Source organism: Triturus cristatus, chromosome 3_1 (assembly GCF_964204655.1).
Source record: "Triturus cristatus chromosome 3_1, aTriCri1.1, whole genome shotgun sequence".
Classification (NCBI taxonomy): domain Eukaryota; kingdom Metazoa; phylum Chordata; class Amphibia; order Caudata; family Salamandridae; genus Triturus; species Triturus cristatus.
The window spans coordinates 818,107,852-818,252,030 of record NC_140583.1 but is presented as its reverse complement, the minus strand read 5'-3'; the positions used below and the strand labels follow the sequence as shown (position 1 = coordinate 818,252,030).

General features: G+C 44.6%; 1 protein-coding gene across 2 annotated transcripts; it reads left to right on the top strand.

Annotated features, from left to right (window-relative positions):
- Window positions 1-37,170: 37,170 nt before the first annotated feature.
- On the top strand, window positions 37,171-124,384 carry COL6A2 (collagen type VI alpha 2 chain). 2 transcript variants are annotated; one of them, XM_085645168.1, is made up of 28 exons: window positions 37,171-37,347; window positions 54,343-54,474; window positions 58,879-59,489; window positions 60,326-60,346; window positions 61,359-61,424; window positions 68,376-68,429; window positions 68,523-68,567; window positions 70,943-70,969; window positions 71,067-71,093; window positions 71,201-71,245; window positions 73,256-73,309; window positions 75,301-75,363; window positions 76,628-76,690; window positions 77,567-77,656; window positions 79,607-79,669; window positions 86,290-86,352; window positions 86,875-86,937; window positions 88,038-88,100; window positions 94,343-94,393; window positions 97,148-97,183; window positions 98,118-98,180; window positions 101,244-101,306; window positions 102,961-102,996; window positions 103,509-103,554; window positions 106,353-106,505; window positions 107,886-108,338; window positions 110,497-110,535; window positions 121,476-124,384. In XM_085645168.1, exons 2-28 carry the CDS (start codon window positions 54,372-54,374, stop codon window positions 122,072-122,074), a joined length of 3,060 nt encoding a protein of 1,019 aa, XP_085501294.1. In that variant the 5' UTR covers window positions 37,171-37,347; window positions 54,343-54,371; the 3' UTR covers window positions 122,075-124,384. The 2 variants fall into 2 exon arrangements, with proteins under 2 accessions (XP_085501294.1, XP_085501295.1); XM_085645169.1 differs by lacking the exon at window positions 121,476-124,384 and adding an exon at window positions 118,761-120,515 and having other exon boundaries at window positions 37,177-37,347.
- The last annotated feature ends 19,795 nt before the right edge of the window (window positions 124,385-144,179 follow it).

The following is a 144,179-nucleotide window of genomic DNA, read 5'->3' as shown; positions in this document are numbered from 1 at the left end:
TGCACCAGCAAAAAGTCCAAACTCAAAAAGAAGTCCTTTATATTTCTTTTATTCTTATAGTGTAAAAGTATAATAAAACATCAGCCAACGCATTTCGTTCTTAACCCTGTATGCTCTGTCCTTTAATGTTATCCCTGTATCCATAATCATTAACTTTGTTCATTTAGCCCTGTAGCTATAACCCATAGCCTTAGTCATGTATCCTGTACCCCAAGCGATTGCAGGTGCTTAGAAAAATTGTAAGCATTCCCCCCCATCACTTTAGTGTGTTTAGGTGTATCCGAGCACTTTACAATAGATACTGGCATTAAGGAAATATAAAGTTTTCAAGACATGTTAAGGACATGATTGGTATAGAATGCAACACAAAATATATTGCAACGGTACTGAAATACATCAGTTAAAGTGATTTTTCATAAAACAAACAATCCTGCTACACAAAATCATCATCTAATTTTGACCCACCATGAGCACTCCACACACAACACATGACATGTCTCTACATTATTCAAGTAGATATAGGATATTTTATACTGGAGTTTTTTTTCTAATAAAACCACCTTGGCATGTGAGATATGGTTTTTTTTTGTTTTGTTTAGGTTTGTTGTTCCTTTGAGCTTTAACTTTAATTGAAATCTTAAAGGAATGTTTATTACCAAATGGATCTTTTTTATGCCTGCTTTGAATTCACAAATGGGGAGGAGAGGGAAGTGGAGGGTTGGAAAGGAAAGAGAAAGGAAGAGAAGAGAAGAAGGGGAGAGGTTTGGCGCGGTAGAGTGAAATGTGTAGCAGGGGAGAGGAAGGAAGAGGTAGGGAAGATAGTAATGGTGGGAAAGGGAAAGGAATCGGGAGACGAGGTCAGGACAGAAGAGAGGAAGGGAAGTAAGGAAGAGAATGGAAATGGGAAGGAAGGAGGGAATTATTGAAAGGAAGATGAACTGAAGTAAGGAACAGAAGGGAAGAGAAATGGAATGGAAAGGAAGAAGGGGAAAGGAAGGAGGGGAGTGGGTTGGTAAGGTAGAGAGGAGAGAGGGAAACGGTGGAAGGGGAGAGGAAGGAAGGGGAAGGTAAAAAAGAATGGAGGTAAAGAGAAAAGAAGGGAAAGAAAAAGACAGGAGAGAAGAGAGATAGGGAAGTAGGGAAGAGAAGGGAAAGGGAATGGAAAGGAAGTGGAAATTAACAGGGAAAGGGTAGGAAAGGGAAGAGGAATGGGAAAATGGAAGGGAGCAGGAGGGAAGGGAATAGGGTAGAAGGGGAGAAGAAGGGGGGGAAGGGAGGAGGGGAGGAGGAGAAAGGTAGGAAAAATATAATGGAGGGAAAGGGAAAGGAAGGGGACGAGGTGAGGAGAAGAGCGATAGGGAAGTAAAGAAGAGAAGGAAAAGGAATGGAAGCAAAATGGAAAAGAACGGAAAGGAGGAGAGGAGAGGAGAGGAGAGGAGAGGAGAGGAGAGGAGAGGAGAGGAGAGGAGAGGAGAGGAGAGGAGAGGAGAGGAGAGGAGAGGAGAGATAAGGGGAGGGTCATAAACCGAGAGGATAGAAGAGATAGGTAAGGAGGAAGGAAGAAAAGGGGACAGGAACTGAGAGACAGGGAAGGTGAAGAACAGAAAAAAGAAGAGAAAGAAAGAAAAGAATTAAAGAAAGGAAAAGAGCTGGGGAAAGAAGGAAGGTGGATGTGGTTTCTGCAGGATTGAAAGGGAGGGGAAGGGAGGAGAGGGGAAGGCTTGGAAGGGGTGTAAACCGTGAGAATAAAAGAGATAGGTAAGGAGGGAGGAGAAAGGAAAAAAGGAAGGAAAGGGGACAGGAACTGAGAGATGGGAAATGAGAAGAAATAAAGAAAATAATTAAATAAAAGAAAAGAGCTTGTGAAAGTAAGGGAGATGAATGCGGTTTCCACAGGATTGAAAGGGAGATTACAAGAGACAGAAATGCAAAGAGCTGAGATGTTGATCCAAAAACATGGAAAGGGAAGGAAGGGAAGAGAATGTTAAGGAACTGAAGGGAAGGGAATTGGAATTTCAAGTCAGTTTCAAGTTAGTTTTTAGTTAGTTTTTAGTTAGTTTCAAATTCAGTTTTCAGATCACTTTTCATTTGGTGTATTTACTCACCTTGTACCCCTGTTACCTTAGACCCACCCCTTCCCCCTTCCTTTTTAGAGCCTGCTATCCTCCTACAGCTTTTGCTTCTCAATCTCCCCTGCTCTACCGGCCAGCAGTGGCCCGCCACTTCTGGTGTCTCTTAGTGCAATGCTACTGCTGACTGGTTACCAGCCTTTTATATCAAGGACACGTCACAATCGGGGGCGGTTCCTCTATTGGATTGCAAGGGGTGTTGACCCTCCGACTTCAAGTTGCCACATTACAATAACATTTTAATTTAAATTACTTTGATGCCATCGTTTAAATTAAAATGATTTGCTCTACCCTTATGCCCGATCGCAGCGCTCTTTCGGTTGTGCTGCTGCTGCCAGCATCAGTGTATCTTAGAGGGTGTGGCCAATCATTGGCAGAAAGACAGTGAAAGTAATGACACATTATGGGAGGATGAAGATATTGTAGTGCGCATGTCAGGCTAGACGGGTGTCTTGTTCTGTCCAGGTTGACATGCGCACTTAAGGCCTCCTGAATCTGTGCTGTATTAGGGAGTCAGGCACAGCCTCCCAGTCTCCTATGGAGCACCAATTTCCCTGCTACAACCAATTCTGGTGCTGTGCCTAGATTGGTTCTGGTGGATGGCCTATAGGTCCGTAGGCAAGGACACACAAGGCTGCACGGAGGCAGGAAAATTACGAGCGGTCAATCACTGTCTGGCTCTATTTGGAGCTACATGGTGATTGGTCATGTGTCGGCGAAAGTCTTTCTGGCAGTTTAATCTTTTACCTTAATAGTCAGCAATGGCCAAAAACACTGCACAAGGACGAGGTAGGTGAGAGCATTGCCAACATTTGCTGCAAAAGGCAGAATTTTACACATTTTTAATGGCAAGAGTCCCCGTTAATCCTTAATTGCCATTTGGACGTTCACCCTTTTACGCCCACCGCTTTCAAAAGTCACCAGCCGCAACTGGTCACAATTGAGACTTTTCAATGTATCATCATTCATCATCCCCTTTTGGGTGATACTATGTTTTTCAGTTTAACAGGGGGAGCTGGCAGGGTACAGGTTTAGTCCAGTTTCTCAAGAAAATCCAACTAGCCCCAAAAAATATCCTGCAGAGAACCTGAAAGAAGATCTTGTTCTACCTGGCATTATTCCCCAACAGTGGTCTCTCCTCTTCTCTCTGCTGCGGTGCAGCCCCCCCCCATACCCTTGACCTCGTGATGTCACACTGTACGACCTGTCATATCATAAGTGTTCCATTCACATGATTCTGCTTCTGGAACTCTTGGGAAGGCCTGTGCCTTTCATGTGAATGTAAAATGTGGGATCTTCCAGTCTTCTTTCAAATAAAATATATTTTTATCATGTGATCCTGTGTATTTCATAGCGCTCATTTGTAGTGCTACTTAAAAAGTATGTTATTTATTTATCTACAGTAGGGTTTGTTAAGAAAATGATTTCCGATGCAGTGTTGTATAATTGAAGTTTTATTGTCAAGGTCAAACATATCAACCCTCACAGACCTCGATCCAGCATCAACTGCTGGAGGCACATTCCAAACCGAACAAAACAACATCTGAACTATGGAACTACTTACATCACGCAGTGACATAGTAAGTGTTCCTAACCTAACACATAACCATAAAACATCTTCCCCTCTATAATAAAAATAAAATTAAATAAAGTTGCAGTAACAAGTGTGGATTAAATAACATAAAGATGATATGAAAGAACAATATAAGGATACAATTCAGAAATTGTTAAACTCACTAAAATCTATTTTTTCTGCACAAAACAGAGAATATAGGAACATCTACACCAGTGTAATTAATGAGAATACATCACATAATCTTTATGCCAACCAAGTCTCGTTCTTGTCCTACCAAGATCTCTACTGGATGTGCTACCATAATCATTTGTAACACAACGTTGGGGAAATTGTGAACGTTGGTTGGAAACTTTCACCAATCGAGACATACTCCAGATATCTCCAGAATCCAACTCAACCACATTTCTTTTAACATCAGAAATCACAAAAGGTCCCATAAATCTTTCATGTCCTTTCCTTACAATACCAGGTCTTCTACTAGCACTGTATCACCAACACACCAAAAGGACTCTCTGGTGCAATGTTTTTTTATCAAAATTGATTTTGTACTTGTTTTGATCATTCTTTCTTCGCACACTCATCTCAGAGACAGAAGGTTGGTTGAGAACAGAAGTATCCAATCCCAACCAAACTAGATTTAACTTACAATGTGATTTTCTACCCCTGAGAACAGCAAAAGGTGACACAGATGTCACACTTTTGGGTGTTACTCTATGTGCCCACCAAGTCTCTCTCAAAGCCACTTTTAATGATTCCTTATTCAGAATTGCTCGTTGAGCACAACTTTTAACAATTTAGTTCATGCTCTCAGCCAACCCATTTGCTTGTGGCGAATAAAGAGCAGTTTTAAAATGAACAATGGCTAAACTAGAAAGAAATTGTTCCATCTCCAGAGATACAAACTGTGCCCCATTATCAGTAATAAGAGTCTTAGGAATGCCTTCTCTAGAGAACTCATCTTTAAGGAAGTCAATTACAGTTCGAGTATTAACAATTGGTACACATTTGGTTACAACCCATTTGGAAGTATAATCCACCAGTAGAATTACATAACGCTCATCATGAGTCAACAACTCAAATTGACCAGCAATGTCCAATCCTAATTTAGTTCATGGCTCAGCAGGCACTTCGACTGGTGAAATTGGTGCTGAGAAGGTTTTTTTAGATTTGTCATTGTTTGCACATTGCCAACAATCTTTTACCACATTCTCCACCTCATGATCCAGACCTGGCCACCAGTACCACACACAAAGTCTTGCTTTGGTCTTGTTACGACCCAAATGGCCTTCATGTGCCAAGTTGATCAATTTGCTTTTTAAATCATTAGGAGGCACCACACGGTTCCCTCTCAATATCTTCCCATCTAAAATGCTCAATTCATCTTTTACACAGAAATAATTCTCAACTGTGGAAGACAGCATCTTCTACTCCGGCCAACCTTTCACAATAAAAAAATTTAACACGTTAAAATCAGGATTATTCGAATAAGCATCAGCCCATTCCTGATCTTCTAATGCAGATTCACATATCCAATTTATAGTTGTAAAATCCACATTATCCACATCAGACTGAATTGGTAACATACAATCAGCCATACAATTCTTTAGACCAGGGATAAACCCAGCCACAAAATTATAGTTGGCTAACCCTCCACCCATCTTGAGATTCTGGGAGAAAGGTTATCCATCTCTCTACAAGTGAGAATTCTGGAAAATGGTTTATGATCAGATCTCACAGTAAAAGGTATTCTCCACAAAAAGAATTTGAAATGAAGAACTGCCCAAAATACGGCCAGTGCCTCCCGTTCAATAACAGAGTATCTCTCTTCCACTCCTCTCAAAGCACGGGAAGCAAAAGCCACTACTTTTAACTCTCCATTGTCAATTTGAGCCAGCACTGCACCTAATCCACAGATACCAGCATCTGTGGATAAGATTGTTCTCTTGTTTACATCGAAATTACCTAAAGTAGGTAACTTTGCAATGCAATTCTTCACACAATTAAATGCCACATCACACTCATCAGACCAAACATACTGAGATCTTTTTTTTAACAGAGATCTCAAAGACTGAGAAATAGAGGCAAAAGTTTGGATGAATTTAGAGCAAAACTCTGTCAAACCAAGGAAAGAGCGTACCTGATCTTTATTAATAGGCTTAGGGGCTTCCATTATACTCTTAGCTAGCTCCATCTTAGGACTGATCCCTTCACTGGAAATTGTGTGACCTAAATAAGTCACTGATGTGACCCTAAACTTACATTTCTCTCTTTTGATTACCAAACCTGCACACTGCAATCTATCTAAAAACTTCCGCAGAATACCATTATGTTCCTCCAAATCTTTACAGTACACCAATATATCGTCTTGAAAGAACAGAACTTTATCCAAACCTTGCAACACCTGTTTCATTACTCTCTGGAAACATGCTGCAGCGGAAGCAAGTCCAAAAGGCCTCCTCACAAACTGAAATGCACCTATGGGCGTGACAAATGAAGTTAAGTGTTTAGACTCCGGATGTAACTTAACCTAGTGGTAAGCAGAGGACAAGTCCATCACACTAATCCTTAATGAAAGCCAAGGTTTCGTGATATTCGGTAAAGGTTGTCTATCAACCCAAATAAATGTATTCAAACCTCTCAAATCTGCACACAAACAAATCTCTTTACTACCATACTTGGGTGCCAACACCACTGGAGCCAATCACTCAGAGCTTTCAATTTCTTCAATGACTCCTCTCTCCTTAAGTTTCCTGATCTCACGTTCTAATGGTTCCATCATCATATTCGGAATCTTCCTCACTTTGGCAACACAGGGTATCGCACCACTCTTCAAAATAATCTTGTGTTCAAAATTTTTAAGTAAACCAAGATTGCTACCAAAAACCTCAGGAAATTTCGTACAAATATCCAAAGGTAATTCTTCATTGGTCAGCAGCAAAACTTTTTGTTTGCTGTTAGAATTAAGAGTGATGCCCATGTTTCTCTGGTGTCTCCAACCAAGAAGGTTGTCAACCCTCTTCGCAGCATAAATTTTACCAACCTTCTCACAATCAGCAAATGTTATCTTCTTCACACAATACCCAAGTACATCAATCCTCACACCTCCATAACCCACCAGGTTGATGTCCGAAGGTAACAGTTCAACGTCATCACTACCAAATGTGGTGGTCCAATTCTTTTCACCAATCATTGTATAAGGTGATCCAGAATCCGCCAGAACCATTATTTTTTTGCCACCAACCATTATCTCACATTCAGGCATTTCAATTGGATCTTCAGCCACACCCCCATCATCACGTACACTAGAAATTACTTTCACTTCATCTTCTAAACAATTCACATTCTGCTGTCTGAATCCACGACATACACAAGCATAATGTCCTTTCTTGACGCATGCATTTTTTGCAAAATGCAAATCTTGCAAAGCACCCTGGACTATTCGTCCAATGTCCTTCACTGCCACACCTTAAACATTTTGGACCTCCAGATTTAACATCCACAGGAGTATATTATTTTTTTTCAAATTCTTTCTCAAAGTCCTCACTCACTATTAACCCAGCTCTGTCATTATCTTTGTCAATCTGTTTATCCACTCTTTTGACTTCATTGACTGATGACTCTGCACACTCACCATCTTTACCTGCACCCTCTTTATTTTTCTCATCACGCATCTCTCGTACCCACATGCTAGTATTCTCCATTCCTTCTATAACAGCAATTGCATCTTTTAAGTTAGGATTCTTGCTTAATAATTTTTCTTGCACTTTCACATTATTTGTGCATCTGACAATTTGATCTCTAATCAATGAATCAGTCAGATGCTCAAAATCACACGTACGAGCCAATGTTTTAAGGGCAGCTACATAGCTACTGATTTTCTCCACCTTGCACCCTTGAGAAGAATATATGTCTTTCCAAGACCACATTAATTTGTGCCCCAAAATGTTTCTCAAGCATTAATACAGACATGTCATATACATCACTAGGTTCTCCACTGTCATTACCAATTTCAATTATGTCGAGACTTTCATAAATGCATCTTCCTTCTATACCTAAATTATGTAACAGTATAGGCTGTTTCCGACAAGCTGAAAATTTCTCACCCCCAATGGCTATAAGGTAAGAATCAAAGATTAACTTCCATCTTTTCCATGGTAATACAGGCTCACCTTTCTCTGATAAAAAATGGGGAGGCTCTGATGAAGTTGCCATAATAAAAATTTTTGTTGAAACACTTTAAGAACGCTGTTGTAATAAAAATATGTAGACAAAGAATAGATATTTATCAAAAGACGATAAAATTCAATTGCCACTTGGGTGGAGATATAGGGCCATATGTAACAAAATACAGTTTTGCGAATCTCAAATTGCGATTTTCTGTGAATCGCAATTTGAGAATCGCAAAATGCAATGTATGTGGGATTTGCAAATAATTTTGCGAATCCCACATATTCCTTATTTGCAAATCACAAATTAAGATTCGCAAATAAGGAATACCTCCCCATTCATTCCTGTGGGCTAGGAGTCCCATAGGAATGAATGAGAAGACATTCTCAATTTGCGATTCTCAATTAGAGAATCGCAAATTGAGAATGCAATTTCAAGGGTGTCAGAGTGTCAAAAGGACACCCTGTTGCACCCCTGAAATGTGCATGTGTGCACATGTGGCACACACAATGCCCTAAGGGCATGTATGTGTGCCACATGGCACTTTGAAAAATGCAAAAAAGTGCGTTTTTCAAAGAAATCGCAAATTACCACCAACTTGTTGGTGGTAATTTGCGATTTCTTAAGGAGAAATTTCACAACTTTGGTGCTTTTTACATCGCATTTAAGGAATTGCAATTTGCGATTCCTTAAATGCTTTCGCAAAATAAGGAATCGCAAAATTTGCGATTCCCTATTTTGTGATGGCCTTTTGGCATGATACATCCCAAAAGGCTTTTTCCCGTTCGCAAACAGGCCGATTCTGAGAATCGGCCCGTTTGCGAACGGGTAATGGGCTTCATACATATGCCCCATAGTCACTATTGTTCACACATTAAGTAATAACTACACCTTAAGTACAGAGAGTATGTCCCACGATGTGAAATGTGATGCCAATTGAGTGTGTCTATCACTGCCAAAACTTGACATGCACTCACCGTTTCACACAACGTAAATTAAAGTGTGTGCATCACTGTATGCACTCCCGGTTCCATTACAAAATTACAAATGCCAGCTCTAACGACTTTAATTAAAGTGTGTGCATCACTGTGTGCACTTCCGATTTGCTATGTTTATTTTGTTTTACCTCAGAGTGCTCCACAAGCGTTGATAACGTTGACAATTCCACATTGATTGCAATGACTGTACCGCTAAAGAGAGAAAATGGCAATTAAAATGGCCGCTGGCGTCAATGCGTCATGACGCTTTACTGAACATCCGTGTTACTTCCAGTATGGCCGATGACAGTGCGTGGTCTAGTCGTCAACTCCTGGATTCACACTTGCAGTGACCGTTGGACCATCAATACGTCATCACTATCATTCAGGGCACAGTGCCGTTAACATCCATCTGGATCGTAGGTCAACTTCACGCTGTGCAATCTCCACAACAATCAATGTCTTTCCGAGGTACTTCCCGATAAATATTTCGGTTTCCATCGTCTCTCCACTGGACGTCTCAACAGAATCAGCGGAATAGAGAAATCGATGATGCCAACAATAAAGATATTTCTTCCGACGCGTAAGTTCGTTTCCGTATTTCTATTGTGTAGGGTTGATGTTTTCGTCAGTCTTCAGCTCGTCGCCAATGTTAAGATAATGATTTCCGATGCAGTGTTGTATAATTGAAGTTTTATTGTCAAGATCAAACATATCAACCCTCACAGACCTCGATCCAGCCTCAACTGCCGGAGGCACATTCCAAACAGAACATAACAACATCAGAACTATGGAACTACTTACATCACGCAGTGACATAGTAAGTGTTCCTAACCTAATACATAACTAGGCCTGGGCGAAGCACTACGCTACGCTCGCGTAGTTTGCGAAGTTCGCGCTACTTCGCACTACGCGAACTGCACGTAGCACAGTGCGAACACGCGTAGCGTAGTGTTGCGTAGTGCTGCGTAGTGCTGCGGTCATTTTTTGCTTGCTCGCGGTCCTCAACGTCAAGTTGGCGACCGCGAGCAAGCAAAATGACATCCCGGCGAGACTTTTTCCTTGTTCGCGATCGCGAGCATGGAAAATAAACCTCCCGGCGAGATTCCCAACGCGAGGAGGTCAGGTTTCTCATTGCGAGGGGTCGCGTATGCTCGCGACCGCTCGCGATGAGAAACTACCAGTTCGCGTTGAGAAAGCTGCCGCTCGAGTAAAAATCTACTCGAGCAGCAGCAAACTACAGCTTGCACTGTGCAAGATGCCATTTTCAATGATTGCACAGTGCCGGTTGCTTGTCCGCACTGTGCAATCATTGAAAACAACATCTTGCACAGTGCGAACATGTTACTACGCAGTTCGCGAAGTGCTACGCGTAGTTCGCGTAGTGCGAACTTCACTTTGCGTAGCTTCGCGAAGTGCTACTTCGCGAACTACGCCCACCCTTATACATAACCATAACAGGGTTCTCAAATGTCAGTCCTGGAGGGCCATAACCATGCAAGATTTTTAGCATATCCTCATTTAGATAAATGAAGCTATTTTAGAAATCTGGCATGGATCCGGCCCACCAGGACCGACATTGAAGAACCCTGATCTACAGAACTGAACTGTGACCTACAAGTTACACACACATCTCCGCAGCGGGCGCTAAATTCAGTAAATCACGTTAAACCTGAGGAGTGGTTACCTGTGCAGTGAACATTTACCAATTTAGTCTCTGACGCTTTGATGGAGGTGATGGGGTAAGGAATTTTTTGGGTGGTGTGAAGAGGCGGTGCCGCCTCTTTGGGTGCACAGAAATAGAGCTGTACATCATGTTTGCATTGATATTATGTGGAGTGCGGAAATCATTTCATTAAACATATGTCCCAGAAACTAAAAGCTTTTTACATGCTGCCCTTCTGCACATTAAAAGATAAAAATGGGTTGGTCCTCTTCAAAATCCATTGTACAAGTTAGGACTAAAAGAAGCAACAATGGATAAAGGAATCCACAAAGCAACAAAATCAGGCGTATAGCTCATAGAGGGCAGTTGCTAAACACACCAGTGGTTTACGCTGAGGAGAAAGCCATCAGCACCCCTCCTACCAGCTTCTACTGTACACCTTGTAAATTTGTTGGCTCACCCACCTCCAGACTTTGTAGTGCTGGGTGTTATTTATCCTGTTTCTAAACACTTCCAACTTGGGCCAATTTGAAGCGATTAGTCCCGGACCCCACAAAGTGGTCAGATGAAGCAGTTGGGATTTGAAGTTACGTGATATTGTTCCCCAGTGAGTAACATGACCACCGGACTGTAACCCACGAAACCATATCCCCTCACATCACCCTACTCCCTCCCCTTCAGGGCAAACTGTACACAGCTGGGGCCCCACCCAGCAAGGTTGGTCCTTGGTGTCGTTTGCAGACTTCAGGTTTTTTGCTGTATTTATGTGTTTGAGAAGATAGTTTAGTGCACTTAAGAGCTTTTCATCACAATTTGGGGTGGAGAGGAGGTCTCAATTTGTCCAGCGACTGTGCTGAATCATTTTGTGCAGTTCAAACATTCCTTAATTTATTACAGGATCTGATCTAACCTGACTTAATTTCACTGAACTTCAAATTGCTCACTCCCGTGCAACAAAAACCTAAGTAATATTAAATACCCCACTCGATATATATATTCTTCAAATATATGAACAACGCTCCTTCATTCGCACTGTAGAAGTACCAGTACATACATAGTTACACGAAATTCATTGTATAGTTTTTGTGCTAAGGTTTCTTATTGGGTTCAGTCCATTTCTAGGAGTCTTCATCCAATCACACATAGCTTTCTTAGTGAGGTGAGAGATCCCCTTCTGACTCTGGAATCACACACAGCTTCTTAGAGAGGTGAATGAACCACCCTCTGATTCTAGGATCTCTCATACAAGATCACGCATAGCTTCCTTAGAGAGGGGAGGGACCACCCTCTAATTCTAGGATCACTCATAGCTTCCTTAGGTGAAGGAATACCCACCCCCTGATTTGAGAATCAAACATAGACCCATTAGAGATGTGAAGGGGCCACTGTCTGACACTAGGCTCTCACGTAGCTTCCTTAGAGAGGTCAATGGACCACCCTGATTCTAGGGTCTCTCATACATGATCACACATAGCTTCCTTGGAAAGGTGGGGTGAGGGACAACCATCTGATTCTAGGATCACACATTGCTCCCTTAGAGAGGTGAAGGGGGACACCCTCTGATTCTAGGATCTCACACACAAGATCACACATACTTTCTTAGCGGGACAATATTCTGATTCCAGGATCATACATAGCTTCCCTAGAGGGATCCTCCATTAGTCATACTGGTCACTTGATTCAGAGGCGGGCGATTTTCTTCTTTATTATGTATTAATACATTTTATGCAGCCTTTCTATCACTTTTGCAGTTGACAACATTAAGCGTGTGGGGCACTTTTAATCTGAGAGTTGATGGTGTTAAGATATTTAGGCGGAAATGTGAAAGGCTTAGGAAATTAATACAAGTGTCCAGTCTTGTATTTTGGCTTCACCTGACCGCCTGTGAGTCTGGACAATTCACGTAATTTCTGTCCCCTGAAGCCAATTCCCTCCTCTGAGCAGTGATTGGTATCTAAGATTATTATTCTAACTTTTGTTTTCTGAGTACCCTCTCTAAGGATTTATTTATACTGATGTTATGTATGAATTGACCTTTGTACATGTTAACACCAACACTTTTTTTCCACCAATACAGTGCTCGCGAACAATTAGATTGAACACTCAACTTTACCTGTATTCTCCTCATAAATGTACCAATCACACCTGGACAATTCACATAATGTCTTTCCCCTGAAGCCAATTCCCTCCTCTGACCAGTGATTGGTATCTAAGATTATTATTCTAACTTTTGTTTTCTGAGTACCCTCTCTAAGGATTTATTTATACTGATGTTATGTATGAATTGACCTTTGTACATGTTAACACCAACACTTTTTTTCCACCAATACAGTGCTCGCGAACAATTAGATTGAACACTCAACTTTACCTGTATTCTCCTCATAAATGTACCAATCACACCTTATATGTTCCTTTTTCTCTTCATCTCAGTAGTACTTGGCCTTCTTTTTGTATTGAAAACTAATAAAGATTATTTTGAAATGAAAAAAAGAATGATAAAAAAAAGCAAGTGAAGTATTGAACAATCTACTGGCTGATGATGCCAGTCTTTTATCATTACCTAATGAACAGGCTGACCGAATCAGTGGTCTCCTATTTTTGAATCCTGGGTGGTCCTCCAATCCTGGGGGCATATTTCTTGCATGTTCACTGTGTGATCACTGCATGGGGATGATCTGCTGCCATTGCGTCCTGTCTCTTTGTACCTGTGTGCGTGCTATTCCCAGGCCTGGAGACCCGAAGTCTCATCCAGCAGAAGGAAAGCCTGAACTAATCACAGATAAGGGCTAGTGCTTTCCCAATCCGACAGGCTTTTGCAAGAAGTAGGGAGGGGCACGGGGAGCACAGAAATTTCCAGCAGAACAGATACCAGCTTGGTTTACTTTAAATACAGTGGCTCGCTGTTGGACCTGGCCCTTTCTACAGGGTTATCCCCAACATTTTTGCCTTCCTCCACCTATTTTTCTGACCTTTTTGTTGGCCTTAGGACTCTGGGCACTTTACCACTGCTAATCAGTGCTAAAGTGCTCTCTCCTCTAAATATGGTATGATTGGTTTAGTCCTGTTTGGTATATTTGATTTACTTCTAGGTCCCTTGTAAAGTGGTATACCGTATACCCAGGGCCTGTAAATTAAATTCTACTAGTGGGCCTGCAGCACTGCTTGTGCCGCCCACTCAAGTAGCTGTTCAAACCTGTCTCAGACCTACCACCAAAGGGCCTGTGTTCGCAGTTTACTGCCACTTAAACTTGGCATTTAAAACTACTTGTCAAGCCTTAAACTCCCCTTTTTCCACACATTGGTCCCCCTAAGGTAGGCCCTAGGTAGCCCTATGGGCAGGCAGGGTGCTGTGTAAGGAAAAGGTAGGACATGTGTGTTTAGGTGGGGCATTTCCTGGTAGTGACAAACAGCCTATTTCGTGTCTCACTGCTGTGAGGCCTACTCCTCTTATAGGCTAGTATTGGGAATTTCCTTATATACTTTTAAGTTGTAATTTATGATCAGAGAGGAGTGGCATTGCCATGTTTGGTATGTTTAGAATAGTGGTGATAAATCCTACTTACTGGTGTAGTTGGATTTTACATTCCTATTTCAGAAAGGAAACTTTTAAAAAGTGGGTATTTCTCTGTGCTTATGACTCTTTGGGCCAGATGTATGACCCTAAATTGCATGCACAAACGGGTTTGTGACCCGTTTGCGCATGCAAAATGGCCCAGGGCCATGTACAATTCCTAAATAGCGAGTCGCAATTTATTTGCAACTCGCTATTTAGGAATTGCGAGTTGCTATTAGGAAGGGGCGTTCCCTTCCTAATAGCGTCCGCAAAGCAATGTATGAATGTTTTGTGACCGCAATGGCAGTTGCAAAACACTCACAAATTACCACCCTCTTTAGGAGGGTGGTAATGCAGTCGCAATTTGGAAGGGGTCCCCTGGGGACCCCTTCCACTTTGTGACTGTCTCTAAAAATATTTTTTAAGGGCAGGCAGTGGTCCCAGGGACCACTACCTGCCCTTAAAAAATGAAACGAAAACATTCCATTTTCTTTTTTTTAAATGCATCATGTTTTCCTTTAAGGAAAACGGGCTGCATTTCAAAAAAGAAAACTGCTTTATTTAAAAGCAGTCCCAAACATGGTGGTCTGCTGAACCCAGCAGGCCACCATCCCTGGGAGGGCCTGTCATTCCCAATGGGCTTGCAAATTGCGGGATGCTCATTAATATTCTTGAGCCTCGCAATTTGCGACCCCATTGGGAATCGCAAACAGTGTTAAACACACTGTTGTACATCCCAAATAGCGCCCCGCAAATTTCGAGTCGCAAATGAGTCGCAATTTGCAAGGCGCAATTTTGCAGGTTGTACATCTGGCCCTTTGTGCTTTGCAGTCTGCCTCCAATACACGTCTGGGCTAGCGTGACAGCTACACTTTGTTCATACTTTCCAGATAGCCACCACACAGGAAGGGCAACGAATCCATAAGGATCCAGAATCTTATGGTCCTCCAGGAATGCCATAAGCTGTTTATTGACACAGCTTTACCAACATTTTCGCCAGCAAAGGTTGAAGTGATATGGGGCGGTAGTTGGACAGACTGTAAGGATCGGCATTCATTTTTTTCAATATATGGAAAACCAAAGCAGCTTTCCATGGTAGTGGAATTGTGGCTGATTCCAGCGAGAGATTACAGAGCGAAAGAATAGAAGGGGCTATGGATGTGCATGTATTAATTCCAGGTGAACTATTCCTAAGATTGTGTTCTTCATTTTTTTCTGAGGTACTCAAGTTTAACACTAATGTTTAATCTTGGAGTGACCTTCGCTGATACCCAACACTGCCAGCTGCTAGGCAGCGAGATTAAACATTGTACTCAATGTCTTTGGAAGCATGATTTAATAAGAAGGTGTGTGGTCCTCAAGAAATCATAGGGCCTATCATTGAGACGAAACATGTTGACTTGCTCAAAAAGCTAGAGATTGTGCCTAAGGTTGAGCGAACCCATTTCAAGACATTGTTTTAAATTGACCCCTCACATTCTCACACCTCCACCCACCATCTGTGCACCGCTGGAATGGTGAAGACCCACCCGCACAGTATAGTTCAATCAATAGTGTCCAATATGAAGGCAACTGTACCATCATCCACTTGTGTTAATAAAACATGAGACAATATGAGTTGTTTATGAGTTGTTGTTAATCTTTATTGTGTTATTATAAACTAGTACAATTTTGATAAAAATACAAATAAGTTAAAAACAACTTAACAAGTGGGGACACAGGTATTCAGCAACCTGATAAGGAGACCTATGTACAAAAATGGGTCCACCAACCTAAATGCAAAGACATTAAAAACAAATTTGCAGACATATCAAGTTGACAGCCAGGGTGATGTTAATGCTTTACAGGCATTTAAAACAAAAATCAAGTTAAAAATGCAAGTTAAAGGAGAATATAGATGTACGGCAAAGTGCTAGTGCGAGAGCAGGGTGATAAGCACCCACAGTGGTTTGCCGAAACCCCGAGTGCATGACCCTGTGGGTGAACCCACCTTCGCATTTGAACCATATGTTCAACCACCGGCTGTGTCCCTGTGGCTAAGCCACTCCCGCTGGACACGTACTCTGGGGTTTCGGCAAACCACTGTGGGTGACCCCATGGGCTACCCTTGTTACCAGGCGGCTCCAACATGATTACATGTTACTGCTTGGGTTTATGCAGTGGCGGCTGGTGACATTTGAAAGTGGTTGGGCATAAAGTTATCATGGTACTGCACTGAGGCGAGCGAGCGAGCCCTAACAACTCCTCCGAGAAAATGTTGAAAAAAGAGTGGATAAATGGAGCATTTTCAAGCAAATTTGAGGAAGCAGGAAGGTTGATAAAGCACTTGCGAAAGTATTATGACAGGATCTGTAATAACATCCTTATATCCATCAACTTTACCCCAACACAAGTACAAACACACACTCAAACTCTTTCAAGTACACACATAAAGCACGAGTCACAAACATTTGTTTAGGCTTAAAGACCTATAAACAAAAAAGTATACAGAGACCGCTGCAGCTGCTAGCAGACGTGAAATACTCGATTTACTCACAAAGTGACAAACACAAAACCCGCAGCCAGACATACTGGGCCCGGTGCCACCTCATAAGCACCCCTGGTCACACCTTCCCCTTTCTGGGAGCTTCCAGGAGACGTGCTGGGCAGGATGAGGGAATACTGAGTGCTTGTCCCAGCAAGTCGAGTTTCTTTCTGTGTTAAAAAATTACCACCTAATTTGAAAAAGGCAGTGTACCGTCAGATGTTCGCATGCCCGTTATCCCAACCAAGACAATCAGATTGGCCAAAACTAAGACACCAAGCAGCCTCAATAAGTCGGACACAGTGAAACAACCTACTACATATATGTCTATCTCGCTTCTTAACACATTACCAGCAACATCTGATACACAATAATATAGGACAGCGGTTCCTCCCTTCCCCACTCTGCCTACAGTGGTGGCTACAGGAAAGCATGGTAGCAAACGGACAGTCTCTCCTCTCTGGCCTCGGTCGCTGGTCTTTTTGCTGGGTTATGTACCTGTGAGTTTATGAACTCTACACATCGCCTGCACCTGCCCCCTGCTTACGTTTTATTGCCCCAGGATTACTGCCTCCTTAAATCACCAATAGGTGCAGCCCCAGCTATGTCACTTTAACAGCAGAGGCACAAGAGAGGCATCTGCTTGATGAAAAAGTGCTTAATTATACATAATGAAAAGCTACAAGTGTATTCTTTCAGCAAGACAGACAATGTTGTACGTTTTTAAAGAACACCGCTTGTGTTTCTGCACTAACTGAAGTCAAGAGCCTTTTAGCCTTCATTGTGCGCAGGTCATTCTATTCATGTTCACTTCAATTTAATTGATTTTATTGCATTCAATAACCCGTGCATTTTGTAAACAGAAACAAGCGTTGGCGAAGAAAATAGGTCTGGGCAGTGAAATCTTTTGGCATCCGCAGTGTCCAACTTGGAAAAGCATTTATTAAAATATTACAAACGGGTTTGCTGCATGTATATCCACAGCGGCCATCAAAAAAACAAACAAAAAAAACACAGATGGCTTCTGGGATGCGCGTAGAAACACAGCTGCCTTTTTGAGAATGCATTTGTAAAATGTTTATAAATCTAGCTCAAAGAAGGCTGCTGTGGATGCGCGCGCATCCATGAAAGCCAGCTTTCAATGGGGTGTTCAAAAATAATGTAAAACAATTCCTGTGTGCCTGCTGCACTTGCATGCGTGTGTACATGCATATTATCTACCACCCATCTTGAAAACATTCTAAGATTTAAAAAAGAAAGCTAAGCTTACCAGACCAGGTCCGCGCGGCGCATCTCTGCTTCTCGGCCGGGTCCCGTTGGCGCCTCTTCTAAGGAACAGCACTGGTTGGCAACCCCTCTAAGCCAATACTGACGCTGCTCTAGCAGCGCCAGCATTGGCTTAGAGCAGGGTGACTCACCGCCCGCCTGCCCATTAGGAGACTGAGGTTTAAGCCTTTGCTCAACCCTCGCTATCCTAATGGGCATGCGCCAGCCACAGCAGACAGTAGTGCGCATGACTGGGCACGGAGCGAAAATTCGCCTCCTTCACCCAGCATGCGCACTGCTGCCTGCTGTGCGCTCTGCGCCACCCCTGGTCTGCTGCATGTCAGTCACTCAGCAGCATGACGTCGGACCGCCCTCCCCCTTCAGAATCTGAAGGGGGTGGGCAGTCCGAGTTCATGCTGACTGTGACTGACATTATTGTCAGAAAATTCTCCCACGACGCCGAGGGAGCTGCCGGTGCGGGCGGATTGTGGGGCAACGCCCCAGCGCCCTTAATGGACGCACCGCCACTGGGTTTATGTATCATCTACATCACCTGCCTACCTTCAATTCCTTTGTCTCCGGCCAGCGACTAGCCGCTCCTGGCTGGATTTACACTTCTGGGTTTCGGCAGACCATTGTGGGTAAACCCCACGGGTCAGCCCCGTTACTAGCCAGCTCTTAATGACCACATGTCGCATTCTGGTTTTCTGCATCATTGCAGAGAATGCTTCTAGTCAGCCGCGGTCCGTGCAGGTAATAGCGGTGGGGCGGTGTAAGCGGGGATTCCTAGGGACAATGCCAAGGGGAAATTAAAGAAATAAATAATTTTCCCTCTGCATCCTCCCTCGGAATCCCCCCTTACACGGCCCCACCGCCCCACCGCTATTCCCTGCTCGGACCGCGGCTGCTCCTAGTGTTGAGTATGTCAATCCTTGTAGGGGATGCTGCCAGCCACCGATCACTGAGTGCTGTATCATTATGCACCCTGGCTGGCCACTTTGTCAGACGCACTTTGACCTCGCAACCGTTTTATCATTTTTTCCTTTATGTTGCAGGCTTTGTCTTTCTTTCAATTTCAGCGAGAACCCTGGCACATTACGGCTAGGGCTAATCAACTCCCCCTTCTAGGTGAGTCATTCGGTGAGGTGGTTTGTAAGGGACACATGCTGTGGTATACTCCTGCGAGGGGACACCACCATCCTCCGCCGCAAGACAGCCCACTAACACCGGACATACTACTACGTGGCACCACCACCAGAACATCGATAATATGCATGATTGTTTGATATATGGAACTATATGCACTTGGACCTGCTGTCCATATTTTAACCTATACCAACAATGTTTTTATACACTGTCCTACACAGGTGCCCTCTCTTTGTCTTTTACCCTTACTGGGCACTTGTCTTTCCCAAATAATTGTGAATGTGGCTACTTAACCATTCTGTACTTGTGCTTTATCCCCTTCAGGTGCCTTTTCCAGAAGGCATAGATTTTTTTATCTCTTGTTTTCACTACCAAACAGAACTACAGCTGGAGTCCAGACTATAGGGGACGTGACCTTTCACACATACTTATGCCTTCCCTTTAAAGTAGATGAGGATACCTTGGTCCTGATGAAATGCCTAGAACTGTTTGGACTACATAGGGCATGAAACACATCAACCCCCTGCACACTTTACACGTCTTTCTGAACTGAAGTGGGTATAATCTCCCCTCTCCAGTCTACGACTTCATAGTCAGTGTTTTTACTTATGGCACAGGAACCCTATGAATAAACTATTTTTGGGGAATCACACTCACACTATCCCATTTCTACTCACCACACATATGCCTCCACATTTACTTTTAGCTTCACGTCGGCAACCAGAGAAGACCTCCGGCAAAGAGCCCCCTCACGGGGCCCATTGGGCATTGCAGCACCAGCCCAACGAGGAGCTACCCTATGAAGAAGCATGACACCCTTTGAGGTGTTTGAGGGCCCGTGCTCCTTATTGGAGCTATTCCTTTCCAACCACGTACTCACTTTATATGCACGTGGTTCCAACTATTATATCCCCTTTGCCCTCCCTTTTCTCCCCCCCCCCATTTAACATAGGAACAGCATACCCTTTCTTTCTTAATAATAATAGCCTGCCAGTATGACTGAATTCCCAGATCATTCAACTCTCACTTCAAGCTGGATTTGCATTCCTTTAGAAAGGCTGGACAGAGGCAGATGGTGTGCTCAAAATATTCCTCACACAGGCCACAGCCTGCTGTTGTTCCTTCCAAGGGTCGACAGCAACTGGCAAGATGTTTTAAAAAAGGTCATTCCCCAAGCCGGAGAGCCATGATCATAAAGTCCCAGTTCCAGCCTGGATGGCAGGAGAGGATCTCGACAGGCGGAGGACTAATTTGTAGAACCTGGTCACAAGTTTTCCAAAATATTGCCATCCTTACTCAGTGGTATTTTACTATCATAAGACAGTGATGGAATAAGTGTTACCTCATGACTTCCAGGACAGGGAAAAGGCTGGCCCCCACATAGAGTTTTATAATTTTGACACAGTCACCTGAAGGGTCAGAGCCTTTGTTTCAACTTCCTTCTCTTGTCAAGCATGGGAGCCTCTTGAGTCGATAAGAACCCCCACGTATTTGCAAGAATGATCCTTCGCGATATTATTGTCATTGCAGAACCAGCAGCCCGTCCTGGTAAGATTTCCTTCTGAGCGTTACATCTTTGGTTTTCTTTAGGTTGACCTTCAAACTGTTAGAGCCAGTGTAGGAGTGCAGCAGGTTTAGCAATCGCTGCAACCCTACTCTCATAGAACAGGGCTATGTCATCTGCGTAGAGCAGGTTGCTGATATTTTCCCCACCAATCTTTGGAGAGTGACTGTTGAGGGTGTCAAGGGATTTAGACAGATCAGAAATAAACAGGTTGAAAAGGAGGGGGGTTAACAGGCACCCCTGCTTTACACCCCAAGTGGTGGGGATATTTCTGGACACGCAGGCACCATCACATAGTTTAATGCGGATCCAGGTTTTGGAGTGTAGCTGGGTAACTGGCTTCAGAAGTTTAGATTGGATGCCCCATTTCCTTAGATTGGGCCAGAGGGCTTCCCCTGCACACGGTCAAACATGCTTTAAAGTCTAGTAAACGGGCGAGGCCAAGCAAGATGGCTGACAGGACACGTTCTTGAGCATCTCCCTGCTCGCCCTGGGTATCTTGTCTAATTCTGCATCTATACTGCTAAATTTACCTGGAATGTATACCCCCCAGTAGGGGACAAATTGTTGAGCCTGGGGGGCTGCTCTGTTGTCCTGGTCGGACACCTGTCATGAGGCAAGGGAGAGTGGAGCCGGGACGAGGCATGCCGCCTGTACTGAGGTCAATTGGGCTGGATTTGGCAGTGCATCTGACGGGCAGCCGCCAGGGCCCCATCGCTCCTGTGCCAGCGCTGCCATAGTGTACATGCTGGGGATCCGGCCCAACCTGTCGGCCTGCTGTGGGGAGTAGTCCCAACGAGATGCTGTGCCAGGAGAGGGGACCACGCTGCTGGGCCAGTCCCGCGATGAAGGACCTGAGGGTCAGACATGTGGCCTGAAGTGCAGCAGCTGAAGGTGGGGTCACTGCTGATGGGACAGCCTGGGGGGTGTCATCGTGCCCCGACTGTTGTTTGACCCTCACTGTGCCCTGCAGTCTGCCCTTCCCGTCTGTACCCCTGTGGTCTGCTATCGGTGGGGAAAGCCCATCCCACTGGAGTCACACCGATGGGGAGGGCCCCCCTGTCCTGGGTCTGCACATCACTCTGCCCCGGTGGAGAGGGGGTGAGCACATCATCCGGTGAACTCCACTGGGCTGGCTTATGCTGGGTCCTCAAGGGAGCTGTTACAAGGGCCCACTGGGGCATACATGAGCCAGCGGTCTGCGGTACCCGGGGATGGTCCCCCATGTCCAGGGCTGGCTGTGCCTTCGGGCCTCCCACCTCACATAGGCCTCGGCGGCCATCTGCAGTGGCACGGTATCCATAAGGAGGTCATATGCGTGGATGGGGGCCCCAGGGTGAACTGCTCCCACTCAGCATCATCTATGCTGCCCCCGATCCTACAGCTGGGGTTAGGAGTGTCCCCGGGTGGATCGAGGTGGTCCCTCATCCTGTGATTGGACTGCAGCCTGCGCGGTACCTCGGCTTGGGCTGCTGGTGAGAGGAGGGGGGGGCCCGGTGAGCCTTTATGCTGGTGGCAATCCAGGGCTGCAACAAGGCAGGCCTTTGAGGTGGCGGAGACTGGGCTGCATGGATTGGACTGTGTGTGGGGGCACCGTGACTGTGAGATGTGGGATTAGTTATAGACAGCAGCCCCTACCAGTGGAGACGTTCCCTGTAGTTCTACCTTTCTTGGCTGTGGCGCTTCCTGTCCCATTCTCATGGGGAAGGTAAAGCTGCATGGGCCCAACAAGGGGAATACCATCTAGCAATATGCCACCCTCATACCGGCTACTTAGCAGCAGACACGACACAGCAGCTCTCTAAAAGACACAAAGAAGTGAACCTCCCATGCACTGACCTGCAAAAAGTGCCTGACAAGGTCCGTGTGGAAGAGGGTACCATTGTTGACCTGCAATTAGAAGTGGCATCCTTGAAACAAAAGGCGGCAGCCCTCATATTAAAAACAAGGACCCTGGAGGTGAGGGTTGAGGACATGGAAGGGAGATCACAGCGAAACAACATCTGCCTCCTGGAATTCCCTGAGCGGGCTGATGGAGGAGAGGCTTGTGGAAATATGGATTCCTGATACACTGCAACCATCAGGTCTGTCTCCATATTTTGCTGTTGAGCAGGCTCATAGTGCCCTGGTTGCCCACTTGTCTGGGGCACCCCCACTCGCTATCATATTGTGAATCCTGAACTACAAGGACATGGATTGTCTTCTCCAGGCAGCCTGAGAAGCAGATGATATCCGATTCTTGAGCCACAATATCTTTCTTTTCCCAGACTATACACAGAAAGTGCAAGCAAAACACAAATCCTTCCTGGAGGCCAAAAGGATGCTGAGGACTATGAGTCTCCGGTACATGCTATTATAATAATTATGAATAATTTTGAAAGGCACATCACACTTTTTGACACTGCTGATGACATCTGAAGGTTGGCTGGAGATGTGGGACAAGGTACCGAGAGAGTAGAGGGGCTCCCGGAGTACTGTGTCATGAGGGAAATTGGTATTACAATGCTCGGACTGGAGTGCCCGGGTTGACCCAGATATTGGTGCTGCCAATGAGGGCCAGGATCCTGCTATAGTAACCATTCAGGAGGATGGCCCCATGGTGTTGGCGACTTCTGAGGAACGGTTGGGCTCCCTAAGGGCCGCGTCTATCAAGGCAATGATCAACCTCACCAATGCCATAGCTGAACATGCTGAGTCTTCAAGAGTCTGGGGTGAGGGGTGGTATGAGTTGAGAAAAAACTGCTGCAAGACACTGTATACAATAAGGTGTGGTGTGTAATTAGGCTATCCTATTTTAGGTTTATATCTATAATAACTGATAAAACCCCACTGGAAGATAAATAGCTCTTACCAGTGTAAACAAATAAACACTGATAAACACCTGCACTACCACAAACTACATACCATTCAAAGAAAGGAAAAGGAGAGCTAAAGAGTAATTTTTATTTCTTCCTGGAGGGGCCAATACAATGTAACTTTGTTACACAAGGTAGTAGCAAGAAAGACTGGGCTAACATTATTCTGCTTGAGTTTAGTTGTTTAGGGATGTCACTAAAATATTGTTGCTTCCTTTTGCTTTTTTCAGTTTTTTGGTGTTTGGTCTAAAGATGCAGGGTTTAGAAGCATGTTTTAGGTCTAAACTGTAGAGAATTAGTAAGTATCAAAATCATATTTGATATTTTGGCTATGTTTGATTCTTTCACTGATGGCAAAATGGATGGTTTCATAAGAATATTTCCCAATATGTGCCATCACATTTACCCACAGACAGAGAGTGGGTGAAAACCTTTAATACATCAGCCTCCCTTCCTAGTGAGTCAGTATTGATAGTAGGTGAACTGCCAAACACCACAGGCTTTAAACATTCAATGCAAAGTGTAGTGGCGGGTACATGTGAAAAAAGTGCTATCAGCAAGCATCTGCGATAGTGGTGAAAACATGACACCCGACTTTTGGAAAACATGGAACGCAGAATAACTTGGAATGCTACTGCAAAACGTTCTTACTAATGTCAACAAAGATAGGAGTGATATTGTTTGTATTTGCAGTAATTCAGCTACGTATATGAAAAAGTTGTGTGATGACCTGTCAAAATCAACACCTGACTGGAAGTGCTTACCTGTAAGAGATCCTTGTCCCTTGCTAGATGGTATGCCGAAACATCTTTACAATCTTCAGAGTTAATGAAGAATGCTATTGACTTTGTAGTCCACTCTGGTGCACTGTTTCGTTATGTGCGGGATCTAAAACGCAAATATTTCTCCTTTTATGCTTTGTGTGGCATCGAAGAAAGAGTCATCACAGCTGCGACATTTAGCCGGTGTTTCTGAGTCCTAGAGGCCGTTAATGCTATATTATCCATGTGGTGACCATTTACTGAATGTTTGCTTAGTGATGATGCAAAAGGCAACACATGTGAGGATCTTTGGTCGCATACTGATAGTGATGTGAAAAAAGTACACTCTACTGCATTCTTAGATTTTTACAGGAAAACATGATGATGTATTGAACATAATCAAAAATCTAGAATTTGAAAACACCCTTGTTTACCAAGTGTTCAGCGGAATTGGTGTACATGAAAAAACATCTTGACAGTAGGCTGGGCAACACTTTTAGTGACTTTGACACTGCAACATGTTCCATGTTAGAGGGCTGCGAGGCTACACGAAGCGTTAGAGTTTATTCCTACCTCTGACGCCACGTGGTCCGCATAGCCTTTCTGCAGGAGACTCATCTAATGGGTGACGAAGTACATAAATTAGCGTAAAAATGGAGGGGGCAGCTTCTTGCGGCCACCTATTCATCCTATGCCTGGGGGGATTGCGATATCGGTTGCTCCTATGGTCCTTTTTCATCATGTCTACAGTGAGGTGAACATGGAGGGACGATATGTGCTCCTTCAGGGCACGCTGGATGGTCAAGGACATCACCATCCTGAACACCTATGCACCAAATGTTGATGATGGGAAGTTTTATGGGGACATGCAGGTACTGCTGGAGGGCAGCGTGGGGTCCCCAATAATCTGCGTGAGACTTTAACTGTATACTTGATGGTGACAAGGACGGAAACCCACCATGACAGGGTTCGAAACCCAAGATGACTAAATCCCTGACACATGTTATGGACAACTTGGGTCTCCTAGATAGTTGGTGCGCTCTCCACCCACAATCGAGAGAGTTTACTTGCCACTCACTAACACACTGTAGATATAGTCATCTGAATATGCAGCTCCTGGCGGGGTGGACCCAGGGGCTCTGCAGGCGGTCGACCATTTGGACGATTCCTGTCAGATCACGCTCCAGTGCTACTGCATTTGTATTGGGGAGGGAGGTCACAAGCGGTACGGGGATAGCCATCGAGCTTCTGATGGACCCAGCTAGCCGGGAGACATTGCCAACCGTGCTCAGCAAGTACTTGGAGTAGCTGTGGGCGGTGAACTCTGCTCCACTAGCGGAGTTCACAGAGTTTTGCCCACTCTGCGCTCCGCTTGGAGCACAAACTTGGGCAAAAAAACTCTGCTAACTTTGCCACGTAGCAGAGTTTACCGCCCACCCACTGAAATACAAAGAAGGGTCCACTCCTGGCATTGAAAGTGAGCTCACCAGTACTCACCACTACACTATAATGGCATTACCCCAGTTTCTACTGTGACATTAATATAAGCAACGCTGGAATGCAAGCGTGAAGCTGCCTGTGATCAAGCTAACTTGTACTTGCTGAACCAATAAGTATGGATTGAAATTGGAGTTTGTACCTGATTAATTCAGCAAGTACGAGTTAGCTTTGATCACAGCCTCACGCTTGCATTCCTGGCAGCATCATTATGTAGGGAATTATGCGGATTGCAGTCTACCCCTACGATCTCCTGTGAGGGAGGGCACAGGCAGTGTGTTGGGAGGAGAGAGGTCCGGCTGTCTCTCGCCTCCTGTTACTAGCCCTCACAGCGCCCCTTGCTCCCCCAGAACATATATCATAGGAGCCTCTCCTCCTCGGATGGAGTGAGTGAGCTGGCTCTTCCACTGAGGCCGAGCTACACATGGAGCCACCGGCCCTCGGCTGCACAGCTCCAGCCCTCGGCCTGGAACGATTCACCGATCCCACCCCACCTGGTAATGCCTGTATGGAAGAGAACCCTCATCACAATGTGCCTGCAGTGCATGCACGATGAAGGTAACACTGAGGCTGTGGTCTCTTTTCCAGGTCTGTCTGTGCATTTAAAATCTGCTTGCTGCTCCCTTCTCACATGCTGCTCCGTTGGTGGGCGGAACTCCATGGAGTCTCTCTGAGTTTTTAAGTGACTACGTGAAATTCCACTGAGTTCAACTCCGCAAGCTCCGCCCACCCTTAACTTGGTGCACTGCTGTGGAGTCTAATACCTCTAGGGCCAATGAGTGGGATGCTCTCAAGGCTGTGCTTCAGGGGCAGAGTTCAGAGACAGTTATTAGCAGACATTGCTGCCCAGGAGCTTCGTTTGGTGGCCCTTCAGGGGGGAGGCGGGCTTGGTGACTGTGCATGTTGAGATTCTGCAAGCCCAGTGCTCCCAACACGACATATGGGAGACCCTGGACCAACACACCCTTACAGCTTATCGACAGCACCTCCATAGAGAGGGCGACAAGTCATTCCTGCTGTTAGCCTGGATACTGAAGTGCGAACACAAGATACCACCCATTCTGCATTTACGTGCTCCTGATGGACGGTGTGTGACGTCTCGTTGGGACATACTGAGAGTCCTTGTGGACTACTTTCAGGGTGTATATCGAGCCAGGACGAATGACTGGCCAGATTAAGTGGAAGAACTCCCTCTGGGACTGAACCTGCCCAATCTTTCACAGGATGAGGTGAAGGACTTAGAGGAGGGGATCACACTAGAGAAGCTTAAGCTTGCCTTGCATGAACTAAACACTGCAAAGACCATTGGGGCGATGACTTTCCCAGTGAGTTTCTGCAGGCATATTCTACGGAATTGGCAGAGAAACTCTTAGAGGTGCGGGAGGCTGGGACCTTGACCCCTACAATGCATGAAGGTATCATCTGTCTAATGCAGAAACCGGGGGTGACCCGGAGGACCCCTCCTCATACCGCCCTCTTACTATGATCATTTCTTATGTAAAGGCTCTTTGCAAGCTGCTGCCAAGATGACTGCAGGGGATGGTGCGTGGGTTGGTCCACGAGGACCAATGCGAGTTTATGCCGGCTAGCAGCATGTTTCACAATCTCCGGCAACTGACGCATATCCTGCATGAGAACACTGCGCGGATCAGGACATGGTGTTTGTATCGACTGACTTAGAGAAAGCTTTTGATATTGTTAATTGGGGCTATCACATGGTGGTGCTGTGAGGGATGGGCTTTGAGCCAGTATTTCGGGGCTGGGTACAGTTGCTGTACGCGACCCCCCCAACTCTGATCTGGGTGGTGGGTGAGGTTTTGGAGGCCTGGGCTGTCGAGCGAGGCACTAGACATGGCTATTCCCTCTTGCTACTCCTTTTCGCTTTGGCTGTGGAGCCGATGGTGATCCTGCTGCACAGGGAGTTGGACCCTGGGGGATATGAGTGGGCGAGCAGAACCACATTGTCTCCTTATATATTGACAATGCCCAGATTTGCCTCCATTCGCACACAGAATCAGTGCCATCTCTGCCACAGCATATGGCAGCTTTTGGTCGAATCGCGTGCCTGCAGGTCAACATTCATGAGACCTTACTTTTCTCACTGAGGAGATTGGCTGTGGTGCCGCCCGAGTGATTGTCTGAGTTTGGAATCCGCTGGGAGAGGGAAAGTTTCCATTACCTTGGACTCTGAGCCACACATACAGAGGATACATACAAGCGCCTAAACATGGATAGGGTATTGAAGGGCTTGACTGGGTCGATAGAGTTCTTGGAGACACTGGCTCTGTTGGTGATTGGACGGGCAGCCATTGCCGAGATGGCCTTCCTCCCTTATTATCTTTATCATGTTCAGAATTCCCTGTTCCCTCTGGGTGTGTCTTTCTTTCGTCACCTCGACAGTCTGTTGATCTCCCTGGTGTGGGCAGGGAAGCACAGTCAGGTTGCTCTATCAGTTTTTAAGCGGACATGAGGAAGGTAGGGCTTGGAACTTCTGGACATGCAACTGTATTATTTCGCAGTGCACCTACAACATGAGGCTCGATGGTTAACAGACACTGATAACTGGGCGAAGAGGTTGCTGCAAAGCATGACCAGGGAGGACACCCTAGCGCACTTACTGATGAGGGGTGGTCGCACTGACAGGCCGGCCCGCTATCTGGTACGGAACACAGCCCGGGTGTGGGAGATGACTGTGAAGAAGGTACTCTATCGGGTTCCCTTTGATAGGGAACTACAGGTCTGGGACCTTGAACCCTTTCGGTCCATAGAGCAGAATATGACCATGGACAGATGGAGGGAGGGAAGATGCCTACTGGTGGGGAACCTCTACCTGGGGGAAGTCTTCCTCATTTTCCAGGATGCACAGGACACTTTCAACATAGGGTGGGGCATCCTTCTTTCACTATGCCAAGCTTGAGAGCATGGCCAGAGAGGTCTGGTGCACCCACTCATCAGCCCCACCACCTTCACACACACTGGGAGGCCTGATTAGATGGGAAGAGGTTAGGTACCTTATCACACTTTTTTATAAGCCTCTTAAGGAAGACTTATTCACACTCCTGAAAGGGGGGGGTGCTGCATGGGAAACAGAGTTGGGGTCCCCATTCGAGGATTCGGATTGGGATATTGCATGCAGTCTGGTGAAAAGGGTCTCCTGTAATAATAGGTTTAAACTGCTACACTTTAATTTTCTTCATTGTACATAAACTCCAGTTCAGCTTCATAAAATAGACCCCGTATTCCCTCCCCCCTGCCAGTACCCGCTCCCATCTCCCAGCTGCGCTTCCCTCCTCCCCTCCCTATATAATGGCAGCCGCTGCGAGGAAGCGCAAGCAGGGCCTCTGACCTCCTGGTCAGAGACCTGCCCTCTCCCCCAGCAGCTCTGCTGTTTGTGCTGCCTGCCGCTGACCACGTCCACCTGTTGCAGTAGGTGTTTGAGGCCCTACTGTGCTGTATCCATTTTTCCTCATCTTGACTGTCTCTAATTGTGCCTGCAATTGTGCCTGTAAACTGCTTCTGTCCTCCTTATTTTGGTTTGCTTTGTTTTGTTGCTTTTGTTGTATTTAGCCTGGTATTTGTTGTATTTAGCCTGGTACCGCTTTGAAACGCTGTTGTGCCCATTTTCCTTCTCCCTTTCCCGCTATTGCTGCCCTCTGTGGCCCTTCCCCCCTGCCGGTCCCCGCTCCCGCCTTCCAGTTGCACTTTCATTCCCCCTTCCCTATATATTGGCGGCCGCTGTGCGGCCACACACAGCAGGCACGCCAAAGGTAAGCCCGCCTGCGCCCATCCACATCCCGACCACGACCAGCGCCAGGGACCCTGGATCCCTGACTTCCCACCGCTACGACAGCACCTCCATGAACGACATACTCATCAGAGACCTCAACTTTCACCTTGACAACCACAGCGACCCCAACTCCGCCACCCTCCTGGACAACCTCAGACTGAAACAACTCATCACCACCCCCACCCACAAGGCATGAAACACCCTCAACCCCATCTTCGCAGGAGGCAATAACATCCACTTCAACCACACCACACAACCCCCATGGACGGACCACCACTGCGTACACTTCCACGTCAACAAACCCACGGCACCCAAACCTACATCCCGCCCTCCACAAAGAAACTGGAGCAAGATCACCGAGAAGTTGATCAACTCTGCCCTCAACCGCGATGCCCGCGCCACCTCGACCGATGCCAACACTGCAGCCAGAGAACTCCACAGATGGATCACCAACTGCGCAGACAAGCTCGCACCCCTACGTAAACCTGACAGACAGTGCCCCAGGAAGGCCACCTGGTTCACCACTGACCTCCAAGAATCCAGGCGCACCTGCAGACGTCTTGAGAAGAACTGGAGAAACAGCAAATCCACGGAAGACTGACCCATCAACAAGAACGCCATGACGGAATGCCAACAACACATCAGAGCCACCAAAAGGACCTTCCTGCAGAAAAAGATCCCCGCCAACCCCAGCAACTCCAAGGAACTCTTCAGCATCATCCAGGAATTCACCAAACCCCCCAGCGAAACCACGGACATCACCCCCTCCCAGGAACTCTGCAACGAACTTGAATCCCACTTCCATCTGAACACTCCATCCTCCAGCAACATCAGCCAGCACACCATCTCCTCCTGGATCTCAGTCACCACCGAAGACACCTCATCAGCCATGAAAGGCATGGACTCAGGAGCCCCCACAGACCCCTGCCCTCCGCACATCTTCCACAGAGTTGCTGCCGCTATCGCTCCAGAACTATGACGCACCATCAAAGCCACCTTCGAAACCGGTATCTTTCTCGATGACTGGAAATGCGCAGAAGTCAGACCCCTACTCAAGAAGCCATCAGCAGATCCCACAGACCTCAAGAACTACCGACCCATTTCCCTCCTTCCCTTCGTGGCAAAAGTCACAGAGAAGACCGTCAACATCCAACTAACGAAATTAATTGAAGAAACCTCCATCCTTGACCCTCCCAATCCGGATTCCGCAGCAACCACAGCACAGAGACCGCTCTACTCGCCGCCACAGACGACATCCGCACCATCCTCGACCATGGACAAACCGCAGCCCTGATACTACTCGACCTCTCTGCAGCCTTCGACACCGTCTCCCACTGCACACTCACCTCCAGACTCCAGGAAGCTGGAATTCAGGGAACCACACTCAACTGGCTCTGCTCCTTCTTCGCTGGCAGAACCCAAAGAATAAGACTTCCACCTTTCCCCCCGAACCCAAGGAAATCGGCTGTGGAGTGCCCCAAGGTTCCTCGCTCAGCCCCCACGCTCTTCAACATCTACCTGGCCCCCCTCGCCACCATCATCAGACAACACGGACTCAGCAGAGTATCCTATGCCGACGACAACCAGCTCATCCTCTCCCTCACCAAAGACCCCATCACCACCAGACTCAACTTCCAGGAAGGAATTAAAGACGTTGTTTCAGAGATGAGCAGCAGCTGCCAGAAGCTCAACTCGGAGAAGACAGAGGTTCTCGTCCTCGGACCCTCCCCCTCTGTATGGGACAACTCCTGGTGGCCCTCGGCAGCCCCCACAACCCCATGGGCCATGCCCGAAACCTCGGCATCGTACCCGACTCCTCCTTCTCCATGACCCAACAGGTCAACTCCATCGCCTCCACCTGCTTCAACATTCTCCGCATCCTTCAAAAGACCTTCAAATGGATCCCCCCCGAATCAAGGAAGACCGTCACCCATGCACTCAAAACCAGCAGACTGGACTACAGAAACGCCTTCTATGCTGGGACCAACAAGTCTCTGCTCCACAAACTGCAGACCATACAGAACACCGCAGCCAGACTCGTCCTCGGCATCCCTCGACACGAACACATCACCAATCACCTGCGTAACCTCCACTGGCTCCCCGTCGAGAAAAGAGTAACATCCAAGATACTCACCCACGCCTATAAATGCCTCCACAACACCGGATCCCAACATCTCAACGAAAGAATCTCCTTCCACGTACCAAAGGGGACACTACGATCCACCGACCTCTCCGTCGCCGAACCCCTCTGCATCCGCAGAACAAATACGGGTGGGGGAACCTTCTCCTCCATCGCGGCCAAGACTTGGAATGAGCTGCCGATCAACATCAGGCGCACCCCCAACCTGCACATCTTCAGAAAGACTCTCAAGACCTGGCTCTTCGACTGACCAGAGCTGCTCCCTCCCCCACCCCCAGCACCTTGAGACGCTCACGAGTGAGTAGCGTGCTGATAATCTCCCTGATTGATTGACAGCCAGTCCGAGGGCCCAGAAGTTCCTTTAGTTTCTTTTCTTGCTCTCATATAGGACATTATGAGTTGCACAATCCCCTCCTTCCTCTGTCTGTCAGTGTCACTTTGTCATATAAAACTTCTTGGGTTCTATAAGCCCAATGACGACAATGTAGAATTTATTACTGGAGTGATTAAAGTTCATTCTGCTTCAATTATATAAGGCGCCTTTCCCCTGTCTGAATAGGCAGAATCACTTGAAGTGAGACTATTGGTCCAATGAACAGGATAAGGAAGACTTATTCACACTCCCGAAAGGGGGGGTGCTGCATGGGAAACAGAGTTGGGGTCCCCATTCGAGGATTCGGATTGGGATATTGCATGCAGTCTGGTGAAAAGTGTATCCTGTAATAATAGGTTTAAACTGCTACACTTTAATTTTCTTCATTGTACATAAACTCCAGTTCAGCTTCATAAAATAGACCCCGTATTCCCTCCCCCCTGCCAGTACCCGCTCCCATCTCCCAGCTGCGCTTCCCTCCTCCCCTCCCTATATAATGGCAGCCGCTGCGAGGAAGCGCAAGCAGGGCCTCTGACCTCCTGGTCAGAGACCTGCCCTCTCCCCCAGCAGCTCTGCTGTTTGTGCTGCCTGCCGCTGACCACGTCCACCTGTTGCAGTAGGTGTTTGAGGCCCTACTGTGCTGTATCCATTTTTCCTCATCTTGACTGTCTCTAATTGTGCCTGCAATTGTGCCTGTAAACTGCTTCTGTCCTCCTTATTTTGGTTTGCTTTGTTTTGTTGCTTTTGTTGTATTTAGCCTGGTATTTGTTGTATTTAGCCTGGTACCGCTTTGAAACGCTGTTGTGCCCATTTTCCTTCTCCCTTTCCCGCTATTGCTGCCCCCCGTGGCCCCTCCCCCCTGCCGGTCCCCGCTCCCGCCTTCCAGTTGCACTTCCCTTCCCCCTTCCCTATATAATGGCGGCCGCTGTGCGGCCACACACAGCAGGCACGCCAAAGGTAAGCCCGCCTGCGCCCATCCACATCCCGACCACGACCAGCGCCAGGGACCCTGGATCCCTGACTTCCCACCGCTACGACAGCACCTCCATGAACGACATACTCATCAGAGACCTCAACTTTCACCTTGACAACCACAGCGACCCCAACTCCGCCACCCTCCTGGACAACCTCGGACTGAAACAACTCATCACCACCCCCACCCACAAGGCATGAAACACCCTCAACCCCATCTTCGCAGGAGGCAATAACATCCACTTCAACCACACCACACAACCCCCATGGACGGACCACCACTGCATACACTTCCACGTCAACAAACCCACGGCACCCAAACCTACATCCCGCCCTCCACAAAGAAACTGGAGCAAGATCACCGAGAAGTTGATCAACTCTGCCCTCAACCGCGATGCCCGCGCCACCTCGACCGACGCCAACACTGCAGCCAGAGAACTCCACAGATGGATCACCAACTGCGCAGACAAGCTCGCACCCCTACGTAAACCTGACAGACAGTGCCCCAGGAAGGCCACCTGGTTCACCACTGACCTCCAAGAATCCAGGCGCACCTGCAGACGTCTTGAGAAGAACTGGAGAAACAGCAAATCCACGGAAGACTGACCCATCAACAAGAACGCCATGACGGAATGCCAACAACACATCAGAGCCACCAAAAGGACCTTCCTACAGAAAAAGATCCCCGCCAACCCCAGCAACTCCAAGGAACTCTTCAGCATCATCCAGGAATTCACCAACCCCCCCAGCGAAACCACGGACATCACCCCCTCCCAGGAACTCTGCAACGAACTTGAATCCCACTTCCATCTGAACACTCCATCCTCCAGCAACATCAGCCAGCACACCATCTCCTCCTGGACCTCAGTCACCACCGAAGACACCTCATCAGCCATGAAAGGCATGGACTCAGGAGCCCCCACAGACCCCTGCCCTCCGCACATCTTCCACAGAGTTGCTGCCGCCATCGCTCCAGAACTATGACGCACCATCAAAGCCACCTTCGAAACCGGTATCTTTCTCGATGACTGGAAATGCGCAGAAGTCAGACCCCTACTCAATAAGTCATCAGCAGATCCCACAGACCTCAAGAACTACCAACCCATTTCCCTCCTTCCCTTCGTGGCAAAAGTCACAGAGAAGACCGTCAACATCCAACTAACGAAATTCATTGAAGAAACCTCCATCCTTGACCCTCCCAATCCGGATTCCGCAGCAACCACAGCACAGAGACCGCTCTACTCGCCGCCACAGACGACATCCGCACCATCCTCGACCATGGACAAACCGCAGCCCTGATACTACTCGACCTCTCTGCAGCCTTCGACACCGTCTCCCACTGCACACTCACCTCCAGACTCCAGGAAGCTGGAATTCAGGGAACCACACTCAACTGGCTCTGCTCCTTCTGCGCTGGCAGAACCCAAAGAATCAGACTTCCACCTTTCCCCCCGAACCCAAGGAAATCGGCTGTGGAGTGCCCCAAGGTTCGTCGCTCAGCCCCCACGCTCTTCAGCATCTACCTGGCCCCCCTCGCCACCATCATCAGACAACACGGACTCAGCAGAGTATCCTATGCCGACGACACCCAACTCATCCTCTCCCTCACCAAAGACCCCATCACCACCAGACTCAACTTCCAGGAAGGAATTAAAGACGTTGTTTCAGGGATGAGCAGCAGCTGCCAGAAGCTCAACTCGGAGAAGACAGAGGTTCTCGTCCTCGGACCCTCCCCCTCTGTATGGTACAACTCCTGGTGGCCCTCGGCAGCCCCCACAACCCCATGGGCCATGCCCGAAACCTGGCATCGTACCCGACTCCTCCTTCTCCATGACCCAACAGGTCAACTCCATCGCCACCACCTGCTTCAACATTCTCCGCATCCTTCAAAAGACCTTCAAATGGATCCCCCCCGAATCAAGGAAGACCGTCACCCATGCACTCAAAACCAGCAGACTGGACTACAGAAACGCCTTCTATGCTGGGACCAACAAGTCTCTGCTCCACAAACTGCAGACCATACAGAACACCGCAGCCAGACTCGTCCTCGGCATCCCTCGACACGAACACATCACCAATCACCTGCGTAACCTCCACTGGCTCCCCGTCGAGAAAAGAGTAACATCCAAGATACTCACCAACGCCTATAAATGCCTCCACAACACCGGATCCCAACATCTCAACGAAAGAATCTCCTTCCACGTACCAAAGGGGAAACTACGATCCACCGACCTCTCCGTCGCCGAACCCCTGCGCATCCGCAGAACAAAGACGGGTGGGGGAACCTTCTCCTCCATCGCGGCCAAGACTTGGAATGAGCTGCCGATCAACATCAGGCGCGCCCCCAACCTGCACATCTTCAGAAAGACTCTCAAGACCTGGCTCTTCGACTGACCAGAGCTGCTCCCTCCCCCACCCCCAGCACCTTGAGACGCTCACGAGTGAGTAGCGTGCTGATACTCTCCCTGATTGATTGACAGCCAGTCCGAGGGCCCAGAAGTTCCTTTAGTTTCTTTTCTTGCTCTCATATAGGACATTATGAGTTGCACAATCCCCTCCTTCCTCTGTCTGTCAGTGTCACTTTGTCATATAAAACTTCTTGGGTTCTATAAGCCCAATGACGACAATGTAGAATTTATTACTGGAGTGATTAAAGTTCATTCTGCTTCAATTATATAAGGCGCCTTTTCCCTGTCTGAATAGGCAGAATCACTTGAAGTGAGACTATTGGTCCTATGAACAGGATACTCTTACCAAGCCATTGATTAGATATGGATAGATTAGGTATAGATTATTATAAATGAATAATCAGCAAATGAACATACAGGGAAAACCTGCCAACAGTTCACGTTGTCAGATATCTACTGACAGTACTGTCAATATGAGTGAGACCAACGCGCAAATTAGCTCAAGAAAATTGTGTTCAACATGAGATAAAATAAAAATAACTCACGGTTACCAGGCCAACTTATATCGGCACATCGGCACCTCACTCTCAAGTAGTGCAAAGGGAATTTATTTTCACTTCCCTTCCATAGAAAAAGTTAAATGGAAAATTCAGTCTACAGTAAATTTGGCGGGTGTGCAGAGGGGAACACACTATCTGGTTATGAATCTCCAGGCAGAGTGATTCATTTTTGCAAAGGCATAAGCAACTTAAAATGGGAACTTTATATAGTGATCTCGATCCAAGAAGCTTCTGGAAAGCGTTGGCTTCACGTGAAATCTACTGCTATTCCTGAGTTTCTGTATTTTCCTTTTTATGACCAGTCTCTGTAACTTTTTTTTTCCTCTCACTTTGTATATTTACCTCTTTTCTTGTATTTTCTATTTATTTCTGTTTCTCTATACTTTTTCGAATTTTTATCACGTTCGCTTTCTTCACTGGTTCCAATTCATCCTCTTCGTGCTTTCCTTTCCATGTTCCCGTCTTGTAAATACGTGTTTTATTCATGATTGTCGACGCAAACACATGTTCCCCTCTGTTCTTTCTCAGTACACCCGAATTCAGTGCTCTTAAATTAGAAGATCGGGGAGCGTTCTCAAGAATTCCCCCGACTGTCTCCTAAATCTCCCAATGTGGGTATTAGTGCTTATCAGAGTGTCGGACAATTTGGCACTCATCCACCCAACCACCCTGCCCTCCGAGAAATATGGGGTCGGGGGTCGAAATCAGGGGCGTAGATACCAGATGCAGTGGCTTCCTGGTCCAGGGCTCTGAAGAGCCTTCTGGAACCCAAATTCTGGCTGCCAAACTTTGGGCCGGAGTGGCTATTTTCCCTGTTGAATTAGGGCCCATGACGCCCTTGCCACACCACTGGGCAGAATAATGTTGCCTCCCCTCTTACACCATGGGGGTCCTGGTTCAGCTGGTCTGCGATTTGGGTCTGCCAGTTGAGGAGGCAACCTGGGTGCCCCAGTCGTTTAAAACGGGGTAGTGGTGCTGATTTGGACATGGCTGTGAGGGGCGGTGCAGAATACCCTCAGCTTCTTCAAACCCGGGGTCCTGTCTGGAGCTGTGAGCACTGGTTGGGCTCTGACTCAACTCTCTCTGCCTCTGGGCCTGACTCTTGTGGACCCACAGCGCCACCTAGTGCATACACGGCGTACTGAACAACACTGAGGGGTGTGGCTGGGACATCGCAGAAACTTGGTCCGAAGAGGGGTGTTCCAAGAGGCGGTGAGACCTGGCGCCTAAGAGGGCTGTATCAAGGGGCGGGGATATTTTCGGAGGGGCTGAGGTTCTGCAGAGGGAAAGGCTCGGTCACTCCCTGGTTGCCTTTACTCTGGAAAAAGGACCCTTTCCGCGGGGGGAAGACCTATGAAGAAGCCCTAGCAGCAGCTGAGGTCCACGGGTCCGAGGGTCCGGGCTCGAGAGCTCTTTCAGTTCCCAGGTAGGAACCTTTATTGTCCATTCATTGTAAATCACCTCAGGAGACTGTAAGGTACAGAGTACAGCGCGCGGAGTTCTGCAGCGGGAAACTTTCTGCAGTACCAACTCCGCTCATTAGAAAAATGAAATGGAGGTACCAATAGGGTTGTCAAGAGGGCCAGGACGGGTTCCGAAATGACAGGGCTTGGGACGAATAGACAATTAAGGGTGGGCCAAATACGTTTTCCAAAAAGTCAGATTTTAACACAATTGCGTAAACGGGGTTCTCTGCAGAGAGGGACTCTTCAAAGTTTTCGGGGGAGGTGGGTGGGGGGACAGCCATTGCGGGCGGCCAGTGTCTGCTTTTGTTGGCCTCTTGGGGTGGGCAGCCTTGTTGAAGGGCACGCTTTCTGTAGTTGCCAGTCTATGCAGGGAGGGCAAGTATACCAGGGTTCGGAATGATTTACTGGCGAGAACACCCTGGGCCTCATTTATGAAAAGTGACGCATCACTGCGTGAAAACAGTGATGCGCCACTTTTCACTGCGCCCTCCCTGCGACTCCAGTGATGCGTCATATTTACAGTATGACGCATCATGTCGCAAGGAGTCACAGATACGTCAGTATTTCTGACGTATCTGTAGGCGCAAAAGTGACGCATCGCTGGAGTGTGTCACAAAAGTGACGCAACTCCAGCAATGTGTCCTTTCACATGGGGCAAGCCCCATGTGAAAGGGCCTGCGTCAGTCTTACGCCTGCCGTGAGGCAGGCGCAAGAAATTGACGCATTTGCACCCTAGAAGTGGCGCAGTGAAATCTCGTAGATTTCACTGCGTCACTTCTACGACCCTTTGTTGCGTCAAAACGCCCCCCTTGCATACATTATACCTGGCGCAGGTATAATGTGGCGCAGGGGTTTACAAAGTGACGCATCTACCTAGATGCGTCACTTTGTAAACATGGCGCAACATGGCACATGTTTTACGCCACTGGTGCGTCACAAAAAGTGACGCACCGGCGGCGCAAAAGTGACGCAGGGGCTCATAAATGAGCCCCCCTGTCTTCTGATGAAGTGGCATCTGCCCATTTGTTGATCGTCTGCCCAGCACCCATCACCTGTGTGCGTGCTCTGCCCATCTATCCATCATCTGACCACCTGTCCATCATCTCCCCACCTACCTGTCATCTGCCCGGGTGCTCATCCTCCGCCCACCTGCCCTTCTTATGATCACCTGTCTATCAGTCTGTCATCTGCCCACCTGAACATCATCTGTCTTTCTGCCCGCCCTCTGTCTTCTTGCTCTGTCTTTTCACATTGGCCCTTCCACTAAGAACAGATGTGTACAAACAGCGCCTCTATCATTGCGGGGGTGTAAGTATGTGGGGTGAGTGGAAGGCTGTGAGGACGAACTATTCTGCAGAAGAAAAAAAAACATACGCGAAATTATTCTGCTGTCATAGCCGATTTTTTCTAAATAACCAACATTTTATTGGCGAGCCTTTAATCGCGAAAAGGTTTCCAACGCACCCCTTTCCGCGCTCCCCGCGCAGTGCTGTGAAGAGAGGGGGGGGGGGGGTCATACGCACCGCCAAAGCCAGCAGGAGCAGCGTTTCGATAGACAGAGCCGCGCGCGCGCCGTTTAACAGCGCCTCTAGGCTTCAGACCGGACCCTTGCAGCGCTTGCATCAGGGCAGCTGCGGGGACTCCACGCCAAGGGGCAACGCTGGCCCTTCCCGGACCGGGACGTCTATGTATAAGACGGTACTCGGCACTTCACTACAATTGTAGTCACCCTGTGAGTTCCTGCATTTGCTGTTTCCAGACTCGATCACCGCACTTACTGCTGAACTGGGATGTGCCACAGCGGGTGTTAACATGCTTCGAAGGCGTCTATACTCCCGAGGCGGGGATTTTACAGCCCCATAGGACCGTTCTTTTTCACATGGTGCAAAATGCACAGAACAACCTACGGTACCTACCCTCAAGAAGTGGTGTGAGTTAGGAACAGAATTAAGTGTACATTAAATTGAATGGTATTGAGCGTTGAGGCGAAGACGATGTCAGCGAGAGCTGTCCAACATTAGAGATAGCTCTGCTGTCCTAAGGCTTTAGTGCTGTGGATGGTTTGATGTTCACTCGGTACTGAGAGATTGTTAATCTATCACAGGCGAGCTCTGACATCTGAGGCCGGGTCACGTTTCACCTGTGGCCTGGACTAGCTCCTCCCTCTGAGGTCTGAGCCTATAAAATAGCTGCAGTCTTAATCCTTATTGGGATAGGGATATGCCCGGGCGCTGGAATTATGCAGCAGGGGAGGGCCGAATTATGCGGCAGGAAAAGGCAAAATATGCGGCATTTTTATAGCTTTACGTCCTTATTTTGATATTTGTACACACTAACACCACTTGCTGGGCAAAGGTTTCACCTCATTCGTACCAGTGTAACACAGCATTGCAACAATAAGAAACTGACATTTGACCAGTCAACCTCTGGGAAGCGCCATCCGCTGCGTCGCATCTGGGGTTCCTGCATTTTACATACTTTTCATTCTTTTGAGCTTGAAACATTTTGCATTGTTAAACTCTGCAGATGATGCAGTAGATGATTGATCATGTGGGAATGACCCTTCAGCTCTGCTGTCTCAAGCGTCACGCGCCGCTGGGTCCACTTGTAGATGGTTCTAGAATCTAACCATTGAGGGCGAGGTGTGGAACCTGGAGGAAAGCGCCGCTGCAGGTGGTTCTGAGCGCTTTACAAACGAGGACATGACATATTGAGGGACAGCTCTGCTATCTCATCCCTTACTCAGAGGTGGTTAGCCCTAGAGTTCCCAGAGGTATAGCACTGCTGTCTCAGGGCCTAGTGAGAGCTGTCTACCCTGACGCTTAACTCCACATACCATGCTTGTCTGCAAGGCACAGCTGTTTCTGGAATCATAAATAATATTCAAGCAACCTGTGGGGTAGCTTTGCCGTCCCAACTGTTGACGGCAGCTTTGGGGCCTCTGATAGAACTCTTCTGTCTCAGTGAGAGTGACGTGACCCAATGGATAGCTCTGCTGTCTTAAGCATTACCGTGAGATGTGCAACCAGAGAAGGAACTGTTATCTGAGGCTTCAATGAGAGCCGCGTAGCCTGAGGTAGCTCTGTGCTGAGGCAGACATTAATGAGAGCTGTGACGCACTTAGGGCAGCTCTGCTGACCCTCGTACTACCCACATGTGTGTAAATTAAGTATAGCTCTGCTGTCTCAGGTGTTAGGGATGGCCATGGATCTTCAGTCTTGGCAGTGACAAGAGTGCATGGTAACCTCCGGGGTAGCTCTGGTGTCTCAGGCCTTTAAAAAGCGTGTCACCTGAGGGGGGGCTGTGTTATCACAATTGCTGCTGAGATTATGATATGTGTGTATGCTGAGAGACAGCTCTGCTGCCCACGGCTTGCCACATCTGTGCAACCCGATAGGAAGCTCTGCTGTCCCAAATGTTCATGTGTTATAGTATCTGCTGGCTCGGGCATGATCTGTGTAACCCAAGTGATAGCTCTGCTGTCTTAAGCGTTACTGGGAGATAGTTGTTTTATCTAAGGCTTTGAAGAGAGCGGTGTAACGTGAAGTACGTCTGTGTTGACTCAGACATTAATGAGAGTTGCAACCCCTGTGGGGTACCTCTGTTGACTCTTGTACTACCAAGATGTATGTAAACTAAGTATAGCTCTGCTGTCCCAGGGGATACTGACAGTAGTGCAAACTGGGGGATAGCTTTACATTTTCAACACTCACAGAGTGCAGCATAACCCTAGGGGTAGGTCTGCTGTCCCAGGCCTACTGAAAGTCATGTCACCTGGGGGCGGCTTTGTTACATTAATATTAATTGCTACTGAGATATGTGTGTAAGCTATGAGACAGCTCTGTTGGCCAGGGCTTCACCTAGTACTGTGTAACATAAAAGGTAGCTCTGTTGTCTCAGAGATGACTGACAGCAGTGCAGACTCTTCATTGTCAACAGTCACAGAGTATAGTATAAAGCCAAGGGTAGCTCTGCTGTCTCAGGCCTTAACTGAAGGGGTTGTCGTCTGAAGGATGGTTATTTTATCTCAGTTGCTACTGTTTTTGAGCTAGGAGACAGCCAGTGCTTTGAATGGAAAAAGAGAAGAGACGGTACTCACCAAATTGATTAGGGTGGGTCTTAAGGGTTTGGTAGGGGCGTGTCAGGGGCGTGGCTGTGAGGAAGCTGTTGTGGCCTATGTATATTTTAAAATGTCTCTTTAATGATGATGTAACCCTTGGAGTGTTAAGGGCATCATATGGAATGTGGTACCCTGATAAGCAGGGATCAGTTGGTGAGGATGCTGTCAGGTGCTGGCTGTGCTGCTACATGGGGGATGCATTAAAGAGAGAGTTAAATCAGTCCTATGGTGTGGCGCACTCTCTTAACACAGGCCTTTAACAATATCAGAATTTTCTTTTTCCTTGGAAAGTGTCCTAGTGACTTCCGGCCGAATTCAAGGACATTAAGGTGCTTTACATGAGAAGCAGACGTTTTACATGAAAGCTTACGTTTTTGTTTTTTATGGCACGGGTAGATTAAGTGATTTGTCCAAAATTACAGGATGTTAAACCGACGCTGGGATTGGACCTCCCCATGCCATAAAAACCAAAAAGCATGCTTTCATGTACAACTTGTTCTTCTCATGAAAAGCACTTTAAAGCTCTCGGGTTAAGTTCACGCTATTTAAAACTGCAAAAAAAGTACAAATTACGCCCTGAACATATGAGCCAAACTTGGCCAAAGGGAGAGGCGCTCTGACAGTTTTCCAGCGCTAGGTTGCAGCTGCAGCCTCACACTCTAACTGACAGCGCAACAGTTTCAATGTAAGGAGCTCTAGCTGTTAGGCCACATCTCATTTCTGTTGCGCTGCCAGTTAGAGTTCAAGGCTACAGCAGCAACCTAGCGCTGGAAGAAAGTGGCCATGACTGTCAGAGCGGTGCATGGACACGCCCTGCTCTGAGTGCCTCGCTTGCTGTCATACCTGAGGTGCACAATCCATACCTCAGAGCCTGAGCCCAGCTGCCACTAGGAGTACCAGTACTCTCCTAGCACAAGGAGAGGTTCCGGTGCTCAAAGGGAGAACACTGAGAAATGCCGGTACTCAGCACCAGTGAGTGCCGGCCCATTTAAAGTATTTGAGACAGCTCTACTTTCAGGAGCATAGTGGAGTCCCAGCAGCCCCTGCAGTGTGGGTGGGATATCTATGCTTTGGGGGGGGTGCTCCCCATTTAACCTAAGGGCTATAAATATCTATGAGGTATGGGATTCCCTGGCACCCCTCATCATATTCTGGAGGGGGGTTTCCATCATTTTGTGTTACGACACTCTCTGCTGTCCATGGCTTCACCCAGAGCTGTGCAACCTCAGAAGCAGCTCAGCTGTCTCAAAGGTTACAGATAGCAGTGTAAGCAAATTTTATACTACAAGATGCCCTCTTACATTCTAGAGGGTTGTTGCAATTTTAGTCCTCCTTTTATTTGTGCCAATAGTTGCCCTACAGGGCATTTCAGGCAGTGCTTAATTTAAGCTGGGGGTTTCCGGTGCTAGGCACCGTATCTTAATTGTCCACGCCAGCACTTATGACAGTTGCCACATGGGGGCGCTGTTTGTATAATTTAGAGATGGGCAGGACAGCAATTGTTTATTAATTCAATATACATTAAAAACAACTAATACCTGCCACCCACTCCATTTTACAGCTTTGAGGGCTTGTAATAGTCTGAATTGTAGCAGTTTGCTGATTAGTAATTGTGTAGGTACTGTAAATGGCAACACTGGCAGTGACAATGGGTGGGGCAACTTGTGAAGGCCTCCTGCCGAAGGCACGGGCACTTTTTTTGTTACAAATTAAGCACTGATTGCTGGTCTAATCTAGCACCACTGGTACCGCTAGGAGCAGCACTGGTTGCTTCCGCATGGAAACTTGGATATAGAAGCTGTGGGTACAGAAGTTCATTGTGATCATCAGGACGTAAGTCAAAAGCTAAGAAGTTATTAACCATGTCAGGATGGTCTTTTACCAGCATACATGTCTCTCAACCATCTTGGAACATCGACCTCACCTTAACCCCATCTAAGGCTCAAGCTTTATGCAACCTCAAATCAGCTCATCTTTAGCCTCCTCACCTCACCTCAACCTTATCCTAAATCCACCTGACCTTCAAGCTCACCTCAAACTCATCAAAGGTCCGCTCAACCTCACTTTAGCTTCACCTTAACCACACCTTTTCTAAATCTCATCTTAAGCCTATCTTGCCTGGCCTCAACCATACCGCTTCCTCACATCACCCAAATCTCCCTCCCTCCTTGCCTCAACATAATATCCTCATCACCTCAAACTCCTCTCAACATCATCCCTCCTCAACTCCTCTCAACTTTAATTTCTCCTCCTTATCATAGCCTCACTTCTACACAGAGCATCCTCTCCTCAATCCAACCTCAGCCTCACACCACTTTAGCCTCAATTCAACTTCACATCAAGCAAACCTCAACTTAACCCATCCTCACTCTCACTTCAAGCCACCCCAGCCTTAGCTTCACCGAGCCCATATTGAATGTCATTCTTACTTGAGCCTCTTCTTATTCTCACCTCTCACATCACTCTCACACCTTCTCACCTTAGACCAACCCCACTTAATCTTAAGTCAACACTGTCATCTCAGCCAAGCGTCACCCAAACTTACCTGAACATCACCTGACCATCACTTCAAGCTCACATCATCATCACCGAAACCCTGCCTCAACGCGGCCTCAACCCAGCCCACCTCATCCTCATATTACTATAGCTTTCCTCAGAGTCACCTCAAGTTTACCTCAATCTTCACCCACCCTCAACCTCACTATAGTCTGAACCTAAACAAACTAATCTAACCGCACCTAGACTCATCTCAATGAACACCTCATTCCCAGCTTCTACTGCTTCAGTCTCACCCTTGCCTTAAACCTCCTCTACCGACCCCCTTACAACCACCAACCCTCTTCCTTCCCAACCCATTTCCACTCCACCCCTCACCTTCCATCCTTCCCTGAACTGTGACGTCATCCGCACCACAACCCCACCTCAGCCTCACCCTAACCTCCTCCATACTTCCCCTCCTCTCCACACCCCACTGCCTCATATTCATTCCTATAAATATTTACAGATAACAGATTTAGAGTTGTGGGGTGGGAATGTCCCCTGCATGATGTACATTCGTGTTCCTTGCTTGAGCTGTATACCTGTGGGTTTTGGGGTCATTTCAAACACTAATAGTGAGTGCTCATATCAAAGAAGAATACTCGCTTACGGAAAACAGAGTGGGGCAGATTTACAAGCCCCTTGCGACATCTTTACGCTGCCGTTGCATCACTTCTGTGACGCAGCGGCGTCATTAACAATGCACCACTATGTGACATATTTACAACGTGACGCATCTAGGGAGATGCGTCAAATTGTAAAGCCCTGCGCTACATTATACCTGCGTCAGGTATAATGTATGCAGGGTGGGCGTTCAGTTGCAAGGAAGCCTCGTAAAAGTGACGCAGTGAAGTCTACAAGATTTCACTGAGTCACTTTTACGACGCCATTCCGTCAAAACCTTCCGCCTGCATGAAGCAGGCGTAAGGAGTGACGCAGCATGATGGGAATAGGCATTCCTGACCATTGCTGGTGTTGTGTCGTGCATACGACACGACTTCAGCAATGCGCTGCCTTTCCGCCAAAAGATTCGTCACGCATCTGTCTATCCTTGCACCACGGAGTGCTGCATTGTAAATGCGACGAATCCATGGTGGCGCAAGGCTTTTTTTTCATCACACAATTTAGCTGACGTATCTCTGCTAATATGCAGAGATGGGCCAGTTCTTGTAAATCTGCCCCTAAATGACCCACAAATACCCCACCTATGATACAGCTTCACAAGCCAAACCAGACTCTGGCCTGTGGTGGGATGAGCTAAACCAAGGCTGGAAGATTTCTGGACTCCATGAATGCTGAAAGGACATACTGACAGGAGAATGTGGACTATGATGATATGGCTCTACCATATCATAAAATAATAAACCCAGGGTGCAAAGCCTGCTTTTTTCTTGCAGCCACGGGTCTGTATCATTCCATCTTCCATTGGTGTTTTTTTTTAGTTTCTGGGCGTAGACAGCTTCAGCTTTTTGTTGCAAGCCCTAATAAGATAAAGACAAGTCCACAGCATGGAGAGGATTTTTGCACTGTGCCACTGATTTTACATTTCGCACTCTGGTGTTGATCGACAGCAATCAGCTTTTAGCTACTTCACAATTTCACATCCATGAAATGAGAGTGACACTTAGCGTCTTCCAGGCGTATTACAGGCAAATAATACATTTGAACTTATGTGTCAACTATACAATATGCAACCCAGATGTGCTAGATTTGCTCGTGCTTTTTGAAAAAAAAATTGAGGTTTCCCTCCATAAATTGGCTCCGAGAACACCATTTGGTTGTTTCCACATTTCGATTACATGCGCCTAATTATAGTTGCAACTTCATTATTTTATGCTTTAATGTGATCAGTGCTTTTTTGTACTAATCAGAGTTGACTTATTATTTTTCATATTTCGCGAACTTTTACATGTATTTCCTTCAACACGTTTCTGCGAGAGGTGTTGCAATATATATACTTTACGGTATGCATATTACTTGGGAAGTGGAATGTTCCTGTAAGTGTTCCTCTTTAAAAAAAAAAAAAATCCAAGGAACTTTTTAGCTTTTACTGCATTTCAATAGGAATTTGCTTAGTATTTTATTAACTGAGTTAATTTATTTTTGTTAACTCTCTGTGGATTACTTTCCATATTGCATACAATTCTTGGTAGTGTTTTAATTATTTCTACACATACATGTCCCAACTGCTGAGGTTTCTATGTGCATTGTTTGCAGAATCTTTAATAACCTTCATAATCTTATCATCACGTCCATGGAGTTCAATCTTGCCACAAATGTTTAGTTCATATGTAATTTTATTAACATATAATTAACAAAGTCCACGTTCCATTTTAGATACTATTTGCTTATATGCCTAATGGGCTCCCCCTCCAGAAATCTGTAGGTTGCCAACACTACCCATCTCCAAATCAGACTAGGAATTTTCTCAATTTACTATATTTTACAATGATTAATAAACGTGTTATTTCATTACTATTAGTTAGGGGCTGTAACACTATAGGTAGTTGACAATTCACAAATGTATTATTATGAGCCAGATGCACAAAACTATTTTGAGGACACAAAGAGCGCAATTTGCAAAATTGCAGGTTTTGCTACTGCCAACAGGTATATTGAAATGTACAAAAGTTTCTCTGTAAACAGGAACGTTTGCCCATCTAGCAGAGTACCCTCTACGACCCTTTCAGAATGGTAAATAGGAGGGGGTTTGAAAAGGATTCTCTTTCTGTTAGCTATTTGAGATTCTGTGTTTTAATGGTTTGCAATCACAATTGAGGTAGTAAGCATGGATTAACTACCAATCCCCACATTGGATGATAATTGATTCACAACGAGATGTACTTGTGGGGAGCAGAGAATGGTACAGGAACCTGTGCATGCTCCTCCCGTGTCATTTTTTCCAAGTGAACCTTTTTTAAGCTGCCATGTTTGTTTAAGTGACACAAGACGATAAAAAAATATGTTTGCTTTGAGCGAATGCAAAGCAGGTATGGTGGTCTGCTGTCCCTCGTGGGCCACCGTCTCAGCATTTGCAGGCATTCGTCAGAGGTCACAAAATTCCTCCTGCCTAATTAATATTAATTGCAGAGTTAATTATTATAAGTTGAAACCTAGCTTGGCAATACCCCAAATATTTCACCACTATATATTTTCTTTCTCAGTAGCTCTGTTTTGTTTGGAATGGGAGGTCTGATTTACCAGAAAATGTATCTCTTAACATGTTCATATATTCTTCAGTAGTATTCAATAGTCTTAACATGCTGAGAGTGTCTTCAATAGTCATCAATTCTCTCGATGCAAATTTCACATTTTGTGCGTGCGAACATCTCTGCCTGCATTTCCTTAACCCTGCACTTTTGATAGCAGGTAAGTCAAAATGTGACAGCTAATGTGGGGCCAAAAAAGACATGTCCGGAGCCAAGAAAGGAACCACTTCACAGGTCACTTTTTTTTACTTTTAAGAGCCGGGCCTTATTTAGAGTTTGGTAGACAGGGTACTCTATCACAAACATGGCAGATGTTCATCGTTTTTAGTTTTTAGAGTAGTATTAGCTATAACACACTTCTAATACAGAGATGGGACATTCGCCACACTTTTGGGTGGGCTACCCTGTCCTCTTAACTCTAAACAAGGCGCTTCTTTATCTTTTGAACCAATGATGTCTCCATGCAGCTCACCTTGGCCCACTCACGGAGCCAAGGCCCAGGCTGGTTTCCAAAAAGCAGCAAAGATTTTCAGTTCATGTCTTTGACATTTGGGAAAATGTTCCTTCTTCTTGTCTTCTATGTTTCTCTGGTGAAAGCCTGGCTGGTGTATATTGCCTTCTTGTGCATATAGGTAAACAGCAATTGACGGCCCATTCTTGCCAGAAAAACTCATACTAGGATGTATTGATCACAACCAGTAAACACCCTCGCACATAACAGTCCCAGGTGTAGTAAATACCACCCCTATTCCACACATCTAACAGTAGGGGTCCAAGTCTTTGTAAAATGTGTGTGCATCTTGAGAAATACACATAACTGTTTCATAGAAGACATTTTTTTCTATTTAACACAAATATTCAAGGACATTACCAATCTCATCAGCACCATTATGTTTGTCTCTCTCTGTATTTTTAACATAATGTATTTTTCTTGTAATACTGTGCGAGTATATAATACACATCTGGTTAGCGTACTACCAGCTTTTGCTCTTAGGTACTCACTGAGTGTTAAATTGTTCTTTAGTTGCTAGATGACTTTTCCATATGGCTTCCCTATAAGATTGTGTGTTTTGATATGCCATACATTATTTTATTTTACTTTCCAATGCTATTGTAAAGTGTACTGGTGCCTTCCTATATGTGGGCATAGGCACCTTCTAAAACCTATGACTAAATGATCTCCACAAAAAAGAAAATGTGAGTATTGGGCCTTTTGCTGAATCATGGTGAATTGAACTGTGGGTGACCTTTGTAGACCACTGGCCCTAAGGAGTTAGGACACTCTCACACCAAGGAGTTGAGGGCACTGTCATATTGGGAGATGTGTCAACAGGAGCAAATCATTCAAAGGTCTAACAAAGGAGACATTAGTCATTCATATTGGGGGGTGTTTTGGGGAGCAGCAGATGAAAAACAGAAGGAATGGTTTATTTAGACCAAGAGGTCCTCAGAGAATCAGTGTAGAAGGACTATCAAGAGTAAATACTTCTTATTGTTCTGCGACTGTACGGGCAGTGCTTAATTAGCAAAACAATAGCTGCCGGGGCCTTCGTCAGGAGGCCACAACAGCTTGCACCATCCATTGTCACTGCAGGAGCTGACAATGGCAGTACCTACACAATTACTAACCATCACAATGCTACAAGTGTGACATTTCAGACTGTTCGTGTCCCTCAAAGCTATAAGAATGGCTTGGGTGGCTGGTATTAGTTCTGTTTAATGCAGTGATACCCAAAGTACGGCCTGCGGGTCGCTTTCGGCCATCCTGACCTTCACATGCGGCCTCCTGGTGAACAGCTGCCCTGGGATACTGTTTACTTAAGAGAGCACTAACTTTCAGAAAGATGGTAAATAAACGGGCAAGCATTTATTTACAAGATAACCAAAGTAACAGAACCGAAGCAAAAAAAGGTTTCCTGCGGAGCATATTCATTTCTAAGACATCTAGCAACAAACGTGTATAATAATGATAAAGTCTCTTCAAAATTCAAAAAGTTTCTCATGAACAGGCAGAAGTGTTTTACCTCAGTACAAAAGATTATATCAGTACATTTAGAAGTCATTTTTTTTAAAGTGATAGTCTTCAAAAAATGAATGTAGAAACATGAATGACTCCTCCCACCTTGACAACAATGCCGATTGTGAACTAAGAGGCAAGTCAGTTGTCCTGTCGAACCCTCTGGGTGCCTTGGGTCTTACTATACATGAGCAACATTATAGTTTATTGAATCAAACACATTAGGTGGTTTGTGTACTATGCATGTGCTGAACACTGATATTTCAAGGTGGTCTTTCATGTGAAATGAAGAAAAAGGAGGCAAAGTGAAATAAAACAATTGCCTAGGAACACACAATTTGGTCAAGTGGGGAAGCCGGGATTGATCGTAGCGTTTTTGGTTTCATATTGTGCAATTCTACTTCATTCCAATTAAAAAATGAAGTTACATCTTTTTTTACACTTCACTTTCCCGAGGTAGAGTTAGTAAGTACAGAAGGCTGGTAAAGGGATAGCGATTCAGTTACTGCTCAGCACATTATTGTCAAATCTATGACTCTTCCAAAGACTAGAGGATTCATTTAGAGGGTAGTATGGGCTGAAACCCTCAAAATAACTCCATGACTCCCTGACCGCACAATGTATAGGATTTGTTTCCCCAACACCCACCTTACATCCAGCCCGTAAAGCCCCACTCACATACCTCTGGCATCAATGTTGGCCTCAGGCACACCATGAACCATATTTTGTGGCCCCTGGGAAATGTTTGTGAGTACCTATGGTTTATTGTATATTGAATTAATAAACAACTGTTGTTGTGCTCATCTTTTAAGTGCACAAACAGCACCACCATGTGGCAGCTGTCATAAGTGCCTGTGTTGACAATAAAGTGCCGGTACCGAGCACCCGAAACCACCATCTCAAATTAACCCCTTTACCGCGACGGTAATTCCGTCGCGGAGCGTTCTATTAAGTGGGCGGAGCCGCTTCGGCCAATGGACGTGCGCAGCACTACCGAGGTAGTACTTGCGATGGCCGTTGGCCAACAGGCGCAACGAAGGGGTTAAACATTGTGTCTGTGGAAATGCCTCTATTTTCGAAGCCTATAATTAGAATGGTGTGCGATCATGCACCACCTCGACCTTCAGGTAACTGCGGTTGCTACATTGCTCAATGCCACTAAGGCGTTCAATTAATTAGAATGCGCCTATTTTATTCACTTCTCCAAAGGTTGGGACTCAGTCCTACTTTTAGCCAGTACATTTGCCTTCTATACACACACCCAACTCCACATGTCTGACTCAGTGGGTTGATCTCAGACCCATTTCCAATCACCCGAGGTACATGCCAATACTGTTCGTGGTAACATTGGAACTCCTAAAGGTCAGACTCCGGCAACCCCATGTCATTAGGGAAATAGGCTTTAGATCACAGGTTTGATAGTCTCAATGAATGCAGACAATATTATATTAAACATTTGCAACCCTCTCGAGAACATAGCATCAATTACACGCAAGATTATTTCCCGGTATACATTTAAACTGAGCTGATTCTACAATTCCCCCACCTCCCCCCCTGATAATACACACCATTTTCACACAGACTATCCATTGACATTGGTATCGGACCCAGTACATTACCTGGGTATATGCTGAGTCGAGACCTGCTGGATGTTTGGAAGGTTAATTATAGTCGTGCGATTTTGTGGCTAGATGACAGAATTCCTATCTGGTCCAAATTGCCACTCTCACTGGCCAGTCGGATTGCCGTTGCAAATATGGTGGTACTCAAAATTTCTCTATCTTTTTCTTAATGGCCCACTCCCACTCACAGTTCAATTCTTGCGGTGCTTGCAGTCTGATTTAGTGACATTGATCTGGGCTGGCGGACAACCTTGCATCTCCTGGTATATACTCACCCTGCCTCTCGCTCAAGAGGGACTAGGAGCACCGGACCTGTCACTCTATACCCTACGCGCCCAGGCAGAATTCTTACATTAAAGGATACACCCAACACCAAACCAGCCCCACACCGGTGTTGAGTTCGATCGCGCGGCTCCATTGCCTTTATCCACAGCACTCTATGTCCCTTATAAAGCACCACAGGCGGAGGGCTTGGGACGGCCTTAGAAAATGGTTGGGACTAACCTGCATATGTGTACCCTCCATCTCTATTAGTAACAATCCTCTAATGCCGCCATTTGAAGACAAGTGTGCTGGCGGGATGACTAAACGCCACTACATTCTCAGATTTGTATCCAGAAGATACATTCCTACAGACCTTTGCTGCTCTTGCCTCATCAACTTCAGCCACATTGAACCTCCTATACTATCAAATCAGGGACATTTGCAGAATTATTCATACTTTCCCAGCCCAGCCGCTGGTACTCCAGGCACTAGAACACATACTCAGCACATCCTCCTCTCGTAAATTGATTACCCGCCTCTATAACACTGTGTAATCCTCATCTCCAGTTACGACACCGAGATCACGTACATCTTGGGAAACCGACATAGGCTCTCCAGTGGCAGACTCTCAGTGGTCCTTCTGCTGTGGGCAGTTAGACTACTTTCATGGAACTACAGATTGCGTCTGATACATTTAAAAAATTTGAACCACATATATCGAACCCCGGCACAGCTTTTTAAGATAGGCCTAGTCTCCAATTCCCACTGCCTCCAATGGGTTACACCCCAAGCCTCCTTCCTTCACCTGGCGTGGATGTGCCCTGGAGTGGCAAAATTCTGGGAGGAAGTCTTTTCGGTTAGTCAAGCAAATAATTGGGTAGTGCACCCAATGTATCCCTCTGATTAGTTTATTGGGTTATGTTAAGGATATTCCAGCTGCAGACCGCAGGCTCACAGCTATGCTACTTACCGCTTATTGCAAAACGCAGAGTGGCCATGAACTGGGGTAGACGTTCAGTCCCTTCAATCAATGCCTGGCTGCAGGATGCAACATATTGTTCTGTGCTACTATCCCATTTTTGGGACTTGATGCCACTGCGGTTCCCCACTAAAGATTTTTGGGAACCTCTATTAGCCTATTTACGCACTAAAGACACACCAGTGCAATCACCATCTGTGGCCCCACCTAATGAGATCCCAGGCCCACCCGACAGCCAGCACCCTTCCATTTAAGGAGCACGTTGAGATTGTACAGACATCAGCTCTGAGTTTTTTTGGTGTTCCTTCAAGTCTTCATATTACACCAGTTAAGCATGAATTCATGAACTCTCCTGCTGTCCAGTGGTTAGTGTGCATTGTCAATCTGAATTAATTGCCTATACTGGTGGTGAAATTGTATACTATACATTGCGTTCTTGCTGTTCTGTAATGATCCTTATCACTAACCTCTCCCTCCCTCCCCCTGTTCTTTTCTTCCAACCACCCTGAATTTATTCTGACTGCTTGTATTTTTAGGTCTCGCCTGATCCAGCGCTTTAGCGCTGCACTGGCGAGAGTTTTAGTAAGCGGGTTTTGGAAGTGCTAACCAGTGGCTTTTTTCAGGCCTTCAGCTACAGGGCGCGCGCACCATTTGTCAGCCTGGGTGATCACTTTCGCGGCCGCTTTGATGTTCTCAGTGAGCCGCGCGGCCACTGAGAACATCAAAGCGGCCGCGAAAGTGCACACCATTTGCAGCCTGCGTGCCTCTCTCCGCCTTAGTGCGCGCGACGTACCCTACCCCCCTCCCATATCCCACTTCCTGCTTCTTTTGGGGGTCGTGCTCCTCAGTAGTTCGCACATACTTCAGTTATGCTCAGATCCACTATCTGAATGATGGAAGTTCTCCCCCTTGCTAAAAAAATATTTTGAGTGTGAGATGAGGAATAGACCACCCTTTCGATATCCCTCACACTCTCCCACCTATAGGATGTTACCCCTACGCTTCTTAGAAGAGGAGTGGGCGAGGCTAACTTCTGCATTGAAATAAAACACATCTCTGTATCACGGGAGTGCGTTGTGTTCTTGCCCACCCACGGGGAAAGTCCGCTTCTGACTAGGTTGCTGCAGACATTGCAAGGGGTGTGCCCTCTCTTGAATGAGATGGTCAAAGGACATCTTCTCGCAGCCTTGGTTTTGCAGTTGGTGGTGTTTCAGGCGAATTCTGCGTAACAATCAATCAACCAGAACTAGGTAAGAGAGCTGCAAATAGAGTAACTGAAGCGTACAGATTCTGCAATCTTTATCGTGATCACTCACATGTGGCATGGCCGACGCTTTTCAATAGAACGGTAATGTATTCGGCTTTATGCAACCGGTTGTTTTGCGCGCAAAAGAACATTTGATCGTACACTACCCAATATAAAGTGCCGCATTTCCTAAATACTTATAAGGTCCCAAAGGCGAGACCTATTGGCTATGCCAATGCTTGTTTTGTTTGTTTCTGTGTAGTCTTACTAATCATTTTGTGGGGTCTGTTGTAATGCTGTATCATTCTAACAATGGCAATAAAAACAAGTAATCCTATGCTGGCAGTGTCCTCCTAGTGTTACAGAATCACGATTAAATGGCAATGGACCATCTACTGGGCAGAGCATCCCCATATCATCAGCATCCACAGGTCATCAATACTCCTAAGGACAACAGTGAGCCAACGTCCTTATTGTACCTCAGATGGGAGGTGACTCTCAGCATCAAGGCATCTCCTCTGTCAACAGTGACACTAGACATTAGTAGCATTGTCCAGGCTGGGCACCTCTGCAGTGGTCATCAGCATTGTCCAAGTCAGAATTGTTTCCCATACTCTGAGTGTTCTTAAGTTTGCAGTGTTTCTCAGTATGGCACTGCTACTTCCTGGAATGGGGGTGCTCACCAGAATAGTAGTATTCCCTTGGCAGCAGTGCCTCTCAAGTCAGTCATGTTTCCCTAGTTCAGCAGCGGTCCGCAGGATCTGGAGATTCCCTGGATGCTAAGTTTCCACCAGAGTTTGCTGTTGTTGGCAGTGTTTCCTAAGTCAGTAGTATTTTCTCAGACCAGGTTGGTCATGTGCCCTCGGGTCAGTAGGATTGCCTCAGATAGATTCCTTGTCACCCCTGGAGGTCTATTGGTGCTATTTGCTGTACAGTGACACTTTTTTGTTCTCTCAACAGGTGGTGTGGTCTGAGTCTGAGTTGCTGAGATGGCAAGGACAGGCTTCTTCGGCCTCCTCCTATGTGGAATGCTGGGGTCCCTGCTCGCTCAGCCGGACACCACCGATGTGGCACGCTCTCCTGCCTGTGCAGGTATGACATCATTCAGACAATCCAGCACATATATTCTCACAAATCAAGCACCCAAGTCAAGAATGCAAATCCACAATCAGAGCCACCCTCAAACTCACAAGAAGAGTCCATTACAAGCTCTTTAAGCAGTGTCTAAATCACAAAACCATAACGAGCGCCCACTCCTCAAATCCCGCAGTCAAAATGCACCACTAAAACGAATTGTTTAGTCAGTGCTGTAACTTCTGAGAGGAATAGCATTCTTTCAAAGGTAGGTAACTAGGGCACCTAAAATTGTGACAAAAAAATAACAACAGAAGTTATGACCCAAAATGTTATGCTGTAGTCACTATATTGTCTGCCTATTTACTTCAGTGACTCCAGAGCAACGCTGAGCAAGTCACTTGATTGTCACACTACAGTTGAGTTCTTAGAGAAAAGAATTTAAAATTTAGTAGCCCAAAAAAACACAATTGGAACAGGGGTTCCACTAAAATTTAAATATTTAGGGTACCAAAGTCAAGCTCATAAAGCGACTTGTGAACTTAATGAGACTACAGGAAAACACCCACTCTACTTCAAGTCCACTAAATTACCCAATAACTACATTGACTACATTACCGATGGACACAACTACATTAAGTATCACAAACCACTAAATCATCAAAAAGTAACACAATAAAATAAGGATAGGAGTTCATTAAAAATAAATTCAGTTATATAAAGTTAATTTTATTCATTAAATCAATAATTTTCGAATAAAAAAAGGAAAGAGTTAAAGGGATATGGTGTTCCCCATAGAAATATTTATTGTAATTTTTATTTTTATTATAAGTAATGTAAAATAACTATGAATTAGCCCTAACAAGTGTGAGGGTCAATTAATTAAATAAATAAATAAAGCGAAATGTGATACATTTAACAGTAGTATTTGTGGGGTTGGTACACCCCCAGCCCTCGAGGTATACTCTGAAAAGATAAAAATGTTTTAAAAGGTTATTATATGTCATTAATTATGAATCAAAAACATATATATAAATATTAAAAGTTATTACGTTAAACTCTTAAAGTGAATAGCCCACATTTAAATATTGGGACCAGGTTGCGGCTCTTTAAAGATTTAAACTAAACATAAAAGAAGGGGTACAATTACAAGTAAGAAAATAATAATTTAGAATTAAAAATGTAAAAAAAGTAAAAGTGGATGTAGGGTCCAGGTGGGGTCGATATAGTGGTGCTGATGTAGTGGTAGAATACATGGCAAATATACCTTGATGATGTAGTGATAGTAGAAACAGTGGCCGCAATGTAGTTCTAGTTCGGCTGATGCAGTAACACGCAGCCATGACAGTGGGGTCCAGTTGTCAGTATCAAGTGGGACAGAGTTCTAGGGCTGCATCTGTCAAGGATCCAACTGAGTGAGCACTACTGGTCCTAAAGAGGGAAAGTGATCGGAGTGAAGCTTGCACCCACAACTGGTTCCATGGGGGCACAAAACTTTAAAGCTGCATAGCTCGCAAACAGGACTATCACAGTTCTGATTTTCAGTTGCCAGGGTCCTAACTTTAATCGAGAAAATACTACAAGCTTCTGGTCTTTAACAATTATTTCTCTTTTAAGTGTGGAACATTTTAATCTTCTGTAAATAAAGTCCCCTTCTTTCTAAACTTAAGAAATGCGTGCACATTTAAATCATGACCTGCTGTTCGACGTGCCATCTTTTTCTGAGTGTCTAAGGTACACCTCCCCCTGAAGTGAAACTTGGCTGCTCGGCCCTGCTACCGGGAGGGAGTCAAGAGCAGCAGAGTAGGGCCTCATCGTGGAGCTGGAGTGCAAAAGTTGTATGGGCCAAGGACACTTGTGGGTTATGATATCAATTACTACAGTGGGTGCCTAGAAACCTCCAAATGTCCTCTTGGCGTAGCAGGCTTGAGTGGTCGCACATTTTTCAGAGGTAAAATGTTTAACACAATATAAACAGAGATGGCTATCCTAAAACAGAAGCACTAAGGGGCATATCATCAAGAAAGGGCATTAAAATTATCGCCGCTTTAGCGGCAGAAAACTGCAGCTAAAGCGACGATAATGGGCTTGATAATATGCTGCAGAGAATTCCCATAGAAGCCCATGTTCTTGTGTCAACATGGGCTTCTATTGGAATTCTCTAGTGCGATAATTTTAACGCCGTGCTTGATAATATGCCCCCTAGAACTTTATGGGGTAGCTCACTGAGAGAAACATGTACAGAACAGTCCATAGCATGTTCTAGGGCATGCCGTCAGATATCTGCTCAAAGCCATGTAGAGGACATTTCTATCAACAAACTTCCAATTTGTTTTAAATATGTTTTCACTTTCATTGATTTCCAAGCTTAATTTTCCCTTACGCGTGCAAAAGGTACATATGCATTGCAGTGGGTGAGCATAACATAATTATATATTTTCGGCATTTATATTTACATTTTGTAAATTGTTCTTGTTGCTTTTATCTGTATCAGGGTCACAAATGTAATAAGCAATGTCATAAGTGTTATTTAATATAGCCCCCAAAAGCAACTTGATAGGTCGGAAATATAAAATATAACAATTGATGGCTTAGTTTCTTAAAGCACTCCTCCTTCCTGTGTAAGAAGAATGAATATCCACTGGCATGGAAGTGGTTGCTGACCTGTTTCATGAGAAATAACTCCATATAAAGAGCAGTGGAATCCATGTGTACCTTTCAAAATCTATCACTGCCAAAGGATGTAATGTATATGTTTATAAATACTTGTTTAGCAAAAACTTTAAATCACGGCCTGAACAAAGAGTGACTCACAAACCCACACAAAACAATACTAGAGTTCAAAGCATAACACTGCAGAGTCCACTCCACAAGCCCATAAGTGGACTCATTACACACATTTACAACCAAAGTCCATGACTCAAACCCCAGTTAAAGTACTCTTCACAAACCATGAAATACGTCCATACTAACCAACCAGCGGAGGTCATGGCACAAACACCAAGAATACGCTCCACAATACCTGCAATCTGAGCCCACCACACAGATATCACAACTAAAGATCACCACACTAGCATAGCAATATAGATAAATCTCACAAGAATAGCAAGCAGAATGCACAACACAAACCGGTAACCAGTGTACTCAACAAATCATTAACCCAAACCCACCACATGAACAGAACATAGTCCACTATGCAAATGCAAATTCCAAGGCACTCTTTATGAACCCACCCTGACGAAAGCCCAGGACCTTCTTAGGCTGTGAGTATAGGGCTGAAACATGTTGGTGAATTTGGGTCACAGGACCATCACATCGTAATACCCCCCCTGCATAGTCTTTGTTTTTAACCTTCCCATCCACCCCACTAATAAAGGGATACCTTAAAAGTGGATGAGTACATTTTATCTTTAAAATTACGCCCCCTAACTAACAATCTTCATAAGTACTCCCTGGAATATGGTCGAGCCCACCCTGACCTTTAGTAGTACGAGTGAACCCGATGATAAAGCATGCCACTATTAGAGTAGGTGAGGTTTGTATAAAAAAAGGGGTTTCTTTCCCTTCCCTACACCACTAGGAGTGCATAGGTGTGGCACGTAACACAAACCCCCCTCTTTTTCTCTGTGGAGGCATCTAAACTCTAAGAGATATACTCTTTGGTCATTAGGAATACAAATCTAACAACCAACTTACTGGGACAAAAAGAAAAGAACACATTTACCCAGCCCTAAAATCCCTAAACTGATTACCATACGAGGCCAGAATTTATGACGCACAAAGCCCTTCACTTCAAGACCCCCATCTATCTGGCTCAAAAACTAGAACTATGGGGGGGCTGCAGAGCGTCCCAAAGTTCAAGTACAATGCTGCTGAAACCACAACCTTTCCACAAAAAGAGATCAAGTAACAGAGCCTTCTCTGGCATTGCCCCAAAGATTTGGAACTCTCTTCCTCTGGAAATCCGTACAATCTCCTCGACCGCTTCCTTCAAAAAGGAAGTGAAAAAAATCCCAATGCGCAAGTTCCTGCCTGAATAGGCCTTGACTACTTGACTCCATTACAGCCCTCTATTCGGTCTTCTTGATTAACTTTGGACATGAATATATACCTGGGAGTAACATTGTTAGCATGCTTTGTACATACATATGTTTGAATGTTCCTCACCCATTGCTATATCTGCCCTACACTTATGTGAAGAGTTCCGACACCTACAGGAGTCTTGCACGCGTCTTGCATAGTTTTGTAACGAACTAATGTTTTGCATCCCAATACTGTATCCCTCTTACCCAAAATTGTAAAGCACTCCGATACCCGTTAGGGTCATGTTTGCAGTATACAAAACCTTATAAATAAAAAATAAATAAACCAAATAAACCATGTTATTGTTCTACTGACACCCATGTATTTTTTTACACATAGAAAAATCCAACTGCCCTATCCAAGTTTACTTCTTGATTGACACGTCGGAGAGTATTATCCTGCAGACAGCCCCAATCGAGAGTCTGCTGGGAAACATCAAGCGATTCATCCCCAGGTTTCTGGACAGAATGGAGAGTGAGGCATACCTGAACCAGGTGGCCATCACTTGGCAGTATGCTGGCCTCCATTACTCAGATGAAGTGAAAGTGTACAGCCCAATGACCTCCGATAAGAGTGACTACCTCAGAAGACTCAAGGACATTCAGTACATAGGCCGCGGAACATTCACAGACTGCGCACTCTCCAACATGACCAAACAGATGCTGCTGAGCCACAGCCCGGACACCAAAGTAGTGAAGTATGCAGTAGTCATTACCGATGGCCACGTAACTGGAAGCCCTTGCGGTGGAATAAAATCTCAGGCAGATGCAGCTCGTGATGCTGGCATCAAGTCATTCGCAGTGGCACCCAGTCATGATGTGTATGAGCAAGGGCTGCGCGAGATAGCCTACAGCCCACATGAGCTTTACCGCAGCAACTACGCTGTCACCACCAGCCAGGATCTGCTGAAGATCGACGAGGCCACCATTGATAAGATCATCCAGGTCATGGTAAGCAGTGCACGCAACCAGCAAAGAATTTGTGGTACAGACATGGGTATTCAGAGACCACAGAAGTACAGGCAGCAGCAGCCCATGCAGGTGGGAGCGGTGGGGCCAGATGGGGATGGGGGGGGTGATTTCGACAGTCGACAAGGAGGGAAAATTAATTATTCATTTAATTTTTCCTCGTGGTCGTCTGTCGAATCCCCCCCATTGCCCCACCGCTCTTACCGGCACGGGTCACACCTGAGTATAGGGGCATTAACCCCTACAACAGTAGTAATGTCCTGGTAGAGAGGTTTGCCTCTGAGGTGTAAGGAAACAGTGGACACTAACCCCCACAGGTGGGCTATGAAGAATTCATGATTAGCTCTTCCTTAAGGGGTAGAGGAGAGAGGATAGCGCTTAGTCCATGACAAGAACGCGTACATTCAAACGATGCAGTATAGATGTCATTTAATGATGTGTGCCTTTAGGGACAGTCTGGAGTAATGCAACGGGGCACACAGGACATTCACAGGCCATACTCGAGTTGGCGATTGTGAGGGACTTCCAAAGTTTGTTTTTATCACAGAGAGATGCCCTGTATCTAATATCAGTTGAGTATGTAAGGCGAGAAAAATGCCGAACTGCTGGATTTTCGCGAAGCACGTAAATATGGGATCCCAGCAGGCTGCAGGAGACCAGGAAACTGTTATTGCAATTCAGGTTAGAGGCTGTAGTCAGTAGAGTTCCTCTGGGAGCAGTAAGAGGATAGAGCATGCAGAGTTGATTGTGAGCATGATTTAGAAGTGAATTTCTGCATCTAACTTGTGTTTTATTATTTTCTTTTTTCCTTGTGACAGAAACATGAAGCCTATGCAGAGGTGAGTGTGAGCTGCAAGGTAGAAGTGACTGACCCACCTGTTGTGAACATCAAGTGCCATACCACAACTCATACATGTATACTATTATCTAATCTCCAATCAGTCTCACCAGAAGTTGTGGCAATCTTACTTCCTCTCCTGGTGTTATCGTTGAAAGAGGATCTGGTGGTGACCTCCTGACATATCATGACCAACCGGTGGTGCCGGGAATCTTCCTGGGCCACGGTAGCCCACGCTTCCCTTCACTGGTGATACTTCGCAGAGTCCTTGAGTCTTCTCATGAGCCACTAGCCCCAGGGTGGGAAAGCTCCAGCTGCATCTGTACCTAACGTCTGCCTCAGTATTAAACCAGGGTGGAGGGGTTTTGGGAGAGCCTGTGGGGGTCACACCTATGTTGCGTGGCCTGCGGTGTCAAGTTCTTCACTGCAGAGAGCTGGGCTCTCCTGGTCTCGCTTGTACACTCCCAACAGTAGACCAGCCCTACCCCAGCAGAGCTGGATTGACGTCCCACAGCCAGAGCACAGCTGCCGAAGCTCGTAATTGGCCACCAAATGTAGTTCTTTTTACACCCAGGCAGTTTCTGTCACATTGTAACCTCGATTTACCTAAGGAACGAGTGATTGAAAAGGCTGTTCTGGAACGTCTTGCCTGTGATGCCGGCAGTCTCTAAACCCCTGTCATCACTTACCTACATATACTTAGAGGTAGTCGTCATCCCGCAGTCAATATTCTTGTGGGTTGGTATTAGAAACTCAGTGTTGTGCTAGTGCATCCCTATTGCTGGTGTACATTGAGGACTTTGCAGACCCGTTACAGTAGCCCGCCTCCTGCGATACCAAAGTGTCTTCATTGCATTGGAGGTGGTGAGACCACTACATGTGGCACAGAGAAGGACCTGACGCCTGCGGCTAGATGACCCCCAAATCATGTCTTTCACTCTACATTGTCCTTGACAGCCTGGATGCCTCTCATGCTTTCTCTTCTAAATGTCTCTGCTTTCTCTTCCTTCCAGTGCTACAAGATGAGCTGCTTGGAAATCGCAGGACCTCCTGGACCAGCAGGATACAGAGGACAGAAGGTATGACCTGCCCACCATGGCAACTACCAACAGCCTAAGTGTCAACAAAAGAACCTGTTGAGCATGGGCCAATTTCTGGTGATTTGTACTGACTTAAACAACAGTACAAGAAATGTGTGACTCAGACTAGTGGAGCACAGAATGGAAAGTATGTGACGCCCAGGGCTTGACATGCGTCCCGAGAGCTGCAGTCTAATATGGACAGTCGAGGTCATTGGTGTACAGTACCCAGAGGGGATTGTACAGCTCCTGCGCCTCGGACTGGTGAATGCCTTTTAATATCTAGAAGGTTGCAGCGGTTCCCTGTTCTCTAATGGTCCATTCTGCAGTGTTACCAGTGAGTATCCTTTTTAATGAGAGGTAGGCCGGCCTATAAATAAAGCAGGACATTTTCCTGCAGGCAAGTGCGAGGGCATCAACCAGGGGTAGTCAGGAGTAGCAGCTGATGGTTAGTCCAGTGGTACCCCTGGCGCTACCCTGGCTATCTCTCTTCTCATGGGTCGGATTCAGTGGCATGACATGATAGTACCGAGAGATCTACTTACTTTCTGTAGTTTTCAGGAATTCTCGCACCTTTCCCATTTCCTGTTCCCTCCACATGAAACAAGAGGCTGTTCAAGGGTTAACGGTGGGGCAAGCGGGGCAACCCTTTGCTGTCATAGAGAGGGGTCACTGGGTGAATGAAGTGACATTAACTGTGCAGCGGTCAACTCCTGGAAAGGCTGCCAGGGCTAAAGCAGATACGGACTGTGCACCTAAAATGTGTCTGCTGTGTCTCCCTTAACCTGCCCGACAGAGGCCGCCATCAGGCAGGAAATCTGGCGGGTTCAATGCGGGTCACCAGAGGAGCAGCCCCTGTGACTGCCTGTGGGAGCCCTAATCTGTCCCATCCGGCATTCCTTACATTAATTGCATCCCTCTTTATTATTTTTTCTGTACATGTTTGGTTGTAGGGGGTCATAGCCACCCCTTCCAATGGAAAGAATGTACAACTTAATTTAATAATAAAATAATTAGTTTAATTTGAAATGGGCAATACTTTTCGGCCTATTTCTAAAGTGAAAGTTGTCTCCTTTCTGGGTTTTAACAGAAAACTTCGGTGTAAGAAAAAAAGGAACTACTTTTGTGGCCGGATTCACGTTCTTGGGGGCATATCATCAACGGCCAGCGATAATTATCGCTGGCCGCTCTTAGCGTTAAAATGTTTAACGCCGGCTATTGCAGATAATTATCGCCATGCTAGCGCTGTATTAACAACGCTCAGCGCAATGGCGATAATTATCCTAGCAATAGCGATGTTTTCCATGGAACATCGCTGGTTTTCCAGCAATGTTCCATGGAAAACGGCGATACCCTTGATAATAGGGGCCTGTGGTCTTAGCCACACAATCCACCCCCCATGTTAAGTATGCCTTAGTCAGGAATTTAATAGATGTTAAATTCCTGCGTTAAGGCATACTTAGCGCGATTTAAATAATCGCTTACCCGCATTGTAAATACCCATGTTGTTTCCACAGACACGCCTACTTTGCATCTCATTAGCGATGCAAAGTTAGGCGTGCTGGAAACAGGAGCAAAATCAGCAAAACACGCGATAACGCGTCTTTACTGATAAGGCGATAAAATTATCGCCGCTTTTCGGCCGAAAACAGCCGCAAAAGCGGCGATAATTTGTTAACGCCGCATTGTTAATATGCCCCTTGGCCACCAAATTGGAATATTGAGAGAGGTTGATAATCGGCGATACAGCCCATCAGTTGTATTTGCTCTGCATGATATTTGGATTAAAAGCAGATCAGACAACAAAGCCAAACCCCTCAATCTGACACTCAGAACAGTGATTTGTTTCTGATGGTGGTTGGCACCTAGGCTCATTTCTTCAGACCGAGACTTATTTGTTCATCATCTTTTGCATAAAACAAGAAGAAAGGCAGACAAAGGTAGAGGAAGAGAAAGACAAGAAAGCAGTTAATAACGGAGAAAGCAGGGATGAAAAACGACGGGGCATATTATCAAGAAATGGCGTTAAAATTATCGCCGCTTTAGCGGCAGAAAAATGCCACTAAAGTGGCAATAATGGGCTTGATAATATGCCCTTGAGAATTCCCATTGAAGCCCAGGTTCTGGTGTGAACCTGGGCTTCTATTGGAATTCTCCAGGGCATATTATCAAGCCCATTATCGCTGCTTTAGCAGCATTTTTCAGCCACTAAAGCGGCGATAATTTTAACGCCGTGCTTGATAATATGCCCCGACATTCGCGAGTTACATTAAGAGACAGGAAGTGAGGGTGGAGGGAGATAGAGGAATGAAGTAAGACCAAAACCGTACAGCCTGGTACTTAGCAACTCATCACCTTTTAAGTTAGAACAGAGGGGCATATTATCAAGGACGGCGTTACAATTATCGCCGGTTTAGCGGCAGAAAACTGCCGCTAAAGCGGCGATAATGGGCTTGATAATATGCCGCCGAGAATTCCAATAGAAGCCCATGTTCACACCAGAACATGGACTTCTATTGGAATGCTCAAGGGCATATTATCAAGCCCATTATCGCCGCTTTAGCGGCAGTTTTCTGCCGTTCAACCGGTGATAATTTTTAACGCTGTCCTTGATAATATGCCCCAGAATCTTTGGGTCTATTAACTTATTCGTTTTTTGTGTGGTTTTTTTGTGTTTTTTACAAATAAAGCATTTGTTTAGAGGCGAGAAAGCAAGAATTGCAGGAGCCATAGAGGGCTTCGGAGGGTGTACACGTGCAGACAGGGGTCGCGGACTTAGGAGTGAGTCAGGTGCTGCAGCATCCCAACATCATCTTCAGAGGTTGGGCAATAAAGTGGCCCTTTAGATTATTTTCTCCTGCTAAATTAGATCTATTTACAGTGGGTCAAAAGTTAAGTGAAATTAAACCAGAGAGAAAATGTCTTTTTGCAAACAGTGCGTGTGCCTCCATGAAGGACATCCTTCTCTAAATCTGTTTGGCTGAAGATTGCCGGCATTTAAAAAAAATTAAGTTTGGTGACATTTGCAAAATTCAGGAGATCTTGGAATCAACAGGCTTGTGGCCAAGTCTTTTAAACTTCAAAGTTGCAAAAAGTACTTGCTAGCATAATTTCTAAAGTTTTCAAATGTTTCAAAATATGTAACCGACAATGTAAGCACACGTGACACACATTGCCCTTAGTGTGGAGAGTGACAGGAACAAGAATTTTGGATTCAGTGAAAAAATCACAAACGGGGCATGAACAAGACTACCACCACTCTGGTTTTTTTTTTTACATCTCTTCTTTTCGGTAGACAGTGACACACTCGCAGGCTCACAAATCAGAGTATGTTATGACACAACAGAAGGCCTTATACTGTGTTATTCTGTTACCAGATTTTCAACTGTGGTTTCAGGTTTTATTCCCAGGCTTTCTTGGGTTTGTACAGGAGCATGTACTCATTAATCCAGCAAGATACCTAACTTTTAGTTAGGAATCAACTTCTCCTTAGAGGTCTGCTGCTGATGGCCCAATGTAGGCCAAGAAAAATTATATAACATGCAACACCAAAGAATGTATCTGCCATTAATATGGAGCGCTGATTGAATCTATTCATTGTCTAGAGCAGAGCTCGGAGGTACTCTAGGTATGATCAACAAGAGAGAGCCTCATGACTATTGGAATATCATGAGACTTAGGGGCATATGTATCAAGTTCCGTATTTGCAATTCTCAAATAGCGATTTTTAGGGAATCGCTATTTGAGAATTGCAAAACGGGATGTAATGAAAAGTTCGCAAATGTTTTGCGATTCCTTGGCATTCCTTAATTGCGATTAGCAAATTGCTAATCGCAATTAAGGAAAACCTTCCCATTCATTCCTATGGGCTAGGAGGCCCATAGGAATGAATGGGAAGACATTCTCATTTTGCGATTCGCAATTTGAGAATCGCAAAATGAGAATGCAATTTCAAGGGTGTCAAAAGGACACCCTGTTGCACCCCTGAAATATGTATGTATGCACATGTGGCGCAAATACATGCCCTAAGGGCATGTCTGTGCGTCATATGGCACTTTGAAAAATGCCAAAAAGTGCATTTTTCAATGAAATCGCAAATTAACACCAACTTGAAGTTGGTGGTAATTTGCGATTTCTTACGGCCAAATAGCAATTTTTCTAGGCTTCATACATTGCATTTAAGGAATCGCAATTTGCGATTCCTTAAATGCAATCGCAAAATAAAGAAACACAAATTTTGCGATTCTCTAATTTGTGATGTCCTTTTGGGATGATACATCCCAAAAGGCCTTTTCCCGTTCGCAAACGGGCCGATTCTGAGAATCGGCTCGTTTGCGAACGGGAAAAGGGTTTGATACATATGCCCCCTGGTCTGAAAAACGTACGCCTTTTGAAGCGAGTCTGGGTACTATCAAGACCAGATCTAAATGGTACTGTGGATTTTAATAAGGCTAGAGCTGTAGTATTTGTTTAGCAAAACGTGCAATAAATAGCACATCATACTCGCACTATATGCAGAAAATGCCTAGTTTATCTGAGCCTATGTAGATCAGGATCTAAAAAACTTTATAAAATAATTTCACAGAATATGACAGAATCAAGTAAAAAGGATGGTCAGTTTATGTTCAAGTTGCAAAACAATTGTCTATATTTGTTTGAATAATTATGATGATGGCGGAATTGGACCACACGGTATTCTGAGATCACATTATGTGACCTAGGCCGCATATTTTGAGCAGCATTGTTCCAAACTAGAGTATCCTGCTGTGTACACCTTTAAATAAATAAGTACCAATGATGACATCTAGCAACCTCCATCACCCTAATGGAATTCCAGACTACACTTTCTTAGATTTAATGTTTAACTTGTTAGCTTTACAGCCCTCTTTTCTTTCTAATGTCTCGATTTTTCTACAAAAAAAGTTCTAGTAAAAAATATAATATTTTGTAGAGCGTTTTCCTGAGCAAATGACTACTTTTTTAATTCTTGAAACAAATCAGGGGTGATAGCAAAATTCTTCATGGTGTTTTAAACTATAGCCCAGTCATAATCTGACCATTGCGCTTGTGATGCGCATGACCAGAGCTGTGGCTCAGTGCTGTTTCATGCTGACCAAGGTCGGATCCCACACAAACACATTTCTGTAGTACATCCATGATTCTCCCTGGGCGAAGCAAATAGGTAATGGACATACAGTCACAGGACAGGCATAGCTATAAAGGGCTACTACATCAGGATAGTGTTGCAGATTACTGAACCATTGGATTCATTCACAAGCTCCATGCCAAACCACCATGAGTTCAGAAGCAGCATTGAGACCTGGCTGTTCTGAAAATCTGACACCGAAGTGGCCCTTCAGTGGGTCTTTTGCGCTTCATGTGCATTTAAACGCATTTTAATGGAAAACATGTTTAATATAAATCTATTCACGTTTTACCTATATAATTAGGAATAAGTGTGTCAAATTGCATCTATACTGCTCATTTTTGCAAAAAATGCCTTTGGGAGGCCCTTACAAAACCCTGTTAGAGGGGTTCTGCTCATGTGTTGCACTGGTTTATTCAGTAACACAGTCATTTTTCGAGCATCCTATGATTTCATTGAGTTTGGGCCACTGACCAACCCCCCACTCTGAGCACTGTTCTAGCATTATGTGATTTAGTGTGGGTCTTTACAGGAAGACAAAGCCCAGAAAAGCTCCATAGATGTTAATGGGTATTCAGAGTTTACATGCTCTTGCTCCATTCAGCATCTTTTTGTTCCAAAATTCTTTATTGTTTTAATAAAGGAATACAAATAATTAAGATTATATAGAATACAATACAACAAGTCTTATAAATCATACCAATATGAGCAATTCATAAATAGAAGTATATTTCATGTAATAAATAAGTTAAATGTAATACCCAAATAATTAGTTGAGAAGAAAAAACAATTTCATGAAAGTGGTTGTATTGCTTAGATAAATAAATAATGTGAATAAAGAAGAGAGAGAAAGAGGAAAGAAAGAAAAGGAAAGTAAAGACGAGGAAGAGAGGAGAATAATCAAGAGAATAAGCACAAGATGGGAACGCCTGCTTCTTTGAGAGAAATAGCTTAAGAGGAAGACACAAAAGGAAATTGAGCCACCAGCCCTTGCGAAGCCAAGTCCATGTATCTATCCAAAGACCTCCAAACCACACTAGAAATAGACGGCGTATAGTGCCTGTCTTCAACCAAGGTATGAGCCCCTCGAAGAAATGATACCCAAGCCCACCAAGTATGGTACGATACGCTAAGGAATAAGATTGCTCCTTCTCTTTTTCAATCAACATTTTTTACTCTGAATCTCCTAAACTGGACCCCGGTTTGTCTACATAAACTAAAACTTAAAGATAACAATCTTTGTTGGAGTTGCAAACTAGTTGCTGGAACCCATCAACATATGTTTTTTGAATGCTCGATATTGCAACCTTTTTGTGAATTGGTCCACAAACACTTACTGCTAATTTTTGGTATTAATTTTGAGCTCTCAATAGCTTTAATCTTATTAGGCCCATGGGCTGCACCTACCCCTTTACCGCTTGATGATACGGATATGCAATTGCTAGACTTGCTTATATCAATTGTTGTTAAAATTATATTAACAGAGTGGAAATCTTTTAATTCAGTATCGTTCCATTCAGCATCTTTTAACATACTTCAGGCATTGAATTAATTCGGAAAATATTGTCTCACATGTACATCATTGGGGTTTGTGTCCCAGAGTCCTGTCTGTCTGCCCTCCTGTATACAGTCAGTATTGGACTGATTGACTACTGATAAATAGACTGAGGAGTGAGTGACAGGTGTCCTGGAATTCCATCTTGTGGAATTTAACTGAGAATTGCAAGTTGTGCAATTACATGTATTATAATGTATGACTGTGAACTGTTCCAGCACTTAAAGCAATGTTCTGTCTCTTTTCCCAGGGAGCAAAAGGTAACGCCGGGGAGCCTGGTGACGCTGGAGAGAAAGGAAGGCAGGTAAGTGCCAGGATAGCCTCAAACCTTTCCTGAAAACCGATATGCAGGAAACAATCCAGACCTAATGTATTTCATCTTATGTTTACTTCACAGGGAGATCCCGGTATAGAGGGTCCCATCGGATACCCTGGTCCCAAGGTGAGTGCCGTGACTGCTAGACACGTGTTATGGTAAGATCTGTTAATGAGCTCCACAGATCAATACAATCTGCTTCATAGCGCTTTGGAGTCCACAAACACAGAGCGGGCTGTATAAGGGTAACAACACAGTAGCATTTGGGGGCCACTTCCTGACACATGGCTGGAACTTGAAAGTATTGAAAATATTGTTATAGTTGCCTCCAAGTTATAAGTCTCATTTAGACTTTAAGACAGAAACCCATGACATATTCAATATATTAGCACTATGGCTGGCTACAGAGCTAAAGATTTTCTACTAAAAGGGTAGTTATTGGAACTTCACAAGGCCTTCTCAAAGGCTGCATTGTAATACCAATGCATTCAAAGGCGTGGTGTTTTGCGTATGGCTGCTTCAGTCCAGTATCATGACAATCTGGGCTTTAGATGAGCGTACACTTCAATTGGAGCAGAGGTGAGAGTTAAGCATTTTCATAGAAGAGATTTCCTTAGAACTCATAGTGTATAAAGCAGGCTCTTTTAAACTTGACTTCCTGCTTTTCCAGATTCTAACTGTATCCCTTAAGCTGTCTTGATTTGGTCTTGCTGAGTATGCTTAAAGATGTTTGGACATTGCCACACTGGCGCCATTTTGAAGACTGCTCCACAGTGATATTTTGTGACGTTTTGAAATGCAGCAAGGCTCAATCAAAGGAGCCTGAAGTGAACACAAAGTAAGGGTAATCTGTAGGAAAAGCGGTCTAAGTACCACACAGATCTTATGATTGCATGGAGGCACAGATCGGATTTGTAGTCAAAATCCCAAGGTCAGGTTGTACGTAACCTAAAATAACTCTATCACAAAGAGAGGGGACTTCTGCATTGTATTTCCTTGTCTATGTCCCAGAAGACTTTGGTGGTAGGGGACAAGAACCCTGGAATCTCTTTGATTATATTAACCTTTTAGCACATATTTTGTAATTCTGAAATGTGATTGAAGCAAACATTTTAATAGGATCAAAGCAAATCAAGACCCTTTACTTGGTGATGCACAAATTATAGATATTCACTAAAACCTGATTTCCACGCACTATCATTTGTGAGCAATATAGTTTTAGCAGTACAATTGTAAGTCACATTTTGTTGCAATTTCATTGGAAATTTTTCTGTTGTAAATGAAAGTGTGACGCCACACGATGCTTTATTTACATAACTAATCCCTCACCTCGTCCATTAAATCTAGGTGGGTGGCAAAGGTTTGTTATTTTAAAAAGTGGGTCGTGGTTCTAAAATGTTCGGAAAGCACTGGTCTAGTCAGAGAAATGTAAAGATTCTGAAATTGGTTTTGGTTCGGTCTTAGAATAGCTATGGAAGCTTGCCTGGACCACAAATCCTAGCTCTTGTGATGGGATTCATTTTCAGGCTTAAATGTAAAATATTTCCCTTATAAGAGGAGAGGATGTAGCCTTACGGTTAGAGCAATCAACCTCGAAGCTGGGGAACTGGGTTCAAGTCTTGGCAACGATGCTTAACATCCTGTGATTCTGGGAAAATCACTTAATCTCCCCGTGCCTAACAAAAATGAATGTGACCTTGTGTAACGCAACTGGTACTCATGTAAAGCACTCTGAAAAAATAAGAGTTTCACCTCTTGGCTTTTAATTCTTAATGCCAGGTGTGGTCATAGCATGGTGGATACTCAAAAACAAGGCTTAATGACAGAATCTGCTCTAAGGAAGATGCTCTGGCTCAAGCAAGGTTCAAATGAATCTTCAAGAGCTTCCCTAGTGTTTTAAAAGCTCACCAGATCCTCAGGAAAAAGAGTAGTGTAACCATACACCTTCGGGGACCAGCTCCTGCTGGTTAGCACTCACACTTTTCTGAAGTGTACAAGACTCACCCACTCCCTCAACTCACTGAGCCGGACTTAATAATCCAAGTTTGGTGGCTGAGGGTAAGAAAAATAGGTTAAACTAACAATATGGACCCAAAGCTGCAAAGAATAGAGAGTGATGATGAATATCAAGTACATAAATACTGTGCTCATGAAACATTGTGGCCAAAATATTGAGAACAGAAATATTTAGAAGAAAAGTAGTTATAGGCAAGTATACATTTACTCTTCATAAACCCACATGTATGTACCTTGAATATAAATATACCATCAAGGTATGTATATGTGGATTTCAGCAAAATAAGCCTATGCTTACCTTGTCAATTATTTGGTACACAATTTTCTGGTAGCTCAATATTCTGGAGTGGATGTTAAGGCGGAATACCATGTCAGCGGTTTCCTCATGGGACAGGGTGTGATTGATGAGTGAGCGATTCCAGTTATGCTCTCATATATTCTGTAAATCCTTGTGATTGTAGCTGTCATTTTTTTCTTCTCTCTAGGGGGCTCCTGGTATGAAAGGTGAAAAGGTAAGAACTTCTAAATCCTTTTTTTCAAAATTCCAAGATATTGAGGATGGATTTCGGTGGGACTATCAATTCACATCTTTGTTTTGGCTTTCCACAGGGAGATTACGGGAGCGATGGCAAAAAGGTGAGTCCATTTTCAGAAATGTATCTCCTTCTATCATGCAATTTCTAAACTTGTTTCTCTTTGTGATCACAATTTGCTTGACTCATATTATGCAATGTCTGTTTCAGGGAGCCTTCGGCTTGGCTGGGAGAAATGGAACCGATGGGCAGAAGGTACGGTGGCTACAGCGCTTTTGTCTTTGTTTTAATTTCTGAATTTTGGCCCAGTAAAAATAATTAATTGACATGATGGCCTTCAGATTGTGGGCGCCTGATACCCAAAGACGCCATCTTAGGTATCCAAATGCTGTCAGGTGTTTCAAGAACTGATCCCCACATTCACTCTTATCATTCACACTCTTTGGAGGCTGAACTTCAAGGAATACAGTCCATATGTTTACTTACCATTCAAAGTCTTAGAACACTTGTCTCTATTTCCGTTTATATGCAGATTTTTTAGGATACAAAACATTGAATTTTAATGTTGTGATTCACACATTTCTTTAATTCTTTCAGCAGAGATAACTTCAAGAGATGTTTGCAAACAATATTCTTATTCTCACTGAATTTCCAGAGGGACGTTTCTGTTTCTGTTCCAGATCCTCATTTCTTTTAATGAAAATTAGAACAGAAAGCTTGATTTCAGAATGTTGTTTTCTAACAGTGGTTCATGATACCCTAAATGACATTTCAGCCCAGTTCTAACCCAGACCCCCCACTACATGGCTCATTAATGCCTGCCGCGCCTGTATTTACCATACCCCAGGCATTCATAACTCTATGATGGCAGAATTACACCTCATTATACGTTTTCGGGGAATAACTTGCGGCAATCAGTGTTTCTTCACCCATTCCCGCATGATATTGGCCAATGGGTCACCCACGTTTCAACTGCTTTCAGCGCGTGAATTGTCCACCAAAACACTTCCAACCCACAGTGCTCCGTCATCACTTATAAATCCAGTGGGGCTGGTGCCTCCCATTACCAACCTGTTAGGATAAATAGACTACTTGTAATGAGTTATTTTACTTCTCTACCTATGCTACACAGACCTTCACACTCTGTGACTCCTTACAAGTAACAAAGCAAAACTGATTCTTAAATTTCCAGGCTCAGAAGATGCTGTAACCCCATACCGCTCTACCACCACCATTAACATCTCCATCTCCTCATGATCTATTGCCCATTATTTTTAAAAAAACATCTTCACTATCTGTGAAAGGTTCTGCACTGGACTGTCACTAACCTAGAAACAACTTCCTATAGCAGGCTTCCTAAAAAATTGGCAGTGGCCCTGCTACAGCAGTTTATAAAGATCAATCAGACACAAGAGTTAACTCAAAAGACTTCAGATCCAAACTCAGCACTAAAACTGTCATTATCCTTCTCATCATATGGACTTCTTTTTACATGGTTTCTCACGCAACTGTGCCAGGCAGAATATATCATTATCTTGGTTTATGAGGACACATCCTGGATTGGCTCACACCCTTCGTCTCACACAAGCTTTTTTTAAATAAATGGCGGGCAGTTGTAATGGCCCTTTGCAGCAGAAGGAAACCTTTTCCACTGCTACAGAGAGCCTTGCAGGGAGTGACACCTCTTGGGAGCCGTCCAGATTCCCTGCTCTGAGCCCCCTTATATCCCCTTCTTCCACTTGCCTCCACTACATGGAATCGAAGGCCGGCAGCCTGCTGTTAGACCACGAGCTGCGTCTGAGGTGTTCTCCGCTCCAGCATCCGCTGAGATCCAGTCATCTTAATCCCACCCTTCCCGCACCATGCACCGTCCCCTATAGACCTCCACAGCATCTCAAACCTGTTGACAGAGGGAGGACTGCAGGCTCTGACCATCACCTGATCCAGGATGTCCCACCAAAGTGGGATCCTCAAGCAGAAACTTGTGAGAGGTAGACGAGCTGAGAGTTTTAAAACTCTTATTGACAAATTGAGAAACGTTGAGAAATGTAGGCCAATTTTGAGTAGGTTGAACATTTGCTCACTCCTACCCCAATGCATTCCTGGAGTACCTAAGGAATAAAATCTCTATCCACATACCCAGCATACTGCGTAGAGCAGACAACAGTAGTCCAGTGTCTGAACCCTACTTTTCATCCTCCAGTACTTCTTTTCTTTCTGATATGTTTCTATCCTCTGCTCATTTCTCTGTATTTTACTTTTCAGGGGAAGTTGGGACGAATCGGACCACCTGGTTGTAAGGGAGACCCAGGCAACAAGGTGAGAAAATATATTTTATAAGACCATATTTTGTAATGTCTGGTGTTCCTGCTTAGGCAGGGTCAAACTGAAAATTAAATTCGGCCTTGTCAAGAATGTTAAAACCAGCCCCACACTGTAGGAGACCTCAGCTAGAATGGGTCCATCGGGGCTTCAAATCAGCCCCACATTGTTGGAGACCTCAGGTTGAATGGGGCCATCTGGGCTTTCCTAGTTTGGTCATGGCAGCCCACTCACCACAGCAAGCAGCTGCCTAGCCCGGAACCTATGGGAGCATGTCAGAGTAGCAGAATACATAGTCCACCATGTGCTTGAGACATTCTATGTAATACCAATACTGTGAGATACTCTGGGCAGGATGCCTAGGTGGAAATACTGAAGACAGTATTCATCACTTGAAACGCTCCAAGAAGAATGCACTGTTGGAAATAGTCCGGGCGATACCCACAGGTCATATATTTTGAACAACAGCCACAGCCATCAATACTTTGTGCACTACTCATAGCTCCAAACATTTTGTGGCAACACCTGTAGACAGAAGAGCGATAACACAAAGTAATAATCATAGCTCAAAATAATGTGAGCGGTGTGAACAAACATGGGAATATTCTGGGTAGTATTAGCAGGTGGTCATGTTCTGAGTTATGTTCACAGGTAAAAATACCATGCACAATACTTATTTACTCAATAGACTCTTCACTGTATTCACAGGTTGAAATACATAGAACTCCCCTAGTTCCAAATACTCTGGGATATATTCATGGCTCAGATTACTCTGAACAGTGCTCCCAGCTTGAAACAATCTTGGCGCAATCCAAACCTGTAAATACTCCAGGCAAACCCAGCTCAAATGATTCTAGGAAGATTACAGTTTAAGAAAAAACTCTGGGTAATATCTATACGTTGAAATCCTCATGACAGTTCTAATCGTTTTATCTACCCTCAAAAATATCTACAAGTAGAATAGTGGTAATGCAAATAGATGTCATATGCTAGACAATACTATCTGTCACGGAAAATCTCTCAACAATAAGAAGTAATGGGAAAATAAATTATTGTTAGCGGTGTCCAGTAGCTTGAATGCTCTGGAAGAAGTCCATATTTAGTCGTACGCTCTTCAATGCGCACAGGTGGAAGTATTCTGGCCATTCTCGGAGTGATTAGAATCCATATGGGTGTCATGGAATGTTTCTAACTTTGCAGGTATGGCGGACCCCTGTTTAACGATAGTAGAGTGATAAGTAATACATTTTTTCTAGGGCTCTCCAATGCCCATAGTAAGGTGATGGAGACCCCATGCACTTCTTGATGGTTTTACAGGACGCCAGTCATACATGCATGGCTGGCAGCCTGGGTATACCTCTGTAGGGAATATTTTGGCTGTGTTCCCTTCTTAGCATCCCTTGGATAATGAATGATTTTGGTAAAGCTATACTGTCAATTTTCTATGGACTTTAGTCAGAGTATCAGCTCTACCCCTGACTGGCCATGTTACCCCCGGTGTCAGAGGTATTGACGGTAACAGCAAGGGACAGAACTTAGACAGTTCTCGGCGTGTCCTGCTTATCTTATGGAGGTCACACTCCTTTGCGTCAGCAAAAAGTAAGGCTGTTCAGGAGTTAAGGATGATGCAAGGGGCAACTCTGTGATGTTGCCAGGGGATAAAGGGTACCTGATGTCATTATTGCTACCCCTGACGTCCATGGATCTTGCTCTCACTAGTATTTAAGATTCAGATGAGTATGAAGCACCAACAAACATTTTAAAGGCTGGCTCCATGAATGGCCCAATGTACAGAGTCCCTAGAGTTTGTATGAATTCAGCACTCAGAGTCAGTGGGTGTCCCTTTAGAAGCATCTCTAGCCCCCCAGAACAGGAGGCTTGTCTTCCCTTCTTAGCCCTGTAGTGGTCATCCTGTACTGCTTGGCTTGTCACGTTTGGTACTATTGTGTCCCAGAAATCACACACTAAGCTCTTTTTGTTTTTTCCAGGGGCCTGAGGGATATTCAGGTGATGTGGGAGAGAGAGGAGAAGATGGCGACCCCGGTGTAAAGGTATGCACAATCCACACCTCATCTTCTCAGAATCGCTTCGGCCATCTGGGCCCAAAGAGCTCTAAATTCTATTTCCTGAACACTCTGACCCATCTTGCAAATTCTTTTATTCTCTCTGTGGTTCTCATGGTTTTATCAGTCTGGATTTCTTTGCCTGGTTTGGTCTCTATAGGCTTTTGTTTATATCTCCCTGCACTGCACACACTCATAGCTCTGTTTCTCACTGTACCCCTGCATTGTCTATTTCCCTTTTGCTTTCTCTCTTCTCTTCTCCTACAGTGTCATTGCTTCCCTATCAGTTTAATTTTGTATCTCGCTTGCATGTCATACACACATCTGTGTAGCACTTGCTCCCCAAAAGTCATTTAAACACGATCTTAATAACTCTACCTGGGACGTAATTCTTTATTCTCCAGGTGGGAAAACATTGCTAGTGGTTATTGAAGAGTTATGCTTTCAAAATGTTATGAATGTGATTATGCTTCTGTTAATGTTCTGTTCGACTCAGTCTAAGAAGGATCTTTTCTCACTTCACCATGGTAGAGCAGGAACAACCAACCTTTCATGTTGGTGTTTGTCAGTCTGGGTATCTGTGGTAGTGATCCAGCAGAGCAATGCGAACTTTGAAGGTGTTTATATGCTTGGATTCGATTTCTGGGTTGGTTGGTGTTAGCTCGCCTGCATGTGTGCTGCTTAAAGCATACCATTTATAATTATTTGAAAATAGTGACTGTCATTCTTTAAAAGTATTTGTACCCTTACTTTACATTTTGATACGATTTGCTAATCCTTTTGGTAGTGGTTACAGTGGGTATCAAATATTGTCATGTTTGATATTGCATGTGAGCAGATAAATGTACATACACAGCCTCTGCCATTCTAACATTTCTATGATTCTAACATTTCTATGATTCCTAACCTTTATGTCTCACAGCCTGTAGATGCACCTCTCATTCTCTTCTATATCTCTCTCTTACTTTGCAACAATGTTCTCCTTTGTCTCTCTTTTGTTGTTCACAAATTGCTAACTCACTCCCTTCTGTGTCTTGCTCTTTCCTGTTCATAGCTTTGTCTGCATGTTTGTCTCCATCATTTTTTGTGGGCACAAACTCCCCACGTGTTTCTTTTGGAGTAGTGGAGATGCTGACAATAAATGGGTTATAAAGAAGCATGCTCTTGTTCAATATTGATAGGAACAGGAGAGATTCTGGCAATGTTGTTCGTTGGAGCAGTACAAGTTCAGAAGCTTTAATTTCTCTTTCAGGGTGATCCCGGTCGCCCAGGACGTGGCGGCCCTCCAGGACCACCAGGAGAGAAGGGAAATAAGGTAAAGTATGCATTGTCTGGCCATCTCACCTGCTTTGGGGCTTCCAGAAATTTATAGAACTAAAGAAACGACATTCCAGGCAGTGCCTGCTTAGCACATATTCAACATAGCTAGTGCATAGTGTCACACTGTCTCGGCCTTCCTTCTACAGAACCATGTATCTTAGGCTTTCCTCTCAAGTGCCACCTAACCAATCTCCATTGGTCATCTCTGCTCACCAACTTTAGTCAAAATTTCCAGGACGATGGATGCTGGTAGGCTGGAGTTTGCACACCAGTGAGCACATGAAAATGGCAAAAACCATCTCCTGAGCTAATCCACATTGCTACCTCTGAATAAGATCGTTTCCATTTACCTCTGAAGAAGGCAAAACCCACTGATCTGGAAAAGACCAAACCTCTGAGAAATTTTAAGATTTCGTCCTCTGAGATAAACCAACAGCTCCACCTTTGATGAAGGCAATACCCAGCCATTTAAAAAATACCAAAACCCATTCTTCTGAAGTAGGTCCACACCTCTAAAGATGACCAAGATCTGTCAGTCTGAAGAAGGCGAACTCCAACACCATCGAGAGTCAATTCAAACTCATGATACCTCATGCTGTGTGTTCACTGCCAGTCCAAATGGGTAAAATAATGAATATAGCATGTAGTAGAAAACAAGTTTTGTGGGATTATTTCATTCAACCTATCCGACTTCAAATTGATGTTTTAGTCCTTCAACATTCCAACTTCTTCCTGTCAGACAGATCTTCTCTTCTGGTGAATCTTTGATTCATAAAGACCTGGGACATTCTATTATCCCTAATTCTTGATACATTGGATGCCAAGTTGCTTCGCATTCCTTCACTAATACTTGCTGTCTTTCTTCCTGCAGGGCGGTTTGGGGAACCCTGGAGCTCCTGGAATTCCTGGCATCAAAGGAGGCAAAGGTTCTCCTGGCACTGCTGGACCCAAAGGAGAAGTGGTGAGACTGCAGCTTGTATCCCACATATTCAGCGCAAGAGTTGCTTTTTTTAACCCCAAGAATACACGTTGGTGGGATTCATGTAGAAAATCTGTTATTTATTCTTCAGTCAATAACCAGCCTTTTTCCAAGACAGACATTACAAGAATGTAAGTTAGAGCACTGCGATGTTAAAACATCCCGTTACGCAAAATAAAAGTTGTAGAGGGCAAAGAAACGCTGCTGTAGACCTTCTTCTCCAACATTCCAGTGTATGTCTCACTGTTTCACCTTGCTTCATTTAGAATATTCCAGCTTAAGTGTTTTTATTGTGGCAAGATGCATTACATTGTTATATATTCAGGGTATTATCATAAGGGTGTGAAGAGACAGGCACCTTTCTGCAGGACGGCATCCACAGGAAATAAAGACAAAGATCGCCTTCCTTCCAGTAGAGTAGCAGCAGCTCATCTAGGAGGCCAGCCACTCTGTCACTCAATCTCTTGAGGCTGTGAGAAGCAACTCATTCACTGAGACTTCTGTAACATTTGTTTTTGTGTACAAATCCTGGATTACACAGTGAGATGACAAGGGTTAAGGATTTTGTGTTGTCATTTCCGTAAATACCTACAGTGACGGAAGGTGAATTTAAAAGAATTAAACATAGTCTTTATCTTGAAACACCAGATAAACATTTACTGTAACATATATACCCAAGATTGGTAGTAGAAAAATAATGAAAAGTTGTGCTGGGGGAGTTTATGAGATGTGATCAAACTTTTTCAAAACTCAAGTCCCTTTCACAGTTCTTCTTTTTCCACAAAATGCATTTTAGAAGGAAAGTCTGAAATAGCTGTATATCTCGTACAATGTGTGCGCCAATGTGCTTGGGATGTAAACAATCTCATATAAAGTTCAGTATTTTCAATTCTCTGGGAAGATTACAGATTAGCCTCTGACACTTATAGAAGGACATCTTCTCTTGTTTATGTTGTAAACTGTTTGCTAGAAAGTCTTCATCTCAAGAAGTTCAAGAAGCAGGAAGATCTAATGGACTATTCTCAGGCAGAGCAGGATACATTTCTACAACAAATTAGAGTTAAAATCCCTCATATTGGCCCTCCATGGGCTATCCCTACTGGCAGCAATTTTGTGAATTACTTAAGCCTTCCCAGTTAGGCCCCTTTAATATTAAATACATAGATATTAGATGGCTTGGCAAAAACCAAAAGAGGTTCACCTCTACTTGCCATTATAAAGGTACTCCACTTATGGCACTCTGAAGGGTGTAAGTATACACTTGCTGTTTAAGAATTTTAACCTTTGATATTTAAGTTACACCAGACGCCAACAGAGAATGCTTAGTTTGGTAAGCCATCTGATTGTCCTGGAGCGAGATGAGATATATATCAATCCCATTTGGTGAAATCCACTGTCCCATGGTTTGGAAATAATTGGCTGTGTTAAACATACAGGACCTGATTCGCAAAGGTAACTTAAATGTAGTAAATTGTTATGTCTCCGCACCAGGGGCAATTTCACCCCAAATGCAAAGACTTCTCCCTGATTGTGGAGAATCCACACTAGTAACCTTACTAAGCGTAAGTTACCTAAGTGAATCGGGCCCACAGAGTTTGGTGTTTTCTGCACCAGACTCCACAATTCCCGGTGTGTATATGAGGTATATCCCCCAGTGTATATCAGGATGTTTGACCTCCTGGAATGTACATGACAGAAAATTGTGCAGTAGAGGGTTTTATGATACCTAGTAATCTTTGCACAATGTATAATTCTTATCCCTGGGTATCCCTGAGTAAAAAGGGGTTTGTGCAGTGGGTGGAATTATCCAGTCCAGTTGTAATCAGGGAATGTGCCTATCTCTCCTACAGTTCCTTCTGCACCCCTTACATTGCATCCTTCACTGGATCTTTCTTTCACACAAGTTGTATTGATCCCCTTCTGTTCTTCTAGGGCCGACGAGGTGACCCAGGCTCAAAAGGAGGCCAAGGAGTAGATGGCGGCAAAGGAGAAAAGGTGAGTGGGCAAGGCTTGGGAAGTTGTGTTTGCAGGAGAGGCAGAAGACATGCGCACGAGAGAGCAGATGGCAGATGTAGGTAAGTGAGGTAAGGGATTCAAGAAGTGTGTGAGGGAGGGGCAGAGGAAACAATAGCTATTAGGGAGGCATAGTAGATTCACATGAAAGTGTGGAAGGGTGTTAATAATGTGTCAGGGTTCAATCAGCTGAGTATGTAAGTCTGAAAGATTGTATGAATGATGAACTATTATTCCCATCCTCTATGATGTATGCTGTTCTCACTGAGAGTTGAAATACATCAGAGGTATGTGGCTTTGTAAAGATTCGGCACTGACAGTTACTTCTTACTTGACTCAATCATTGCAAAGGGGTCACTTGGGCTGGATGTTGCTCAGTAATAAGCTGTGGCCACAGACTTTTACTAAGCTGCGGTATAGTTGCTTACAATTCTCATAGAGGCAACCATTTAAAAATAGAGCACAGAAATAACCTAAAAATATGTGAGCGCCGATGAATAAAAGCTAAGCCCATTGTACAGAGTTTGTTGAAAGAGGATCTGGCTCTCCTTTGAACCCACCTGCTAAACATCTGATAGTAGGCAGATCCTACACTCAAAAGTTTGCTTGGAGCAACAGAAGTTAAGCGGTGGCAAAACATTTTCACCTCAGGAATCCCATTCATTCCATGAATGTAATGAATAAATGAACTGGACAATTATAAAGCGTGAACTCTCACTCCAGAATGAGCATCCTAGCGCTGTTATAAGTAGCAATTGCGAACCTTAAACTTGGACCTGGGTAATCAATTAAATGACGGTATGACAGAGTACATCAGGGACTTGAAAGAGCCAGGTCTTATTTTTTAAATGCATCTTCCGTGTTTATAAATCGGAGGTGCAATGGCAGTTGGTTCCCAGCTTTGGTGCATAGCAGCATCAAAGATTTAACACCTCGAGTTTTTAATCTAAAGGATGGAGGCTTCAGCAAATTTATTCTTGAGGATGTCAATGTTCTCAAGGTCTTGTGGTGGCTGAATCTGGCATTTAGGTATTTTGGGCCCGTTGCCTTAAAAGCTCTAAAGACTAGCAGCAGGATCGTAAACAGAATTCTTTTATGAATTGGTAGCCAATGGAGTCTTATTAAAGCAGCTGATGCTGAGCTCCATTTAGGGAGCTGTAACGCCAGTCTGGCTACTGCGTGTTGGACCATCTGAAGTTTGTAAATTAGCTGTTTTGAACAGCCCGCATATAGGCTGTTACAGTAATTTAGTCTTGATGCAATTAGGGAAAATGCTACGGTTTTCCAGGTGGTTAGAAGGAGGAATTTAAAACATATTTTGAGAGATTTAATCAGATTGAAGCATATCCCAGCTACTGCTGCCGCTTGAGCATAAAAAGAGAGTTTGGTGGCAAATTTGACCCCCAAATTCTTTGCTATCTTAACCATGTCAGGTAAAGGGGGGGGTGAGTTTGGCCACCAAGTTTTAGGAGAGAAGAGAATTTCACTTGAGATGTTTGTTGTGCATCCATAAGATGATATTAGAGAGACACCAGGCTTAGGCTTTCTGAGAGACCCCTATGTCTTGGATTCGCTGGAGAAGGATGTTGTGTGAGATAGTATAGAAAGCTGCGGAGATGTCTAACAGAATCAACACTTAATCAGTTGCAGCACCCAGAGTCATTTTAATAGTATCTGAGACCTCAAGTAGGGCCGACTCGGTGGAATGTCTAGGCCTAAAGCAAGATTGGCATACATAGAGCATGTTGGAGCTTTCTAAGAAGGTACTAAGTTGCTGATTCACACTTTACTCAAGTATTTTGGCTAATACGGGCAGCATGGAGATAGTCCTGAAACTGGACAAGATGGTGGGATCTGCCAGGGGCCTGACAGAGGGAACTTCGGCTGTGGCTAAGAAGGAATTGAGGATGTGGTTAATCAGAAGATTTACTGTGTCAATGACCTCATGGAGGATTGCTGGTGGACAGGGATGAAGAGGCGAGCCTGATTTACAAGAAAGGGTCATTTGCCGTGAGTCCGCGACGATATCAAGGAAATGTCTTCAACTGCAGGTAGATTTGTATTAGTCCCATTGTGGGGATGGCTAGAAGCAGAACCATTTAAGGGGGCAGTCATAGAAGTGGGTGCAAAACCTTGTTGTATGACTTGGATCTTTTCCTCAGAAAAGGTTAAAATCCTGTCACAGAAGTCCTGGGAAGGGTGAGAATTTTGGGCTGCAAAAACATTTTAGATATGTTGAAAATGACTTTGGGGTCCTGATTGGCCTGTTCGATTATTGTGGTGAGGTAAGATTTTTTTTGTTTCCTTTAATCAACTTACAGAATATTTTCTGAGCCTCTTTAAAATGGTAGAGGTCATCCGTGCTGTATGTCAATCACCATTTGCGTTCACGTTGTTTGCAGTTGAGCTTTTGCTCTAAAAGTTCTGGAAAGAGCCAGATTTGGGAGTATTTTGGTCGACCATTTCTGGAATGAATGAGAAATGGAAATTCTAAACTGCTTCAGTGACCCAGGTGTTGAAGGCATTGATATCTTCCACCAACTTCCTTTTGAGGGTCGGGCTGTAGGAGGACTTATGAGCTATGTGGATTAGATTTAATTTCTCCGCATTTCTGGGGAGTGGAGGGTAAGATGTCTATTTTGTGAGGAGGAAGGCTTTGAGGCATCATAATTATGTTAAGTGGGACTAGACACCCACTTAACATGTCAGGGATCCGTCCAGGATTGGGTGATGGGTACACCGGATATCAGGCTGGGATGGTTAGTGCAGATACCATCAAGGGTGTGGCCACATAAGTGGCTTGGAGCATGTATCAGTTGGGGGAGACCTAATATTTTTAGGATATCTCAAAGTGAGTTGGCATCAGAATTGTCTAGATCATCAAAATGGAAGTTGAAGTCACCTTGAAAGGTACAATTAGCATAACAAACTACTTCGGGGGTAAGTGCCTTCCCTACCATGGGCAGGAAGCTGGTGCCGGGGCCTGGAGGACAAGACAGTAGACAACCAACAAAGGATTTGGAGGAGCTAACCTTAAGCCAGAAGTCTAGGCTTTCTGCACCTTTGAGGGTATCCATGTCAAAAGAGCTACATTGAAAGCTATCGCAAAATATGAAGGCTACCCCATCACCCCAACCTTCTGTTCTATCCTTGGACACAATACTGAATGCCAAGGTGCTGGCTGCTGAAGGAATATGCAACTGTGTTAAATGAGGCTGTGGTTCAGAAACACATATGACTGTAATCCATTGCCATCTTTCACATTGACCGGGCTATTAACACCAGCTACGTCTGCTTTAGAAACAAAACGCAAAGGAGCCAGTTCATAAAGGGCCTCCGCACTAGTGGTAGAGGCCTTGCAGTCATGGTGGGGCATGGTGGTGGGGGCCGCCCTCGTGATAGTGGCCCCACAATATCCACAGGGCCTCAGCGTTGAGTAACTGCAGTGCGGAGGTCCTGCCACAACTGCAGGCCCCCCCACCATGACTGCAGGGCCTCTGCCATGAGTACGGAGACCTTATGTGAATCGGTCCCAAAGAGTACATTTAATTTATTCTGTGTCAATTTTTAAAAGTGCTAACCAAGGACATTATCCATTCTGGGGCATGAGATGTCAAAAGGGTGTATTTGGCTATATTGACAAAGGGAGCAAAAGCTCTAAGCCTGACACTATTCAACAATGAAATTGACTACCGGTAAATGGACAGTCATATGAAGAAAGTACTGCAAGCAACGGATAACTGTTATTTGTGCGTGTGTAGGCGATCATAGAATACGGCTGAAGGAGGTCTGTTGCCTAGAGCAATGGGTCTCAAAAAGATGTCTAAAGGACCAGCCACTCCGTCATTAGTTTAATACTTCCTAATATAGTCACCATCATCTTAACACTCTCTAGATGGAGCAAGAGAATGAAATAACAGGGGAGTTCAAAATACTGACTCTAGAAACACATGGTAGAAGGATGATAATTAGGTATTAAATGTCCTGCCCTATGGAGGTTTGGGCGATTGCAGCAGCATTTCTTTCTAAAGCATGGGCTACTGGCCATGCTTCCACCACACTGAGGGGAAATGAGAAAGAGTAGGAAGAGACAGGAAAAGCAGCAAACATTGTGACATAAATGCAAGGCCAAATGAAAAAGGTTCACTGGACAATAAATGTTCTGCGGTGTACTCTAAGAGACTTTTTTTTGATTTACCTATTAAAAGATTTGTTTAGTTGTGTTTTATAATGTGCCACCTGAAGCCCTTAGTATATTTCATTCCTACTTTTCTCTCCATTTATCATCCAATACTACCAAAACCTATTATGAATCTTAAATCAAGGAAAACTAAAAGAGAGTGAAAATGAGTAATTGTAACAAGAAACAATTTCATAGGAAATTCGCCAACAGGAGTAAGAGCAGTGGGTTTATGAATGCATGTATGCCTATTCGTATATGTGAGAGTCTGGCGGTGTGTTTGTGTCTGCATTTGTGTTTTTATGTTGTGTGAGACCAGATTCTGGGTCTGTAGGGTTGAAGATTCGTGTGTGTGTGTGTGTGTGTCTGCCTGTCTGTCTGTCTGTCTGTCTAATGCAAAGCTAAATACAAAACGTTGAATAGTCAGACATGCTCCTCTACATGTTAAGGCTCTCCTGTTGGTGGTCAAAATCAGTACCTAAACGAAACTAAAACAAACTGCTGTGTAAGGCAAAAGAAAGAACAAAATAACAATTAAAATAATAAAAGCACAAGGAAGAAAATTAAAATCACCTCCTAATTACAAGGAAAAGAAAAACTGCAAACAATTAATAAAATGCTGCATCACCAATGAAAAGAGAAAGTGTGGAGCTGTGGGATTACCACCCCAAGGGATAGCCTTACATTACATCCACAATGAATGTAAAGTAACACGTGAGAGAAGGGGAAGAGCAGGGAAGTGTGATGGGTTAGCAAGCTTAGAGCGCTGAATAGGCAGTGGCGCATAAAAAGAAAGTCTGGGTATTTGCTAAAGGCTCCCTTCTGGCAGAAACTAAAACAACTGATGTGGAAGGCAAAGGAAAGAACAAAAAAGTAATTAAAATAATAAAAGGGCAAGGCACATAATTAAAAGTCTAAATTAAAATAATGGTGGGGTAGAGCAAGGCATTTTTTATCACAAAGAAAAGGTCAACAGCTTTATAAAATACTGCATTTTCCATAATGTAGAAGTCATGGAGATGTGGGATTACTACCTCAAGACATAGACCTGGAAACTAAACCACACAATAAGTCACAGTTGGACTCCTTAGGAAAGCCCACATGATAGAAACATATGCTCCTGCAGGGGAATCATTCATATATCTTCTACTTGCACTCTCCTAATGTTGTGGAGTACCTCATAGTTGGCCCAACCCCTAGAAGGATGCCTGTATAATCACAGCCGTGGGGACAACTGGCATCAGATATATGGGGCACGCGTGCCATTCTAATTTCCACTGATGCTTGTGATTCTCTCACTGCATGAATTACCCTACTTGTCCCATCACTCTGTAGTGGGGGCCCCTTAAACGTTAGGTGAGAAGGGGCATGCGTATTAGGGTTGGTATTGGGAACGGTAAAGGGATTAAGGTTGTATGTTAAAAAGGGTTTTGCAGTGGGTTAGGGTGAGAGTATGAGCAGAATAGCCTATGACACTCCCACCTGGGTTAACTAAACCAAGGGCAGCACTTCATGAAAAACAGCAGCGCTGTACAGCACATATGGTAAAGAAATGAGCAACATATGCAGTAAAAGTTGTGCATCGATAATACCAGCAGTCAACCTCTTGTTGTAAAAGCTGCTAGAGGCATTTTAGCAAAATTCTAAGCATTGCGCTTCAGAGTAAAGGCAAGCCGGTGCTTCCTTGCATGAGACTTGTACTCGAGGCACACCTCCAGTAGAAATGCAAACACCGGGACAACTGTCCAAGAGTAAGCCACGTGAAATGTGTAACTTCACAAAAATTACACATCTGATGTACGAATACCATATAATATCCCGTCTGACCCTTGTTGGTGGTCAGTTTTATTTGGCGCTAGAATTCCATGCAAAGCCAGGTGACATTATTTTAGTAGATTCACCTTTTCATGAAAATCTAGAAGTTTGTGCTGTTCCTGCATACAAAAAAAATGGGATAGGGATGGCACTGTATTACTCGAAACCACTGTGGATTGTACTAGCATCAACTTTTCAGTACGAAAGATATCATCTACTGGAACGTTGATCAGCACTGGCGTTTGCACAGCTTCGTGTCACGCGAGCGTCGCACTAAATAGTAGAGCCTCTAACTCTAAATACTGTGCCTTTTAGATGGTATGGAAAGGAAAGACTTTATATCAGTTTTTGAATCTAAGCCTTGAGTCTTGTTAGAAGGTCCATGAGGAAAAGTGTTTCTAGCTGTGAAGCTCAGCTCTGAGTCTTGCAACACGGGGTCCTCTTGAAGATGATGCTCCCACTCCGCTTGTACTCTGCGCGTCTGTATCTGCGCAGATGATTCCCGGAGACTCAGATCTCAGTCTTAGCCTGTATCTTGGCAGGCATTCCCTCAGGTGGAGGCACTGATTCTCAGTCTCAATACTAAGCTCTCTTTTTCATTTCACAGGGAGACCCTGGCAGTGACGGACCCCGTGGTTTAGGAGGAGAGACTGGAGCCAAAGGATCCAAGGTGCGTTTTGATAGTAAAATCCCACCTCATAGTGGATGAATTGAAGGAGCTTCAGAGAAGGAGATTGCGTTGTGGCACTGAGTCTTACACTCAGAATATGTCTCCTCTTCTGAAAATCTCGCTTATTCGGACACTGTCTCTTCCATACTTAAAATGTCTCCTGTACCAAGACTGTTAATTGTGCTAAAAATGTGAATTCTATTGAAGAGGTCTTAGCATTTGTGTCTTGTATTAAACTGCCTACTACATCTCTCACACTATGACTGCCACTTAAGGCAAGGTTGTATTTAGCTGTGTCTTCCACTGTGGATCTGTGCTGAAGCTGTCCTGTGTATTTCGACCTATTATCTTATCTAAGTCTCTGCTCTTTTTATAGGGCTGTATCTCTTGTATGCAAGATGTGACTCACATTTAGACTGTAGAATATTTCTCTTTGCGATTAGATTGAGGTCACTGCAGGGGTGAGGGCATGGGAAGGCGTCACAGGGATGTAACTGCTGCTTTTTTTTCTCTTTTGTTTAGGGAGAGCGAGGATTGCCTGGTCCTAGAGGTGCCCAGGGTCCACCTGGGGAGGCTGGAAGAAATGTGAGTTACATATGTACTACGTGGGACTGTCAGTGAGAGCGCATCAAACCTATCAGATACTCCTATAAATTGAAGTCCATGATGTGACAGGACAAAACGTTACCTACAGTAACAATCAAACGCAAGCTTAGGTCAGTATCGAACCCTATGTATAGTCAGCCGCAAACCTGAGCGACAATCATCCTCACAACCAACCCGCAAACTTCCTCTTAACTCAGGATCAAACCCCGTATGCAGTCAGGAGTACACCCACCCTGCAGCCAACAAAAAGCCCACGCTTTAGCAGGGCCACACCCCTGCTACAGTCAGCAATAAATCCATTCTGCAAATCCCAGGTAAAGGACCTAAACCCACTAAGTAAAGGTCAAACACCAGCTACAATCAGCATCAGCCCAAGCTACAGACATGACCTAAGTAGAAAACAATATATTATCAACAATTGGTAAATCCAATACCTTAACCCCAGCAACAACCATGCTTAACCCTAAGAACAGACATTCCTAACTCAATTAAGTGCCACTGCAAAGTCAGTGGCATCTATGACCCACTCCAGAAACAGGTAGTGCCATCCATGAATACCATTTGCCAGCTCAAGATCTTGCTGTCTTAGCTGAAGCTACTGCCACCTTCAGCAACACCTACTATTAATCCATCAATAATCAATGCAACCTCCTGCAACAGGCACTTCCCAGATCCAGCAGCAGCCTCTAGAATTTCCAGTAAGAATTGCTCGCAGACACAGCCCGAATCACTGGTGAACCCTAACATTTGCAGTATCCTATACTGAACAATTGAAACTCACAACTCCAGCATCAACCACTAGTTCCAGCAATAACCACTGCCTTCATCAGCAACAGAAACCTCAAGCCCCAGCATCAATCACTGCCAAACCCAGAAGCCATCAATTCCATACATCTATCAACAATTGTTCATCCCAGCAAAAGACACTTCCAGCCCCGGCTTTTGCACAGAAACTACCATCCACAAATTCTCTCAGTGATACCTCAGATATTTTCATTGCTATCCCATTTCCGCCTCCTTTGATGTGGTTTGCCAGGTGATAAATGTTAATTCCTCTGCCTTTCTCTCCTTATTTGTAGGGATCTCGTGGGGATCCAGGTGATCTGGGAGAACGAGGAAATCCTGGACCCCTAGGACCTAAGGTTAGTGTGTATGTTTCTCAAGCTTAGATTCATGACAAGTAGGAGTGACGCGTGTATTGCATGTCACATATATGCAAAATGTATGTGACAGACCAGAGTCATTGTATGTGAGGATTTTGAGCTACCCATGCTGATAGCTTCAAAGCTGTGTCCTAGGTGTGGAACTCCATGTATGAATCATATACTACCCTTAAAAAATCTCTATAGCACCAGTCTCAGAGATCATAAGGGACTTATCCCAACTATGCATAAAGAATGAATTTTGGCACCTGCAAGCTATGTTTCGCAGCCATACAAACCAATCACTGACACTACTGTCAAGCAGCAGCCTATCATGCGAACACCCTACAATATACATCCTGAATTCAGGAATAGTCATCCTCTTATTTCAATCTTTGATCAAGATATGCCCTAAGAACTATCAAAATATTGAAATTCATCACACGAAATTCTAGTTCTTCCATTTGTTTATAGAATTCAGAACCTATGATCCACATGGCATGATCAGTGTGTGTTCCAGTGGGATATACATCTTTAAATGTGTCCCTTGAGCTTTGACATGTAAAATATTTCTCACAGTCATCTCCTTTGCGATTAGGACTCTGGACTATTGGGTCAGGAGAGATTTAATTGGCCAATAATGCTTCATAGGAGTATGACATTTCATTTGTTCCAAATAGGCCAACACCCTTTGCAGTGAAAATGGGGTTGTGCATTTCCCATTAATAATTCCTCCGTTGGACAGAAGTGCAATTAGAAAGTGTATTTAAATATTTTTATAAACATGAGCCACAGTTCACCAAACAGTTTGCACACCTAAATATCACCTAGGTGTGCAAAAAGTTGAACTTATGTTGGGGAATCTAAAAGGTTTAGACAAGGGATCGGGATCAGGAGGTTTTATGACAACAGAAGCCACCTACAAGCTGGAAATTCTGCAAGTATGAGATTTATGCAGACAGACATTTTGGGGTACTGAGCAAAATAGAGTAGATTAATGAAGTATCTGGGAGTATTACAAACTCATGAAACACCCACAAAGTGAGAAATATTGTGATTTTGGATAACATTTCAATGGTAATTCATTCTCTAGAAAGACACACAAATATGCACATACAGAATATAATTGTGTTCCATGGTGGGAAAGGGTGTGAAGCGCCACAATTTCTCTTGGTTCTTTTGGGAAGGTGGTTTCTGAAAATGTAATACAACTACTGTCCCTGAGGAACGCCACACGTATAAGAGTGTCATGGATATTTGCTTATGCTTCTCCCACATACCACTGATTCCTCAGGCAGAACAGAAAGTAGCACAAATACCAATTACACCTATTATTATTGGCACAATGTGGGCATGTGAACCTTGGTGTTCTCTACTGTTGGAGATGTGTATTCAGCTTCACTAAAGTAACACTTTACCTAGGCCTACTCTGTCAACACAAAAGGAGGTTATTACATCTCAACCTCAGCGTACTGAACTTTATGGTCCCTCACCTGGGGTCTTAGATTTTGGATATTTACAGCTTCTTCAGTACCGTATGCAACCCCTAAAGGAGGCTAGAATGCCTACCACTAAAAAGAGTTATGAGATAAATTTAAATACCTTGTTGTGTACTGCTCCAGTCTTCTCCTTGATCAGTTAATAGCTACAGTACAGCACATTGTTTGTTATGGAACACCTGGAAAAAGCAGGCTTAGCCTACACACCAGTTTGGGTTCATTCAGTGGTATTTGCTGCATACCCTCAAAATAGAGAACACCAGTCTGCCTATACAATTCTTTGAGCTAATAAATTTGTCTCGGCTACAATTTCTATCATTAAAGGCTCTTGGATAAGTAAAGTTTTTATTTGCAGTGAGAGAAAAAGAAAAAAAAGGTTAATGTGCATTTCCACCTTAAATATATCAGTGAACTGGTACATGATAGACCTGAAAATATATGCTGCTTTAAAGTAAAGCATAAACGAGAAAATATATTGGTGCTTACAATAACACCAATAATATTAATAATATTTAAAATGCAATGACAGTAATTGTGATATTAATGAAAGAGATGATAGAGATGATAACAAGATTAACAAAAATCTAATATTTATCAATGATAATAGAAAAATAATTTTGATAACGCATTGGGCCCGATTCATAAAGGACCTCCACACTCTTGGAGGCCCCACAGATATGGGAGTGTCTACACTCGGGGCAGCATTACCGCAAGGAGATTTCTCATTGTGGAAATTCCGCCCCAATGCGGAGAATCCCCCACAACTGCGGGGCCTCGGCCACAAGTGCAGAGGCTCTTTGTGAATCAGGCCCATTATTTCATTATCTATGGATTTTGGGTTTTTTACTTAATAAAGAGAAGATCACACGATGAGCCAGATCTTGAGTGTTATATCTCTAAGCTATCATGCTTGATAATACTATTGCTTACCATGCAGTTATTCAGAGGGCGGCTCGTCATAAGGTGGAGATGCACACTCTTCAAGAAGATGTTAAATCTGAAAGACGCACATTTCCATATCCCTATCCACCCTACTCATAACAAGTACCTATGGTTTATAGTGAGTGGACAGCATCATCAGTTGAAAGTACTGCCGTTCACGGTCACTATAGCCCAAGGGTTCACTGTAAATGCCAAGAAGTATCATCTTTAACCTCAACAGATCCAACCCATCATAGGGCACAGCCTTAATGCTGTCACATAGAAAGCATTCCCCAATCAGGAGAGGGTGATGGCATTTCGGTAGCTACTGCCTCTTTTTTCGTGCAATAATTGTAAGAACAGTAATGTAGCTCTTGGGTATGATGATATCATACTTAGCAGTTGTTCTGCATGCCAGACTGTACGTGTGCCCACTCCAACAGTGCCTCGCCAGTCAATGATTGCAGGTGGAGGGTAAATGGGAAAACTAGTGTTGATAAAGGCCAACCCTCAACACACTCTGCAGTGGTGGAAAATCAACAAATTGTTTATAGGCAAACCTTTTGTAGACCTTCTTCCTCAGCTGACCATTACTACTGATGCACCACTCCAGTGACGGGGCACACATTTAAACAATATCACTGTTTAGGGTGCCCAGACTCCTCTTCCCCAGGAGCGGCACATCAATGGCCGGGAACTGATGGCCACCTTTCCGATCCTCAAGGCTTTCTACTCCATGATACGAAGCAAGGTAGTTCTTGTATGCAAGGCATGACAGCCATGTACTACATTCACAAGTAGAGGGGTACTTACTCCCCTCTCCTCTCAGCATTGACTCAACAGATTTGGCATTGTGGTATCCATCACCATGTACACCTTCTAGCAGAAGACCTCCCACAGCTGGACAACGATTTTGCGGACCGGCTAAGCAGGACGCATTAACAAGTCCACAAGTGGAAACTCAATCTGCACTATGCACCATGGATGAACTGATCAGGAATATTTGCCTGCGCTTTTCCATCTCTCCCACTCATTCCATATCTGGTCATGATAACGAGGAAATCCTCAATGACTCTCATCCTTGTGGTCTCAACTTAGGCTAGACAACCATGGTACTCAGTGCTGCTAGGAACATCCATCAGCCCACTCCCAATCAGGCCAGATTTTCTCACTCAGCAACTGGGTCTAATCAGGCACCCAGGCCCCAAACAGCTCAACTTTGTCATTTCGCACTTGAGATCTTTGGATTTGGGCACTTACACCTTCCAGGCTAATGTATGGCCATCTAGTGGGAGGCACGCCTTCTATGATGTACACTTTTTTTGCTCCAGGGTGCATATGTGCGCACGCACACTGCTTCCTCGAACCGTCCAGAGTCTTTGACATAGCGTGCAGGCCACTCCAGAAACAATTATTAGCACTTTGTAGTTACATGCATATCTTTTAAAAAGGGATGTGTGTCAAAAGTATTATATCTTTTGTAGGATGACAGGCCAAGGAAGTTAAAGTAATCCAGCTGAGGAGGGGTCAGACATGTCTTGCACTGTGACGGGAGCAAGTTCTGTGATTGGCTAGAGGTGAAGAACAAGCAGAGGTCGGGAGGGGGACTTCTGAGAGAAAGGGAAGGCAGCTCTCGCCAATAAATTAAGAAGTAGCGGTGAGACTAGTTAGTGGTCTCACCTGCTCTAAGAGCCTTATAATGGTAGATATAAATATAGATAATGCAAGTATTTCTTTAACATTTCACCATAGCATATCACATTACATCAAATGTCATAGGCGCTGGAAGTAGGCATCCAAGGGGTGCTATAGCACCCCCACCCAAAAAAAGAAAAAAACCATGCTGGGGTTTTGAAGGTGAATAAGCAATAAAGATGCCTGTACATTTTGTTTTTATCTTGTCACATTAGCTGTGTATCCAGAGACAGAGGGCAAATATCAGACTGTCTTCTGAAAAATTGCTAATTAATCTTTTAACATGAAGAGTGGTGTTTACATTTCTTTCTCTGACTGCAATTTTAGAGGATTTAGTAAAATGAACTATGTGGCAATTTTGCTGGTGTGACAGGAAAGTCTGTTGGGTGTCATTTTTTCTAACTCACAACAAAATGTAGGTACTTATAAATGAACTGCATAAATGTTTCAGAATATATCAACAAGTAGGAAAGCACAAAGCTTTTTTTATAATTCGGAAGTGAAATGGAAACAAAGATTTTAATGGGATCAAAACAAATCACGACACTTTACTTGGAGATATGCTAATGTTAAATATTCGCTGAAACACTTTTTCCACACAGTATCCTTTGTGCACTGTATAGCTGCTACATCACTAAAACTTCATGGCTTTGCAAATTTAGTAGCCATTTCAATGGAGATTGTACTCTCTATAAATGACAGTGAGCTACCACACTATGATTTAGTAATGTATTTGCTCCGACATGCAGTACTAGTTTAGAAGGTAATTGCATATTGGTAAGTATAGAACAGGACCACTGGAATTATGTGGCAGTGGAGCACCAAATTATGCAGCAGGGTTGAATAAATTATGCGTCAATAAAAGGCAAATTATGAGGCATAATGCAGTACTTTTTGATACTATTATTTAACTTTTTGTGGTTAGTACACATGGCGATACTGTCTGGGTAAAGATTTTGTCTGAAAACTACCAGTTTAACAACCAAATACAGAAATAGGCAACAGAAAGATGACCAATTAAAGTTTGTGAACTGCATGCAAAACATGTTGCAATGTTGTTAGTACTTTTTGATCCATTAGAGCTAGAAACCTATTTTTGGGCAAAATCTGCAGATTATGCAGCAGATGATGGATTATGTGGCAAATGCAGCAAATCCATAATTATGCAAAAAAAACACAGGCGCAAAATCGTATAATTCAAGTGGCCCAGCCTTAAAAGTGCTAGTCTTAACTCCAGATATGAATACCTTGGCACTTATCTCATGCCAGACTCACACAAGTTGAATGTGGGGTTAGCACTCTAGTCTATTGAAACAAACAAGGTAATCCCTTTTTTAAATACAAATTTTTTTGCACTCTACCACTTTAAAAAGACTTTCTAGACTATGGGACTCTATGGTCCAGTTGAAGGCATTCGCCGAAACGCGTCGACCGTCCCTGTTGTTTTGCACCTGGTGTTTGAAAGAAATGAAATAAACAATTGAACTACCTTGCCGTGCTGTGGATTTCCTCTGTGCCGTGGATAGGAGCAGAAAGCTGAGCTAAATAATTGGGTGACAGAACTTAAACGTGACTTGTGTAATCGATTTTACTTTCTCTCCTAAAATGCATGGTTATTCACACCCCTTTTCCCTTCAATACATGGAGTCATTCTCACTTAGGTGCACAACATCGTCAAAGTGCAGATGTCAAAAAACTAATTGGAATTCATGTTATGGTTATAAAAGAATGCTCTTTGCCACCCTCAGTTTCTGGTGTAGTATATTAAGTCGCTTGAAAGGCAGCTCTCAGTCTGCATTACTGTTGATGGTAGATAGATACCTGCTCATCTGCCACAGCGTCCAGCAGTTTACTAAATAAACTGAGAGACATGAATATTTCTTTAACATTGAATGACTACGAACTGCCACAGAAACAACACTTCGCGTGAAAGGAATAGTAAACGTAATCATTGTGTTTAATTAAAAGTTAAGGGGTGCTCACTTGTAAGAGTGTTTAAAATTACAATATTTTCTAGAACGCCTAGGTTGATAGTAAAATAATTGAAACAAATATGAGTTTATGTGTAGTACATAGGCTCCGACATGATGATTAACACATGTACATTTCATATTCCCTTTCTCACAGGGTGATCGTGGCAGACCGGGCTTCAGTTACCCTGGGTCCAGGGGACCACCGGTATGGTTCCACCTCTTTTTATGCTTAGTGTATGGACTGCCTTATGCAGTCACTGTATTTTGTTACTTCCCAGGCGCATTTGACCCGTGTGTATGCACTATCCTTGGCTTTCATCTACATTGCCCAAGATTCTTTTTTTATAGTGCATTAATAGAGGTTCACACCCATACCTGTCTGTGACACATGTTCATCTACATGCATTCCTTATTGTGTAGTTACGTTATAATCTGCATGTATGGACTCTTGTGCCTGCTTTAATGTCACTGTGTTTGGAGATGCCTGCGTCATTTTATTTCATGCTTTCTTTTTTTATAATTTACACAAAAGTTTACAAAGGCGAACATTCAGTGCGTTACTTATGCAATGCTAACAATTCAACTGAAGGAAGTATACATTGTTTTCAAGTAAAGACACTATCAAGATGGTACACTTTTTTCGAGCAGATTTTTAAAACAAAAAGTAGGGGTGGAGTGAACAGAGGAAAGGAAAGGAATAGCAAATTTGGAAGAATTTCCTGTAAATAGAAGAGTTTAAAAAGAATATAACTGAACCGCACAGAAGATAGAATAGCTTTGGGATGGTAACCTGGCCATAGAGGCCAACAAAGATCACTAATGACCAAGCAAGAAAGGAGTAAAGTGAGAACTAGTGTTTTGGCTGCTTGAAACCGTGGAGGTCGTGGGAGATCGCAAACAAATGGGGTGTCAAAGAAGGGGAGCGTTTCACAATAATACCATTGGTGTGTGCAGCTGCAAAAAAGAGAAGAAGTAAAAGAGGAAAGAGGATGTCATGCATGAGGCAAGAGAAATATCAATTTCAACAGGATTGAACTGAAGCGAGTGGCAGACCATCCATGGAAAGTCACGTGAAGATGGTGTTGTGGTGGATAGACTTGAAGAGAAGAGAATTTTAGTAAAAATGTAGGCATCATCATCTTAGAAATGAAAGAAAAGACCAACAATATTAAAAAGAGGAAGGATCAGATGCAGAAAAGAAGGGTAAGCAGCACTGAGGCTTGCAAGTCCATGTGGCTGGGAGGAAATGAGAGCAGAGGTTGAGCTGGAACACAAAGTAGGAATGCCTACACAATCATGTAGATGAAGAACCAGACGAGAACAAACACAAACGTGCTAAATGAGGAGACTGTTTTAAGAGGATGGGTTGGCCCACTGTATCAAAAGCAGCCAATATATCCATATGAATAAGGAGCAAAATAAATTAGACTTGTGGCCAGTGGATAATGTGGGGCAGTTTAAGTGAGTGGGAAGATCAGAATCCAGACTGCAGTTATGAGGGATGATATTGGGAGTAAGGAAAGACAGAAATTTGGGTAGAGAAGAAGAGAAATGAAGTGAAAGCAAGAATTAGAAAGTCGAGGAGGCACTTTGATGGGGCCACAATGACTACATGCTCAAAAGAACTGGGGAAAAGACAGACAGTAGGAAGCAATTGACTAGCAAAGTCAAATAGGCAATGAGAGCATAGTATATCCGGGGATCGGAGCAGCATGAAGGGAGCAGCAGGGCTTTAAGTGGAATGAAAAAACGGTGGGGTCTCTCAAAGGGGCGTGGTCAATGTAATTAAGGGCGTGGCTTAAAAACACGTAAGCTAAAAATCTGTGTTAAGCTCAGTGTGCCGCCCGACTTGTATTTTGCTGTTCCTGTTATTGAGTCCAGATATATGATACAACAAGTCACATCATACCTACAAGTCAGGACTATTGGCTTTGTCAATGGTTGCTAGTTGCATAATAAATAAGCAGCATCAATGGCTTGTATATAATATTGAAAAAACTTCCACTTAAAGCCCTGGTGACACCACGAAAATGTTTATTCTCCTGAGTTTCAAAAAGAGAAGGGAAATCCAGAGAGAAAATGACTCTCTTTAAAGGATTTCCCTTCCTCTAAAACGCTCATCACCCGCACATCGATGTGCCCGCTGTCACTGCAGTCCGGGGGGAAAAAACGGCCCGCCTGTGCCAGAGCACAAAACAGAGCCCGATAGAGATCCGTTTCGAGGCCCCCTTAAATAACTGCCGGTGCTCAGACCCGGTGAGACCCAGCCCACTTAAAGCCCTGGGGGGCAGAAAATTAACCTGTTGGACTGGCTGATCTCAGAAAGGATAGGGCAGAGTCAGAACTGAGGTCAAAGAAAATAAATGAGGGGGAAGATGGGAAAGACGAGTAAGCAAAAATGGAGAATCAGGTGAAAGTAAAACAAATAAGATACATTTTTGAGGCAAAGTAGTTACCAAGGTACAAGCAGCCAAGGAGGAGTTGGCAGTAACTCAACTAGTGTTAACCACAAATCAGATATTGGCAAACATCTAGAAAGTGACTAAAGTATTATATTTTTTATTCATGTTTGGATTATTTTTATATTATCCTTGTTTATATATGTTTATTCCTGTTGATTTTCTCCATTGTACTGCTCTGTAAAGTTTTTAGTTCCAAACACAAGTTTGAAAAAGAGCATGGCTGACTTCAGGAGTTAGTTGGTCATAAAGGCAAGTGGTCAAGACCACCCCAAGGACTTCAACATACAGTTCATGGTATCAACCAGTCACTGAAATCCTCCCGCCAACTGAGAGAATGGTGTAGTACATGTGTGAGCATCCTTTCGTGTTTTGAAAGAGTGTAGAAGTATTGTGAGTGCCTCAAAGTTGTGGGTCTGGGACTTACACGCCTTCCCTGTTCATCACTTGCCACTGTTGTAATTTAATATTAAATCTAATCTTGCAACTGTCTTTTACAGGGAGATAATGGCGAGAAAGGTACTCCAGGCCCACAGGTCAGTGACATAAGATGTGTCTATAAAATGTGAGCCATACAACCCAGAATAAGATTCAAATTATCAAAAATGCAGGCAATGCTGTATGCAAGTAGAGGGAGATGGGTTTGCTGTACAAGAAGAGGCTCTGCCATCTTCAACGTAATGTGTGGAACAGCTGGATCGGCCAAGAAGTCTCTTCGCTGACATGCACTGTATCAAGAAGGGCTTGCCATTTATGGGTTGAAGCAAGTGCTGTGCCTAGATGGGAACCTGCTATTTCTTGGACGATGTATTGGCTATGTATGGAGGTGTTCTGTCATCGCATCTGGGATGTTCACAGTTCCTATAAGGGCTTTACCGTCTCATGGTCGATATGTTCTCTTTGAAGGGGTTAAATTCTCCTGCATGATGTATGCGCTATCCTTCAAGGGAGATGTAGTTTCTCCGGTTATGGGTGCACCATCCATGGTGGGGTTTTATGTGTCGATATGTGAACCTATCACTGCAGATGCCATGTAATTTTGTAGGTACTGAAGTGATTTTCCCAATTAATTTTGTTATCACATCTGACGTGACACTATCTTTTCGACCATTGGTATTTCTTACCTTCCTGTTGATAGTGTTTACCCTGTCACTGTTGATGTATGTTCCATTAATGGGTGTGCCTGCGCCCTAGTTTGTTGTGTTACATATCCTGTAGGTGGGGTTTACTCTCAGATACGGACGTCTTTTCTCTTATTGTTGCTATTTCCCTCTCACTTTTGGTGATGACTCTCCCTTGGTGATGTCTGCTGTCTTGTTTGTGGTGCCCTCCTGCCAGTTGGTAGTCTCCTTCCTCTCTTTGTCAGTGTTGGCTCACCAGTTTGTGGTGGGTTGACTACAACTCATGTGTTATACAAGTAGAGTGGATGGTCCTTCACAGTTTAACCTAAGCTCTTCTTTCCTATCACAGGGTGGTAGAGGTGACTTTGGACCAAAGGGAGCTCCTGGCCCTAAGGGAGAAAAGGGATTGCCGGTAAGTATTTGACAGGGGGGAACAAGGGCACTTCCTCTATGCCCGTCAGGGGCCTTTCTGCTTTTTCATGCTCAGAACTGCTGTGTCTGGCATGGCACAACTGGATGATGGACTGTATCCTAAAGAGTAAGACAAAGAAGGTATACTATAACTTAAACAAGACTTTCCTTAATATAAGTATTACAGCAGCCCTGTGCTGCATTACTTTTAGCAACACCTTTTGAGTCAAAACTAGTGGAATCATGGACATCTCGGATTGCCAGATGGGAGCCTATTTTAATCCAGGTGACATATAGATCTCAGTTTCCTTTCAGGGAAGTTTTGAAGAAGATTATTGTGGGATCTTTTCAAGGCAGCGCTATAGTTCATAGTTGCTAAGAGAAACAGAAGAATATCAGATCAGGGATTGCAAAATGGAATTTAAGAGATGAATCCAGGGGCAATTATCCTGATGTTGGAAATATAAAGAAATGAGGCTAGGGTATCGAGGATCATTAGGATCCACCATCATGGTCGCATGAGTTACTGAAAATATTTACAATGATGGATTTCAAAGTTGTATTAGGTATTGAAGGATCCTAAAAACTGGGATTGTGAGGTTGTAAACGAGTCAGCGAGGTCAGTTAGTCAAGGATCATGAGGTGGTAATAGTAGTTGGGTTCAATCAGGATCCTGCGTAGCTAGAGCTTCTGGTGCCCGGGGCTATCCCTCAGATTACCGCCCATGGCCGGGGAAAAAGGATGGCGAGTAGAGGGGGGGGGGGACTGGCAGGGTTTAAGTTACAACGCCACTCTCTACTTCACTGTAGGTCTCCCCGCAGCCCATCTATTCTTGTGCCTCACACCCAGGGGTTTAATATCTTCGCTATGAAATATGTATTTTCTGCATCAAGAGAAAGCAGTGAGGAAACTGAAAGCCAGGTGCAGGGGAACATTTCACACACAAAGCACTGTTCCCATTCCTGGCTGAGGGTCACCAATAAGAAAACGATGGGGGGGGAGGAGGGGGTGATAACAGCCTCATCCATTACAGGTAATGTTAATGGCTGAAGCTCTCAGTTAAATCTGGGATGCAAGGGCGTCAATGTAATGCATTCCCTTATTTACAGTTGAAAAAATACAATATTCCTATCTACGTAAGGTCTTGGGTCTAGTTCGCGCTATATAAAACTCTAAAAAAACAAAGATCCAGCAGAGGGCTGTCACCTCAGGGTTAGATAGAGTTTAGTTGTAGGAGGGCCCAGTGCGGTTAGAGTGGTGGTGGGATAGAGAGAGAGTGCATGCTTCTGCATGCCAACACTGCAAAGAACAGTCAGCAGAACAAAAACATTTATGGCAGTGTTATTTTATTTTTGCCGGGCTAGAGTTTTTAAGTGAAAGCCAAATTTGTCTTTGCATTATACCCAATATCTGAAATGCAATCATTTTAGGAAGTTGCTTACATAAAACTGCTTCCAACATATTTTTCCAACAAATTATGAACTTTATATTGGTGTTCATACTGGTGTGTTTTATTTCATACTACAGATTTCATATTTATTCGGAATATTATCAATCATAATATTTTTTGAAAAGTAACAAGCAACTAATGATTTATTATTTTAGGAAGAAGGGTAAAGATGTGGACATGTATTATGAGAAATAAACCACCCTCCGCCATGAGAATGCTGCAGATCACATCAGAGTTCTATGACTTCATAGCGCAATTCAGCTCTCAACCTTCTCCTTTTATACGTACTTGGGAACTCCTTGGTGACTTGCAGACATATGTATGTCATCTTCAAACCACTTTTTAAAACTGAAAGAGACAACTGATAGGCCTCACCAACCTGCCATAGAGATTTGTCCGTAACCTGCAGGTTGCAGGACAGAATTCTAGGAAGAAGATGAAAACCCGAAAGTTCAGGGTTTGACTTTCAGTAAGACAATCGGAGGGTTAATGCACCTTCCGCAGAGATCTCTTTGTCACCTACAGGTTAGAAGTCTAGTAAGACAACTTCGTGAGTTAATGCACCTGCCGTAAAGGTCTGCATGTAACCCGCAAGTGACAGCATCCAATCCAAAAATACAAACATGAGTGCCATGCCTTTGGCCAAAGGGAGCACACATTGAGTGGCGAGAGATCATTTGCTTTGCGGCTTGCACAATTTCAGTGGCATCTCAGGCATGATCTGCGCCATAACGACATACTTCCCGCCGGAGCGTCACTTTTTTCCCATTTCAATCGTGCAGCTTCAGTACAAATTACCCATTGAGCCAGCATCCGCAATATCACCAGCTCGTTAGACGCAGCAGCACAAGATCTCTTGCGCTCAGCATTTAATATAACCAGGCTGCCCTCCTAATTTAATCCGTTTGCTTTCCATTTAGAACTCTCCTCAAAGTGCCGAGCATTCATTTTCACAGGAGACCAGCAACAGGAACAGAGATGTATAATGCTGGGCATCGAAACTGGTAGTAATATAGAACACCCGAGTTTGACAATTAAAGATCACTTCTTTAGAGTCGAGATGTACAAATTGTTTTTTCGCATGCTATCGCTGTGAGCAGATTATGCAGTGACGGACTGGCTGCTCAGAAACAGCCGCCGCACATGTGCCCACCGCCCCATAATAGTGCCGCCTGGGGCGGACCGCCCCCCTCTCCTCCCGCCCCCCTCTCCTCCCCCCCCCCCCGCCCCCCCCCAGCTACGCCAGTGTGAAGATGTATTAAAAGGGGAATTAAGTCAGGACATCAGGACCTCACATTTTGTTCAAAGTTATGTTATGTTATGTTAACCTCTTTTTATAACGCGCACAGATACTAGAAAGTGTCCCGGCGCGGGATGAGACTCGCGTTTCTCGGATCCTCAGATTATGTTAGAGATGGTGTGTTGCCAGGTTATCTCAGATCTTAATGTTGTGTGAGGAGTGTGAAGCCATAGCAACCAATGCATCAGGGATACAGAGGTTGTATTTGGAGGTCATGGAAGGCACGTTATCACCTCCTGGGATTGACCCATATTTTAATCTTATTAAAATAACATATGAATATTGCTGGTACCATCTACTCTCTTTCTTTTCAGGGCGATCCAGGACCTGGAGGAGAGCCGGGCCTCAGAGGTGGACAGGGAGATCCTGGACCCGAGGTGTGTCTATGCTAAGTACACTTTTTTTTAATGCCCTTTACCCTGCTGTATGTAAAGCTCCCAGATCGTTCTCATTTGCCTGTCGTTTCTTCACTTTCCCACTTACATCTGTTATGTATTATCATATTGGGCTGTGGGATGTCATGCTAGCTAATGTTATGCTATTTTAATTATATTGATTAGTTCTGTAGTGCTAAGATCACCTCAAGTTGTCTGTTTTGGGGAATAGGAGAGTTTTTAAAAAAGGACCATGAGATAGGGAAGTAGGTACAAGATAGGAGGAATGGAGATGGAGTGAGTGTACCAGATACTGGGATGTTTGTTATGGTTTTGTTGATGGGCCCATCTGCAGTCTATAAGCCTAATTGAGAGTTCTCCACTGTCTTGGTGGAACATCTTCCAGAAAGTGCTCCAATGGGCACGATGGGAATACTTCTCATGCAAAACCGCTGCTGAGGAGTCCTCCATGTTATGTCAGCCCGCTCAGCAATGTTTTTGTTTCTCAAAGGCAACTCTCATGGGATTTTGTTTCTGAGAAACAAAAAAGAACAACCCTCAGTCATTGGAAGATTTTTAACACTGTGAGCCGATGTACAGTGGGTGTTCTCCATGCCCGTCAGGTGTATTTCTGCTTTTTCATATTCAGAACTGCTGTGTCTGTAATGGCTGCACCAGAAAGGAAAAATTAATGTTGGAAGTCATTGTCCATTAGAGAATGCTTCACAGTATTATTAGCTAGTGCAAACCAGGCACTTCACCCATTTCTAAATCATATTTTAAGATTCTCCCACTGTTCCAGTCCATTTGGCCCCCATAGCCTGTTGTGGATCTTTGGCCATAGGCATCTGGTTGGTGGGCAGGAAGGAAGAAGCACAATAGGTAAGACATGGGAACAGGAAGAGGAAGAAAGTAGAAGCAGGTGCCACTGTAGCTGGAGCCAATTTCTGCTCTCTGGTACCTCTGTCCTACTCCTCCGTAACTCCATCTTCTCTACTTTCACTCTCAATCATTTCTTTCTACTCTCCCCATCTTCCCACATTTTCGTCTTTACCCTCCCATCATGCTATCTTCAAGCCCACACGTCCTACACCCTATGCAATCTCTCAGTGTTTACCATCTAACATCATCTTTCCTTTTCCTTTCTGCTCTGCCAATACTGTTGCTGAGTCATAACAGTTTGGTCTTTCATCTAAATGTGGACTGCTTTTACTGATGGCCCTTGCTTGCTGGCCACTACCGGCTATTGCAGCTAGGACTACCAGTAGGAGATTCATAACTGCATGATGCAAGCTATGGGTAATGGTAGTTATCAAATAAATTGTAGTGAAGTAGGGATTGATGAGAGGATTCCTGGCAGTAAGCACGGCTCATCCACGGACACGGACAATGATTGCAGAGGGCAATGTTTAGAACATTCCTCACACTGCCTTGCTTCTCTATCTCCAAGGATAATGGTTGCCTGCCTCTTTCTGTTGGCTGAAGATGTTGAAGACACATACAAGATGCCTTGAAAGACAGGCAGCTGAGCAGGGTGAAACCCGCATGGCGTTTCATACCCCGTTCCTCATTTACCACCCCATGCAGCTTATGATCAGATTGTAAGGCGATCTTCCAGCTCTACTGCTACAGTGTGTAATTTGTTGTTTATTTGCAGGGAAATCCAGGACCTTCAGGTGACCCAGGGCTAACGGTAAGAATTTGTCATCATTACTTCCATGCTGTTAAGGTCTGTTGTCTTCACAGTAAATGTTCACACTGAGTCAATCATTCTATGAGTGCGGCTAGATCTGTAGCCCTCCTGGCTTATAGTGGGCTAAGGTGTGCTCAGCCTTCCAATGTGATTAACTTAAGTACCACTAAATGGGAAATGGCTAAACCGGTTATTTACAGCAATTAGAAATTACAAACTTGCTACGTAAAAAGAAGCTAATCTTATTGCATACTTGCAAGCTCAAATCCAGCCTGCTTCTTTTCCACTACAATTCCAACAGATTGACTCTCTCATACTTCACATTCTGAATGTGAAACCTTCTCATTATGGCTTAGGTGCTGTATATTTGTCCACTGTTGAGAAGAGTCACAAGGACATTGCTTACCTTGCCTCACCTTTGAGAAGAGGCACACTCGCCCCCACAGTGTGTGTGACCACCATTTACCGTGAGGTTTGTGCGGGACTCACCTTTGATTCAATTTTTCCAACAGGACTGTGACGTGATGACATATGTGAGAGAAACCTGTGGCTGCTGCGGTGAGTGCCGAGTCTTTTCATCTGCACTGCGTCAGGTTCACACAACAGACACAGACAGTCCCACGCGGAGCTTTTAGGATTGATGGGGTGAATGCTTTAAATGTAATTCACGTGTCAATGGTTTAAGGTAGGGAACGATCTTGTGGTCTGTGTTTTAGGATTTGCTCTGTAGTGGGCTTCTTCGTTGAAAGCTGATTTGGCAAGCCTTCAGACCTTCACAGTTTAAGCAGCGTTTGGCACAAGGACTTTCTAGTTTTACAGAGTGCTATATATGGAGTGAGCCTATTTGATCCTTGTGGGTTTAGACATTTCTGGTTTGTGGTTATACATTTTGAGGTGGGGAGACAGCGGTATTGGCCAGAGGCTTGTTGGCTCGATGAATGCTCATTTTATATGCGGGTTGAGGTTTTTTAAAATGGATTATATTTCAGGTTTGGCAAATCATTGTTTTTTAATTTGCCTGGGGAATTGCTAGCATGAGCGCTACTGGTTCAGGTATTTTTTTTATTAAAATGCTTAATATGTTTTGCTGGTTAAGTGGTTTCCGTGTTATTGGTTGGTGGTTTTTGCAACTGTATTTAGTTAAATTCTTTTTGCATTTCCACCACATATGATATACATACATTACTTGAAGATGTGCATGAGAAACGACCACATTTGGTACAGAAATCAGTATTTGGAAAAACTGATGGAGAGAGAGACAGTACATGGTAACAATGCCAGGTGGCAACACACTGCGCATTTGTAGAGATAGGACAGTGTCGTGAGGGAATCTGTCTGGCAAATAGACGTTTGCACTCTTTAGTGCATGTGTGAGGTATTTGGAAGCGAGAAGATCAGAGGGGTTGAATTTGCAGATGCAAGATTCGGACACCAGGGAGGGAGGAGTGACAGAGTCAAGGAGACAGAGATTGACTTTAGAATCAGTGAATGAAAGGCAAGTAAATAACCTCGTACACACAAAAGGGAAGGGGAGGGTCCGAGGAGAAAATCTTGAGACATGCGAGGGTTAGCTCCCCAATCTTTCCCAGCAGTTCCTCGTGCCTGGAGTACCAACTGTGAGAGCGGTGCCCCCTTCCTGAGCTGTATGCCAGGTTAAGGCGCGGCTATTCCCCACAATATGCGGGTACCACTAGTGAATCCCCACAGAAGAAAAAGATCACTGGTTTTGTATTCTGAATTTTCTTTTCCATATAATGTTTGCACCTTGTCATATGTTTTTTTCACGATTCATATAATTGTGAACGAAACTAATATAGCAAGCAGCAGCACACTCTGGTCCTGACGAACGCTGCGACACCACTACAGAGTGTCAATAGGCTGAAACATATAGACCTTTCTTGCTCTCGTCTCCAACTCACAGGTATATGTTACCCCTGCTAGTGCTCTTGTTTCAATCCTGGCCCCAGGACGAGCTAATAAAGGTATATTATGTACCTGGTAGCCAGTTTTATCCCGCTTTCTCACTAGCTTTATATTTTTTTTGCACTGCGTATCTTACCGAACCTAGTTTGGTACTCCTCATTGTCGGATTTATTACATCCAAAACTAGGAACAAAACATCCCTGAGCTCCTCCCTCTCAGAGAAGGGGTTGTAGCCCGTGGCGGGACTAGGCTTTTCCGACACGAGGAGAATCCCAATGGTGAAGCATGACACCTAAGGTGGGTGAGGGATTTCGTCCTAAGTAATGGATACCCCTAGGGACACCGAAGGCTCATCTTGGATGCTTTCTCTCTTCTCTTTGTTTTCATTCCAGACCGAGGGTTCTATGTGGTGTTATAAGTAAATAACCTCACCTTTGGTTGACTGAAAGCATTGGATGGCCAGTATTCAATGACATTGAGGTAGTCTGTTACGCCGCCTTGGGTCGGAGGTAGACAATTTGGTGTAGTCAAACAAGAGTTGGTCAGAGCAGCCAAACTAGGACATAATATCACCAGAATAAGTGCTGTTAAGGGCAGAGAGGAAGGGACTGAGGCTGAAGCCTCAGCCACTAATAATCAGTGGCACCGATCTAGCAGATAACTAAGGCAGAACCATTATCAAGGTACAGGTAGGGTCAAGAAAGTGCATTCCAATATACAAGTGTCTCATGTTTCTGGGAACATCTTACTGTCAACAGTATCAAAGGCAGAAGAGTTGCCCAGATGCAGAAGTTTGGAGATATTATGGGTGTGGTGAATGGATCTGGTGACACCAGCTGTGCATTCCCACAGGAAGCTGGAGATCTGAGAAAGGATTCCTGAGGGAATCCATTTTGTAGAACCAGATTGGATAAGATTGCAAAGGCTTTGATGTATTGTCTATGTTAAATACAAGACTATGAAGGGATTTCAAGCAGAAAAGAAGGGAACGGATGTGAAGGGGGCGGTACTTGGTGGGTGTAGAAGATTCAATTAAATACTTCTTGAGTATAGGGACTATAAAAGTGATTTTGAAGTGATGTGGAAGAAGTGTGAGTTAAGAGATAAAGTGGTAATCACCTGCGGGAATTGTCTTGCATTGAGTGGCTTTGGGATTTTTATTTAGGGATTTGCTTATATGTTACAGCTCACTGCTATATCAGAATGCTGGTTTGGGTAGGGATTAGGAGCTGAGGTTACTCATTAAAGATCACTTGAGTTTATTTTAGTTTGAAGATTTTAGCGTTAGATCTTTGTCTGGTTCTGGTAATTTGATCACTTGGATTTGAGGGTTTAGCTTGGTTTACTGAAATATGCCACCCATTCTGCCTGCTGTCATCACATTTCCTACTGTTCTTAGTTGTAACTTGCTTTCATAATTTTTTTTTCCTCAGACTGCGAGAAGAGGTGTGGAGCTCTGGACATTGTTTTCATCATTGACAGCTCAGAAAGTATTGGTTACACAAACTTCTCCCTAGAAAAGAACTTTGTCATCAACGTAGTCAGCAGACTCGGATCCATCGCCAAAGACCCCAAGTCTGATACAGGTGAAGTTCTTGGCGAGGCCTAAATAATAACCTACAGGATGGAGTAGCCATTAGTGTGGTCAAGTAGCAGAACATGGACCTGATAACTGAAAGACAGATCCCGGGGCCATGCATGTCACCATATTTTGAGCTTTTCTTTAATTTTGTTTTGGAGGTGTGAAATGTGTGTCAGCGTTATGGCACTCTTGGGGAGCTGCACGTACTTGAGGGTAGCTACTAGTCCATTTCAGTTATGTTTAGATTTGGAAAGGAGAAGAAGCATGGGACTTAGACAATATAAAAGCTGCGAGTGCATTACTGCAATGTTTACTCTAGAGTATATAAACAATGAATTTAGGGAGGCGAAAGACAGAAGAGAGGCTAATCACTAAACTGAACAAGCCTGGAATCTGAAGAGAGCTGGGGCAGAGTAACAAGCAGGGTGATTCAGAAGAAACCTACACGGAATGCAAAGTGCTTACTAAACACAATTAACAATATAGCAGAATTCAAGCACCGAGTAAAAGTCTGGCAGGAGACACAGGAATATTCTAGTAACAAATCCAAAGCAACCAACAGGAGTTGTGTTGACACCAACAAGTGCAGTGTATGAAAAAGGAAAACAAGTCTCTGGTTACTGCAGTGATTGTCAGTAATTTCTGAGAGTACTTTTTGATAAAGAAAATGCAGTAATAATAATGAGCCTTCCCAACTCTCTTGAAAGGGGAAGCCAGAGCCGGGAAAGGCTGCAGAAATGATCTTAGTCACTTACAGTTTTACCAAATGCCAGAACAAAGCCCTATCAGTCCTATAATTCCTTTAGACATGACATGGGTGCATGGCTATGTTCCCTGTAGTCTCTGTTGCTGGTATGTTTATGAATGAGTTTCCCTCACATTTGTCCTAATGTTTTTCTTCCTTATGAATGCCTCTTTAGTTGTCCTTTTTTTTTTTACTCCAACCTGACCCAATATTGTATTTTTTTCTGTAAGTGACTGCCTTGGGTGGTTGGGATTGGGTTACTCTTCTTTATGTTTCTCCATATTGGCTTAGTTACCTTGATGTTCCAATGCTGGCATGGTTATCTGATTTCCTTCTTTTATATTTTGAGTCTGTTTTTGTCATTTATACCATAGGTGCCTGGGATATCATGGGTATTACTGAGTTTTCTTCTAATATGTCTCTGCTTTTATCTTGACCTTATTCAGTGTTAAATTTTGTGTAGGTTCAAATATAATCATGTTTCCTGGTGGGGCAATACTGGAATGGTTATTATTCAGAATACATGTCATTTATATTTTTCCTGATTGTTTGTTCGGGTTAGGTTCATTTGATAATTTAGATGGGATTACATTTCCTGATGTTGTTTTTCTCACCTTTATTCTATTTTATTCCTTGTAGGTGCCCGTGTAGGAGTGGTGCAGTACAGTCATGAAGGTACCTTTGAGGCAATTCAACTCAACGATGACCGTATTGATTCACTCTCCAGCTTCAAGGAAGCAGTAAAACGTCTTGAGTGGATTGCTGGTGGCACCTGGACACCCTCTGCACTGCAGTTTGCCTACAACACTCTCATCAAGGAAACCAAGCGAGACAAAGCCAAGGTGTTCGCTGTGGTCCTCACAGATGGTCGTCATGACCCTCGTGACCCTGACGCTGGATTGAATGCCCTCTGCCAGGGTGACGTAATTGTTAATGCCATCGGCATTGGGGACATGTTCAACAAACAGCAAGATGATGAAACTCTGAACTCCATCTCCTGCAACGACCCCACACGAGTCCGAAAGATGAAGCTCTTTTCCGAGCTTGTAGCAGATGAGTTCATTGACAACATGGAGGAGCTGCTCTGTCCAGGTCTCATATGGTTCTATTTTGACTACTTTGTTAAGGTGGTGTATAGGGTCTAGGTTACAGAGGAAGGTGGATGAGAGAAGGAAGTGCATAGACTTGTTTAATTTGAAATGAATATTGTATGATGCAATAGGAAGAGGAATACATAAAAGAAACTATGGTTCGCTATGGACTTATTTAGCATACTTTTTCAAAGTACCTGTAAGTAATTCAATTGTTAAACACAATAATTATAACTCATAAGAAAGGAGACTCGCTTAAAAACAGAAAATATTTTCATAGGTTTCAGAAAATATTTTAAAAGACTTCAGAAAATATTTTAACAGATTTCAAAAGCGACAAAGGAAAAAAAGCAATTCAAATACTCCTTGACCCAGTGGTTGCAGAGTGAGAAATAGCAATGACGTTTATTACAAGTGGGTATATAAAAAGGAGACTACTTGGGTCAGGATAGCACAGCTGTGTGTTCAATTGTGAATTGCATGGTTCTGTCTTTCATTAAATGAAAGGGCACCTGGTTTCCTTGAACCGATGTGGTTGATGGTTCTACCTTATAGTTTACATCCAAAGTTATCATCATTAGCAAAGAACAGTGAGTGGAAACTGACTGCTGTCAAATCATAGCACATATAATAGAGGCATCCATATTCAGTTATTCTAAGGTGATTCCAAATGTTAGCTAAAAAAATCAAACTTGGACTTAAGGTGCTGACTTAAGAGTCAATCAATGAGAAGCAGCAGAAAAGCAATTAATATGTGCAGTGAACAACCTCAATGGTAGAAATGGACAAAGAGAGGATATACTCTCAAGCTTTGGATGTGGAATCAGAACGCAGAGTACTGCATCATAAAAATTATATTAGGGAATGAGGCCCAAATTATAATACAAGCACTAAGTGCGAGTCAGTGATGGAAAAACATACTCACATAGTACTGTCATTAAACTTGTAAGAACTGCTGAATCAAAACAAAATCGATAGTGAAAAGCCAGTAAAAAAATGAAAAGTCCATTATCCAGAATACAAAGTTTTGAAACGTTATCAGGGGTTGTCTCTTGCCCAATCATAAAAGAAAAGTGTACACGAAGTCACCCATGTGGGTGCCAGCAGTTCCAGGGAACAGTCATTGTCTTGGGAAAAAGAAACTTTTTACATGCATGGCTTTCAGAGGCGATATTAAAGATGGCAGCCGCCAGAGCACTGGAACGGCAATCATGTAACAAGGGGAACAAACTTGACTTCAGGGAAAGTTCAAGGAAAAAAAGGACAAAAGTAGTACATAAGTAGATGTCAGTGCAGTACATAAGGAACAATGATTAGAGATCTGAATCTCTAAATTGGTGGTGACTAGAATCTCTTTGCAATAACATGGGAGACAAAGAACAATAAGTTAGAACTAACATTAAATTTTGCACGAAAGGAAGAACAGAAACCATAGGATGGTGGAAATTGTTGGGCTCAAGGAACGAGATATGATCAAAGACAGAGAGATGAGTTAAGTAGAGGAGAAGTATAGTGGGGATGAGAAAGTAAAAGAGAACAGTGAAAAATAATTATATGTCATGATAGAGTTTGAATAGGCAAATTAAATTCAAGACATCAGAGGTCTTCAGGTAGTGAGTTCCAGAAAAAAGGCGCTGAGCCAGCGAAGGACTGAGTGGCAACTGAGTGGGATTTGAACTTCTTGGTTTCAAGTCTGAAGATATCTTTGCTTGTGAGGCTTTTAGACCTTCCTGAGATTTTAAGGCAGCAGGCAAGTAGGCTGATTGTTGCATATGACTGGATTTGCATGTGATACAGACAAAACTGAATCAGGCGTTGCTTAAAAGTTGGCTGGTATAGGGTGAGGAATTACATGCATTTCCTCATTAGATTTAGCATGCATCAGAATTTACAGCATGATTTCTCCTAATACATTCTGACCTGCTGAAATTCATCAGAACAAACATGCTGGGGTGAGATCTTTATCAGTGATTTGCGCAGGGATTGGAATTTACCAATCCATTTGAAATCAGGGCCTTAGAGAGATGATCCATTTCTATGATTATGTTCTACATTACAGAGTTCACTCTCAATATCACTGTCTTATTTATTGTTTTGTGCTCTTACGTATTACATTGTTTTGCTCACCCTTTGTGACCATTTTTATCTTTCCACTCCAGATCCTCAGATTGTCTGCCCGGATCTCCCATGCCAAACAGGTAAAGAAACATCATTTCATGTGTATTGCTGTCACTCTCCTCTTGTGTTTTGCAGTCTGTGTCTGCTTGTCATGCATTCAGTATCTCCCTTTGATCTGGATTCATCAAGTGTTGTGTCTTGTGTGGATGATTACATGAATCTCTTTGTGTAGTATTGTGTAGTGGGTGTGACTGTGTCATGTATGAACTAAATCAGGGAGGAAAGATGAACCAAAGGATCTTGAATTTAGACCTAAGATGAAAAACTAAACTGCATCCGTGCTTTTTTAAAGCAAACTAGCAGTAGATCAGGGTCAAAAAGCCACATGGAAAATATTGCTAAAACTAGAAGTTGAAAAAAATACGTAAATCCTTCCCTGAGTAAAAGACACATTCCAAGGCGACCCAAATTAACCCGCAACAGAACAGATTCTTCTAGTGGTGGGGCCCGTACACAGCTCTGGCAATACACCCCAATCCTGACCTTAAACACCGTTATCCATTTCAACACTGAGCAGAGGCGTAGGTACACTGATGCAATATGATCATGACCTGCAGCCACTACAGTGGTTCCTTTATTGAAACCGCATGACAGCAGACTACCTTCTGCAGGCTTGCAGCTCCTGAGCAGGCAAATGTCTTTTTGATTGAAATATAACGAGATCCTCAGTTTATCATGTTAAGTGTCAACCTTCTATGGATTCTGCCAAAACTTCTTAGGTAAACCCATGGAGAATTGCAAAAATTGGTCTTTCGACACGTGTACGAACAACTTGCAGTCATATGGAGACTTGAGGTAATATTATGTCTACTGTAGGCCCAGTTAAAATAATTATCATGGTAGTTTTGCGTAGTTTTATTTTCTATTACTTACGCTTCACAAAATTCGTTACTGACGGAGGACTGGTTCAACCCAAAAATGTGCCATGTTTCAAAAGTTGAACATGTTCTATTTTCCCTATTTACCCTAAATAGGTGCTGCTACATAGCAAGGCAATACCATTGCCTGGCAACTCTATTGTTGCCTTTAAACCAGAGTCAGAACCAAGGCATGTTGCAAAATGATTAAGTTGTTATAAAAGTAGATCATAATTTATTCACCACAAATCCCAACAGGTTTAATAAAAAAAAAAGTAGGTAGAATAAGTAAGAAAGCAAGAATGTATCCGCCTGTTACTGAATTCTGGCTTTGAGGCTAATACAACTCAATAGCCAGATCTTCCTTTGCAGGAAGAAAAGAGGATTTAAATAGCGGTTTCCTAGGGAGAATCTCACCCAGCCTGGGATCTGAATCAAACATGTATATTCCTGGTACGTTAAGCACCGCTCTAAGGAGAAGGGTCCTGTTGGTATTGTTTCACCATCACGGACTGTGAAGGAAAGCTATCAATCCCTTTCAAGAAGATGTGAAGACAAAGCGCATTCTGCCTCATTTAGACCAAAGACTAAAGCTAAAGACCCTAAGAAGCCAGTCCCTTCTAAAGCGGTAATGTCTAAGATCCATATTCACACTAACCTTAGAAAAATGTTAAACAGCTTCCAAAGGTTTCCCAAAGACGGGTTGAGGTTACATTACGCAAATTCTAGCTCCCAGCCGTTGTCCTTTATACATTTTTTCACTATATGTTATTTGTTTAATAAAATGCCACACTGGTTTTAAATTTGCAAACATCGGAAATGCTCTTCCTGGCAGATGATGCTACCATTTGGAACTCAATGCCTTCAATCCATTCTGCATTTTGCAGTGAGACAGTGATAAGCATAGTCAGGTAGACAGATGCGGGCAAACAAATGGATTTCTCTGTCAAAGACAATTTACATATCTTAGCCCACGTTCCGATTGGTAGCAGTGACAACTTACATTGTACTTCAAATAGATGATCGTATCGTCCAATATGTAGGTTTCTGACTGGACAAGCTCATCCAGAGATGTTCAAAACCCCTTTTTTGAATGTACAATCAAAAAATCTTATTTTTTATGCCTTGAGTAGTTAAGAAATAGCTTGGCATTCAAAGGCTTGCTAGAAGAAACTTGTTCACAGTGAAATGAAGACAGATAGGGCTTTGGTGTTACACACTTCAACCGTTTCCATATTGAAAGAGTCTACAGTGCTTAATTTGTAAAAGGATGAGTTCTGGCGGTTCTATTAAAAAACAGCACATTGAATACCAAGATTGAATTTACCTCAGGACATCTTTCATCCACTACCAGACACTGGCGCCCCTTTATCCCAGCTAGCTCCCTTTGTGCTCGTTTTCCATCCTTCTGTCCCTCGTGCTTTTCCGTTTGTGTTTTTTTCTCTCTCTTAATCGTCGTTAATATCGGAAAAATAAGTGCTGGTCCAAAAAATTGATGGCTGGTGGGCCCCACTGGCAACTGCCAGCTCAAATTAAGCCCTAGAAAGAGATCAGAACATAAGAATTTGGAGCGATAACTGAGTACCACTTGTAAAAAATCTAAATATGAGTTATTGACAGACTTAAATTTAAAGAAGGTGCAAAGGACAAAAAATATAAAAGAACAATAAAATCTATGTCTCCAAATTCAAACTCCAACAGAAAGACAATTGGGAGGTACGTCAGTTGTACTTTGGGTTTATGTGTGAGAAGATAGCAGCTGGAAGAAACTCTGAGGAATCCATCTTACGAACTATTAAAAAACACGCATGCATCTCTTTTGCCAGATCTTGCCAGAAAGTGCTTGTGCCCAATTCCACAAATGAGCTTCATGTGATTCTCTGGTCTTCTAAGCACTTAGGACAAAGTCTCCAGTTGCAGAGGGACTGAAAGAATATTTTAGAACCCAGAAAAGAAATGTGATATGGATGCTCTCAGCAAGGAGAATCCTTGTGTGACTACACCACTCATTCAGTAGACCATCAACACTGAGATGCTGATGGCCTGGCCTTAAGCCATACCTCAGCCATAACTATTTCTAAACTCAAATATTTGGATGAAGCTGTCCAATGGTCTCAGAAGGGAAGCACTATGACCATCCATGGACAAAATGGATACTCAGTATGTTCATACGGCGCACCCTGGTCATATTCTTGCTTGATGACAGCATAACTGTGCTCTAGAGGCTGAACTGTGCAGGTGCGGTAGAGGCAACACTGATACAACAAAGCCACATATCACCTATCAAAGGTATCAATCTGGATAATGTAAAGTAGGCCTGGACCTCTTAAACTGTCTATGTGAATACATTTTTTGTAACATCTGAGTGTCTCGAGGGATGAGTATAGGTAGTGCGAAGTCGTAAAACTCTTCACATAGTTTGTGATTTGTGTTTTGTCGTATGCTTTGTAGTGCTACAAAACGTACTACAAAGTGCAGTTTGAGATTCAGCACACTGTGTATATAAGCAGAATGCTCTCCATTCCTAGAGAGTTTGATTGCTTGGAAGTAAAGTAGGCTTTCTTGTGCAATCAGAGTGGACTGTACTCACCACTGAAGACACAGCCATGTCCTCCTCTGGTTTGTCTTTCAGGTATTCGGATGATGGACAGAACTGTTATTCCCTAAAAAATTCATCCAAATGTTCTTCGTTCAAAAATGTTAGGTTGAAGAAGAGAAGAGCAATTTCTGGATGATCTAAATTACCTTTCTTCAGATCACATAAAAATCTATCACATGGGGGTTTGACAGCAGGCAGATTAACGTGGAGTGGAGGAACTTTGAGCTTCTGTGTCTCAGGCATCAAGTGATGTAGAGTGATGATTGTTTGCAGCCATCTACTGGGAGACAGGCCAGCCTGAATTCTGTTGTCACTTGCCCATACCACAGTGCCACTCAAAGATCATTGTTTCTCATGAAATATTTTAATTGGAGGGTCTGAAACACAGCAATTAATTTGGGAATGCTCCCCACCGCCTTGCCTTCCCAAAGCTGGGTAATCTCTGCCTAAAGATCCCCCCAACCATGGAGAATTTGTCTACATAAACTGATTAATAAAACCCGAAGGCTCAAATAGCACTCCCACACAAGCATCTTACTCAGTCCACAGCGTATCTTCCCCTGTGTGCTAAAGGGCAGACATTCTCGGACAGTGAGCTCCCGCTATGGATAATTGAAACATGTTCATGGTAAACAGGCATAGTTCACCCAACATCAGCTGAACATGCTAAAATTGTTAATGGCAAAGGGTTCAGCACATACCACTGCTGTGCCACAGTCTCTTCTTGTTGGTTCTTTTTGGTAATAGGATGTGAGATCCTGCTGTCCTTGGTGTGTAGAGATCTCTAAGATATAAAAAATAATCCAGCTAGAAATGTTCTTCTATCAGCAGGATTTTGTCTTTCACTATCTCTGCTTTGCTTTTGAGCTTTCCTCAAGAGGTCCTTAGATCTCTAGGGCGATTTTACCCCTGGTCTGAGTCATGTCCTTATAATAACCTTCACTGCACTACTTGATCCTGAGGGTGCTAATATGCAAAAAAATAAGTTTTGGAGTATGTTTTGCTCAACCGTTGTTCACTGATTGCTTTGCCAGGGGCTAAGGAAGATGTTCCTTAACTATGTCCTCATGATTTCTTGCACCAATCCTTCCATTCTTGCTGGACATGCGTTTTTCCACAGCGTCTCACAATCCTTGGATCTCTTCACTGTTAGATGGTGCCACATCACATTTGGGGACTGTCATTACTGATGGTGATACCCTTTGCACTGTCTCCATTTTCAAGTAGAACACAACACACATTTGGACTAGAATACTCCTGCAGCAGGCATTCTGTCTGGCCTGGTGGTAATCTGTTAATTGGTATGCATAGCTTTTGATAGAAACCATATTGTCTACCTACTTTGGTGGTTTGGTTTTTGAGCTTCTTTCTAAAGACTTCCCACTTTCTCAGAGTCTTTGCCCAGTTTGCCCAGTTTCTCCAACAGTTAAACTGTTTCTGAAGTACCTCAACTTTATTCTTTCCCACTGTCACAATCATGCTACAGTGGGCAAACTCTGTGCTCTGTTCCAAATTTTAAAAAATCAGTTTTTTTCTGGGTTTCTCAGAAAACCCTGAGCTATCCTTCTTATCTCAAGATTTCCCACCTAACTGAAACTCATCTTATTTAGAGTTTTCTGCAGTAGCAGAAGTCCAGTTAAAGAGACTGAGAAAATCTGTATTTCTGTATTTCTTTTGATAAATACATTGTATATTGCAATTGCACTGCCTTGCAGAAACTGAAACAATATAATTGCTACAAAATGCAGTATGCTTTTAACCATGAAGGAATACATGAATTTACAGTTTCAGTAAGTTTGGCTTTTAAGGGACTTTTATTAACTTAAGCTGGTGAAAGAGATTTGCTTATAAAGGGATAGGATACAGAGCTAATACTTTCTACTCAAACTGTCTGTTTATCAGAAACTTCAATTCCATGTGCAGATGCACCATACTGTGCTCTGTCGAGCTTCATATCCGATTCCAGGGACTTGCCTATATGTGCTACACTTCATGCAAAGCAACCTGAGCAATGATTGGTCTGCCGGGATTGAAGGTTCACTTCACTCTGAAATTCCTCTGTCCATGTCCATTAGGCCTTCAAATCTCATTGCATACATGAGGCCCCATGAGCCTGATGCCCTTCCAGATTACATTATGATCGAACCCAGTTGGAGTGGCGGGATTAGAAAACCAGCCACTGCCTGGTTATGTACTCACCAAGCCCATAATATGTGATCTAACCTCGGAAAATTAGAAAACATAATCTGCCAATGAGAGCCCTATCTCTAGGCAGCTATAGAGTCTGATGTTAAGTTTGGCCACAGAGCCATTGTTGTGCGAGTGGAACTGCCTCCACCCTATCAGCAGGGGTATGGCCTTTGAAATTACAGCTGCCTGCCATTGCAGTAGACCCTTTTGCACCAAAACCTCTAGCGAATGCATGGCGGAAACTGCTTGAGGGTGACAAAATCATGCCAAAAGGTTCAATGGTAGACCTCTCATCATGCCAGTGAGTACTAGAGAGGAACCCCTCGAAGATGTGGATCCATCTAACATAGCAAATTTACCAAATACACTTGAGGGTTTTCTGCCAGCACATGGGAGACATTTAAAAATATGTTCTACCTCTGATTGTTATGGTTTTAATTATGGCTGTGGACTGATGGAAATGACAGAAATGACATCAGACTCATAATGCTTAATTGGGTGGCCCCATTCAATGCCAAATCTGCTGTTGTCAGGCACACTGAAAGGTGTTGCTAATGGCCAAGCCAGCAATTGCTATGCCATTCAGAATTAAGTACCCAAAGTGCCACCCTCTAAATCCTGCGGTGGTGTAGGAGGGCAGACAGGATTACTGCCTATTTTTTCACAAGGTTGGGTCTAACCCACCTTAAAAGGAAGCTCGCAATCAGACTTCAGTCCCAAACTCATTCATATGTCACCAATATGTATGAATAACGTCCTCTCTTACCCCAGCTACTACTTGTCACCGCAGAGCTGGGTAGCATGCACATAAACATTCATTAAATGTTCATCGAAGAGAAGTGCGAACTCGCCTTCAGGAAGGAATCTATGTAGCGTTCAGAATCCCCCTTACATGTAGATACTTCCAAATTCCCTGCTCACCCTCTGAGCTAAGTTTACATATCACTAACCCTGGGCAGAGCTCGCAGAGTTTCACTCCCCGGAATTCTCTGGAGTTAAAGAAAAACTCCGCTAAATTCCGTGGAGTTCCAAGAGCGGGTAGAGTAGGCAACCACACTACTAACTATCCCTGCGTTGTGTTGAATAAACATGACCGGTCCTGCCTTACTGTACTGCTGTGGTCATTATTCTTTTAAATCATGTACTTTGACCGCAAAAGCATGATGGATGCATTTGCTTGGACTTTTGCAGGTTAATTTAGTTAACTTTGGCTCCATTTTACAGCCGCTTTGCCTATAATGAATCATGCTGCCAATAATGAATCATGCTGCCTAGATTGCATCTGAGTGACCATTCCCAGCTAGGAAGATCGGTCGCCACCCACTGCTGGCATGGCACAGTAAAGCTGGTACACGACTGGCAGACTGCGATGCACTGTGCCACCCCCCATGATCCCTGACGTGGAAACGTTTCAAGTTTCACTTTCAGAGCGAGCTAACAGCAAAGTTGAGATTGTGGGGAAAGGAAGCTGGAACGAAGCTATGTGCACACAGTAGCCCAAGCAATGTCTGCCAGACTCTGCAATAAGGTATACGTTTCAGTGGCTGCTACAATTACCGTCATGTCCGGTGCTCCCGCCAGGCCTCTTATTTCATGGCAATATGAAATACTTAACTAACACTACATAATGGAGTCCACTCCACACCCGAGCCACTTCACGCCACAATCATTTAATGCAGCATATAAATAGAATAATTTAAATTTCAACAAAAACTGAATTCTCAGGTGCACTGCAGAGATTTGTGCTTACACAGTCTGGCGCACAAACGCACGTCATGTACACAGTCCTTGTTCCCCCTGGACTCACCTTCCGTATTGGAGTGTGCCTCCTGTAATCAGCAAATCAAGATCGGGTGTATACTCACAAGAAGGGCTAAAAGGTCCCTTTAACATTGCCAAACTGTGCTGCCTGTGTGTGGGTCCCTTTTCAGCCGTTAAGGAAGCCGATTGCATGCCTTATGCCGCGTCTGCCCTGTGCAGCATCTGGTGCTATTGCTGCCTCTCTGTGGAATCAGCAAGAGCTTGCGTCGTGACCGGAGCGTCCCCAAGCAATGACATACAAGGTCACAGTGATACCTGGCACCCTCCAGAGACATAGCATGCCACGCTTCAATTTAGCATCCTGCCAGCCTGATAAGTACGGCCTGCGTGTGTACATAATAGGCTGACCAGAGCACTGAGCGTGCCGGTAAACTCCACTCCGCTTACGTTTTTTGATGACCTTCACACTCCAAGCGGAGTGCGGAGTCACAAAATTCCGCAAACTCCGCTGGCAGAGCAGAGTTTGCCGCCCACCCTTAGCTTACATATCACTCTGTCACCAGTAGCAAGCACTCCCTAGGCCCAGCCTCCCTAGACCAAAGGAACAAGAGTGAATGCTGAGAAGTCATGGACATAAAAATGTTCAGGGAATCTATGAAGTGTACTGTTATCTCGTCCTTGCTTTGGTTTTGAGCCCATTAACTACCATGGACCTCCCCCGGGAGAATTCTTCCTTTCGTCCTGGCGGGTGCTGTGTGTTCAACTGTGTAAACCCTGATGTTAGTGAATCCTTCACTGGTCGTTGGACCTGAAAGTATTTTTTGACGCTCCATTGCAGATGAATGGAAACTCAACCCTGAATCCTACATTAATTTCGACTTTAATGAAGAAGGTCTTGAGCTGTATTACCCCAAGACCATCCCCACGATCGCCGAGTTTCTGCAATCCGCCAAGGTGCAGCCTGACTCCAGCCCCTACTCCCAGCTGGTGGGTGTCATGGTCTATACAGCCCAGCGTGCAAAGTTTGCCAGCAGTGAGGAGAGACAGAACTGGACTGACCTATTCATTGACACCTTTAAAATGGTACATACGGACATTGTAGGGGACCCTGAGACTGCAATCAAGCTCTGCTAATGAGAAGATTTCCCTGCATGGCAGGGAAGGGAGTGACGCATATCACCAATGAAAGATGCACAAATAAGGCTGTGAGTGACCCTCCACTTGAGGAATAACAGAGTAATCCCTCCACAAATGTATAGCAAGGCCAGTAATGTAAAGCTTGTAACTGGGGATTAAACAATAAACTCCTTTTTTTTGTTTTTGTTTGGGGGGGCGCATTTACGAAGTAAGATGAAAACTTCTTTTGCAGGGCCAAAGAGAATACACAACAAAAAGGATATGGTATACCGAAGGGATAAATTCATGTGTGAAACATATACACTACAATGATGAAACTAGTACGTTTCACCAGAAATAGCGTTTAATCAAACGTATCTAGCTTATTCATAAACTATATAAGCCTCTCTGTACATCTGTCCACACTTTAAATTCATAATTTATCGATCTCTGATACAAAAGATGATATAAAACGAACAAATACAATTATACACAACACGTTACAGAGTTTGCTGCATGTTCTCACAGTCTACAAGTCATGGAAGAAATCATTGTTCTTCTGTTCCTCCTTGCTTATTTCACATTAGAAATTGGTGGCTACATGATAGGTCCAACGTTTAATCCACCTGGAGATTGCGACCAAGTCAAAGGAGTCCTAGGGCACCTGCCCCCTTGTTTTTCCTTATGACGGAACTTATTAATTAGCAATATATCTTGTGGGGCTCCTGCTACTAAAATGTCAACGCGCTTCGGCCTAGAGACAGTGAAGGCCTCCGCTGGACTAGGAAGACAAGAGAACCAAGGCCTGAAAGGTGGTCATGTCAAATATTATGCCTGTGATCAATAACAGTAATCCAAAGCTATTCCAGAAGCACCAAATCTGGACTGCGGTAGTCCAATGCCCAGAAAATGAGGGGAAATAGTTCTCATGGCTTTGAAGATGACCGTGTTCAGGATCTGTTCACCATTGCGCTCCTCAAAAAAGAGGATGTGCTTGGACTACTTTATGGAGGTCCATGTCTCTGTGATGCCCACGTGACTTAAAAACAAGCTGGTGTAAATGTTTCACAGATAAATTTATCCCTACTTTATACCATATCTTTACTCTTGTGGTTTTCCTGCCCAGGTTACATGGGATGATATGGGTAAATACTTTTCTTCTTTCCAAAGAGAATACACAGGCAGGATGTGTGGTCTTTTTTTGTGCCTCCACTAATATCAGTTCCATTTATGATCAGGTAAGCTTCTATAATGTCCTACTTTCTTTGTACAGGTGATGGTGCAATGTTATATTCAGTGCTTCAGTCACCCCCCTTTGGTAGCACCTTTATCACTGTAATCTGCAATAAATGCATACAATTTTCAATGAATTTCAAACAGACATTTACCCAAATTCTAGTAACAAAAATGAAACAGATATTGTTGGTATAAATTGCTCATTAGTTGATTTTATACTTATTAAAGCCTTGCCTCTTCATTTTGGTTGCAGTAGAATATGTCAATGATGCTTTCCTGATCTTTCATGAACAAAAATATTTCCTTTCCTGGTTGCCTGTGTGTGTGGACTGTTTTCATATTGGCAATGTGTCTTGTAAGGTGTCTTCTTAGAAAACTCATGTTCCGGATACTGTCTTGTCATTGGATTTCCGTCCTAAATGCCACCCCACCAATGACTGTGTCTTTGTGCTTTGTGCAGCCTTCCTATTGACACTGTGTTTTGTATGTTGTTCGTACACTCTCTTCATTGACTGTTTCCTCCTAAGTACCTTCACAATTGCCAGTGGCGACTGGCACAGGTAAGATCAGGGGGGGTGGGGGCAGTCGGGTAAGTCGACATACGATGGGAGAAGTAGAAATCAAAAAAATGTAAAAATCAAAACCACTTACCTTGCGCTCGCCACATCGTTGAGTAGGGAATATGGCGAGTGCAAGGCAAGTTGTTTTATTTTTTTTGTTTGTTATTTAATTCTACTTCTCCCGTCATATGTCGACTTACCCGACCCCCACCCGCCGATCTTACCTGTGCCGGCTGCTACAGTGAATAGCTTTACATTTGCCATGAAGCCTCTTCAGTGTGTCTGTTGTATTCATTGAGCTCTGTCTCTTCCCAGATGTGTTCCACATTGAATTACTGTGCTGACTGTTTTGAGCGCTGGCTCCTCATTTGACTCATTAGCTATTCATGCTGCCTCTAAACTCCTTATGGTCCTTACGTGCCTCCTCAATAGTGGTTAGTTTTTCATTTTGCCACTTCATTGGATGTGTGTCCATTTCAATGTCTCTTCATTAGTCATGTGTTCCATGTGATGCTACCTAATTGGTCCTGTGTGTCTTGTGCTGCTGTCTCACTGGTCCTGCGTTCAGCATATTACTTCTACTTTGGCTTTGTATTCTGAGTGCCCTCTTGTATTTTCTCTTCCCTTACTTTGCTTTGAAGAACTTGCTGTGGCTCAGTGTACCCAGCGGCCGGTGGACATCGTTTTTCTGCTGGATGGATCAGAGAGGATCGGAGAGGTGAACTTCCACAAGGCAACCAATTTTGTGGAAGAGGTGGCCCAACGCCTTACCCTAGCACGGCGGGATGATGACAACATGAATGCACGCATTGCCCTTCTGCAGTATGGCAGTGAAAATGAGCAAGTGGTGGCCTTCCCGTTCTCCTACAACTTGACTGACATCTCAGAGGCACTGGCGGAGATCAAATACCTTGACTCATCTTCCAACATTGGTTCGGCCATCATCTACGCCATCAACAATATCGTTCTGAACCAGCTTCTGGGAGCCCGACGCAACACCGAGCTCTCCTTCGTCTTCATTACCGATGGCATCACTGGGAACAAGAGCCTGAACGAGGCTGTTACCTCTATGAGGAAGCAGGATGTCATGCCCACAATTGTGGCCATTGGTGATGATCTGGATATGGACATCCTCATGCAGATTGGCCTTGGCGACAGGACGGCCATCTTCAGAGAGAAGGATTACAGCAGGCTCTCCCACCCCAGCTTCTTCGACCGCTTCATTAGGTGGATCTGTTAGACAGCAGAGGACCCACTATTTCCCCTGACTCCACCACTCTCTCCCCTGCCCCACCCTCTGCTGCTCTGTCCCCTCCCTCTGTTATTACTCATGTTTTTAAATCCTACAAGTGTTAGTGCTTTTTGAATTGTACAAAGAATTGTTTCCTGAGGGACCCGTTTTTTAAAAATCAGAGTTTGAATGTCTTTTTTTACATGCAATTGTGGAAAAGTGTCTTGCATATCTGATTCATGGTGCTAAGTACAGTAAGAATAGCTGAGAGAGCGGCTGCAGGTTAGAACAAGATTAGCAGGGGACACCCTTGGTCAGGTGACCCTGCCAGGTGATGAGATATAAAATGGGTGCTAATTGAATGAGGTCAGTGCTAGGTCAGAGGGCGCATCCTCTTTCCCGCTCTTCATTCACTCATTAACCCTGCATGCAGTGAAGCAGCAGGAACAGTTTACATGCCTGGAAAGGGCTACTATTGTTACACACAGAGAAGGTAATCATGGCTCAAGTAATGCATGGTCCGTCACTGCAGTGTGTGACTGCATGGGTGCCACAGTGCTAGACAGACCCCTCCATGAGGTTCCAGTTCCCACTTGCACATCTCACAGTATTGCTGTTGTCCCTCACTGTGCATTTACTGGTTCAAGCAAAGACTCACCCTGCTCAGTAGTAACGTTGCTACTCGATGATACTCCACGCTCCTCTCCATGCACATATTCCCACACAGGCCACATCTCCAGGTACTAGCCCCCCCCCCCCCCTTTCTGCCCCCCCACCCCCTTTCTGCCATTCCTAGCAATGCTTCTTCTACCTCTCCTAGCAAGGTCCCTTCCTGTGCATCAAACAGCGTCTTTTTTGAACCCGTTCTCTGCATCTGCTAAAGCCGGTCGGGCCACTACTTGACTACATCATGGTGCCAGATAGCTCATTCTTCTCAAGGGTCGCAACAGTAGTTAGTCTAGGCTCATAGTTAGTCCCAGTACTGGAAGGGTGTCAGCGGTACTCAGTTCCAACCCTGTGAGTGCCCCTGTGGTAATAAGTCAGACTTTTGCAAGGGTGTCAGTGATTTTCAGTACTGGCCCAGTAGCAGCCTCAGAGGTGGTCGGCCCTCTCAACCCTGAAGAACCATTATTGCAGTCAGTCCCAGCCCTGCACAAGCTCGTTGATGGTCATTCTCAGCACTGCATGTGTTCAGTACAAGATTTGAAGGAGCGTTAGTAGTAGTCAGTGTTGGCCCTCCTGGTGCCGGAGTCATAATCAGTAAAACGCATACCTGTGCTTTAATGGTTGTCAATCCCTGCCCTGAAAATTCCTCCATGACAGTCAGTCTCAACCCTTGTGGTGCCTCAATGGCAGACAGTCCAAGACCTGCAGATGTCTCAGTAATATTCAGTTAATAGGGGAAAAAAGGTCCTTATGAGGGAAGCGTAAGCCTCAACTTTCGTGCCAGTATGTACAACACTATCAATAGATTGGAGCATATTTGGAGCACTCTATTTTTCAATGTATTTGTTAAACTAAATATAAGACAATCTTCCAATGATATTTGTGGAAATGTACTGAACAAATTCTGTTTTAATCTCAGTTTAAATCAATCTACTGATGGTTTTGTACATATTGCCACGGACGTTGAGGCTTAGACTACCCGCATAGGGAACTTTTGTTTACTTATTAACTGTTCTACTCTGGTGCCAGGGTTTCTGGGTTGCCCTTTTTTCTTTATGAATTCAGTAATATTCAAACCCAGATCTCCTGATTCCACAGTGGTCGTCAGTCCCAGAAATGCAGGTGTCTCGGTGATATTCCGTTTTAGACCTGCAGATGCCTCAGTAGCTTCAGTACGGGACCTGTAGGTACCTCAGTGGCAGTACGTCACAGACCTGTAGATGCCTCGGGGTAGTCAGTCCCCAGACCTGCAGGAACCCAATTCGCCACCTGAAAGGTGTAAGTGCTAACTGCCATGGGCAATGTTTGGACATCACTCATTTGGCCACATTCGGCCAGAAGTCACCAGGCATGAGTGAATGAAGTATTGATTAAATATAATTGGTGTTTTGTAATTCCAGTTAACAGCCAACTGATTATCCAGTAGTTCCCTGTGGTAAAGTGACTTAAGACAGTAGCTGTTGCATGTCACTTAGCTCTGAACATGTCCCACGTTTGTATATATAACAAAGGCAGTACCAGTAATTAGTCCCATTGTGCAGGTGCAGTAAATCCACCAGCCAGAAGTTGTGAGTAGAGTCTACACATTTTTTCATCTGTTACTAGTCTTGTTCACGTTGAACCTTTCCATTAAAAATTACTGTGACAGGGTCATTGCGTGCGATTTGTCTGTTCTGAGGATGAGCACATTTCTTCACTTGTATTATGCAATGTCTTCTTGCCTTCTTCTAGGGTCCCAGACTGGCTGTGTGTTGACTATATGTACGAGAGAGAGAGAGAGAGACAAGGCCTGGGCGGAGTTCGCAGAGTTCCATTTTGTGGAACTCCGCATAGTGACCCAAAAACTCTGCCACGCAGAGTTCTGCAAGTGGCGGAGTGCGTTAGGTCTTGCCGTTCATGCTGATTTTTAGCGCCAGGAGTTTGTCCTGAGCTTGAAAATGAGCGTGAATGCCACCAAATTCAGCACAAGAGGGCGCTACTTCTTTCTGATGCTTGAATAGCTGTTCTACTCGAGGGCAGCTTCCTCAACTCAGACAGAAGTTTTCTCAACTAGAGCGATAACAACCATCCGCGTTGAGAAATTTCACGGTGGAGGTGGTCTAGCATCGGACACTCCTCACTCGTGCTCGGCGACTTAACGTTGGAGAGCGCGAGCAAGGGGGAAAAACGCTCCGCTTCCCAGAGCAGAGTTTTTCAGAACTCTGCATGCTCTGCGGAGTGCAGAAAACTCCGCAAATGGGACAGAGTTCACCGCCCAAGCCTAAAAGAGACAGAAGGAGAGAGCATATATGAATGTGGATGTATGTATATAACCAATTTCTTTATGTTGTCAGCAGGAGTCCCAAAATGCCCTACCTCAGGGACATTCTCCAGATTATTTTCGCACCTTCATGTTTAGGCCGAGCCATGTCAGTTCCAGAAAACTAATACAGAGCTACACCAACTGTGTGACTTGCAGCGGTACCAAAGGGAACCCAAGTGGATTTTCAAGTTCAGTTTTCCACATAGAACAGGTGGAATGAAGAGAAATCCCCAAAAAGGATAAAACTCGATTGAGTTGTCGCTATCATGCAGTCAAGGTCTCAAGAGATGACTGAGCATAAATATGTTTGCCCTCGAGGGGTGTGTCCCTCTTTGGTCCAGTTCGGAGTGAGTTTATGAAGGAGTCCTTGTATAGGAGGTGGTGGGAAAAACCCAAAATGGCGCCAAGCTGGGGCTTAGCCTGCTCCAGCCTTTTGAAGCGGCAATGAAGGTCAGCACTTGCAAACGGTGCTGGGATTCTGCCATCAAATGATATCAGTTAATGCAAACCCTAAGAACAGAGAATGCACCTAGAGGAAGGTAAAAATGTAAAGCAGGCCCTCGAAGGTACAATGCCTTCATACCATTATATTCTATTTTAAAAATGCATTGCTGCCAATTAGCCATGAAACATAAATCTTTTTCTACATTAACAACCTCAAAATGTGCTACCTTTTTAGGTTTGGATTGAAAGTGCAACTATCTCACTGATCTATTGATACCTATTTCTTTAAATTAACATAGAGTGGGTTTTGACTTGACCCAAAGGAAGTTTACTGTCTCATATCGTGTTTGGTGTACATTCATTCTTCCAAGAAATGCTTCCATTGGAATGCATATGGGGCACTTTTTCATCTGAAGTTATACTCAATCAACACACTGTTTGTCACATTCAATTCTTTATCTCCTATATGCATTCTATAAAGAAAGCAGTCCTTATTTGCTACTTTTTTCCCCAGCATTGACAAAGTCAATACTGCCGGCTTTAATGTGATGTACATCATTTGTGCCTGAAACACATATAAACTGCATTTAGGATTGCCAGTGTTTACATATTGCGACACATTAAAGCCATGTCTATTGTCTTTGTCAATGGTTCTTACATATATTACCGCTTCAAAGGTAATTGATGTTTAGAGCAATAAACTGTGTACCCTAAATATGGAGGGGTGTCACTGATCCTAATCTTCACAGAAACCTCACATTTGCAGCAAAAGCAATTGAACAGGCAGGGAAGGAAAAATTCTGAGTTCTGCGCCACAAAAAGCATTAGCCCTCATTACAAGTTAAGGGCTAAATTCAATCCGTCTACAAACATGGTTTTGCACAGGGATCAGAATTACGTGTTGTGGTAAAATTATCACACACACACGGTTTTGCCCGATACATTCAGACAAGTCAAACCTGTCAACATTTATTGGGGTGAAAAGACTCAGGAAAAAAGGCAAAACAGGTGGAATTCAGTGTGTTAAAGAGGAATTTTCCTTATAAAAGCTCAGAATAGGAGGTAGTTACCACCCTCATCCTGTGGTAATGGTATTTACCACATGTGGTAAATACTCCACTCCGTTCCTTGTAATGAGGGGCAATGCAGAGCCAAATAAAAGAACAGCACAATAGTGTGCATAATGTCACAGCCAATAGAACAATGATAAACTGTAGTTTATACAAATATTTGGTCTTAATGACAGACGCAAACAGTTCCTAGGCACTTAGTTCCCATTTCCCTTGTCGAGGACAGCGTTTCGACCCATGGTTATTTAAGGGTCATCATCAGGACGTAAAAGTATTCTTATGAAGCAAGAGCAGGAAGTCTGCAGGTGGAAAATTGGAACCAAAATATTAGTGATGGATCCACAAAATCAGAGCAAGGCTGTTAATGCCTAGAAAATAATGAGTTACTCACTGGAGTAGAAGTGAAGAATACAGCCTGTAAAAAAAAGGGCGAAATTATTTCAAATTGATATGAAATTTCTTAAAAACAAATCCATGCAACTCAAGAGAAAAAGGTACCATGGTGAGCCATGACGTGCTAAAAATTAATCACTTATCAGATAAGGATGCAAAAAGAAAGGCAATGATATGTTCTAAATGTAGAAGTTTCCAAAAATAAATCTGGAAAATCTGCAGCACAAAACAATTAGTGAATATGGTTAAATTGCTAGCAGGAGAAAATTAAGTAAAAAGTCCCAGGTGATAGGTAGGTTTGAATTAAAACAACTTACAGTTAGCGCGCAATGCGAGTGGATCATCAGGCACGATGTAATAGCAGTAAAGTGATCCAATATTTGACAAGAGTTCCCAGATTAATCAGGAATCCGCTGCTTGTACGCACACCATATAATTAGACACTATCTATATGGTATGGTTTTACACTTACCACAACTGTTAGAAAGAGCCACAACAAAAGGTGAGAATAGATTTAGCAAACTCTAGTGCAACTCATGCATGGTGTCCTCTGTAAGAGAAGAATGTACACAAGAAGAACACCAACATTCACAAAGTTCAGTGTTGCTTCAGAATCGATATAAACCACATTCCTGCCAAAGCTAAAACAGAACAAGGAGTAGGAGGACCTCTGTAAGATGACGCCATGTGGGGATCTGCTCACGGTCAATGCCATGCTTGACTCTAAAGGACTTTAAACTTCGAGGGGAAAGAAGTGGTAATTCCAATCCAACTGCTGTATGGTGAAAGAATGCATAGCATATGAATCTGACACTGCAAGCTGCAAACGGATTATTACAAGAAGTAACATTTTCCTTACTCGTTTGAGAAAGGGTCATTACAAAAACAATAGCAAGCGTCAATTTCTTTAGGTCTGGAGCTGGCTATCAACCTTTTGGGTTTGCCAATACTTGTTTTGACATGGCTTTGTAACATTTTATTGTTGGATGAGTACTGTGGCTTGCCAATAAGAAAACAAAATCGCCTTAAAGCAAAATCGTTTTTTGTTTTTGTTTCAAGAAGCACACATTGTCATAGTAGGGAGCTACTTTGTTTTCTGAAGTCCTCATTCTGGAGGAGCAAAATGTAATCACTCACAGTGGAATTAGCCATTGGTTGAAGATGGCTGAGGGGCCCATTGCGCCTTGCTGTATGCGGTAGCAGGTGCAAGAAAAATCTGAATGCATGAAAGGGGCTGGCTGAAAGTCCCTATAAGTACATTATACACATCATTTTAGCAAAATCAAAAAGTCTTGGCTAATGCCAGGCGTTAAAAGTGACAAGAGGCCGCAGATGATAAATGTACACATACTGTGAATTTATCTTAACTGTCACATTATCCCGTCTATATGAATGAGAATCTATATAGTAACAAATAAAATCCTTCTCTGGTACAAATGCATGCTGCAGTGCGACAGCCATGCACAACAACCATTAAATGTACATTAAGGGCTGAAAAGTTAAAATGTTACTACCCGAGTACAAATATACATATGCATGTGCATTACCACAAACAAAGGTTACATTTTTTTTCCCTTCCAATTAAAACATCCCTTTGCACATGAAGAGCCTGTTACAACATTCATTAACTATGTGATAGTGAGCACGCACACTCCTGAAGATGGACATTTTAAGCTGACAAATGGAGCCTTCTCGCCTCGGGCACATACCTCATGCAATCAGGTGTACATACGAACAAATCGCATCATGGGAGAGGAGTTAGCCTAACGGTTAGGGTGTTCGACCTCAGATCTGGGGAACCGGGTTCGAGTCTCAGCAAGGGCGTGCAACATCCTGTGATTCTGGGTAAATCACTTAATCTCCCAGTGCCTAACAAAAAACATGAATATGTCCTCATGTAACACAACTGGTGCTCGTGTAAAGGCTCTGATACCGATACATTCGGGTCAAGTTCGCGCTATATAAAACTCTGTAAAATAAAAATAAAAAATCGGACCCACAGAGAAATAAGGACAGCAGCACACAAAACAAACAATGATGTAGAACCTGTCAAAGCTGGATTTTCTGAAGACAAGTTTTCTAGAAAGACTGATCACCTCAATACAATGTAGACATGTTCTGAAAAGTGAAGTAATAACGCTACTTCAACCCCACTAGGGTAAAATACTGGGATTCTTGTGGAAGCATTTCTGACTCCACCAGACTAGTGGGAAATCCACTCAGATTTCTGCAGGGGACGACAAGGGAGTAGCCAGAAAATCAAAATACCTCCCACTTTGTACTAAAACTCTGATGGCAGCAAGTGAACCCCAACACACCCTTGAAGAGCTTGCTTGTTTCTTCCAGCCAAGCATCTATCCATTCATCCTTTCACCCTTCCATCCCTCTGCTGACATCCACTATTACACCTTTAATTTCTGTCATCCATTCACTATATGATCTGCCATTCAGTCTGTGCTTATTCCATCCATCCACTCTGCCATCCATTGATACATCATCCACTCTGCCATCAGTGCATCTATCCACCCATTCATCCACTCTGCATCAGTGCACCTATCCACCCATTCATCCACTTTGCCATCCATCCATCCAATCTGCCATCTATCCATTATGCAATCCATCCTTCCATATAGCCACACTTCCCTCCATCCATCCATCCACTGTCATCCATCCACTCTACCATCCATCCACTCGGACGCCCATCCACTCATCCTTTCACTAACTCACTCATCTATCTGTCCCGTTACTTTGCCATCCTTTCACCAGTCTATCCACCTATTCACCCTTTAATCTGCCATCCTTTCACCTGTCCATCCACCTGTCCATCCATCCACTCTGCCATCCATTCATCTACTCTGCTATCCATCCACCCCTTTACTCTGCCATCTTTTCTTCTGCCCACCTATCCTTCCAATCATCCTTTCACCCACTCATCCATCTACCCATTCATTCATTCATCCACCTACTCATTCATCCATCCTTCCTTAGCACCCATCCTTACATTAAATTTTCCTTTCAACATTCCCTTTTCTATTTACCAATCTTTTGGTCTTCCTTGATTGCTTTTCTTTTGAGGCTGCATTCCATTATTGTGTTAATTATGAGCAGTAGTGTGCCAAGTACAAAACCCAACCCCACTGTAGCTGCTAAAGAGGGAGTTCACGACACCCCTGGAGGAGGGTACTCACTCTAATGTGGCTCACCAAGATGAATCATAAAAAGACTTTCAGCATAAACAGCACTGAAAATATAACAGCAAATGCAGAACATGAAACATCAATGTAAGAAATTGAAATAGTATGTGGGGTAGTAGGCTACCCACCTCAAGGACAAATCACAACCCTTATTAGGGTGAACCCTCAAATTCACTCAATAAATCTGAGCTTACTCCCCTGGTAGCTATGGCAAAGAGCAAACCAGCCTAATTTAGGGCAATGTGTCAAGTATTTATGCTGCACCAAAACAGTAATAAAGTGGAAATGCAAACAATAAAAATACAAAACTGAATTGGGAAAAAAAGAGTAAACTTTAATTAACAAAATGACCCAAAATGGCAAAAATGAAGTAAGGGGAACCAGAGATATGATTTGTAGTTTCTTTTGTAACTTTTAAGTAAGAATATTGGCAAGAAGCATAAAATGCCACTGATAGTCAATGGTCGCAGTAGACTGGGATCTAGACACAAGTTGCTGCTGACCGCAATGGAGCGCAGGTCAGATATGGCAACCAGATTTATCCCCGTCAAAGATTTTACCTTCGGACTTCAGTCCATAAGGTCCCCATACACCACTGGAGTATACTTCCAAAGCCCCCTGGACCTCAGGGGAGACACTTAAAGAATCACAGGGTCTCAAGTCAGAGGCCAAGAGCAGGGTCCAGGCCAGGTCCACTTGCCAGTGGTCAGCTGGGCAGTTGCAGGAAAAGGCCTCTTGTAGCTTGTTGTGCCCCTGGAGCTTTAACAGGAGGTTTACCCCTCCCTTCAGAACACTCCTGGAGTATATTTCTTTGTCCTGGGTACAAGAGGCAGCAGGTCTAGTCCTCCAGGGCTCTTTACAGGTCACAGACAGCAAATATAGTCCTCTTATGTTCTTCCTCAGGCCCAGGAGTATTGTGAAGGGAGGTGCCATGTTTATACCTGGCACAAGGTAGTGGTCTGGAAGGACTTCTGGGCATGCCCTAAACAATGGTGTAAAGTTCCAGGGAAAATCCTATCTACCGTGGGCATTTTCAGGAATGTGAAAGTCTTTGGCCACACTAAACTTGGGTTCTGATGGCTAGGGGTCTGTGGGTGGAGTATACTATGGTAATCTTAGTGTCCTCCCACATCTAACACAAAACATCAGTTTGGGGCAGTCACTTAACCAGCAATAAACCCAGAGACAGAAGTCAGATAGAACAATAGCAGGATTTTCCAGCAACCAGAGAGTGGATGCACAAGTGCGCTCCCAGAGTTATATAAACACAGCAGCCATGTCCAGAAGGATTTGATACTGTAATTTCAAAACGAATGCTCACAGCCCAACACTGCATATTCGGTCTGGTTGAGAGGAGTATTACTGCCAATTCAAAACAGCCTATTGTTTGCTCCTGGAAAGCACTTCACATGTTTTTCACACCTATTCAAATGTCTAAATTACTGGCTGCCAGAAGTGGGAGAACAGATGCAGATTTAGCCTCCCGTAACTACAGGCAGGAAAAGGGTAACTTTCTAAAAGTTAATTTGCTTAGTATTTATTAAACATCTGACTTCACCATTGAATTATATTTTTAATAACTATTAAAAACAGTTGTTAAATTATTTTTCTATCTAGTCCCATTTGCCGAGATACAATGTTGGGATTTTAATTTATACTTTGATTTTCTACACAGAACAGCTAGGTCTACCACATTACAAATAGTTTTGGGTGCAAGTCACCGTAAGGACACGTTATCATTACATTTCTACATGTCCTACTTTTACTCTGCATTGTGGGCTACAAGGCCTGCAGAGGTTTGAAATATTAATATTAAAAGGGGGGTTTGAACTGTTGAAGGGTTTATTTTGACAGGTTGAATTGCAGTGTTTAAACTACCACACTAAGACTACAATAGTATGCCAGAAGCCATGTTTTACACTGTCACTGCAGTAGATGGCACGATAGGTGCTGCTGTCTACTATAGACATCACATTTACAGGCATTAGTTACTCTTTGTACCATATACTAGGGACATATAGGTAAGTGAACGATACCAGTTAGGAATGTGCTAGTTCAACCATATTTAAAGGAAGCGCACAGGTACTTTACTATGGTTGGCAGAGGTAAAGTGCACAGAGTTCCAAAACCAATAAAAGTATTGGGTCCAGCAAAAGGTGGAAAATCCAAGGTTAGCACACAGGAAAGGCAGATTTCATACAACAGTTACCTGTGTAAATATAACACCATGCCAATCTTCGATTCACCCTTAATACAAAGCAATTCTTAACTAGCTAACCATTAATAACTGTTGCACAAATCACAACTCAGTCAGGGCGGAAGATAGGGAGTGACACTGTCAGAAATCAATTCAGCGCCCATTTACAAGGTTTCTCTATGTCATCTTGGTAAGTGTATGAACAATCAATGTCACAAATTTTTAAATACTGAGAAGCTTTAGTGGTTGTAGCCCCAGTGGCGGTGAAGTTCTTATTTTAGGGCTCAGCATTATATGCTACTTGGCTAGGTATTCGCAGGATTATAATCTGAGATGGCATTCAGTCCAGCCACTATGTCAGCAGGGTGTGCCAGTCCTGCAATTAACGCAGCTTAAAGGAGCAAAGACACTTACTGGCTCATGTGCATCGCTTGTGTTGAGTGCTTGCAAAGAGGAGGCCACAAATGATCAAATCTTGCCTCGAAAATACTACAAGTGAAACATTTTTAACCCAGGACCCACCTCACAAGACTAAGAGAAGTCAGTCATGGGACCAGTATACCCAGAACAGCATGCTACAAAGGATGTGGAATAAGATAATGTGTCAAGCCAAAAATAGAATGGCCTAACAGGTGCTAACACAAACTGTTACCTCACCCAAGTCTATGAGGTGAAAAGACAAATTATCTCCAGCAGGTAATACTTGTATTTTGACTATGTACATCTATTTTAGTAAAGTTAGGCTCCTTATAACATTAATAGAAGTGTCCAGGATAAAATATTGTTTAATCACATATATATACTTCCAACAAACCAAGGTTCACACAAAAGAGAAGACCAAACCTTTAGATCCTTCAAAGACTTCTCCATAGACAACCTAATGCTGGAACTCAAATCTCACCCCATTAACTCCACGTCCGACGCGAACACTATTCTAAACAACTTCAACAATCTCTTGAAAAGCTATGTGAAAGTCCATGCCACAATTACAACAGGCAAGTGTAAGCCAAAGCCTTCAGGACCCTAGTATTCCAAAGACCTTGCAGGACAAACGATCCAACGACAAGAAAGAAAATGGAAGAAAAAGAGAACCCCAGAAGATCTCTTGATACCGAAGGCCCTCCGCGCAACATGCAGACAGCTCATCACATTCAAAACAAAGATATACAGCATTACCATCAATGAAGCCACCAACAGAAGCTGATGCTGTTCAACTCAATCAGGCACTGCACTAACCCACTGGCAGAACCATTCACTCCAGAAAAGTGCAATGCCATCAACCTCTCTTTCAGTGACAAAATACAGAAGATCCAAGAGCACAATGATGATACCAAGCCTGTTTCATCTCTCACACCCACCCCTTCATTAACAATCCCACAATGGTCATTCCTTCAAAGTTCTTCCCAACTAGAACAGTCTGACATTGTTAAGTACCTCAAAGACGATGTCTTACCATCGTCTTTCATCAAAGCTCTCCCTGGAGATCTTCTCTCACTCCAGTATTGGAACTTTAATAGATTCCCATAGCTTGTATCATTCCCCGTCGTCGGAATGGGAGTCTCGGTAAACAAAATAACATAGCAGTAGGTACAAAAGAAAAAGAAAAAGGCCTAGGCCTCATTCCCTTTTGTAGCATATCCACCTCTTTTTGTAAAAGAGAGCAAAATAAAGCAACAGCCAATCAGATTGGCCTCACCCCACAGAACCCTCCTAAGAGAACCTCAGAGCCTCATATTTTCTACCGCACTTTGTGCTTAGGGAGTCTCCTTTGAGCTCTGCTCACTTCAACTCTAGTTGACTATTTTTCAACATTTTTTCTTCAGAACTGTTTGGTGTTTCATTCAGAAATGTCTGACAAGGAGAAGAAAGCCCTTTACAAGCCTTGTTCTACCTGTGGCAAGAAGAGGCTGTAGGTGAAGGACAGGCATAAGGACTGCATTTATTGCCTGTACCCGGATCATAAGGCAGCGGACTGCAAGATCTGCCGCACCTTCTCTTCGAAGACCCTCCGGGATCGCCTTCTCACTTGGCTCCAGAAGGTAAAGTCGAGGAAGGGAACTCTGTCAAGTGACAGTGAGGACTCATCATCTGGCACCTCATCTCGAAGGTCAGTGAAAAAGGGTAGGGCTTCCCCTTCACCATCCTCAGAACGTCCTGTTAAGGCCTCAAAAAAGACCCCCGTGAGTCTGAGAGCCGTAGTCCGAGTAAATCTCCTCACCACGGTGCAAAGGAGAGGGAAGGACAATCTGCAGCTGCAGCAGTGGTGGAGTCTGCTAAAATTGTTAAAAAGCCCTCTCTGGGGGGAGGAGCCTAGCGCGCAACCAAGATGGCCGCGTAGGCTTGTGGCTCCCGAGGGCCTCCGCAACCTCCCACGTCTATCCTGTCATAATCCTGGTTTTCTCGATGGGCTTCTGTTTATGATCTTGCGCTAAGGTGCCACTCGTTTTTTTAATCGAAATTGGACTCCGGGAACCGGTTTTGTGGCGATCAGAAGTTTGCGGCCTTCTTCGGCCTTGATCCCGAACTCGAGTTGGTGAAGTGTCCGGGTGCGAAGTGAACAACAGCGGCATGCCAGGTTGGCCCAGCCCCGGACCCCGTGCTTTCACTTTCGGTTTCGTGTTGATCGGCGGAAACTGACGTCGGGACATTGGGTGAGCAGCGCCGAGGACGGGGTGCATAGCCTGATTCTTGAACTGTAAACGGGCCTATTTCAGTTGGTGGCCCTGGTCTCCTGGCCTTCCTCCGGGTGCTGGAGGGTGCTGACCTTGGTGGTCGCCGACGATGACTAGAGTGGACGGCGATAAGCTGAAACCCAAGTCTACCCGGAGGGGAGCCTATTCCTAGGCCAACAATATGGACCGCTATGCGCAGCCAAAGGGATCCCCTAGTGGATCACGTAAATCGCCTGAGCCGCCCAAGGAGGCCTCGGGCGCATCATCCGAATTGACTCTGCTGGATGTCATGGGGGCCACTGAGGAGATGAAGGCGACTGTGAACCAGCAATTTGATACCTTGGCTAATAAATTGGACTCGATGTTGATTGATGTCACTTTGGTCAGAGAAGACCTGTCCAAAACTAATGACCGGGTCGACTCATTGACTCAAGCGGTGTCGAGCCTAACGGTAGCTGTGGCCGCTTTGCAGACGACGGTGCGGAGGTTGCAGCTCGCCAGTGACCTGACTGATCGTCGCCTTGAGGACACCGAAAGCAGGGCCAGGCGAAATAACGTCCGTATTATTGGGGTGCCCGAACGATCGGAGGAGTCTGCTGTGGATCTTTTTGTGGAGGATCTAGTGGTGACTCATCTAGCACCCAAAGGGCTGAGCAAGTTCTTCGCCGTGGAACGGGCCCACAGGATTCCAGGGGGTGCACCGAAGGTGGGTGCCCCCCCGCGGCCTATCATTGCCCGACTTTTTAATTTTCGGGATAGAGATGCTATCCTTCAGGCATCGAGGGTGACTGGGCCAGTAAAATTTGAGAATTCTAATGTTAGCTTTTACCCAGACTTCACACAAGCGGTTCAAAAGCAACGGATGGGATTCTCGGCCATCAAACGGCGCTTGAGAGACATGGAGTTGAAGTATGCGATGCTATTCCCGGCTAAGCTGCGGGTCGAGTTAGATGGTCGCTCACACTTCTTCGACCGGCCGGAGGCGGTGGGAGAGTGGCTGGACGCCCTACCCAGGAGTCGAGGTTGGGAAGGTCGGATGGCGGAGAGCGGAGAGGGTTTGACGGCGTAGGAATGGAACTGTGATCCTGTCGATGGACTGGACTGGTAACGTTTTGCACCTGTGGCTGCACTGGACTCCAGTTTGTAACTCTTTGCCCCGTGGTATTTGGAGGTTGCGGGGGGCTAGCTGGGGCCCTTTCCTCCTTCAGGGTTTTTTTTTTCTTTTCCCCCCTTTTTTTGTCCTTTCTGTAGTGAGTTTCATATTGGGGCGACAGGCACACTGCATGTTGGGGGGGCTGTTCGGGCTCACGCAGGGGTGCAGGGTGGGGGGAGTTTTGTTGGGGTTGTTGGGGTGGGGTTGGGGTTTGTTTGTTTGTTTCACAAGGCGGGGTAATGTTTTTTGTTGTGCTATTATGATTGTGCTCTCCGGGAGGGGGATAGTTTGTGCTGGGAGGGATGGAGGGTAAGGGGCTGAGACTTCTTTCATGGAATGTGAACTGACTGGGGGACAGGATAAAGCGGGGGGTAGTCCTGCAGTTCTTGAAACGTATTTCGCCTGACATCGTATTTCTGCAGGAAACACACCTCATAGGGAACTCTTTCCACGCCATGAACAGACGTGGGTATCGCCTTCTGGCCCATTCTGGTTTCACCTCTGGCTCGAGAGGAGTGGGCATTTTAGTCAGGACCTCTCTCCCGTTGGTGGTGGATGAGGTGCTCCATGATGACAGAGGGCGGTACACTGTGCTGGTGGGGAGGTGGGAGGGTAAGCTGATTTTGCTGGTCACGGTTTACGTGCCGCCGGGCCTGCAGACGGCCACCTTTGCTGATTTGGGGCGCCTGCTACTTGGGCTTCCGGGGGGGGTTTTTGGTCTTGGGGGGGGGATTTTAACGCGGTGGTTTCCGGAGTTGAGGATCGACACCCCCCTAGGCACCTCCCTCGGGCCCAGAACTGGCTGGGGGGCTTTCTGGATACCCTGGGACTGATAGACTGCTGGCGGTTGAAACACCCTGGACAGGCGCAATATACCTTCCACTCTGGGGCCCACGGTAGTCTTTCGAGGCTTGATTATATGCTAGTGCCTGCGGCCCAAGCTGGGATGATCGGGGAAGTGCGACACTTGGCACGCGGTATATCTGATCACTCCCCTCTTTTGCTACACCTAGATATCGCCTTGGGGGCGGAGGGGAGGGTGGCGCCGATCAACCCCTGGTACCTACGAAACCCCACGATCCGTGCAGACCTGGTTAAGTCCCTGGAATACTATTTTAATGACAACGTGGGGTCGGTGTCTTCCGCCATCTCCCTTTGGGAGGCCTTTAAGACGGTGCTCCGGGGCCAGGCTCTGTCTCTCATTTCCCATACCAAAAAATGCGCGGCGCAGGAGGTTGTTCGGCTAGAAAATGAGATCACCGAGTTGGAGATTGATTTGGAGCAAGGTGTTACGGATGACAGACTGCATGTGTTGGCACTTAAACAGGCCGACTACAAGGCGCTGGTTACCGAATCTGCTAGGAGTATGAGCAGGGAGCAACAGGGGCGTTTGTACGATATGGGTGATAAGGCCGGGAAATTGATTGCTTGGTTGGATAAGAGGGAGAGAGCGAGTCGAGTGGTGCCGGATGTTGAGAGAGTGGATGGTGTGTGGGTGACGGACCCCAGTGATATTGTTGATTGCTTTGCGGAGTATTTTCACGGGGTGTACTCTCCGGTCTCAGAGCGATCAGAGGAAGACTCTCGACTACTGCTTCGAGACATTGCTCTGCCATCTCTATCTGATGAGGATAAATTATTGATGGATGCGGCCCCGTCGCCAGATGAGATTGCTTTGGCCATTCGCTCTATTGCCTCTGGTAAGGCCATGGGTCCTAATGGCCTTCCCATCGAATTATATAAGTTGCGCCCAGATAAGATTGCGCCGTATCTCCGGGACATGTTCCTTGAGGCTCTGGCGGCGGGTTCCCTCCCCCCTGACCAACGTCTTGCTACTATTGTTATCCATAAGGAAGGGAAGCCGCGGGATCGGTGTACTTCTTACAGGCCTATCTCTTTGTTAAACGCGGAGCCCAAAATCCTTGCCAAGGTACTGGCCAATCGCCTGATCCGGGTTGTGGGCGACCTGATTCATCAAGATCAATCCGGTTTTATACCCCATCGCAATACTGCTTTGAACCTCGCTAGAGCGCCATTCATCCGTGAGCCGGCCATTTTGGCGTCCCTTGACGCTACCATGGCGTTTGACACCTTGGAATGGCCGTATATTTGGGCAGCATTGGCGAAGTTTGGGTTTGGCCCGGGGTTTATTGGTTGGGTGAAATTGCTTTATGATAACCCACTGGCACAGGTGGTGGTCAACGGACGGGTGTCGGCTCCCTTTGCTTTGGGTAGGGGCACCCGACAGGGATGTCCGCTGTCGCCTCTTCTCTTTGCGCTTTGTTTGGAGCCCCTTGTGGAGTGGCTGCGGTGGCACCCCTCGATGCGTGGCCTTCGATGGATGCCGGAGTACGAGGATCGTGTCTCCCTATATGCGGACGATATCCTCTTGTATCTTGCATCTCCGCGCAAATCGCTTATTGTATTGGTGGATGTGTTGAGCTCCTTTGGTCGCAACTCCGGATTGGTCATTAACTGGGCCAAGTCTTGTGTGTACGTTCTCTCCGGGGAGGCCCCCCCCTTCCGCGGGGGTGCCCTATCCAGGTTGCGCAGTCGGGGTTCACGTATCTGGGAATCTTTGTAACCCTGGACCCGGTGGCCCGGTATGAATGGAATCTTCTCCCCCCCCTTCAGCGCCTCAGGGCGGATGTAGCGGGTTGGCGGCGGCTGCCGCTCTCGCCGCTCGGCCGGGCGGCGTTGTTCAAAATGATGTCGCTGCCGCGCTTTTTGTACGCCCTGCAGAACACTATGGACGCAGTGCCGGCCCGCTATTTTCGGGAGGTGGAGTGTCTTCAGCGTCGATTGTTCTGGGATGGGCGGCCGCGGATTGCTCTCGCTAAACTAACCCTACCGTGGTATGATGGGGGGATCGCTCTCCCTGACATTAAACGATATTATTGGGCCTCCCAGTTGGCTGCTTTTAATCACGAGATGTATGGGCCTGCTTTGAACCCGGCTTTTGAGATGGACAAATTGTTATTGCCCAGCGGGGATTATAACCGAGCACTATACTCGGGGTCCCTTGATGCGCGGTTGACTGGCCCGACGCGGGTCGCGGTGCAGGTGTGGCATGCAGCAAATGCGGCGATGGGGTGGAGGGATCGCTTGACTCGGGCAACGCCATTGTACGCTTCCCAGCGTCTGGGTCATCTGTGTACTACGAAAGGCTTTGAGAAATGGGATATGATTGGTATATGATTGGTATATGATTGGTATCAGCAAGGTAGGGGATCTCTGGACGAAAGGGAAATTTAAGACGTTCGACATGCTGAAAACTGAATATCAGCTGAACGATAGGGAATACTTTCGGTATGCTCAGGTTCACCATGCCTTGTGTTCCGTGTTCCCGGACGTCGCGGCTATTCCAGAGTATTCCCCGTTGGAAGACAGAGTATTGGACGGCTATGTGCCGGATAGCACCATTTCGCTGATTTATAAGAAGCTTATCAATGATCGAATGGGTTTGCTGGCCTCATTGCGAGAGACATGGACTGCCGACGGCTTGGAACTTGACGATGAAGATTGGGTGTCAGCGGTGGCCTCCCCGAAAGAGGTGGCTATCCCGGCCCGTTTGCGTTTCGTCCAGCTTAAGATACTTCACAGAGTGTACGTCACGGGGCCTGGTTTGATGCGTATGGGGTACTCGGTGGATGGTCTGTGTAAGCGAGGCTGTGGATTACTGGGGACCTTCCTCCATATCCTGTGGGAATGTCCGGAAGTGACTCGGTTTTGGTGTAGAGTGCATGCGGTGTTAGAAGAAGTCACGCATGTTGCCTTGTTGCCGGAGGCACGGAGATGTTTGCTGAATGTCTGGGAGCCGACTGATTACAATGTGATGCAGACGCAGTGGGTGACTCTGGGCTATATGGTAGCGAAGCGGGACATTGCACAACTGTGGGGCGCCCAAAGGCCACCAACGGTCTCAGCGTGGAAGGAACACATGGACTGGTGTATGTTCAGAGAGAAAACGGTGTATGTGGCGAGAGGCAAGCCTGGGAAGTGGATTAAGGTGTGGGGTCCCTGGAACTCCTATCGTGGAGGTATTTGCGCCCCGCCCCTGACGCGTGAGATGGATGCTGCTCTGTCTCCCTAGCCCGCGCATTCCTATATGCTCCTGCGATATGCGACTTTGGTTTCTTCTGCCTGCCCCCCCTCCTCTATCTCCTTGGGTTTGTTTACTCCTTTAATGCGGGGAGCACATGTTATTGCCATTAACCCCCTCTGCCTTGTGTGTGTGATGTTTTTTGTTTTTTTTTTAAAAATATGAAACCTTTCTTTGCTTATTTATGGACTACGGCTGCGGCCGGCGGAGTTGATTAGCACCCCAGTAGCTCTTTTGTTGCTTCATCGATGTGAATGTAAAGCTGTGCCTAGGTTTACACTGTGCGTTAGCGGCCGGCCTGTTGGTTGTAGGCCCATATTTGTATGTCTCTGAAACTGTAATAAAGGTTTTCCCAAAAAAAAAAAAGCCCTCTCTATCTTCTGATTCCAGATCATCGACGACGCTGCAGAAGACTCCGTCGACGAAGACTTCAAAATCTCAGGTGAAAAAAGTTACACAGTCGACGGGCTCGTCGACGGTGCCTTCTAGTCACATATCGACGTTAGTGTCGACGGGAGCGGCGGCGACGACGGTGTCGTCCATGAGAGCAATGACGACGATAATGACGACGACGATGGCCATCTCTTCGACGACGATTCAACCGTCGAGGGTGCATCTTCCGTCGACGACCTCGTCGACGAGGGTTTCTCTTACAACCCCATCGCCGACGGTACCTTCAACCACATCTTCGTCGACGGAGAGGTTTACAATATCCTTAAAGAGAATAACACCTGATAAGACGTCACCAAGGAGGGTTACCCCCTTGCCTCCCACACTGTTGCTCGAGGAAGAAGAGGACTCTGACGGGGATGATCAGGAGTCTTGTGGCTATGCCCATAGTCCCTCACAATTGTTGGTAAAGTGTCAGGACACTGATTCTGAGGGCGAATACACTCATGGGTACTCATACCAACAATCCTATTGTCGTCAGGACAGTGCAGGCCAGGAGATGGTTTCAGTCCCTTCTTCCCTCCTGGCAGATCTCCAGGGCATGTTGCAGGATTATAGGAAGAGGTTTTCTCAAGCTCCTCCTCCTCCATCTTCGACTTTCTCTGCAGTGCATGCTGTGCCTACACCATCGGCTTCAGAAGTGTTTTCTCCGGGAGAACCATCCCAGATGGTTTCGCAGCCGCAGGTATCCAGCCCAGGTTTACCTCCAGTGGTCCAGGATGTTCAGGATGATTCCTCGGACGAGGATCAGGACGATGGCAACAGGTCTAACCAGTGTGTTGAGTGGGAAGATTATGTGATCCCGGATCCAGCTTCACCTCCTCCGGATCCAGTGGACTCTCCCCCGGCAGACATTGGGGGATTTCACAAACTGATGGAAAGAGCCTCCAGTAGATTCAAACTTCCTATGCCTTCAGTTCAAACGGAATGCTTCCTTTATGATTTTAAGGAGCCCTACAGGAAAGTGGTCCGTTCCATTCCCATTGTCGGCCATGTTTGGGACGAGGGTTTGAAGGCAATGAAGAACCCGGCTACTGTTATTCCAGTTTTGCCACGCCTAGAGAAGAAGTACAAGGTGCCTGAGGATAGTCCAGCGTCCTTGATAGGTCAACCGAAGCCGGATTCGGTAATATCCCAGGCGGCGCAAAGAAAGTCACGTAATCCTTCTGCACCACTGACAACTCCTCCCGATAAAGAAGGCAGGCGCCTGGGTAATGCGGGGAAAAGGTTTTCCTCTATGGCGAGTCTTTTGGTACGGGCAGCGAATGCGTTGGCGATCCTTGGTAGGTACGATCGCCAAATGTGGTGAGACCTCTCACCTTATTTGGACCAGCTCCCACAGGAGTCCAAGGCGGAGGCCAAGAAGATTCTACAGGAGGGAGAGGCTACATCGGCGGAAGTGATCGACTATGCCATGGATATCGCCACAACAGCTTTCCGTTCACTGGCGGGTGCAGCTGTTCTTCGTCGCCAGGGCCGACTCTGGGCGACATGGTTCTGACCGGAGGTTCAGAACAAAATCCTGGACCTCCCGTTTGATGGTGAGGCATTATTTGGGAAACATGTCGACGATGCCCTCCAGGACATTAAAAAAAGATACGGATACGACAAGATCTCCAGGAAATCTTCAATATCGGAAGGTTCTTTTCCGTGGGGCCAGGGGGAAGAGTACCACATCCTACAGAGGCTCGTACCAACAACAAAGGTACTCTTCTTATGGTCTAATGTCTCCGGCGTATAGACCAACGTACCAACAACGACAAGGCCAGACCTCGTCTTTGTCTAGGTCCAACACTAGAGGAAAACAGAATCGCCAGGGACGTGACACCTCCAAGAGACAATAGCGGTGTTCTGGCTCTGCCTACTGTATCCACCTCCCCGTTAACACCTGTGGGAGGCAGGGTGTCTTAATACCTCCACAACTGGAAACGGATACCATCAGACCGTTGGGTGCTCAACATCATTCGAGATGGCCATACGCTGGAGTTTCTTCATATGCTACCTTCCAAGCCCCCTGTCGCTATGCCTTCAAAACATCTGCGTCTCTTACGGCTCGAAGGTCATCAGATGCTCCTCAAGGGAGCAGTGGAGCCGGTTCCCCTATCTCAGAGGGGGGGCGGTTTCCACTCCAGGTTTTTCCTGGTCAAGAAGACGCTGGAGAAATGGCGCCCCATTTTAGATCTCAGGGAGCTAAACACCTATCTCATCAGTCAATCTTCTCGGATGGTCTCTCTCCAGGATATCTTACGTCTCCTCAACCCGGGAGATTTCATGGCCACTCTGGATCTCGAGGATGTGTATTTTCACATACCCATTCATCCAGCCCACAGGAGGTTTCTACGATTCACAGTAGGCAAGAGCCACTTCCAATTCAAAGTTTTACCCTTTGGACTTCGCTCTGCCCCGAGGATCTTTACCAAGGTGCCGGCACCGGTGGCAGCTTTCCTCAGGAAACAGCATTTTCAAATCTTCCCCTACCTGGACGACTGGTTGCTGAAGGCTCCGTCCAGGCGGACAGCAGAGGAGACAGTCGAGGCATGTACGACTCTGTTCAGCAATCTGGGTCTGACTCTCAACAGGGAGAAGTCGTCTCTCTGTCCATCCAAGAGAGCACGATTCCTAGGGGCTATCTTGGACACGTCTCTCAACAAGGCTTCTCCATCCTTCGAAAGGCAAGAGAAACTAAGGTCCTTGGCTCATCTGTTGAGAAAAATAAAGTGTCTTTCACTACGCTGTTACAAATCCCTTCTAGGAGTGATCTCTTCATGCATCCCTCTGATACCCCACTGCAGATTGCGGATGCGATCCCTACAGGAGCAACTAGAAATGCAATGGCAACAGGTTCACGACAAGGTGGTGATTACTGTGGCAATGAAAGAAGCAGCCTTGTGGTGGACACAGGAGGAGAATTTATCCCAAGGTCTATCCTTCGTAAGCAATCCGGCTCCTCAAGTTGTCACAACAGATGCCTCGCTGGAAGGCTGGGGTGTGGTGCTTCAAGACTTACATGTAAGAGGGCATTGGTTGCCCCGGCACCTCCTTCTTCACATCAACCTCCTGGAGTTCAGAGCGATTTGTCTGGCTCTTCAAGCATTTCGTCCACGTTTGCGGGGTTCGGCGGTTCTCGTCCGCATGGACAACACCACGGCCATGCACTACATCAACAAGGAAGGGGGTACCAGATCTCTTCCGTTGTCGCAGGAGGCCCAAAACATTTGGGAGTGGGCGATACTACACAGAATATCGCTCACGGCAGAACACCTACCAGGAGTGCTAAACGAAAAGGCAGACAGGCTCAGCAGGCTTTCGTCAGTCAGCCACGAGTGGGAACTAAACCAGATGGTCTTGGACGACATTTTTCACTGGTGGGGCAAACCCTCAATAGATATCTTTGCTACCCCAGTGAACAGAAAATGCCAGTTTTACGCAAGCAAAGTACACCATCGCGGATCGCTGGGGAATGCGCCTGTG

Coding starts and splice junctions, on each gene's coding strand:
- COL6A2 (XM_085645168.1), top strand. CDS start 54,372: ATGGCAAGGACAGGCTTCTTCGGCCTCCTCCTATGTGGAATGCTGGGG. Junction 79,670..86,289: donor ATGGCGGCAAAGGAGAAAAG/GTGAGTGGGCAA, acceptor TTCATTTCACAG/GGAGACCCTGGCAGTGACGG. Junction 103,555..106,352: donor AGAAACCTGTGGCTGCTGCG/GTGAGTGCCGAG, acceptor TTTTTTCCTCAG/ACTGCGAGAAGAGGTGTGGA.